Source organism: Pinus tabuliformis, chromosome 8, assembly GCF_031772625.1.
Source record: "Pinus tabuliformis cultivar Carrire ecotype Pingquan chromosome 8, CPIR1, whole genome shotgun sequence".
Taxonomy (NCBI): domain Eukaryota; kingdom Viridiplantae; phylum Streptophyta; class Pinopsida; order Pinales; family Pinaceae; genus Pinus; species Pinus tabuliformis.
Genome location: NC_142294.1, coordinates 478529274 through 478673452, shown reverse-complemented (window position 1 = coordinate 478673452; position 144179 = coordinate 478529274).

Sequence of the window (144179 nt, the reverse complement as noted above, 5' to 3'; positions counted from 1 at the left end):
TCATTTGTTTCCCTCATGAGGGGAAGATCATCACAGTGGACCAGCTTTCCTTCTTCGCCTCTTCCTCCGATGGAAACGTGCCTTTCGTGGAGCATACCTCAGTTCCTTTTGAGATTATGGCTATTGGACTCGTTAAAGATCCTACCCTTATGGGTGTTTTTTCACTCCCACCTCCCAACTTCGCTCCCATTAATATGATTTATGTTCGCTCTAATCCATGGGTTCTTCCTCCTCCTGATTAGATAGAATCTTGGGGCGATGAGATGCCGTTGAGTCCTACCGAGCTCAACTACGTCAAAATTGTTTCTGCATCGGCTCCATCCTCTGAATCTGCTCCTTCGAGTAGAGCTCCTGACTTGTACATGTATCCCCCTTGGCTTGGAGATGGCACTTCTTCAGACATGTTACAGGAACTTTTTCCTTCTGATGAAGCGATCATTGAGACTATGTCTTTCGAGGAACCCCCTTCGCCTGATCATCACCATCTTTCCTTGTTTCTCCCTACCCATCGAGAAATGCTTACTTGTCTCGAGCGATTTGCTTCTTGTTTCCCTTTTCAACCTCTTCAGACACCTATTTAGATCTATCAAGTGTCTTCTGAAGGGAATATGGGGAACATCACTCAAACTCAACCAATCGACATCTCTGTTAAACCAGGGATTGTCGAGCACATCCATGTTGGAGTAACTTGTACTCCGGAGGAGATTCAGCGTTATACAGGTCTTTTTCACGAATTTTGTGATGTGTTTGCTTGGTCTTACGAAGAGATGCTCGGCATCGATCCTAGCATTGTGGTGCATGAGATACCTACCTATCCAGGTGCTAAACCTGTTCGATAGCGTCCACACCCTGTGCACCCATGAAAGGTTGTAGCTATTAAGGCAGAAGTTGAAAAGCTTCTTAAGGCTGGTTTTATTTACCCCATCCCACTCATATATTGGGTCTCTAATGTTGTCCCTATCACTAAAAAATAGGGCACTATCAGGGTATGTGTTGATTACCATGATATTAATTGAGCCTGTCCTAAAGATAACTTCCCTACACCCTTCATTGACCAGCTCATTGATGAGTGTGCAGGGAGTGAAATATACTCATTCATGGATGGCTTTTCTAGTTATAACCAGATTAATATTTCCCCTGCCGGTCAACACAAGACCGCCTTTATCTGTCCATGGGGCACTTTCACTTATAAGAAGCTCTCTTTCAGCTTAAAGGAGCCACCTTCCAACGTGCAATGTCTTACGCGTTTCATGATATTTGCACATTGTGCAGCCTTATCTGGATGACCTTCCGGCTCATTCAATAAAACACCAATACCATCCGACCCACCTTCGCGAAATTTTTCTTCGTTGTAGACACTATTGTATCCAACTCAATTCGCATAAGTGTGTCTTCTATGTCCAGTCTGACAGAATTCTCAGGTTCATCGTCTCCCGAGAGGGTATCCATTTGGATCCTCTTAAAGTCAAAGCCATCCTGAATCTTCCTCCCCTTGCGTCTTTGTAGAAATTGTAGAGTTTGCAGGGAAAATAAAATTTTCTACGACGATTCATTCCTAATTATGCCGAAGTGGCTAAAGGCTATATGTAGTTATTAAAACACGACAACCATTTTCATTGGGATACTGCTGGACAAGAGTCATTCCAGCACCTCAAGGCTCTCCTTGTTTCTGCTCGTTTGTTACGTCCCCTTGATTACCAGCGGGACTACACTCTTTACTTAGCTGCTGTTGATACCACTATCGGCATGGTTCTAGTTCAAGACGATGATGATGGTACTGAGCATGTCATTTATTATCTCAGCCGCAATTTACTTGATATGAAAACTCATTATGCCCATGTCGAGAAGTTGGCATTGGCTGTTGTTTGTGTTGTCTAACGTTTCTGCCATTATATATTATTGCGCACCACGACGGTGATTTCTGGTTGCAACCCGATGACATATATTTTGTCACATCAGTTACTGGGGGGAAATACTCAAAGTGGATTGTCATCCTCCAAGAGTTCGACTTGGAATTCACCACCACCAAGTCCAAGAAGTCTCTCGTCTTCGCTGAGTTTCTTTGCTCTCTGCCATATGTTACCACGCCCTCTTGGCTAGAGGACCATATTCCGGATGAAAATTTATTCTTGATTAGCACCCTTGATCCTTGGTATGGGGATATTATTGTCTATCTTCAAATGTCCTCCTTTTGTCCCGATTTGTCGAAAGATGCTCGGCGACGGATTCGCCATCAGTCTCAACCTTATCGCATTATTTGGGACACCCTGTACTGACTCGGTGCCGACTTTGTCCTCCGCCGATGTTTAACACTCGAGGAAGCCGAACGAGTTCTAAATGACTCCCATTCTGGCGCTTGTGGTGGTCACATGTCCAAGTATGCCACTGCTCAGAATATTCTCCATGTTGGATATTTTTGGCCCTCCATCTTCAAGGATTGCATTCTTGCCATCCGCTCTTATCATGAGTGCCAAATCTACCAATGGAAAATGCGTGCGCCTCCCGCTCCATTGCACCTTGTTGTTACCGTCAGCCCTTTTACCAAATGGGGCATTGATTATATGACCTGTAACCCTCGCTTGGCTGGGGGGCATGGGTATATTATCGTTGTCATTGATTATTTCACAAAATGGGCCGAGGCGATGCCTACATTATCCGAAGACGGTCACACAACGGCGCAATTTTTGTTCAATCATGTTATTTCACAATTCGGAGCCCCTCAGGCTATCGTCATTGATCACGTCAAACACTTCCGTAATCATATGATGACTGAGTTAACAACCCAGTTGGGCCTGCGGCATGATAGTTCGACACCATACTATCCTCAGGCCAATGGCCAAGTGGAGGCTGTCAACAAAGTTATAGTTACAACGCTTCAACGCACCGTTGGCATGCATAAGTCCAACTGGCATTTGATGTTGTTCTCCACCTTATGGGCCTACCGGACTTCAGTGAAGGATGCCATCAGGTTCACCCCATTCTAATTGGTTTATGGTCTAGATGCTACCCTTCCAATTGAGTGTGAGATCCCTTCTCTAAAATTAGCCATCGAATTACTCCCCAAAACTACTCTGGTAGAAGAATGTCTTCTCTACCTGGAGCGACTAGACAAAACCCGTTGACTAGCCTCTCTAGCTATTGAAGCATAGAAGAAGAGAGTGAAAACTAACTTCAATCATACTGTCCATCCTCGTTCTTTTGTTGAAGGAGATTTACTCCTGCTTTATGATCAAGCAAATGATAGGTTGGGCGCAGGCAAATTCGAGCCTATGTGAAATGGTCCTTACATTGTAAAGCGAGTTTTGCAAAAAAGGGCTTATGAGCTGATTGATTATGAAGGGAACCCTCTAGATAAGCCTCGAAATGGGCTTTATCTGAAAAAAAAAATTACGCATGAACCCCATGCACTCTGATTTGTACATACGTGTGTTCTCAACAGGTGTGTTGTGTGCGTATGTTTTTTCATGTTTTGGCTTGGCGTGTAGGCGTAATTGCCGCTTATTGTGTATTTTTGCTTTGTATGCAGATGTTTGGTACACCTTACATTGGTTTCGCTGATGGTGCCTACCGCAGTACACGCAACCTGTCTTCTACAGCATGGGTGATATACGATCCTCACAGTGAGTTAGTAGACCTTCAAGGTGTTTGTCTGGGTTGTACCACAAACAATGTCGCTGAATATAGTACTGTTATTGAATTATTGACCGAGGCTATTAACCTCGGCATTCGTGCACTGGTTGTGAATCTGGACTCTCAACTTGTTGTCCACCAACTTAATGGGCATTATTCCATCAGAGATCATCAGATTTTAAGGTTGTATTTACGTGTTAAATTGTTAGAAAAGAATTTTGATTTTATCACATATCAACACATTCTAAGATGATTAAACATGTTAACTGAGGCATTATCCAACCATGTATTAGACATACATTTGCGTAACATGTAATCAAAATAGCATATAGAAGCATTCAAAAACACAATAATGAACCATAGGAATATGTATATATATATAGCTCGTCTGGTGCACCAAGGCGCTCAAAAAATAAATGTATACGTCCAAATAGAGTTTGTGTTCTCCATACATCCGAGACACATGTCTCTCAAAAAATCAGCAGGAAATAAAGCCTAGGTGTCTACTGTGGTGGGTTATGCTCCCTATAGCACACCACTGCTCATGCAACCCGTCTCAATAGTCGGTGCACCCTAGGTATCACCCCTACTGTATGAATCTGGAACTCTATGGGGACCTCCTCGATCCCCATATAATCAGGGATCCCCGCCGTCAGACCCTCGAGATTTTGGGCCACTGTCTCTATCGAATCGCCCAGCTAGAGGAGCCAAGGCTAGCTCTCTGATACCCTGTGGGTCCCTCCGCACCTCTAGAGCCAGTCCTACAGGCCTCACTGGTCCCACATCTGCAAATACCATAGAGTACCTCATTAGGACATATGCATGAAAATATCCAAAAAACGTCATAAAAGATAAAATACAAAAATAGCGTGATCAAGTGCTTTACCACCATCAACCCACTGCTCGCCCGGGAGCAGCAGCATATCGGGATCCCCACAAAAGTCCATCCCAGCATGTGGCCAGTCCTCAATAAAGATCGTCTGGCGCTCCAACCACTTACGGAACAGTGTCCCCCATGACACTGAGCGTTCGCCACCTCCTCGTGGCATAACGTGGGCCCACCGCGTGATCTTAGTCTCTCGCGGTTTGGGCGTGTCCAAGTCCATATCTTGCAACTGCAGTGCTGGCACCTGCTCTAGCATGAGCGGGATCAAGATGGACCCTTAGTTGAATTGTTTCGTCTCTCGTCGACGACAGTTGGTAAGTTGTCTCTTCATATTAGCCGTCACTGTTTCTTCCCAGTTGAACATGGTTGGATTAAGGTATTCGAGAGCCAATCGTAGTTGGGTCTTCGATGCGTCGTGTTGGGCTTGGGAGCCCATTGCCCTCGGTACCATAAATAGAACTGCACGAAGAACCAAGTCTTCCATCGTTGGGATTGCCACCTTCCTGTTCTTTATTTTGTGTGCCTGGGGGCACACTCGTGCCACCAACATCTCTAGTGATTCGCCCCTGGGATTTTGGCCCTCTAAGATCGGCCTTTCACCACGATGGGACAATTCGGTCAAAAAATATATGTCCATTGCATCGAAATTGATGTCTCGGCCTGAGATTATGAATTTTCCATCAATTGGGTTCCATGCACAGATTATCAACTCTAGCAAATCGGGTTGGGCCCGAAGGTGCGGAGTAAGGAAGAATTTTAGCAACCAGCATGCACATAAATCATTTCAATACCCAGCATCAGCAAAAGCTTCCTCATTGTTAACATTGTGAGTTCGTTCCTGCCAAACAAATGACATGATGCCCTGCATGACGAGAACAAATGAATTAGAACTTCATTTGTAAATTTCAATCCATAATTTGCACAAAAAATTAGTTTTGCGTCACCATCGTGACTGTTTTTAAAACAGTTGCGATGGCGCGAAGTTGACAGTTCATTTTTCTCATTGTCATTGCGAGAATACATCATATTCTCACAATGATCAGAAAATGTTACGTGTAAATTTCACTCGGTCATTGCGGACTTGAGTGGCATACCCGCGATGACCGAGCGGCAGACTCCGACTCAAAAACCAGCCTAAACTTACATGCCTAACGCTAAATTGCATGAAAAGGCTATTGAAATGAAGCACAAGAAGAAGTCTACTTACTTGGTAGAAGTTTCACCGCGAACCGTCGACGAATGAGGCCGGAATTGGCTTGAGAAATTCGCTCTGGTTGGTGCTCCAAATGCTCCAATGGTAAAATGAACAGTGCAAATGGTAAAAACAAATGAATTACCCCCCTTTTTATAGTAATTTTTTCAAATATTAAAAAATTTCACTTTAGAATGTAGGTATTTACCATTTTTATTGCATGGTTAATTGGAGTTTTGGTTTCTAACTATGTTTCCGCATATATTAATCATTTATGTCGAATAGGTTTTACGTTTGACGTGTTTTGTGCAAAACTACAGGTCATGGAGTTACGACATACTTCATGTGCACTTGGTCCGTAAAGTTGTCTTTAACGCTCTTTTCAGTCTTAAAAGATGAAAAGATAGCTGAGTTGTCCCTTTCGAATTGTTAAATGAAATGAGAGGTGGTTTGCTTTAAGCTCTTTTCCAACCATGTAAATGTGAAAATATTGCTGAGCTTTTGTCATTTCAGGCTCGTTATTGGTTACGAAACGGCGTGGTTTCGATCGCTTTTCTACTTTTTTGGGTCAATTTCACTAATCACGAAAAGTACTCCTTGATTGTAATGGTCAAGCGATTATTTCGAGTATTGTTTTATAGTTTTTCGGGCTCGAGAGACACAAGTTTATGAAAAAGGCCCCCCTGGAGTTTTCTTTTCCATGCCTTTTTCAAACTCTCTAAACATGAAAAAGACTCTGAGTTTTACCTATGTCAGACTCGTTAAACCCTGACAACATTGGACTCATCCCCATGACGAGACTCGAGCTTCTCCTCCCTAGGGCTAATTAAACTATTACTAGGTTGGATTCGACTAAAGTTCGAACTTATATTACAAGAATATGCTATCCCCTTCAAGCTTGTTTTCAAAAATAATTGGCGTACTCACCAACAATGGTGGGGGAAAATTTGGAAATCATCATTGATTGTCTATGGCAGCTAATCACTCTTGAACATCGACACTTTTGCTTCTTGTCGGGTTGGGATATCCATACATTGTCATTTGACCTTCTGCGGGTTTGGGTTGTCATTCAACCTCATTCCATCTGATCCATGTTGTCTCCATTAAGCCTCTGATCCCTTGGTACTTGAATGTTTCCACCCTCCGGAGTCGTGTTGCCAACATGTTCAAGAGTATAATCCTTCTGCAGTTTACATCGTCGCCTTTTCATCGGATATTCTGTTTCACCATCTACTGCTTGTTCCTTGTCTCATGTAGTTGATGGGGGAAACATTATGGGCCTCCTGCGACGGATCTTCTCCTGTCGACATCAGCTCATTATCCAGGAGATTGAACTAGAGATCCCTTTTGGTACCTTGGAGCTTGCATGCCTCAATGGCAAGTTCTTCGCACCTGATGGTTGACTTACATCATTAGTCACCGATTGGGCGATTCTGTGAGTGTTTGACTTCAGCTTCTTCTTCACACTTCGTGGATTGTATTGGATAGTACCTTGAGAACCATTGGCATTATTGGTGGTTTCTCTCGCACTTGTTAACAGTTTACGTCATCGACCGGTAATCTAGCGACTTTCTCTCATGCTCGACTTCAACACCTCTATTTGCATGTTAGAATTTGTACTATGATCGGTTGGGTTCAAGACCCCAAACTCATATTACACATGTTTGGGCTGCGTGGATTTTTTCATGATTACATGACCCATTAATGGATGGCTGCGACTATACCTGAGTCTTCATGGATGGCTGTGACCATACCTTTATCACTATCATGGTCTTATTAGCTGGATGGTTGTGTCCATACCACAAACCTAGTTCATATTTCTTTTGGATGGCTGCATCCATGCCTAGACTACATGTATTTCACTATCAGAGATATTAGTTGTACTTGTGCCTGCAGGTTCTTCCAGAAGGTGTTCCAGCTCAGTCAATTTCATAAATAATTTCACGCCTCCCACTCTCTCGGGCTTCATACTTTAGGGGGCATCTGTTACATAGTAATTTGTCACTTCCTTCACTCCCAGTCCTTCTACTCTGTCATGTTTCTAGGTCAAACATGCTCATACTGAACAAATTCTCTCTTATGCTGCCAATTGACCCACTTTTCCTAAATTATCTGCCTCATCACGACTATGGACTTAATATATGTGTTGAACGGCGCTCATAAACAGTCCAGCCACGCTTCCAGCGCGGAAGTACATATGTTTACCACGACGGTTCGATTTCATGCCCCGTTGTAAGGCTATTTGATATCTTTAGCGAAAATCTGACTGGCTACATTAACTACTATTGATGTCAATGCCAAAGCTCAGTTATACACCCGCGATGATCCAGATTGGGCGAATTTGTTCCAACAGTTGGCCTTCTGGATGACTCCAGACCTGGTTGTTGGCCTAGTTTGTATCACCCTTCCTTCCCTGGTATGGAAATTCCATCAATTGTGTTACCTTCCTTGGGGATAAGCTCTCTCTTCCACCTTTCATGGAGACTCCTTCTCCTATTTAAACACTCGCCTTTGCTATGATCAGCTAGTTGGTAAATTCTTGGATTGAGCAGTGTTGTTAGTGCTTTTGAGTTTGATGGATAGCTGGTGTGAGTGTGACAAGGGTGAGTGGGTTGATAGCTTGTGGAAGGTTGTGGAGTGCCCTTGACTTGATGTAAAACTTGTGAGTGAGAGAGAGAGACTTTGTATGTTGGGAGATCTATCTTCAAAGAGTGAATGCTTGAAGAACATGATGGCTAGATTCCTCTGAGAAGGCTTGTGACGTCAAGACTTTGGTTGTAAGCTTGCTCTTATTTCATTATTAATACAATCAATGATGTTTTCCTATGTCTTGTATGTAATTTACTTGATAGCTCATGACTTCTTGACTTTGTGAGTAAATAGATCATTTTTGTTTTTCGGTTACGTGCTTTGTTGTATTTCCTTTGCATTGTTTCAAGTTAATTACTCATTGAGGAGAAGGAAGCGAAAGCTGGAGTAGCGCAATGGAACTCCATCGACCACTGGTTGAGGTAGGCCTCCAACTATGTCTGTTTAAGGAAAACTATTGTTGATCTATCCTTGTTTGTGACTAGACCCACTCTAGGGCTAGAGGGGTTGCCTCTATCCATAGAGGGAACACTTTCCTGCATCGCAAGAGGAAATATGAATCTGATTGTATCCACTAAATCCATCTAGGAAAGAAAAGAATTTCTTTCCTGCTAATGTGTCCAATACCTGATCAATGAATGGAAGGGGAAAGTGGTCTTTTTGGGTTTCTTTATTCAGTTCTCTATAGTCAACACATATCTACCAATTTCCATTCTTTTTTGGCACCACTACTAATGGAGATACCCACTTGCTGTCATATATTGGGTAGATAAAGTTTACTTCTAAAAGTTTTTGCAATTCAGCTTTCACAATATCCTTAACATGAGGATTTAATCTCCGTTAGGGTTGTCGAATGGGTCTAACATCCTTTTCTGTATAGATGTGGTGTGTACACAACTGAGGATCAATTCCTTTCATGTCTGGGTAATCCCATGCAAAAGCTTCTTTATATTTTCTCAGGAGTTGAACCAAATTTTCTTCTTGTTCAGCAGTCAGGTTTTTGTTAACGTTCAAAGTCTTTCCTGGCTCAATTTCTATGGTTTTGCTATTGTAAGCAGAGGTGGTAGGTATTGACTGATCATGAGTATCTTTCAAGGGATCTTCTTCTACTTCATTATCGAATAATGATTTGATCATGTGACATGTTAGATGGGATCTAGTTTATGGTTGGTCAATGAAGCTGTTAATGGTGTCGTCTTCTATTTGGTCTTTAAATTTGAGGGCATCTTCTATGGTTAGTGGTGATCTAATGTTTTCAGTTAGGTATGATACAGGTTGTTTTTTTGTTTTGATTATTGTTAAATTAGGCTGGGCTAGAGGATACAAGGCTAAATTCTTTACATTGCTTCCTCTTTCTATAGTCATGCTGCCTTGTCGGCAGCCAATGTAAGCGTCAGCGGTTGCTAACCAAGGTCTACCTAGAATTAAGGTGTGTCCATCCAGTCGGTTTTTAGGATTAATGATTAGAAAATCTGCAGGGTACTCCCAGGAGTCTACAGATACCATTACATCATGTAATGTTCCTTCTGGTCTGACTAATGATTGGTCAGCCAACTCCAATAAGATTGTGGTTGGGTCTAATGATGTAATGCCAAGTTTTTGAAAAGTGGTGGTTGTAAGAATATTGATTGCAGCTCCTAAATCAACTAACCACAGCCATGCCAGGCCAAATAACCCTACAGTGAGGTGACCTCAGAAGGAGGGGAATCTGATGGCTCTCTTTCGTGCTTACTTGATCGTTGGCTTAATTGTTTCTTGCTTGCTTGATCGTTGGCTTGATTGTTTCTTGCTTGCTTGATCGTTGGCTTGATTGTTTCTTGCTTGCTTGATCGTTGGCTTGATTTTTGGCCCGATTGTTTTTGTTTTTTGTTTTTTGTCTTATTCTAAAGGGTGGGCCTAGACGTGTTGTAATTTTTAAAGGCATTGGGGAAGGAGCATCCATTGATTTTCACCGTGACTATAGGATTTCCTGGGTCCTCATATTTTACACATGCTTCCCTTCTTGATAGTAAGTCAAATAGGGTACCGACTGCTTGGATAGTTGGATTAGTTGTTATTTTCCTCTTTGGCTTTTTTATACATAATTCTTTGATAGTTTTTGCGTAATTGGGATGTCTTGTATAGCCTGGGGGAGTGGAATTGTATACACAAATTTTTTAGTTCTCCCAAAAGATCAAAATCATGATGTTCTATTGGGCGAGGTATGATCAGTCGTTTTGGGAATGGAGGAGAAGAGGTGGTTGCTTGTTCATGAGTTTTCTGTCTAAGCATATTCTCTTCTTGTAATATTTGTTCTATAGATAACGGATTTTTAGTTTGAGTGTTTTTATCTCCCTCTGATTCTGTTATACGCCCAAATCTTAATTGAAGGTCGTTGCACTCCCTTAACTCAGTTTCTGGTTCTGGTCCTTCGATTATTTGCATAGATTGAATCGGTCTATTATTTGGGTTCGGGTTGAGTTGGGTTGGGAGCTTGGTCTTAAGTTGGTCTGGGGATTTTGTTGCAATGTATAAGGTGCCGACGGTGTAGGTTGAGGGAGAGGAATTGTTCCAGCTGGCTGATTCATAGGTCTTTGCCAGTTTGACTGCCAGGTTTGACTTTGCAAGGTGGAGGGTGACCATTCTGTTGAATATGTGTTATTTTTCCAAAATGGTGGACAGTAAGGAAAGTTCAGCCAATTGGTTTGATTTGTTTGATTTGGCCATGGTGATATGGGGAATGGCTATTGTGATCAGCTAGGGAAAGGTGGCTGATTCTTCCAAATTCCATTATACTGCTGAGCATTATATTGAGGAGGCTGAAAAGAAGAGGATGGATCAATGGGCATACCTGTTTGTCGTGGCTGCCACTGGAAATGCTTATCTAGTAGGTAAACTATTTTTGTTTCTTCTTCTGCTTCTTTGTAGACTACTTTCAGTCTTGGGAGTGATGGGCATCTTTCTATGGCATGATCTTTTGTACAAATAGCGCAGATTTTGACCGTATCTAGCGGGCACTCTTTGTGTCTATGTTTCTTTTTTCATCTAGGGCAGAATATCGCAAAATTTTGTTCTGCTTCTGCTTGCTTTTGTTTAGCTTTCATAATGTCGAACTACGTTATCTGAGTCCCTAGAATATCAGTTTTGAAATCTTCTAGTAGATTGTTGATTTCTGTACAGGTTATACCTGCACCGAGATCTTGTTATCCCTTGTGATCATTTCACGTTCTACTGGCTTCATTCTTGTGATGCCTCTTGAACTCCTGATACACAAATCAATGATGTCAGCAAAATTTTCCTGATATATGTCACATTTGCCCATAATGTTTAATGTTTCAATCCATTGTTCTTTCATCCCCTTAATTAGTGTATTTTTTAACACATTGTCAGGAAAGGGTAAAGATGCATAAGGAGATCTCTGGAGATTGTATTGAAAGCGTTCTATATATTCCTCCGGTGTTTCACTAGGTCTTGTTGTCATTTGAAATATTTCATCCTTTAATTCTTTGGATCTGCAATAGTCCTGATATTTTTTTAGAAAAGCAGTTTTCATATGATCCAAGTCCTTTATAACACCTCCACCTAACCCCATAAACCATCGTAAAGTTGCTCCATTTAATGTGGAGGGAAATAATTTTAGTTTTTGGGGATCGGTGGTATAGTCATGCCCCCAGCATAATACCTCAAACTCAAACAGAAATGCATCTGGATCCTCTGATGTTAAGCCATGGAATCTTGGAATATTCTGGAGAGGAATGGCCTTCATAGGTGCATTAATTGCAGTGTCCACGATGGGATACTGCAGTGTGGAGGTTTGAGGTGTTTGTTGGTTCTAGGCCATTTGATCAAATATGTGCCAATACCCTTCTGGGATTTCCAGAGGGTTATTCCTAGGATGACTAGAAGGAGTAGGAATGAGCTTAATAACACTTCCCTGGTCTAGGATAATAAGTGTTACTTACTGAACTACTATCTGGGGGGATCTTGGCTCCTCAGGTTATTCTGCTTTGGATAATCTTGATAGCACTCCCCTTATCTGGGCTGCTCAGTGTTTGAACTATTTTGAGAGGGGATCTTGGCTCTTCTGTTTCTCTTGTTTCTCCTCCTCCTTCACGGATATTACTAGAATTCTCTTCTTCTAAAGAAATTGGGCGAGAATTCTCAATTTCTTGAAAATCTTGCTCAGTCTCTTTTGTTTTGCTGTGCACCTCATCAAAGGCTACAGATGGTGAGCCTGTGCCCCGAAGGGAGCCAGTAGGTTGTCTAGAAGCAACTTTTCTAGGGCCCACTGATGGCTGAGATTTTGGCTTTCTTAATGATATCATCTATGAAGGTTGATCAACCAAGGGTCACTGGTCCCTTAGCTTTGTCAGGTTTGGGTAGTGGTTTTGGATTATTTTCAAGTTTTTCTTCTTAGTCATATACACAACTCAAATATTTATTTCTACCCTAAGTCTTTAACACTTCTGCTGGAAAGCGAGCGGGGGAGCAGGGCTTTTGCACACTCTGTACGCAGGTTCTCACCTTTTGTCTTTAGTACCCAATTCCCTCCTAGTGGGCACTCATCATATGCACACTACTCTTTTTTAAAAATATGGCTACACTCTCCCCGGAAACAGTGCCAAAATTTTGAGTGATAAAAGGTGTCTTTTTAACTCCTATTTATCCTACATTTATTATCAATATGGGTAAGATTTTCTATTTCAAGAGTGTACACAGTTTGTGGCAGCTATTTACTCAAGAGTAATGTTTCTAAATTGCAGTACAGTGCTTTCAAATACAAGAGTAAACGAATGCTTGAAATAAAACTTACTTGCAATTAAAAGAAACTCAATGCTTTGAAACTAAATCATTCATTTAGGAAATTAACAACAATTATTAGTCAAGGATACATTATCAATAACTCATTCCTTGTTTAACTGATGTCGACCAAATCAAGCATAAATAAGATCCTCAATCTGAGAACTTTGACATTAATAGCCAGTGTTCTTTACAGTTGTTGATCTCACACACACCACACTAAATAATCAATTGGAAATGGAAACAATGCTACTGCAATTGATGGAAATAAAATGATTATGCTAACTGTAGAAATGCTAAAAGTCAAATCTAAATGATTGTAGAAAGTAAACGAACATCACTGTTATAGAATAGAAATGAACAACAAATCTATATAACTGCAATGAAAAATAAAGTTAGGTTACTGGAATGAACAGCGGAGCTTAGTAATTGAAACGAATAGCACAACAATATATTCGTAGAAAATAGTAATCTTGTTATGATGAGAAGGAACAACAACGCAATTTAGTTACAACATATAAAACAGAGAAATTCATTAAATTTGAAAATAATAAATAGTAAAGCGATGTGACTGGAAACCAAACCAAACCATCACATGGTAGAAATCGTAAGGGAATAGTACAAGAAAAACAAGTGAACCCACCAGGGTTGGGCCCTTAGCCGCTAGTGTATCATTGCCAGTTTACTTTAGTATGAAAGAAGGAACGACAACTGTATTATGTATTAATCATATGCAAAATGGTTACAGCCAGTTCGTACTCTGTTTCAACAATGAGAGTTGTTGATCAAAGTAAAAAATACAATATTAATTTTGGAATATTGATCCCCATTTCTTTACAATCGTTGTCCCTTTTATAATGACAAAATAGTAACAGTGGATAAAGTAGTACAATGATCTCTCAGGATCAAGAGATCCTGAGAGATCTGCTAAATCTCCATCTTCAGTTAGCTCTTTACCTTTTGCATTGATTCTGTGATCTTCTCTGTCCATATCCATAACTGTGCGTTCCACTCTTGGCCTGCTGTCTGGATACTGCTTCCTGGTGAAGGAATAACAGTTACTTCACTTTGTCTTTTTCCCCGAAACAGTTATTTCCATTTTATCTTTTTCGTACATGAGAAAAGACAATAATTAGCTAAATTACAATAATCAATAACTCCTTATTTTTTGCTAGAATTCTTTGATATATCGATATCTTAGAATACAAAGGGAATATGATTAAAGAAAAAGATAATGAAATAAATGTCAAATTCATACCTTTTCCATATCTCAACACTACCCTCAAGGTAACGGCTTGGCTGAGTCCTCAAACAAAATCTGTGTGAGAGCATTGAAGAAGAACATCACCAAGAATCAAAGGAACTAAGAATCCCAATTAAATTTTTCCCTTTGGGCTAACCGAGTAACTCCAAAACTATCCACTCGAAAAATGTCATTCGAGAAAGTATATGGTAAGGTTGCAGTCTTCCCAATCCAATTAGCAATGCCAGTGGCAAAATTACTACAAGAAGCTGAGGAAGAGCCAAGTGCCTTGACACGAAGCATAAACCAACTGGTCTAACTTCATGGTAGAGAATAGGTGGAGGATAAATTGGAAAATTACCAACAGAAGATGAAATCCATGTTTGATAAGAAGGCCAAGGATCGACCACTTCAACCAGGATATTTAGTTCTCTGATGGGATGTTCGACGAGAAGAAAAAGGAAGACATGGAAAGTTCGACCCACTCTGTTTCGGCCCTTTTAAAATTTTAGAAGATAAAGGAAATAACACATACCTACTCAAAAATCTGGGTAGGGAATCATTTGAACTGCTAGTAAATGGCCAGTTCCTCAAACTATATTTCCAGAATTAGAGGTACCTGTCTTGTACTCATTGTAAATATCGGTGTGTGTATTGTAATTATTATATGAAATTTCCTGTTTTTGTTGAAAATTCTGCTTTCACAAAATTATCGTTTGCTTCAAAAAGACTCCATGCCCAAAGGATAAGTTCACAATTTGCAAGTTCTTATCACATTGCTAGGAAGGCAATGTCCCCAAGTGGAGCTAATGTTGTCACCTTCTTAAAACAAAGTTCCAGTTATATAAAGAGTACGAAATAATAGATAAGTTTGCATCCATCCTCAAATTCATAAAATCTCTCAAATCTAAACCAAACCCTCTTCATTGGATAGTGCTCGGAATAAGATTTCCAACGGTAGGTGAAAGTCCAAAAATAGACTCCTAGATCAGAAGTTAGAGCAAATTGAAGGGACCCTCTGAAAACTAAAAAAACAAAGAGAAAATGACTAAGGGTCAGGCTCATCGCAAATCGCAATAGGAGATTTTCTAAAGCAACAATAGGGGAATACAACGAAATCTACAATCGGTCGATCGCCTATATCGTAAATCAACAATCGGCAGAACAAGGCATCATTCAATAGCGAAACCTCCAATTGCGATCATGCAATAAAGAGGCTCCGATAAGGGGGCTGGAACATGATCACATGGATGGATGAAGAACCAAGGGCTAAGCACTAAAGGGGTCAATCTCGTAGATAGACAATTGTATAAATTAAATCCCTCCTCTATTGAAGTCCCTTTCAACTTCCAATATGCGATATGCGATGTCTCGGTTCAGCATGCGATATTTTATGTATCCTACTTTCTTGAAGTTTCACGTTTGGAAAATCGACAGGCTCTATAAAATATGGTATGAAGGCCCTCTCCTATACTCTGATTGTGATATCCTAGGTGGGCCCAATCCTACATATCGTTGATCGCAAGTGTGAAGGGGATTCCAAAATCCCTAGTGCTTGACGATTAAGCACTTGGTCATAGCCCCTGGTCACATGAAGCAAAAGGGGCTAAATTGGATCAGATAGCCCCGTCCTGTAAAGAATATATAATGGAAAAACCTGATGTGATAACTCTATAACCAGGTCATGCAGAAATTTAAAGGTGAGCTGGGTCGACAGCTAAGGCATTTAAGAAATGAGGTGCAACATTCAAAATTGGCATGGTTTGACCCAGAAAGTCCCCTTGTGACATGAAACCATGGTCAATGAATATAGAGTAAATGAAGACACAGAAGGTCAAGAAAACTTGATGATCCAGTATGGTGATCCACATAGAGGGAAACAAAGTATCGCCCAGGTGACCTCTGCTTCTTTTTTGTGTCATTAAACTAATAGCTGACCGCTCCCAGTTTTGAAGAATTAACGACCCGAGTAATAAAGGCAGAAGTGATGGGAACTGGTTGAGTGACACAGGTGGGAAGAATATGGGAAAGCAACCTAAGCAGAGTAAATCACAGGTATGGGCACATAGATATTTTTTTGGCATGTTCATCTGATCGATTGTCTTGTTTTGTTTTTCTGTGATGTGTTGTCATTTATTGAAACAATTAATTTTTGTAGTCATTTTGGGCCACAGAGCCATCCCAAGCTAAGATAGCTAGTCAATCTGACAAATGAGGCTCAGCTAAAGATATTTTTGTTGTAATTACTATTCAATGCTCCCCTGTCTAGATAAATAGGGGGAAGCAACACTTTACAACGGTTCACAATTCTAAAGAAAGAAGTACATGTTATTTTCGGACTATATGACTTTATGATATGGATCTTTTAGAATATTAAAGAAATGGTGGTGATTCCTCCTTCGAGTTTTACAGTATGTTATGCCTTTGTTAAATTCCATTATGTTCCTATTTCTTCTCTGAACTCATGCAAACGTAGCTGCTAGAAATGTTTCATACTTTCTTACAGATTCATTTGTATTGGTTTGTTAATACATGTGCCTATATGGATTATTGAGATTATATATTTAAAATTTCGCTCCATGAATCATCGCACCCAATTTCTCTTTCATCCCTTATGTCTGTCTGTAACTCAGATAAGTGTAGAAATCCTTGATGCTTCAAGCTCTATGTGATAAGTGTAGAATTATTGATGCTCCAAGCTCTATGTAATAAGTGTAGAATTATTGACGCTTCAAGCTCTATGCGATGAGTTACCCCTTCTCCTTATTTTCTCTCATTGCTCTATCAAAGCTTATTAAATTGTAGGTCCTTGAACTGATCAACCTCCATTATTTTATGCATAAATTTTCTGTGTGTTGTATATGTGAAGAAGTACCAAAAATACATGGCTTCCGCCTTTAGATGAATGAACCAACCCAAGTTGTTTAATATATATATATATATATATATATATATATATATATATATATATATATATATACATATACATATACATATACATATACATATACAGATACATATACATATATATATGTGTGTGTGTGTGTGTGTGTGTGTGCGTGTGATGTCTCCAATTTCCTGAGAACCATATGAGACACACAAAATCTAGATGTGCCTAGGTGTTGGACCTCAAAATTACTCTCTCTTTGACAACTTTTCTCACTTCTTTCTCTTGTTTTTCCATGAAAGACAGATCCCCATCACTGATAAATGATAGATTTTGTCTCAAGGAAGACATTAAATGATTGACATGTTATAATTTTATGTTTTTCTATTTCAAAGAAGTTTTTGCAAACTAGCTACGGAACATAGCTCATTTTGCAGCTAAACGTGTGTTCCATAGCTACTTCCATGGTTGAATAGGTTACAGGTGTCAAGCGAGAAAACCGACCACATGGGCATCTCTGGAATGGTCATGACATGGATCCTATCCTAGTCACCCAGCCCAAATCGACAAAAAAGCCAGCTCAAGACCACAGTCAAAGGTGGAGTCAAATGAAGAAACCTGGAAGCAATAGGACTCTGTGTCCACTCTTCGTGGCTAATTAATAAATCTGACAGTTTTGTTGTAGCATTAACTTGAAACAGCCATTAGTGATAACAGTTTCATGCAACCATCTTGCTGACTTAAAGTCACCTATAGCTGATCAACCCTTTACGCAGATCTGTTGTAATACGTGGAAACCACCTGTAGCTAAATTCTCTCAAAAGATAGTTAGGAATGTTTCTTTAAATATTAGTTGTAAAGAACTGAGAAGGAGTTCGAATTTCTATATGTATTAAGCTTAGACTTACATCTCTGTAATTTTGGAACTTATTTTCCTGTTAATAATATGAAGTTGTGTTTGACCAAGTGATCATTTGCAAGAGTATCTTCAGCTAGTTAGTAGCTCAACTCAATTAGTTGCAGAGGGCCCCTGCACTGAAGGAGGTTTTTCTTTTGTTATTTTGTTTACTGTTCAGTTTAGCTTCATTATTTACTTTTAGCAGTATTTGTAGTTTAGGTTGATTTCCTGTAGTTTGTTTTATTTTAATTATGTTCAGTAGCATAATGTTAGAATTCAATGATGTAGTCTTGTTTCTCCTATCTATTTCATAAATGAAACTTGTTTTGTTTTAACAGGGTAAGGCGGAAAAGTAACAAGGATGCATTGTTGATTAGTTTACTTGTTGTTTGTTTCCTCTGTTATTTATTCCCTAGTTCAAATTTCCAATGCACTGTGTGGATAAATGTTTTAGGTCACCATTTCAAGCTGATATCCATCCTAACTAAATGGTTAAACATTCACTTCACACAAGGATTGAAATCAATTAGTTACTGTTTGCATATTTGATTTAGTTCTCTAAACTATAAATTACAGTAAGTTGCTTGTTTTCCATCTCAAGAAAGTTATCTTTCAAAATTTGAGGCTTGGACAACTAAAAGTGCTTTAGTCAGTTTTCATTCTCTATAATTATTTCGATTTACCTTACAACTTCACCTTTTAATTTTGACTTAGGATTAAATGACAGGATAGGATAAATGCTTTGTTTTCCTTCCTTTAACTTAGATTTTGATCAGTTCACCTTTAGGAAATTAGACTATACATCATTATAAATCAAGGAAACCCAAAACAAAACAATATAAAAATACAAAACAACAAAATAAGAAAGGTTAACTAGCACATACAATGCACTGCACTTCATCAGCTTACGAGCCTCGGTTGATAATTTATGTAAAGCAATTTAGGAAACTAAATTGAATAAACATTTTGGCGTTGTTTCCAGGGAAGTGTAACTAAGTAACTTTGTCTCTTACATTAAAAAAAATGATATGCATAGAAAAAGAGACTCTAGGGGTAGATTTATAGCTAGAGGCAAGTGTTCAATTCCTACAACACCACCTACTCCACCAAGAACAAGAAAAGATACACCTCCATCCCAAACTCATACTCTCAGCCATAGAACTCCTGAAGTTCCAGGGGTAGAAATCCAATCAAAAGAATCTCCTACTTCATCTACCAAGTCAGTCCTAGGGGAGAAAAATCTTGAATCTCCAACAACAGGAGTAGCATTTTCACCTCCATAGGGGAGCACATTTTAGTTGAAGAATTAGGAATACTTGGTGAGGAAGAAGAAGTAGAACCTCTCTCCCATATCCCATTGATAGAAGAACCAGAGGAGGAGAAAGTAACCTTGCGGGTTGAACCCTATACTGACCCTCAAAAAACTATAATGGCAGAAGAAGGAGAAGATGGATAATTCACACTGTTTGGAGGATGGGGTAGAGGAAAAGGTAGAGGAAGAGGTAGAGGAAATAATGGAGGAGGTAGAGAAAATAATGGAGGAGGCAAAGGAAATAGGGAAATAGATAATTCATTTGGATTCCCTATAGTGGATGAGGAAACAAATGCCACAATGAAAAATATCTCACCTTTTGTCCTCCCAAACTTCCATGGGTTAAAAAGTGAGGATCCTAAAACATTTTTATTTGAGTTTGAAGTCTTGTGTAGAACCTATGACTATCTAGAAGACTCTCAAAAACTTAAGTTGTTCCCTTCAACACTAAAAGGAGTTGCTTTGAAGTGGTTCATGGGGTTAGTCACTCAGTCCATTAGAACATGGAATGACATGAAAAAAATGTTTTTGGATAGGTATTTGGATTATTGCATGCCTACCAATCACAAAGATGAAGTGTTCAAAATGATGCAAAGAGAGGATGAAAACTTAGAGGATTTGATTGAGAGATTCAACTATAATTTGAAAAGAGAAAAGATGGACAATTTAGATGAAGACACCTTAAAAGCTCTTTTACTAAAATCCATTAGAGATGAATGGATAGATATCCTTAACATGATGGGGAAGGGAGATATCTCTCAACTCCCATTAAGTGATATAGGAGAGTTATGTGTTCATCTCTCAAGAGGGAAATCCAAAACTGGGAAAGGTCCAAGAGATCCTTCTCTTGTTAGAGTAAATAAGTCTACAACTAGATCAGTGAGTAGGGAAGAAATTGGTAATATGCTTGATGAATTCAAAACATATATCCTAGGGAGTCTTAGTGAGAAAATAGACACCCTTAAGTTGCAAAACAAGCAGAAAACCGAGGTTGATGCTTTAGCTATTTTTTGTCCAAAATGCAGAAAAAAATGCTCTAAGAGAATGCCCTTTAGATGCAAAAATTATAGAGACTTGTATGATTTGCTCAAAGAATCATGAAACCAAGGGTTGTCCTTCGATTCCAGGTCTTAAGGTTGTTTTTCAAGAAGAAACAGTTCCAAATTCAGCAGAACCTCTTTGTTTTGTCTCTAGAAAACCTTGGCAAGGGCCACAAAATCAGGGATTTAACAATCAAATGCATCTTCAGCCCCAACCAAATTGGAATTCTTGGCAGCAACCTTGGCCTCAACCTCAATATCAATCTCAATCGTGGGCACAAGGAGTACAAAATCCTTATGGGAGATTTTCCCAATATTATCAATATCCTCCATCATATCAGAATTATCCTCCACCACACATTTCACAAAAAAATTAGCAGTCACAACTTCAAAATCAGAACCCTCAACTTTCATTACTATTTCCACAACAAAATCCACAACAAAACCAATGTCCTCAACTATTACTGCCATTTTAGCAGAGACCAAATTAGCTACATGCCCAACCATTACCAAACCCCAACAATAAAAATCCTCAGAATACTTACATGGTGGAAGGACAACAATTTCCAACTTATATGATCACTCCTCTAGATTTTAATGATGTTCAACTAATATCTAGTAGGATATTAGAAAAGGAAAGGCCTTCTGTAGTTATTCAGGAACAAGACAATTCTGAGGAATATTCTCTACATCCCAATAAAATTTTTGAGGGAACATCTCTCCAAAACCAAAATACTAAAAATGAAAAATAGAAAGAACCAGTGAACTCAACTCCTATCATTGAGAAGCCAGTATCTACTTCTGCACCTCCTTTTCCTGAAAGACTACAAGTTGATAGAGGAGTAGAAAAGCAGATCATGTTTCCCAATTATGATTTTCTAGATGAATTGAAAAATGTTTGTATCAAAATTCCTTTGTTACAAGCCATTAAGGAGATTCCAATTCTAGCTAAAACAATAAAGGAGTTGAGCATAAAGAAACCAGGAAGAAAAGAAAAAGAAACAAAAAGAATTCACCTGGTAGGAAAAATAGCAGATATAATGATGGGAAAAATTGCCATACAAAAATATGTAGATCCAGGAAGTCCAATTGTGAAAACACATATCAATGGAGTTGAAATTCCAAATACATTGATTGATTTAGGGGCAGCAATAAACATCATGAGCAAACAAACCATGGAACAACTCAAGCTTCCTAATCTTCTTTACACACCTACATTACTGCAATTAGCGGACAAATCTATAATTAAACCAGATGGAGTGTTAGAAAATATTTCAGTATCCTTATATTCTTGGGAATATCCTATTGATTTTATGATCTTAACCCCCAAGAACAATCTAGGGGGACATCCACTCATACTAGGAAGACCTTGGTTGGCCACAACTGATGCTTTCATTAGCTGTAGATCTAGTGATATGTATATTTCTGATGGGAATTCAACAAAGAAATTCACTCTATATCCTCCAGCAAGAACAATCACAGAAATAGATGACAAAGAATGGATTGATGATGAAAATGACATTTAGCCTCTCTTTACTATTTCACATATTAGTGAAGATAGTAAAATGTTAAATACAATGGAAAATTTTGAATCATCTCCAGAATATGAACATGATCAATTTCAAGAAAAATCCGTAGCTCTACAATTGAAATATTTCCAGGGAGAACATTGATCATAAACAATAACTTGGAGAAATTACAAAAGGAAAAGCTAATCAATAAATTACAACAACATTATGCTGCATATGCATGGGAATATACTGACATGAAAGGAATTAGTCCTAAGACTTGTATTCATCACATCTACATTGAGGAAAATTGCAGACCTATCAGACAACCTCAGAGAAGAATGAATCCAAATCTTAGGGAAATTGTGAAAGAAGAGCTGCAAAAACTGCTGAATGTAAACTTCATTTACCCAATTTCAGACAGCCAATGGGTTTCCCCTTTAGTGATTGTGCCTAAAAAGAATGGTAAATGGAGGGTGTGCATTGATTACTGAGAATTGAATAAAGCTACCCTTAAAGATCATTTTCTTTTTCCCTTTATAGATCAAGTGTTAGATACATTAGCAGGTAAGAAGTATTTCTCATTCTTGGATGCTTTTAGTGGTTATAATCACTAATTCAGGTGGCACCTGAAGATAAAGATAAAACCACATTTACTTGTCCATGGGAACTTATGCCTACTGAGTACTTCCTTTTGGGTTATGTAATGCACCTGCAACATTCCAAAGAGTAGTACTAGGAATTTTTTTCTGATATAATACATGATTATGTAGAGGTATATATGGATGATTTTACAGTCTATGGGAATACATTTGAAGAAGCTTTGGAAAATTTGGAAAGAGTACTTAAAATATGTAAGGAAGCAAACCTTTCACTAAGTCATGAAAAATGTTTATGATGTTTACAGAAGTTATTGTTTTAGGGCATCACATTTCAGGAGATGGGATTAAAGTTGATAAATCTAAAGTTGAATTCATCTCTAAATTATCAATTCCAAATTTCCAAAAGGATGTTCAAATTTTTCTAGGATTCACAGGATACTATAGACGATTTATAGAAAATTTCACTAAAATAGCATCCCCACCCTTCAAATTACTCACCAAGGATTGTGAATTCAATTGGAATCCTGACTGCCAATTAGCATTTGAGACTTTAAAAAAAAAATTTCTGAAGCATCCATCTTGAGAGGCCCAAATTGGAAACTACCTTTTCACATTTCAACAGATGCTTTAGATATAGCTCTAGGAGCTGTATTAGGACAAAAAAACTTGATTCCCTATGCCATCTACTATACAAGTAAGAATTTGACTCCCACTGAGTTGAAATATACTGAAATTGAAAAGGAATTTTTAGTTGTTGTTCATGCAATCAACAAGTTCAGACATTTTATAACAGGCTATGAAGCCTTTGTTCATACATATCACTTTGCAATTAGATATTTAATGAATAAACCTATTACTAATGGCAGAGTTACAAGATGGCTTTTACTTTTGCAAGAATTAAATATTATTGTGCTAGATAGACTTGGAAAACAAAACACAGTTGTTGATTTCTTGTCCAGAATTCAGAATATCAAATATGACACTCCGGTTGAAGATAAGTTTCCTGATGAATATCTCTTTGCAGTGACTACTCAAACTCCTTGGTTTGCAGATATTGCTAATTACTTAGTCACAAGGAAATTGCCTTCACATTTGTTTCCTAGAGAAAAAAGAAAAATCATTCAGATAAGTGCAAGATACTCATGGATCACTAATGAATTGTATAAAACAGGCCCAGATCTTATGATCAGAAGATGTGTTAGGGAAGATGAAATGCCTGAGATTCTTAAGGCATGTCATGATGAGCCGTGTGGTGGACACTTTGCTGACAAGAGGACAATCTATAAAATCCTTTCTTTAGGATATAATTGGCCATCCATCTTCAAAGATGACAAAGAATATGTCAGCAGGTGTGACAGTTTCCAGAGGGTAGGGAAACCTGCTCCTTTAAATGAAATGCCACTACATGTTCAGGTACTCATTGAACCTTTTGAAAAATGGACCTTAGATTTTGTTGGGCCAATTAATCCTTCATCTAAGCAAAAGAAGTATATATTGGTATGCACTAATTATGTCACTAAATGGGTAAAGGTAAAAGCATTACCTTTTGCTAATGAAAAATTTGTAATTAATTTTATTTTTTAGGACATCTTCACTCATTTTGGTGTTCCAAGAGAAATTGTGACAGATCGGGGATCTCAATTTACATCTAAAATGGTGAAATATCTTGTGGAAAATTACAAGATCAAACATAGGAAATCTACTCCCTATCATCCACAAGAAAATGGTCAAGTTGAATCTACAAATAAGGTTATTGAAGGAATTCTCACTAAGACTATGCATCTACATAGAAGAGATTGGGCATAAAGGTTTCTTGAAGCCTTATGGTCCTATAGAACTACGTGGAGGAACACAACAGGACATACCCCCTATGAACTTGTTTATGGGAAACAAGCCCTGTTCCCTATAGAGTTTCAAATCAAAACCTTCAAGATGGCAGTCCAATTGGGATTGGATTTATCAGAAGCACAGAAACATAGATTGGAGCAACTCAATGAACTTGATGAAATCAGGCAAGATGCAGTCCAAAGAATCAGTATAGTCCAACAACAGAGGGCTAAATGGCATGATAAATATATTAAGGAGAAGAAATTTTAGGTAGGAGATTGGGCACTGTTGTTTGATTCAAAGTTCAAAGATTTTCAAGGGAAGTTTCAAACTCATTGGCTTGGGCCATATGAGATTGAAAAATTCTTTGACAATGGAGCGGTGAGAATAAGAACAATAAATGAGGGAAAGGTACCTCTTCTTGTGAATGGTCATCGGTTGAAGATATATCAAAAACTAGTTTCAAGAGAGGAGTTCATTAGAATTTTCCAGGATAACTCTGAAATGAAGCTAGTGAAGAAGAATCCTTCTTCTCCACTAACTTAGTCTTTATTTTTCCCAAGAAATGACTGATAATATATATATATATCTATATATATATATATATATATATATATATATATATATATATATATATATATATATAAATAAAATAAAAATAAAATTTGATAATAAAATGTATAAGGTTGAAAACCAATCATTGATTGGCATACTTATACAAAAAATACAGGGTGAAAATTAGAGATTTTTGACATCCTATATTTTCCATTTCCTTTCTGTAATAAGTAGTGACAAAAGGCTACATTTATTTGTAGTATAGAGTTTGCAATTTCATAGTATCATTCCATCTCATTCATTTTTCATTCTATTTTACACTTCCACTTCATCTCACTGTCATCTTTCATTTACATTTTATTTTTATAGTTTTACTCCATTTCACCCTATTTTTCATTTTATCTTACATCTCATTCCAACTCAAATTCATAACTCATTTCCATTTCATTTCTACATCCATATTTCATCTTCTTTTCACATTCTGTAGTTGGTTCCATTCTACAGCCAATTTGATTTTGCAGCCACAGCTTACTTATCAGCTCTAGCACAATTTTATAGCTCACAAATAAATCATGAATGCAGGGAAATTGAAGAATCAATTTTTGTAGATCAACCATGCTCAAAGTACCTATGGATCAACACCAAAAGAATTATCAAGCAAAAGGTTAAGTTCTAAGGTAAAATGCAAATTAATTTCAAAAAGCAAGTCATAAACGTAAGTTATGTATAATATGAATGATCATATGTCTCCTTAACAAGTCATCATTTGATTTGACTACCACATCTCTGCTACGGTCTCCATACTCTGTACTTAAAACGGTCTCTAATAACTCCATCTGCTAATGGTCACAACCACGATATGACCAAAGTATTCACATCTCTCCAAACCCTCACTATCTACTTATTCCATACAAACCCATTGTTCTTTTTCACCATATCCGCGGCCAGTCCATTTCATAGACCAGGAGAGTAATTTAGAAGGTTAGAAAATTCTACAAAACAGAGACCATGGGACTCATTGTCAGGGCAGAGCTCATAGGGGCAAATTTTATGGAAGGGTACCCACAACTCAAGGAGATGTTGCAGAAGACTAGATGGCTCAAATTCATTGAAAATTTTGATGGATATCACAAGGAGATCACAAAATCTTTTGCTAGATCATTTGATGGTACAAAAGTAGAGATTGGAGACATTAAGTTTGTAGTAACAGAATCTTACATAGCAGAGGCTACATAATTGCCAAGACTTGGTGAGAGATGGTTCAAAAACAAATAATTTCACAGTGAATCTTGGAAGGTAATCCTCAAGAACCCAGGTATGGATGTCACTGTGTTTAGAAAAGGTATTCCTATTTCAGCACTCAAAAATAAATGGAGAAGAATGCTTTTGATATTACAAAAATTTATTACCTTTGAGGGAAGATTCGGATGTATGTATGTTTATCATATGTGTTTATTGATGAACTTTCTAGGAAATGGAAACATCAACCTCCCTTTCTTCCTTCTAAATAGTCTAAGGAGGATGGCTTCAAATGTACAGAAGAAAATAGAATCCCTGGAGACAACCATGTACCATCATGGGTTGGTCAAAATACTGGTTGAATATCATCTGAAAAGAATGGGAGACACCTGGGAAAACTTTCTGATAAGAAACCATTTCCAAGAGGCACTAGAATCTCCTGAAAAAGATAGTATCAGAAAGAGTAGGAGAAAGAAGACTAATCTAACCATTCAAAGCAACCCTGAGCCTTTAGTACAGAAAAATGATGAAGAACCAATCTCTGAAAAATTAACAGAGATCAGAGAGAAAATCAAGTAGAAGAAGAAGATGAAAAAGAAAGATGGTGGAATTACTGAGAACAAACCTAAATCTCCATTACAACAAGATGATGAACAACCAATCTTTGAAAAATTGACAGAGATTAGGAAACAAATAAAGAGGAAGGAAAAGATAGGAAGGAGAAAAAGGGTACAAAAGAGGAGAACATAAACACCCTACAACTTAGAAGAAGTTCTAGACTTCGAGGTATGGTGAAGAAGGTATCATCAAAGGAAACGGAGTTCATAAATCTAGAAGAAGAAACTCCAGTATCATCTCCTGAAAATGTTCCATTTACATATAGTCCTCAAAACTCTCCTAGACAGTATTTTGAAGGAAGTGCCAGCGGAGGATCCCCAAGTATAGACCCAGTACAACAAAAAATTTATGATTACATAGAATCATTGGAAAAGAAAAGTGCCTCAATGGATCCAAGATCCTCAGCCAATCCAAAACAACCTGTAAATCCACAAGAACCTCTGAATGACTCTCTCAAACATGAAATCTATGAGTTGGAGATATTGAACAGGCATATCAAGAAAGAAAATGAAACCCTGAAGGAACAAAGCAAATTGGATAAAGCCATTCATGAAAATACAATATTGCACCTAGGGCTATGGTACAAGAAGAATAGGAAGTTGAAGAGGAAGAATAGAAATTTGAACAAAACAGTGATCAACCTTAAATATAGACTTCTCATGAAGAAACCCATGATGGCAGTCACTTCAAAGAGGAGCAATAGAAGAAAGTTAGATGTACTGGCAGAGGTATGTGAGAAGATGCAATAGGAAAGAAGTGTTCACAGTTTTGGAAAAATTGCATGGGGACATGCAATGATTTTGCAGTGGGGGTATGTTGGACCTCAGAATTACTCTCTCTTTGACAACTTTTCTCACTTATTTCTCTTGTTTTTCCAAGAAATACAGATCCCCATCACTTATAAATGATAGATTTTGTCTCAAGGAATACATTAAATGATTGACATGTTATACTTTTATGTTTTTTCCTATTTGAAATAAGTTTTTACAAACTAGCTAAGGAACGTAGCTTATTTTGCAGTTAACCGTGTGTTCCGTAGCTACTTCCATGGTTGAATAGGTTACACGTGTCAAGCAAGAAAACCGACCACATGGGCATCTCTGGAATGTTCACAAAATGGATCCTATCCTAGTCACCCTGCCTAGATTGACAAAAAATCCAACTCAAGACCACATTCAAAGGTGGAGTCAAACGAAGAAGCCTGGAAGAAATAGGACTTTGTGTCCACTCTTCATGGCTAACTAATAAATCCGACAGTTTTGTTTTAGCATTAACTTGAACCAGCCACCGGTGATAACAGTTTCATGCAACCATCTTGTTCACCTAAAGTCACCTGTAGCTGATCAACCCTTTATGCATATCTGTTGTAATACGTGGAAACCACCTGTAGCTAATTCTCTCAAAAGACAGTTAGGAATGTTTCTTTCAATATCAGTTATAAAGAACTAAGAAGGAGTTCAAATTTCTATACATATTAAGCTCAGACTTACATATATGTAATTTTGGAACTTATTTTCCTGTTAATAATATGAAGTCGTGTTTGACCAAGTGATCATTTCCAAGAGTATCTTCAGCTAGTTAGTAGCTCAACTCAGTTTGTTCCAAAGGGCCCCTGCACTGAAGGAGGTTTTTCTTTTGCTATTTTGTTTACTGTTCAGTTTAGCTTCATTATTTACTTTTAGCAGTATTTGTATTTTAGGTTGATTTCCTCTAGTTTGTTTTATTTAATTTTATTCAGTAGCATAATGTTAGAATTCGATGACGCAGTCTTGTTTCTCCTATCTATTTCATAAATGAAACTTGTTTTGTTTTAATAGGGTAAGGTGGAAAAATAACAAGGATGCATTGTTGATTAGTTTACTTACTGTTTGTTTCCTCTATTATTTATTCCCTAGTTCAGATTGCCAATGCACTGTGTGGATAAATTTTTTAGGTCACCATTTCAAGCTGATATCCATCCTAACTAAATGGTTAAAAATTCACTTCACACAAGGATTGAAATAAATTATTTACTCTCTGCATATTTTATTTAGTTATCTAAACCATAAAGTACAGTAAGTTTCTTGTTTGCCATCTCAAGAAATTTATCTTTCAAAATTGGAGGCTTGGACAACTAAAAGTTCTTTAGTCAGTTTTCATTCTCTGTAATTATTTCAATTTACCTTACAACTTCACCATCTAATTTTGACTTAGGATTAAATGATAGGATATGACAAATGCTCTGTTTTCCTTCCTTTAACTTAGATTTTGATCAATTCACCTTTAGTAAATTTAGACTCAGTTTCTCATAATTTAGACTGCAAATCATTAGAAATCAAGGAAACCCCCAAAACAAAACAATATAAAAATACAAAAAAACAAAGTAAGAAGGGTTAACTAGCACATAAAATGCACTACACTTCATCAACTTATGAGCCTCGGTTGATAATTTATGCAAAGCAATTTAGGAAACTAAATTGAATAAACACCAAGCACTGGTCTTGTAAGTAATCTGAGGTTGTCTCTGGGAGCGACAACACATGGTAACGATGATATTTCATGGTCATTTAATTTATCTTATAAATTAAAGATACAAAGTAAAACAAAACAGGGGTAACTAAGCAAAAGGGTTTACCAAACAAATATGAACTACAATATACCACCTTCGAAAACCAAGGAATTACGTACGGGCAGGCAATCTCCCCGAATGATGTGTTCGGTGTATCACAATGTTAAAGGGGGTCGACTCGGTCACCTAAGGTGAGGGTAGAAACCTATAGGGGACTTCCAAAATAGACTCGATGGTACATTGAACTGTATTCCATAGTAGTGTTTTCTAATGTGTAACCTTTCGATGAGAGTGTTCCCATATACTTTTCATGCATGGAACGTCATCTGATATACCCGCAGGTACGTGGAGTATGATCTGATACACTTACATACATGGAATATGATTTCACCCCCGAGATACAATGTTGGAAAACAATGACGTCCTTAGCCTAGACATCTATGTGTGTTGTTAAATTTCAAATGCTCCTTATGTTAATTGATGTGAATTTTAGAGTTGATCTTGAATTATGTTTCGATTTCAAGGCTCAAAACTTGATGTCACCTGAGCACACCTATGATGTAACTAATATGACAAGAATAGTTTTTTTGTTTTCCTTTTAACAACGAAAGGCCTAAATAAGTAGGGGAAGAAGAAATTAATAAACAATGAAACAAACAAGTGATGCAACCATCGATCTCCTCACTATTCCAATCAAAATCAAAGCCTTATATTCGATATAAAGAGATTTTTATTTTCAATTTCCTCTTAATTTTTAAAATTACATAAAACTAAGATGCATGTCTAATCACTGATAAAAACAAACTTTTCATAATGATGACTGGAATACCAATTCTTCAAGCACCCAATGACTAAACAAATCAGTTCGTTAATGACCTAATGAAAAGAACAAAGGAAAATCTAAACAAATTATCATCAAAGGAAATAAAAATCATAAGAAACTATATGGAGTCTTCTTAGAAACACTAAGACACTAAGGGACACAAGGAAGAGTAGTTGGAAGAAGGTTAGACATAAAGAAAACTAAAACAAGGAAAAATTTGGCATGAAACAACGATCAACACAGGTGCTTAAGGGACACATGTGCTCTGCAACACACCCACATAGATGGTTGGGATGCACTACAACACAGGTTTAAGGAAGGCTCAGGTGTACTACAACACACTGTCTCTAGGCCAAAGGTTGTGTTGATTAAGGAATCTCAAGTTTCAAGACAAAACATGCAATGGAATCTCAATGGCAGGTCTTCCTATTTCCAATCTCGAATGACTTGGATCTTAGCTAGACCTCGAAAGGCATAACCAACCACTTGAAAAGGCCCTCCTTGGATTTGAAGGTGGTCTTCCATATATTTGTGGGTTCCATGTCCACTTGGTGATAGCCAAACTTTAAATCGATCTTGCTGAAATACTTGGCTCCCTTGATCTAGTCAAGAAGGTCATCAAACTGTGGCATTGGATACATGTTCTTGACAATGATTTTGTTTAGTGCCTAATAATCAATGTAGAGCCTCCAAGTTCCATCTTTCTTCTGTCAAAGTACAATCGGGCTCCCACAAGGTGAGGAACTTGGCTAAATGTACCCTTTTTGTAGAAACTCTTCGATCCACTGCTTGATTTCTTCATTTTCCATAATGGAGCGATGGTACATCGGCCCATTAGGTAGAGGTGCTATGAGATTTAGATCGATTGAATGCTTGACCTGACTGTGCAAGGGTACCCCCGTGAGTGAGGAGAAGATGTCCCTATATTCTTCCATGACCTTATCCACCTGCTTATGTTGCATGGGGAAACCCTTCCTAGGGGCCAAGGATGTGGCCATTATCTTCCCCTTGCTTTGAGAGTGAATAAGAAACAAACAAAAAAAAATCGAGTCTAAGAGATGATCTTACTGTATTACTTAGCATAAGTCAAAGAGATGGCAGTAGGTGGGGCTACCTCTGATATCATGTATAACGTATTTCCCAAAGTAATAATAATAGTGCGAGGCCATGACTCATACACAACATGATGCTTACACAAGTATGGTTGGCATAATAACACATCACAAACTTCAAGAGGAGAAATATCTCATGGTACCTCATTCGTGAAGGGCTTGATGCTTTAGGGAAGGCGACATTGTTGGCTAATGCAGAGATCCTATCCTTGATGGAGCCACCCGATGGTGTACGGTTGTGGGTATGGTGTAGTCGTTGAGCACAATCACTTCACGCCTCTACTGAAATGAGGTTCTTTTGTCTCCCAGTGTCGAGAATAAACTGTAGCAGAGAACCCTTCACCCACATATATGAGTGTAAGAGATGCTCCCCCTCCTATGGATCTTCAAGCTCAGTCTTCTGGACCTTAGTGGTGGCAACGATGGCATTAGGTTTTGTGTTTATAATCTGCTTTCCCTTGTCATTCCCCTTGTTAGGTTTTGCCTTAGAATTAGATAATGCATCAAACTTTGAAGCTTTGAACTCAACCACCAATGACTACTTGGCACGACACTCATTTGTATTGTGAGTGGAGCTCTTATGGAAATCACACCACTTTCCAATGTCCTTCTTCATCTTAGTGGTGTCATTATTTTCTTGTGGCTTCCATGGGTTGTCCTGGGCCACTCCACCTTGGTTCTATCTTTTTTTTCTGCAGTTTGGGGGCACCCTTTCCCCGCTTCTGATTAGTAAATCCCAAGTCTCACTTCTTTTGTTTAAATTTTTGTTCAATCTTGGCATCATATTGGTATGTTTCACCAAGCGATGAGATGTCTAGTAACTCCATTTCCTCGTCAATGTATTTGTTCATACATTCATGGTACTTGAGCACTGAATTTCACTCAGAGTATTTGATACCTAACTTTATACGAAAAAAAATTGTGAACTCATGCACATCTTGGTCCCTTTACGTCCATAGTGTGGTCCACTATATGTACTTGTCCTCGTAGCTCGCCATGGGGTAGTATTGTTCCTTGACAATGTCTCAGAAAGATTTCCAAGAGGGGTGACTACAAACATAGAGGGTTCCTCAACCCTTTTCTCACAGCAAGTTTCCCAACATTCCTTGACATGGGGGGTGACCTTAAGAAGTGCAAAAGTAACATTTTCCCTATAGGAGAAACTATGGACCAAAAGATAACCTTCTAACATATTCAATCATTTATCTACAACATCTGCATCTATTTGACCTTCGAATACAGGGATATCGAATTTCACTTGTACCTTGAAGGGGGCGATGCCTCTAAAGCGACTATTAGATGAAGATGTGTTATCAGTTGGCACCGTCGAAGGATCTAGGCAAAGTTATCCATCATTTCATTCCTTTTCCACTCGAGAGTGTCTTAGAGAAATAAAGTATAGGATCTTCTACTCTCTCATTTTTCTTTCATTCCGCCATGGAAGGTCGTCGGTGTTGGCGGGGACGGTCTTGCAAAGGCTCAACTAGTTCAAGTCCCAACTCCTTATACCTCGACCTCATTAGGGACATGCACTAAAAAACAAAGAAAGAGCAGACTACTTTGACACCACTGCTTCTGATTTATGAAGGAACGAAATGAAATATAGATATAAATAGAAACAAATAGATACAACAAAAACATAACTTCAATTCATTAAAAACAAAGTACTGAAAACCGTTTACATGCAAAATGGAAATAAACTAGTTCATGCGATAGTAGCTTATCTCTAAGAAGAGATGTGGTGGCAACATGCCTTCTGAACTACGTTACAATGAGGCTTGGAAACCTATTTATTATTAAGAAACAGTAGAAAACCCTAAACATCCAAAAAATTAACCCTAGGAGATGAAGTGCTAAAATTCTATAGGTCCTATTGGGGAAAATTGGTACATCAACTTCTAGGAATTGTAAATTGGCATACAACCTCTCTTTGACATGTACAATACCTTATTAGAAAAATCTATCTGAGGACTACAATTTTTAACCGCAAACCTGTATTGAAAGTATTTAGCTAGAAAGTTTTCTAAAAAAAACGTCGATTGGGGCCTCAAAACGGCTTCGGAAGTTCAAGACCTGAAAATTGCCAAAAATAGTAAATTTTGCTATAATTAAGAAAATGGAAAGAAATAATGTGGTGGTCCAAATGGAACAGGAGGGTGGCCACCAATAACCACCTATATCAATTAGGCATATGTACGGAAGTGCAGAGAAAGTCCATTATATTGAGGAAGCTTTCAATATTTTATTGTGCAGATGTGTGCACTTCGCACTAAAGACTTTTGTATATTTTTTCTCAAGGAGGCTTGGAAGCTTTCATTGTGTGTATCTCTAGACTCTGCATTAAAGGCCTTTACTATTAATATTTCAATATTAAATAATCCATATTTTTTTCTTGGAATAACGTCGAGCAAGCTGTGGACCCATATGATATTATTGCTAATATTTTAATTGTAAATAATGTGCATATCCATATTCCTAATTATCAGCAATCAATTGAGTAAAGGTTGTGCATAGTCTAAAGAAAATTAGATCATTGAGCACAAGCTTTGTTTATGGTTATGCTGCTGAAATTAGGTAGATGTGCAGAAGTACATAGGAAGTACATTGTGCATAGGAAGCTTTCAACCTTTGATTCTACAATGAAACTGTTGTCGTTGCGACAATGACCCTCCAAAATTCTCGCCTAATTTAATCTTGTAGCCTACATGAACTGTCGTTTCAAGCTATCTTATGTCCTCTTGTTATTTTCTTATGTTTTCTAAGTGTTGACTACCCTTGCACTATTGCTAAGTTTTATTTTTCCTCCTAGGTAAAATTTTTCTAAGTGTTGTCGCCTTATCTTTAGGAGCATTGGTGTCATCCTTCTAGAAGATAGGAACAGGCCTAGCTTTTATTGACTTAGTGACTAGCTTTCACTCTATATGTATCACACACAAAATCAAGAAAAAACAAATTTTCTCTAAGAAAAGTGCACTTTCCTAACATAGCAGTCATGAAGGCCCATTGTTGGTTGGAATTTCACCCTCTCAAGAAAAAATGTACTCCCAACTCATAGTGAGCGCACTCTTAACTCTCAGTGTTGAGTGCACTCCTTGTTGTCTAGAACTGTGCCCTAATGGTCCTAGGTTGAGCGCAATCTTTCAGCTTAGTGAATACACCCTCTAACCGTGTGCACTCCTTGTTGTCAAAATATGTGCTCTCTTTCCTCATTGCATGCACTTTCCTTTGTTGCATGGTGAGTGCACTCCTAGAAAATGCGAGGCCACTCCACTTTAACTAACTGACTCAATCATCAATTGACAAGTGGCGGGAATCCATGAACTTGCCTTTCATGTAAAATATATTTATAACCAGCCCAACTAAGCATTCATTCTCATAATCATTCTCACTCTGGGTTGAGCACACTTCTTTGCACCAAGGAGCTTCTTTTCGATCTTGATCACAAGTAAGTTTTGCATGTTGCTTTTCTTGGTTGCTTTTGTTATTTTTGCTGTCGCTTTTGGTTTCCTTTTTGGCGTTTTGATCTATTTTAGTTTCTTTAGTGGTGTTTACATCTATTCTTCAGGTTACAAGTGTCATCTTGTTGTCGCAAATGGCATTTCTTGTGACTCTTCACATTCGATGACCTTTCATCTTTTGGTCATGGTTGTGAAAAAACCTATAAGCACTTGCAGACCCTTCATCTCAGCATTATTGTGATTCTATCTTGTTGTTGGTCTTTACTTAGAAAATTTTGAGCAAGAGCACACTTTTGGAAGTTAAGATCCCACTATCTTTAAAATTTGCAACCAAAAGACCAATTCCCCTTTCAGAGTGCACTTTAGAGAAACAAGATCCCTTTCCTCTTGAAAATTGTGCCCAAAAATAATCCCTCTCTCTCTTGAGTGCATAGCACACCAATAAGTAATAGTAAACCTTACTTGTTCACTGTTTGTGTGCCTTATGTCCTCACTAGCCTCTCTAAGTGCATAGTGCACCAAAAAGTATGAAGATTAACCTCATGTTCACTGAGCTTGCGTCGTACACCCTCATTGGCCTCTCTTGAGCACATAGTGCACCAAAAAGAATCAATCTTCACCTTCTAATCACTAAGCCTACATCTTCTGCCATCATTGGCTTCCCTTGAGTGCAGAGTGCACTCACAAGCATTAGTAAGCCTTCCTTGTGCTTTAAGATTGCACCTAGTGCCCTCTAACCCGATCCTCTCTTTCTTCTTGAGTGCATAGTGCGCCATCAAGCCTCAAGCAAGCCTTGATTTACTATCATTGCTCTGACATGCACCCTTCTCTTATCTTGAATAAATTTTAACTACTAGTGGCCTGTTAATACCCTGTCTTACTTATGATAGGCTTAGCTCTCAATTAGATCTAACTTCCCTTCATCACTATCTTTGAATGGTTTTGCATGTGTTAGAGGAGGAATTTCTTGAAAGTAATTCTTGTTCACCATGAGTGCATCTCCACATGCAGGTGTTTCAGGTACAAGCTATATTACTCTCTCATCATTTGTTGGAAGAATGCCTCCCACAACCTATCAAGTTCTCTCAAAGGAAATCTCAGAAGCAAGTACAGAAGAGGTAGTGAAGATTGTCAAGTCTACAATACTTATTCTTTTATATACACAATACTTCGTAAACAAATCATTCAAGGTCTCATGGAAAGACATTAAGGATACCTTCATGGAAGAGAAATTTCCTGAGAAACTAAAGGACAGGGAAGTATACATCAACATCAAGAAGTCCAGAATACATAGAGTTGCATGCATATTCTTGGTGATACCTTTTGCATAAGTCATTGAATGGATACTATCAAACATGAATAAGACAAATTTGGTCCTACACATTGAAAGCAATAGTGATATTTCTACTTATCATGCTCACAACATCCACTCTTATTATAAGATGATAATACCAAATGAGTATACAAATACATATTTATATGCAACATGGGAAACTCTCAACACTAAGGAGATCATAAATTCTTGATACCAAGAGCCTGCTAGATTCTGTCATAGGTCAAGTGTAGTGTATCTGACAAGAACCTTAAGAAAGTTCTACCGATATATCATAGTTATGTATTGCAGGTTACATGGTCAGAAAAATGCAGAAGTCTTTAGGAGAATTGGATCTTTCTGCTCATCTTGGTTGTTAAAAGATGTAAGGTCTTCCACTAGGAAGATATCCTTTCTTATGAACTACAACATAATGTTGGGTAGGGCAAATCAACCTTACAGTCCAAGTAAGCACTGATATTCTACATGTCATCTTATCTTCTAGATGGGGTTTGTTCTCAGTATGCATTTATTGGGATGGGATGGTACTGGAACCCACTAGAAAAGCTACCTATCTATTGGCATTGTATCATACTATTAGAGAAAAATTTATGAGGAGTCTATGATCAGTTCATGGAGCATTTCTTTGTTTTCCTTTATCATATAATATTTGATTTTGATCCTCCTTGCATGATTGATCAGGTGAAGGAGGAATTGTATAACATTTCATATTGGTTTTCCACATAAGACGTCACATATATCAGATGCTCCGGGTGTCAGAAAACTCCTCATGTTATGCTAATATATGTAACCAACAAGGTGGTCTTGCAAGAACTAGCCTATCAAAAAAATAATGGATTGTCTGCACAAGTCAATAGGAGTTAAAAGGCTCCTCAGCCCCATTTTCCTTTGTGTATTGGAATGTATGAGTGAAAGAGCCTTAAGACAACAAAAGTAGAAATTGAAGAACTAAAGTGCCTTCATTTTGGAATTAGGAGCTTTCATAGATATGATCCTAGAAATTTGTGCAGGCAAAATTGTGATAGGATACAATACACTTGGGCATATGTAACATTGGTTATCTCATAGGATGAAAAGATTAAGTATTCATACAATGCATTAAGAAAGGATTGCCCAAAAAGTGAGGCAAGTCCCTTCCAGGTTCGACAAATTCCAAAAGTACACATGGAGGAGGTACAATAGATATATTTTTCTCAAGTGGGTATTGCAACACCTAGAAATAGGATCAAGCACTATCTCGTGGCAAAAACCAGCATAAATTTTATTGTCAATCCAATGAGCAAGGGTGACATTGAAGCAAAGTACTAGTGTTGGCTTATTGGGCCCTGAACCAGGTTCATAAGAGTTATTAGCCAAACAAATCCCGCAGCTATCGGCCCTTTCGGCAACAGCCTGCGGAGCGCGGACTGAAGTATCACTCAAGGTAGCAGGGGAGGGTGTTGGAACCAGGTTTCTGCACCCTAGGGATTTCTTGATGTGGTCTGGAGGGTTCACGATCCATTTTGTGGCTCGTGCCACTCTGTAGTGTTATCAGACTCTCGCGTAGATCTGCGTGGGTATACTTGCTTATTAATGAAATTATTATAGATCTGAGCTTTTTATAATAGTCTTTAAGCAAACATTTAATAATAAAACCTGATGTGTACAAACATAAACAGATAATACACAAATTCAGAACATAAGCAGTAAACAGATCCACAGAAAACACACAATGATTTAGAAGTTCTTATCTTTATTAATCTTCTCTTCAGTACACCCAGATCCGCCCTGCGCACTCAGCTGCAGGGGTCCGCGCACATAGCTGTGGACTCTACTAGGCCTCTACACACACAGCTGTAGAGCCTCTATCTACCAACACCCTTGACTCAGACTTACAGACGCTCCAAGACTTCTTGCCTCATAAACCCATTACATTCCAGATCAAAAATTACATACCAAAAACTAACTCCTAACTCTAAAGCCTTGCTCTATTTATACATTTCCATGGTCCGTGGACCATGGGCGATTCGACTCAATTTACATTATTTTTGGGCAGACAACCCTCTGACTTGACTCATTACACTTCGCACTCTGCGCATCTCGCAGAGCCTTTACCGTACCTTTACCCAAAATTGCAGGCTTTGAGCCCCAAAACTGTTACGTAGGGCCTCTGCTACCCAACAATCCCCCAACACAATCATCGTGACTCGTCTCGAGTCACTCGGCTGGTGCGGTAAGCTTCGTGTGGAGGTCGGTCAACAATTTTTGTGCGTCACTTGTGCTTGTTGATACATCCATATTACTTATAGTTGTCTGTCTGGGATCATATACTACCTACATGTGCGCTAACTTCCCTTCAATGGTTGTGGAGACTGCAAATGCTTCATCAAGCTAGGGCTGGATGTGTTCTTTAAGCACTGCCTCCTTTTATCGTGTGGCGTCAACTTGTGCCTTGAGAGCCTGAGCCTCCTTCATTTTAGCCAACTTCTGTGTGATAGCAATTGTCTACGCAGTCCCGTGGACTATGTCTTAAGCCTGCTGTAGCTCTCGTGGTTCGGTTTCGACCTGTTGTATGGTTGGGTCTTCCTAGAGGGAGGTGAGAGTAAGAGGGATTGATCTAATAGTGCCAAACAATCTTGGACAGCGCGCTTTATCATTTCTTGTCCTGCTTGAATTTTGTTGTGGCGCTGCTCTCAAATTTCTGGCAGTGTGCGTGGCTGTTCCTTCAGTCTTAGCTCTACAATTTGTAAATTTAACTCCCATTGAGCCCTCGCAGCCTCCTATTGGGCTGTACGGAAGCCTGCGATCATGCGATGAATTTTGTCAGTTGTTGGAAGTTCAGCTGGGATAGCTAACTCTGGTACCTTGTTGCAAGCTTCCATCATGACCTGTTCCACTTCCTGGGTGTGTGAAACCAAATCATCTCGCTGGAGACTGACCTGCTCCAGATTTTCCTTGTGCTCCATCAATGTGTGGAGGGCATGGCCTTCCCTGGCACGAAGCTCAATGGTTACCCCATCTTGTAGTTGGTATAGGATTTCTCTAGGAAGAGTGGCCAGATTCAACCCCCAATTATGTACGTCCCCCTTTACTTTGTCTAAGACAGTGCCTACTGGCAACACTAAGGTGTTCATTGTGTTGGTGCGCACCATCTGCTCAACTGCGGTTGTGTCTTCACTTAAATTTGGGAGTACCCTGCCCGGGGGTCACACCTGGAATGCTTGCAACTGTGCTCGGATCTCCCCCAACACAGTTGTCTGCTCTATAATTAGTTTTGTCAATGCATCGATAGGGATGTTACTCGCTGCTTTGTTGCTATCAATAAACTCTTTCTCCAAAGCTTTTGTTGTTTTTTACTTTTTGCATGCGTGCGGTGATTCCTTGCTGCGCGGGCACTTGACTTGGGTTGATTCTGTAATATGGTCTGTGTGCTCCTGTGTCTCTTTTTCCTTTTGCATATCCTGGTCCAAGGCCATTTCCTAATCTGTCGTGATATCTTTGGCTATCACTTCCTTGGTTGCCTCTAGCTGCGAAGCTACCTGTTGTCCCTGACGGGTTTTTGCTGCCAACTGGGTGAGTTGCTGTTGTATTTCCTTTTTCCGTTGATGTCCTGCTAGTTTTTCTAGTACCACCTGGTCTGGGGCACGCCACTTCGGAGGCCATGTTTCCAACACCTTGTAAATAGCATCGTCTGTTGCAATGAATGGAATCATTAACCATGCTCTCTTTAGATCTTTTCACGCCCAGATATATAAGTTATGAATGTCCGCTTTGAACTCAGCTGTGTTTTGCAAATGGTTGTATATCGTTGGAGACATCCGTTTCCTGCAAGAAATCTGTGTTCAGATACTCCCCTCCATGAAGGACCAAAAAACATTGATTTCAGATGCCCTCACCACGTCCCTTGTAGCCCAGAGCGAAGTATACTACATTGCTTCAGGTAGGCTATCCTCAATGCTGGGAAACTGGCTACCTTGTGGAAATTCTCCTACAACCAAAAGGATGGATGGTAGCAACCATGCGTAATGAAATGTCTTACCTTTGTCCTGTGCTTCCTGACAATTTGTTAAAAATTTGTCGCATATGAACTGCACCCAGTTGAACTGGACTCCTTCAGCACATTGCTCCGCAAGAACAATGACAGGGGTTGGTACCTCATCAGCGCGACACTTCCTCATGAGTTTACTAGCTAGTAGCTGAGTGGCGACTCTCACTACACGGTCATTGATGCTTGTTATTACATACCCACGTTTTCCTTTTTCCAGCTTATATTTAGCCTTCATTGTTTCTGTGAGGCCCACCTCGCTACTTGTTCCGGCTATGTCTGTGTGGTCGTTCCCTTTAACTGGCAGGTGTGTAATTCAGTGGAATAAATTGGTTGTGATTGGCATCAGCTCTTCCAACCAGAGATACCCATCATGTATCAGACAGAGCAACTGTCAGATCACAAATATGGTGATGGTCGCGCAATGATAGTGGGGTATCCACCTCAGATTGAGTAAGCCTGCCTTTTCCACACCTAGTAACCATTCCCAGGGTAGTAACTTGTATGTGGCTAATTGGGGGGACTTTTCACTGTCTGCTAGATCCCAATATTCAAACTTGATACTTGGTATGCGACCTAGCGGCAAACCATCAAACCTTATCTCGCCTAGGAGAAGCGGGGTCTGTAGCGTACTCTTTGCAGCATCCAGGTCTTTCGGTATTTTGGTCGTCACATTCCACAAAGGGACATATGGGGGTAATGAAAGGATTTGGAAAGCATCTTCTTCTTCCTCATCTTGTGCCTTAGTCTGGGAAATCAGGGCTTGTAAATCTTCGTCGTCCTCGGTGGGTTCGGTGATGACTACTTTACCCTTTTCGACTACTGACCTTTTGTTGAATCTCGGTGATACCCTGACTAGCCCTATCGTCTGCTTGTTTTTCCGGGTTCACGGTGTGATTTCTCCTAGATCTTGCACTGTGATCTGGTAGATATAGTCCAATTCACCATCACTGTCCTCGTCGCACACTGGCTCAGTATAGCGTGCCCCTTCGACTGGGTCCAGTGGAACCACTACACGGAGAGATTTATTTTCAAATATCATTTTTCATTTCTTTAGGTTGATGACTCCATTCATATTCGTTGCCCAGTCTATCCCTAACAATACAGGATATGGGTTACTGTCATCCATAATTCCTATGACCTTAAAATTGGTTTGTGTGCTTGCACCGTTGATATCTACTGTAACTCCTTGCAGTCTTCCCATGGGCAGGATCTTATGTTGGTTTGCCATCTGTAATTGGATAGGAGACCATTGTAGTGCAGGCCTACCCATTCGCTCCCAGGTATTTTTAGGTAGGACATTCGTGTTTTACCCCAAATCCAGAATGACCCGATCCATCTCATAATCCCTGATCTAGGCAATCAATCGCATTTCCCACCCGGTACGCAACACATGCTTTCCTAGTTTCTGGACCATTCGAGGTTCATCCACTCCTGCGCACCTCATTATCAACTCTTGTAGTCCCTTCATTGCTTTAGCATCCCATAGTAACTTCATGCATGTCTCTAAGAGGGTAGTTAGCATAGACGTATCCCTATCCGGCTCCGTTTGATCCTTGCTACCCGAAGTAGAAGCTTCCGTGAAGCTCTTCTTAGCTTCCATAAATGTTTCCTTCGCATGCTCCAAATAAAATTCTGGTTATTTTGTGGGGGCCTTACGAACCCATGCATCCTCCTCTGGCTTCTTCCCCTTGTCTTCTCCTGTAGTTGCACCACTTTTGAGCATCATATTTACGTTAGGGTCTTCCTTGTGCGATGTTGCCTTCATCATTTGGATATTCTGAGTGGGGGTAGCCAGAAGCACCCCTTTTTCCCACATCTGGGCAATTAGCGTGGGGCAATCGACTACTTCGTGGTCAAATTAGTAATAGTATGGGCAACAGGCTTTGGTTAGGTTCGTGCAATCATGTGTGTAGTGCCGCCTCGCGCTATTGCTGCGGCGAGATCCTGCCCGCGTGCCTCCATTTGCATCTTGTAAGCAGGTGTTTGATCCATTGACATCTCATAACTTCGGAAATTTCTTTCATCGTGGCCCATTGTCCTACATTAGTTCCAAAATAATTATTTGGGGGGGGGGTTGTCTTAGGTTCAACAATAGATGATAATTGTCCATGGCATGCTTTCCTCCCGCCTGAAAAATCGCACACCAGAGCATGGGCGCCATGCTTGGCCCTGCTTCCTCTGGTCGCAATGGTATTGGTCCCCTCGCTGCCACATAGTTCGCAAAGATCGGGCATTGATCCTTATCATGGCCCTAGCCCTTACATTTAATACACCACACCTCTTTGTGCACTTCTGACAAGGCGCCTGTCCTTGTTTCAAACTCTGCATCTCTAAACATAGGTTTTGTACTTGCATGTGGATTTGCTGAACTCCCATCCCCGGATCCTATATTGGAGTTTTGTGCAACCTCATTGCGGTATCTAATGCTTCAGCTTGGGTTGAGATCTTTTGTTGTGATAGCGTCATCCTCAGATGTGGTGTCAAAGACGCCACAAACCACGCTCAATGTTACACATTCGTCAATGTCATGTTAGCCTCGTGGATGGTGCTTTTCAATCTCTGATCTAGATCCCACGGGGTTTCACCAGGTAACATCGCGATTTCCTTGAACCCAATGACTGACTGTGCCTCCAATTTTGGCTGACCAAATTATCTCTTCAATGCATCCTTGATCGCCACTATTCCCACATTCGGATGACCGCCTGAGTACTTTATATACCGCGTCAATGCGTGGGCCTGCAGCGCGCTAACCAGAGTAGCCTTTTTGATGTTATCATCTATTATGCCTTGGGCTTCCCATACCGCCTTTACCACAAACCAGAACTGACCTGGTTCCTCATTTCCTATGCCCCTAAATACTGGTAACTTGACTACACTTGCCATCCCAACCTTCGGTGGTGGCGGAGGTGGGGTCGGTGAAGATGGATTAGATGTAGGCGAAGTAGGTGATGGCATGGGTGGTGGTGGTATTAGTGGAATGCACTGCTTAATCAACTAGACTGCACTTCTCGGAGAGAACCCTGCAAGCTCCTCCTCACTTTCTCGTGAAATAGAAATCAGAGGACTGTTCTCTAATCCTTCGGTTCCTCGATAACATCTTCTGCTCCGCATTTCGCCAGACATCAATAAATGCACATAATTTGTTTTTCACATAACAACATTTTAATCCAAGTATTCAATGATTTGATATACTTACCCCGCGATCCTTGGAGAAAGCGCCTTTCTGCTTCACTATAACTCACAGTTTTGTTTATTGCGAACTCAGTAATAAACCCTCCTATTACCTGATCCAACTAGTGATCTACTGCACGTGCGATTTTATCTTCAGATGCTTCTAGCCTGCGTGCCAATTCTGGAGTCCACACAATGGGTTGATCTAGTCTGCACCTTCCCACATTGTCAGTTAGCCTCGCGATCCACTCGTACAATTTATCGAGAATGACGTGAAGAATATCTCGTGGATATCTGTATATATGTAATGATCCACCCACTGTTCTTCTGATATCCGCAGATTTCTGTTTTCTTGAACCACAAACTCGCGAAGCCTCTGATCCAGCCAATTTTTAGGCTCTTTCTTTTTTGGGTTCAGTGTTCCGACATTAGACATCCCTTAGGTAGATCTTGGTCCTGGCAATGGAACCATTTGTTGGCTTATTGGGCCCTGACCCAGATTCGGAAGAGTTATTAGCCAAACAAATCCCGCAGCTACCGGCCCTTTCGGCAACTTCCCGTGGAGCGCAGACTGAAGTCTCACTCGAGGTAGCAGGGGAGGGTGCTGGAACCAGGTTTCCGCACCCTAGGGATGTCTTGATGTGGTTTGGAGGGTTCGCAGTCTGTTCTGTGGCTTCGCGCCACTCTGTAGTGTTATCAGACTCTCGCATAGATCCGCGCAGGTATACTTCCTTATTAATGAAATTATTACATATCTGAGCTTTTTATAACAGTCTTTAAGAAAACATTTAATAATAAAACCTGATGCACGCAAACATAAATAGATAATACATAAATTCAGAGCATAAGTAGTAAACGGATCCACAGAAAACACACAATGATTCAGAAGTTCTTATCTTTATTAATCTTCTCTTCAGTACACCCAGATACACCCTACGCACTCAGCTGCAGGGGTCCGTGCACATAGCTGTCAAATCTACCAGGCCTCTGCGCACACAGCTGCAGAGCCTCTATCTACCAACATCCTTGACTCAGACTTACAGATGCTCCAAGACTTCTTGCCTTATAAACCCATTACATTCTAGATCCAAAATTACATACCAAAAACTAACTCCTAACTCTAGAGCCTTGCTCTATTTATACATTTCCATGGTCCGCGGACCATGGGTGGGCCGACTCAATTTACATTATTTTTGGGTAGACAACCCTTTGACTTGACTCATTACACTTCGCGCTCCGCACATCTCATGGAGCCTTTACTATACCTTTACCCAAAATTGCGGGCTTTGAGCCCCAAAACCGTTACATGGGGCCTCTGCTACCCAACAAGTAGAAAAGGTAAAGGGGGGATGAGAAAATAAGATTACATGTAATGCAATAGCAAGAAGAAGAGCAGAGGAGAGAGAATGAGTGCTTACAAAGGGAAGAAGAAGAATAAAAGAAGAAGTAAGATGAGCTACTTAGACAACAATAGGAAACAGCGAAATAAATAAGGAAGGTAGAAGAGAAAAGGAAAAGCATGGAAGAAGAATAACAGAAGAAGCTATAGGAGGAAGAAGTCACACAGATGTTGGAAGAAGATCAGATGACCCAAGAAATAGAATCATAGCTGGAGGAAGAGGATGATATTAAGCCCATTTCAAAAGAACTAGGTACTCCATCAGAGCCTCCTCTTACTAGTGGTCACCTCCCATTCACTGAAATGGGAATTTTCTCTCCACCAGATGACAGGGTGATGGATGTATGCAATGTTACCTTCGACCAATTGAAGAAGATAATTGTGCAAGAAAGGATAAGGTACTTCCCAAATGATACTAAGCATCCAGTCTCCATATCCATGGAAAAGGTCATAACAGTTAATTCCAGGAGAAACCTCTGAGCAATCAAGGTAGCCAATGTTGCTTTTTCCACAACAACACAAGATAACTTAGAAATCTTATGAGTGAGAATGCATAGTTAATAAAAGAGTTAGTTGCAACAAAGCAACAAGTAGATAAGCTCACTATAGAGAATCAACAATTGTCTTCTCATAGTCTCAGCACGGTGGAGTTCTAGTCAACTATACTTGAAGAACTGGGGCCAATAGAGGACACTATGAAACAATTATATTATGAGATGATTCTCTTGCATGAGATGGTGGCACCCCTGATTGGAATACAAAAAAAATATCAAGAGATATTGAAGCTCCTAAAGGTTATAAATAGAGCAATAGACTTGATACATGAGTGGGGTGTCAAGTATCCAGATGTTCCAAAGTAGTTGTTCAAGAAGGAAAAAATTGTTGTCGAAATGGACAGAGTATATTTAAGGCTCCACATTCATAACTACACCCATCTTGGTGAACAAGCGGCCAACACCATAGATTCTTACAGTCGACTACATAGTTGCTTAGATACCTTATACGAAAACATAAAATGCCCTCTGTGGCTGCACTTAGAGAGATCAGAGGCAAAGATATCATCATTGGGGAGATCAATCAGTTCACTGAGAAAATTGAGCAAGCACCATGTCAGGAAGGCTTGGAGATCACCAAGAACATTATTCTATAGTATGAAATTGCACCAACCAAAGTCCATATGAATTTGTCTTGGCTGTCGAATACTGTGAAATCCAAATCCAAATCCATACTTTCAGAGGCATTGGAGGTAAATATGTGATGCCTAGTAGATTTTCCAGTCCGAGTCAAAGTAATTGTAACATAGTTCAGACATGGAAATCCTATATCACCAATGAATTCTATATAGAAGCTACTGATTTGTCTTATGTGAGAGCATTTTTGTCTTATTAGAGTTTTGTCTTATATGGCCATTGTCCTATATGTAATTTGTCTTTTGTAAATATAACTAAGTCCAAGAGACACATGTGGAATGTAAAGAGTTATATGTACAATGTGAAAATTTGTATGGAGGCTCATAGGTCAAAGAAGTTGAAGAATAACAAGGAAACTCAAGAGTCATTGTCATTTGTTATAAATAGGTCCTCATAACTCAAGGAAACGGCTTGGATTTTGAGATTTTTGGCCTTGGCTTCTCTAGTGATGCATAGGAGAGAATATCATTCTTTGGAGAAGAAATTTGTAGCTTCATGTTCCACTATTGGAGCTAATTTTCCACCAATGTAACAATGTACTTGAAGTCTTTCATTAATTATCAAAAGCTCTTTGAGCCAACACTATTTCATGCATGTATCATGAATGTAGTAATACTATTATTTATATTTTTCACGTATATGTCGATGTAACACATAATAAAGATAATGAACTATTTCGTTTCTTTAGATATGGATCTTGTTGAATGGGTGTTGTTTATGCTTTCATGATTTTTGTTTATCTTGTGAACTAATTTGCAGGTTAATAAAAAAGTTTCTCTCCTTTGCTTATGTGTCTCTCTTAGGATAGTACTATTACTTCCCTATTAGAGGTTCGTCTCTCTTACATTCATGGAATCTCCCTTTACACTCTACACTCTCTGTAACACAAATCTTACATACTTGCTACCCCAAAGTTGTGTTTATGATCCCTTGTGTATGTGTTGTGGCCAAGTCGTACCTCTAAATCATTCGTAATGGTGGTCGGGCCATATAATTGGATGAGACTCCTATACCAAATAGTGTGAGGCCTAATTGGTACTCCATGTCAGGGAGATCCGTTGTATGTTGGCAACATCCAACACCGTCAACATCTTGGTGCTAAAAGGAGGGCCAGATGAAAAGTTGAGCCTGTAAAGTTTGTTTGAATATCTTATCTAAAATGGCTTCATCCCATATCATTATTCCAAGGTGTTTTTAAAAATAATTAGGTCTTTCAATCCTTGTATAATTCTTACATAACTTGTCACATTTAAAATTCGATGGAAAGGATCCAACAACCGTTCTTGATTATGTGATTGAAATTGTTCAATTAGGTTTTTTAAGTGGATTTTATTCTAAATATATTCTTTCGAGGTTGTTCACCCTTATATTGGATGGTCATGATAGGCAATGGTGTTATTCTCTGCCTATTGCTTCTATCAGTTCTTTTAAACAATTTATTAATGAGCTTTAATGTGTCTTCCACAAGTATGACTACCAAGATATTCTTAATAAAATTAATCAGCGTATAATGGAATTGAATGAATCTCCTGAATAGTTTGCTGACAAATTTCTTCACGTTTGTTATGAATTTCCAGGTGAGGATGTGGATTGGCATTAGATAAATTTGAAGTCTAAAATGGGCCTCCTAAGGAATATTATAAAATAATAGTGGAAATAATAATATAAGATTAGATTACATCATCAAAATTTTAGAGGGAAAAAAGAAAAAACTAAATTTTCAACTCATATTTTCAACTTATCTCCCTAATATTTTACTCAAATTTTGAGCATAAGCACTCATTGCATGTTTAATTTAATTATCAATTCAAAGATTACTCATGTTACATATTTTTGATGGATCTTGCTACACGAAAAATGAGAAATACATGAAAAAAATGATTGCAATCACGTTTTTCGTGTATTTATGATTTTTGTATAGTAGGATCAATAAAAACTATGCAAAATGGGTACTCCTTGGACGAGGAATTAAATTATGCATCTAATAAGTGCTCCTGCTCAAAATTTGAGTAAAAATGTAGGGAGATAGGTTGAAAATGCAAATTGAAAAGGTAGTTTTTATTTTTTTCCTTTTTTAATATTTTTTCTTTTTTACTCCAAAAATGTTGAATCATCCCCCATGGTTCACATCATAATCTTGAATCCTATTGGTTCCTATAAAGTTTATTTTGGTTGTACATTTTAGTTTTGAGGCCCAGTTTTTACCTCAAAATTTCTCTAATGAAATTTTTGGATGAGAAATTTCAATTCTTGGTCAAGATTTCAAGAAAATAATTTGAATCATATTTATAAATTAAACTTGTTCAAGAAGAGTTTCAATGTCCCAAGGAGGAATCTAACCACCCTTTTTTTCCTTTTCCTCCTCCTTTTGATGTTCCATGTGTTGAGCCTGTTTAGATTAGAAAATTGGAAAACCCATTCCATGAATCTCATTCGAAAATCATTCCTATTGTTGAAGAATCTTCTTATGATAAATTAATTTTCTTTTCTTCTCTTTCTCCAAATGATGGTTCACCTTTTTTTATTAATCAATCATCTCATGATCTTGATAATCAACTTCTTCATCTTGAACCCATTAATCAAGTTGAACTCTTGATTGAACATTGTCCTGATTATACTATTTCTCTAAAATTACATGATGGTGTTTGTCCAAGTTTTATGCATGAGTTTTTGTTTCTGCAGGAAGATTTGGATTTGCAAAATTTTCAAATGGAGTCTTAATTTGATCATTGAGGAATTTTTTTTAGGTATATCCTTCCCCCTCAAAAAGATGATATGTTGATCATTTAATATTTTTGTTGTAGTCTTGTAAATCCATCAGATGAATATCAAACAATCCATGAATCTTGAGATTCAAATAACTCTCATTTGTCTTATAATGAGTGCATCAATGTGTTCTTCATACTAGCAACTGACCATGCTCTCTCAGTCCAAGTTTATGTCTTTCGAAAGTTTAAAGTCTTGTCGGGGAGATAGGGCACTTCAGCCTATGTTGATGGTTATGTCAGGTTCCCTCTATCTCGATGCCACTTTTGAAATTGGTCAATTTAAAGTTTTCTTACAAATTTATATTGCCAATATTATCTCATGGGATGTGGATTCATTCTTATGTGGTTTTTGTCTTCTTCAAGTTTAATTCTCTAACCCTCAAGATACAGAGTTTTATATAACATCTAATCTCCCATTAATGTATCCTTCCTCATGTAAATCCTTAATCTGGAATCCAAAAAAAAGAGTGAATTTAATGATTCTTGAATCTTTTAATCTGACATTTCTCCTTCATCATCCATTGAAGAAATTAACTCACATTCCAGCATGGATTGTTGTCAATCTCTGTGTTCTCAGGTAGATATTGATCTTGCTTATGATGTGGACTTTTTTATGGTTAACTTGCCTTTGAAATTTTTTTCAAAAGGTTGTTTTTATGACCCTCTTTCAGATTAGCTAGAAGAATCCTAATTGTTAGTATTCATGGCTCATAGTCAGTCCCTTAATGCATTCAATCAAATCTTGTATGGATGTGGGCCTAAGAAACGTTGTTGTGGGATCTTTTGTCAGACAAAGAAGTCAGTTGTTTCTCACTGTTGTGCTTGCACCTTATGTTTTCATGTTTCAGTGAGGATATTTTTCTTGTTTATCTTTTTCACTGCACTTCATGTTGTGTCGGCTACTCACAATCACATCTTTCTACTCGAAGGATGGAATCAATTTTTATGGTTGCATTTGAAATTCCATTTCACTTAATCCCGATCTTCTAAACGATTAGTTTAGGTTAGGTTAGGTTGCATTTAGTTAGTTGCATTGCACCTTTTTATTTGCCTTGTCTTGTTTCTTATGCTTTGTCTCATCGTCATTTTAGTTTTTTTTCTTTCAACAAGACATTACATGGAAGTTGGTTCTGAGCTTCGAGATGATCTAGCTAATTTTGGGAAACGAAAATTTAATAATGTGCTAAAGTGTTTCTCTTTTTATTTGATTTCATCTCTAACACTTTAAATTCGATGATATTTGGACAGAAAATACAATCCATTCAACTGGGGAAATCATAAGCAAAACAATGACACTAACATCTATTTAGGATTCTCATTCCTAGATTTGGTTTGTTAATTCAATGGTGTTCTTTTTCTGATGCAATCAAGTAGTGAAAGGAAAGCGGAAAACCAATAGAAAGCAAACTAATATCAAAGTTATATACTACTTTGACTATATTTAACTCGTCATTACTATATTACTCTCTCTTGAATCGAAACAATTGCTACTTAGAAAGCTTTTAAATGTGTTTGAATGAGTCATAGAATAGAAGAGACTATATCTATAATCGGGTGGAATGGGAAATCCGAGACAATCCACTGAGTGAGTCAATACTTCCAGAAGAATTGAGACTTCATGCATAAAACAGGACCAAATTAGAGAATATGGATTCCTCCCAGTGTGTCGCCAAGTGTTGTCATTGTGATAACGACCATCTAAAATTCGTACCTAATTTAGTTTTGGAGCCTACATGAAATGTTGTTTCAAGCTATCTTATGTTGTCTTGTTATTTTATCATGTTTTCTAAGTGTTGACTACCCTTGCATTATTCCTAAGTGTAATTTTTCCTCCTAAGTCAATGTTTTCTAAGTGTCATCACCTTATCTCTAGGAGCGTTAGTGTCATCCTTCTAGAAGATAGGAAAATGCCTAAATTTTCTTGACTTAGTGACTAGCTTTCACTCGACATGCATCACACACAAAAGAAAGAAAACACAAATTTTCTCTAAGAAAAGTGCACTTTCCTAAAATAGAAGTCACTAAGGCCCACTTGGTTGGAATGCACCCTCTTAAGGAAAAGCGCACTCCCAACTCATACTAAGCTCACTCTTAACTCTCAGTGTTAATTGCACTCCTTATTATCCAGAATTTCACCCTAGTGGTCCTAGGTTGAGCGCACTCTTTCAGCTTAGCGACTACGCCCGCTAGCCCAGTGCACTCCTGGTTGTCAAGAGATGCACTCTCTTTCCTTCTTGCATGCACTTTCCCTTGTTTCATGGTTAGTGCACTCCTAGAAAATACGAGACCACTCCACTTTAACTAACTAACTCAATCATCGATTGGAAATTGGAAGGCATGCATGGACTTAACTTGCATGTAAAAGATCTTTATAACTCACCCAACTAATAATTAATTTTCATAATCATTCTCACTCTAGGTTAAGCACACTTCTTTGCATCAAGGAGTTTCTTTTCGATCTTGATCACAAGTAAGTTTTGCATGTTTCTTTTCTTGGTTTCTTTTTTTATTTTTGTTGTCACTTTTGTTTTCCTTGTCAACATTTCGATATGTTTTAGTTTCTTTAGTGGATTTTACATCCATTCTTCATGTTACAAGTGTCATCTTGTTATCGCAAGTAGTGTTTCTTGTGACTCTTTGCATTCCATGACCTTTCACCCTCTGATCATGATTATGACAGAGCCTATAATTACTTTCACAACCTTCCTATCAATATTATTGTTATTCTACCTTGTTGTTGGTATTTACATAGAAAATTTTGAGCAAGAGCATACTTTTGGAAGCTAAGATCCCATTGTCTTGAAAAACTGTGCTTAGAAGACCAAGTTCCCTTTCAGAGTGCACTCGAGAGAAACAAGAGCCCTTTCCTCTTGAAAACTATGCCCAACAAGTAGCCCTCTCTCTTGAGCATACAATGCACCAACAAGCAATATTCAACCTTCCTTATTCATCGTTTGTACCCCATGTTCCCTCACTAGCCTCTCTTAAGTGCATAGCACACCGACAAGCATCAAGCTTGACCTTGTGTTCATTGAGCCTGCGCCCCATGCCCTCATTAGCCTCTCTTTAGTGCATATCGCACTGAAAAGCATCAAGCTTGACCTCATGTTCACTGAGCCTGCACCCTCACTGGTTTCCCTTGAGTGCATAAGATACTCATAAGCATCAGTAATCCTTCCTTGTGTTTCAAGACTACACCCTACACCCTCTAACCTGGTTCTCTCTTTCTCCTTGAGCGCATAGCACACCCTTAAGCCTCAAGTAGGCCTTGAATGACCATTGTTGCTCTGACACATGCCCTGCTCTTGTCTTGAAGAATTTTTCACTCCTAGTGGATTGTTAAGACTCTATCTCACTTGTGATGGGCTTAGCTCTCAACTAGATCTAACTTTCCCTCTGTCACTATCTTTGAATGGTTTTTCATGTGTTAGATAAGGAATTTCTTGAAACTAATTATTGTTCACCATGAGTGCATCTCCACATGCAGGTGTTCCATGTAGAAGTTATATTACTCTCTCATCATCTATTGGAACAATGCCTCCCACTACCTGTCAAGTTGTCTCAAAGGAAATATCATAAGCAAGTACAAAAGAAGCAGTGGAGATTGTCAAGCTTACAATGCCTATTCTTTTAGATACGCAGTGCTTCATAGATAAATCATTCAAGGTCTCAGGGAAATACATTAAGGATACCCTCATGGAAGATAAAGTACCTAAGAATATGAAGGACATGGAAGAATACATCAACATCACGCAGTCTAAAATACACAGAGTTGCATGTAGATTCTTGATAATGCCTTGTGCGGAAGCCATTAAATGGATCTTGTCACATGGATAACACAAAATTTTTCATATTCAGTGAAAGAAGTAGTGAGATTTCCACTTATCATGCTCACGACATGCATTCTTATTATAAGATGATAATACTAGATGAGTATGAAAATACTCAATTCTATGCAACATGGGAAACTCACAACACTAAGGATATCATAAAGTGTTAGTGCCAAGTTCCTGCTAGATTCTATCACAGACTAAGTGCCATATATCCAGAAAGAAACCTAAGAACGGTCTACCAAAATCTCATAGTTATGTGTTGCAAGTTGCATGGTCAGAAAATGCATAAGTCTTTGAGGAGAGTTAGATCTTTCTAATCAACTTGGTTGTTACAAGAGGTAAGTTCTTCAACTAGGAAAATATCCTTTCTTATGAACTACAATATCATGTTGGGCAGGCCAAAGCAGCCTTAAAATCCAAGCAAGCACTGAAATTATACATGTTAGTGTATCTATTATATGGTATTTGTGCTCGGTATTCATTTACTAGGATGATATGGAGTTGGACCCCCCAAGAAAAGCTACCTGTCAATTAGCATTGTAGAGTATTATCAGAGAATAGTTTCTGAGGAGTCTATGATTAGTTGGCAGAGCATTTATTTATTGTCCTTTATCAAATGATCTCTGAGGTTGATCCTACTTTTATGACCGATCAGGTGAAGGAGCCACTATATGACATTGCAAATTGGTTTTCTGCATCATAAGACACACATATCAGATGCTTCAAGTGTCAAACAAGTCCTCATGTTTTGCCAAGATATGTAACCAAAAATTGGTCTTGCAAGAAGTAGCCTATCAACTCAACAATGGATTGTCTGCATAACTCCATAGGAGGAAAAATGCTCCATGGCCCACTTTTCCTCTGTGGATTGGACTCTATGAGTTGAAGAGTCGTAAGGCAGCAAAAGCAGAAATTGAAGAACTAAAGCACCTTCATTTTGGAACTAGGAGCTTTCACAGATATGATCCTAGAAAGTTGTGCATGCAACATTGTGACAGGATACAATACACTTGGACATATGTACCAATAATTATGTCTGAGGATGAAAATATTAAGAATTGGTACAGCTCACTAAGAAAGGATCGCCTAGAACATGAGGCATGTCACTCCCAGGTTTGACATATTCTGGAAGTACATATGGAGGAGGTGCAACAAATAATAACTTCTCAAGTAGCTACTACAACACCTAGAAAGAGGATAAATCATGATCCGGTTGCAAAAACTAGCAGAAAGTTTATGGCCGATCCCATGAGTAAGGGTGCCATTGAAGCACAACAACAAAAAAGGAAAAGGGAGGATGAGAAAATCATATTAGAGGCAATGAAGTAGTAAGAAGAAAAGCATGAGAGAGAGAAGGAGTGCATACTAAAGTAAGAAGAAGAAAAGAAGAAGTAAGATGATCTGCTTAGACAACAATAGGAAGTGGAGGAAGAAATAAGGAAGGCAGAAGAAGAACAACAAAAGAAGTTACAGAGGAAGAAGTCACACAAATGTTGAAGGAAGAACAAATGACCCAGGAAATAGAAGCAAAAATGGAGGAAGAGGTTGTTATTGAGCCCATTGCACAATAACTAGGTACTCCATCAGAGCCTCCTCTTACTGATGGTCACCTCCCATTCACCGAAATGGGAATTTTTCCTCCACCAGATGATAGGGTCATGGATGTATGCAATGTTACCTTTGACCAATTGAATAAGATAATTATGCAATAAATGGGAGGTACTTCCCAAATGATCATGAGCATCAAGTCTCCATATCCATGGAGAAGGTCATAGTAGCTAATACCAAGAGAAACCTTGAGCAGTCATGTCAACTAATGTTGCTTTCACCACAACACCGCAAGATAACTTAGAATATCTTATGAGTGAGAATGCATAGTTAAGAAAGTAGTTAGTTGCGGAAAAGAGAAAGGTATTTTAACTCACTGCAAAGAATCAACATTTTATCTTCTAACAATATCAGTACAGTGGAGTTCCAATCAGCTATACTTGAAGAATTGGGGCCAATGGAGGACACTATGAAACATTTATACAATGAGATGATTCTCTTGCATGAGATGGTGGCACCCCTGAACGGAATATAGAAGAAATATCAGGCGATCTTGAAACTCATAAAATTTGTAAACAGAGAAGTTGGTCAAGAAGGAAAAAATTGTTGTCAAGATGGACATAGTACATTTAAAGCTCCACATTCAGAACTTCACTCATCTTGGTGAACAAGTGGCCTGTAGAATTTTCCACTGTAGATCAACAGATTATGCAATATACTAAAGCAAAATACAAGATCTACTTCTACAACAAACTTGCGGAAGCTTAATCGAATTTGGTCAAGATCAAATAGAACACATATAACTGATAATGAGAAAGCAATCACACATGAACACAGAAGAATAAGTTGGGGAAAGCCTTAGCTAAAAACCCTGATCTTTGTAATATCATACAAGTGGAAATATGTTTGGATTACACAAAGCTTTAGCTCACAAGTTATCCAGCTCTCAGTACAATCCCTCTGATGCTCATAGACAGTCAAAGGCTTCTCACAAACCTTCTCCTCTACCCTCCAAGCCTCCTATTTCCTTGCACAGTTTCTCCTGGGGTCCAATGGTTCCACCTATGTGAATTCACCTCTCACACTGCTCACTAAACTGAGAAGTAACTACACAATCTTGAAGGAGATAATTCCTTCTGCATGGATGAGTTTCCTATATAGGAAAAATCCTCCAACTGATAGTACATTGTCCCTTCCTCAGATCTAAATTGGGTCTCTGACTGAACTGAAATGCATGAGTTATTTATGAGAGAATATTCAGTTATTTGAAGTGCAGCAGTTACATGCATGCATGCATTAACTAATTGAACTCACAATTAATTCCACAAATTTTTGGAACTAATCTAACTAGACTTAACTCAAATAACTGAGCTAACTAATTACAACTCAAAGTGCAACTCATCCTGATCTCCTTAATCAAGGGATAACTTCCTCAATTAATGGAGAAATTGTTGCATGTCTTCACATAGACTTCATGTTTGATTTTCTACAACTAATTAACTCAAGATGAATTAATTAATTATTTTACAAACAACTGCTAAGATCAAATTCAAATTTTAATTCTCAATTTTAGTTCAGGGACTAACTAAAATTGGAATCTATCCCGGAATACTATTTATATCAATGTTATTTTTAGCATTTCCATTTTTCATTCCTTGTTACTATGTCCAACACTGGTACTTGAAATACTATTTATAGAAATGTTATTTTTAGCATTTCTTGTTGCTATTTCCAACACTCCATCTCAACAAGAAAGGCATTCAACTTGAACCCGATACTGAACCTTCGGAATGTTCTACATGCAATACTTCTCCGAAGTGTTGTTTCTCCAGCAACTCTAGAAACAAAAAAAAATCTCCCAACTGACCTCCTTGTTGGGCTAGAAACACCCTCTGATGTTGAAGCTCCCTCTGTCATTGACAAGTGCTCCATCTGTGACCTATGAGCTGTTGCAACACTCCATGCATCTCGCACCATTGCACACCTCTTTGTGCCATCCTGCACTAGTGCAACAATCTTGTGCCTCTCGCATTGTTGCAACCTGCTAGCTCTACACTGTCTTGGGATTCTTGCACTGTAGTCTCTCTGCCGCTCCATTCACATCTGCCTCTACCTACTCAGCTAGTCCTGCTACTCCCGTCGGGGCTCCCATAGCAAGGTCTAATAAAAGAGGTTGGGTACCTCAATGATCCCGCCCCTATTCCAGCCTTCTTGGGACTGTCACTCCACATTGCCCCACCTCCGACCTGGAGGTATGGATGCATGTGATCCCTCTGCCCACTTGGCTAGAAATTTCCCCCTACTGGAGGTCTCTGCATGAGTGGATGCCTCCACTTGGTCTCCTCTCGGCTTCTCTAGTTGTGGCTGCTCCACAACCTCCTGAAGCTGCTTCACCAATTGTGGCTCCTTCACAATTGTCTGAGACTTCTTTTGGCGCTGCATGTTGAGAGGTAATGTACTCTCCCTCTCAACCACCAAGTCTCCATAAGTTGCCTTGCTCCTTAAGGCTTTGCATGCATCTTGAACCTCAAGAGCATACAGCTTCTTGACTTGTGAACTGATATGCTTCATCTGTCTCCTGGTGATGTGTCTAAGGAAAACCTTTCCCTTATTGAAGACTACATCATAGCCTTTGTCTTCCAGCATTGTGATCGATACCAAGTTTTTCCTCAGTCCTGGCACATACTTCACATCTGTCAAGCTAATGCGAGCTCCATGCTCCCTCTGAAAAATAATTGTGCCTACTCCTAAGCCATTATACTTTTCATCATTACCCATCTCTATGAGTATCTGGAGATCTTTCTCCTCCAAGGCACTGAACAAACTCTTATCGCCAGTCATGTAGAATGAAGCTACACTGTCAAGAAACCAACCACATCCCACCATGGATGAAACCATGCATGCGATGAGGGTGAAATCCAACTCGAACTGTGAGGCTAGTGCATCACTGTCTGATCCCTTCGAGGATCCCTTCTTGGATTTATTCTGTGGATAATTCGTAGCTTAATGGCCCACCTCATGACAATGAAAGCATCACACTTTAAATTTGTCAAACTTCTTCCCACCATGGGAAGAACTAGATTTGGGATGGGACGCCTTCCCTTTCCCTTTCCTCGCCTTACTCGCTAAGGCTAGATTTTCTTCATCATCTTGTTTAGATGAAGATCCATCTCTGGTGCTTCTTCTTAGCTCCTCCTACATCAAATCCGACCAAAGTCGTTCCCAATCTGGCAGTTTCTCTCTTCCATTAACCGAGTCTTGGTAGCTATGCCAACTCTTAGGAAGACCGAGGAGTGCAAGACTCACCATGTCATCATCGGTTGTCGTGATCCCTACACTTCCAAGCTCATCCCTACAGGTGGTGAGCTTGTTCAGATATGTAGAGATTATGTTGCCCTTTTCACACTTGATTTTCCTAAACTTATCTTTCAATGCCAGCTTCCTCTAATTGTTGTTGTTCTGATATAGATCTTTCAATGTTTTCCACATCGAAAATGGTGTCTCCTTCCCATGGAGGCTTGAGACAATGTGGTCACGAACTCCCTCCAGGAGGATTCTCCTTGCTCTAGCCACACATTTCTTCCATTCTGCCAATTTTGTAGTATAAGTTGCTACCGGCTTGGGGACTTCTTAATCAATGAAGTCCTTTAGACCATTGTCCTCTAAGACTGCTTCCATGTGATCCTTTTGGGCTATATAATTCGAGCTGCCATCAAGGGCATACTCAAGTCTTAAATCGTTGGACGCCAATGGTGAAATTGAGATGTGATAAGAACTTGATTTCTAAAATCAGGAACTTCAAACTTCGAACTTATCCCTTCTTTGTATACTGTTCTTCACTTTGATCACCTTTGCTCCGATACCATGTAGAATTTCCCACTGTAGATCAATAGATTATGCAATATACTAAAGCAAAATACAAGATCTACTTCTACAACAAACTTGCGGAAGCTTAATCGAATTTGAGCAAGATCAAATAGAACACATATAAATGAGAATGAGAAAGCAATCACGGATGAACACAGAAGAATACTCTGGGGAAAGCCTCAGCTAAAAACCCCGATCTTTGTAATATCATAAAAGTGGAAATATGTCTGGATTACACAAAGCTTTAGCTCACAAGCTATCCAGCTCTTAGTACAATCCCTCTACTGCTCATAGATAGTCAAAGGCTTCTCACAAACCTTCTTCTCTGCCCTCCAAGCCTCCTATTTCCTTGCGCAGTTTCTCCTGGGGTCCAATGCTTCCACCTGTGTGAATTCACCTCTCACACTACTCACTAAACTTAGAAGTAACTGCGCAATCCTAAAGGAGATAATTCCTTCTGCATGGAGGAGTTTCCTATATAGGAAAAATCCTCCAACTGATAGTACATTGTCCCTTCCTCTGATCTCAACTGGGCCTCTGACTGAACTGACATGCATGAGTTATTTATGAGAGAATATTCAGTTATCTGAAGTGTAGCAGTTACATGCATCCATGCATTAACTATCTGAACTCGTAATTAATTCCACAAACTGTTGGAACTAATCTAACTGGACTTAACTCAGATAATTGAGCTAACTAATTAAAACTCAAAGTACAACTCATCCTGGTCTCCTTAATAAATGGATAACTTCCTCAATTAATAGAGAAATTGTTGCATGTCTTCACATAGACTTCATGTTTGATTTTCTACAACTAATCAACTAAAGATGAATTAATTAATTATTTTACAAACAACTGCTAAGATCAAATTCGAATTTTAACTCTCAATTTTTGTTCAGGGACTAACTAAAATTGGAATCTATCCCGAAATACTATTTATAGCAATGCTATTTTTAGCATTTCCATTTTGATTCCTTGTTGCTATGTCCAACACTGGTACTTGAAATGCTATTTATAGCAATGCTATTTTTAGCATTTCTTGTTGCTATTTCCAACATGGCCAACACCATATATGCTTACACTCGACTGCATAGAGGCATAAAGTCCCTATTACAAAAACATGGAGTGCCCTCAATGGGTGCACTTAGAGAGATCATAGGCATAGATGTCATCATGAGAGAGATCACACAATTCATTGAGAAAATATAAAGTCAGGAAGGATTGGAGATCATAACGAACATTATTCTACGGTATGCAATTGCACTAGCCAAAGTCCTTATGAAGTTGTCTTGTCTGTGGAATAGTGTGAAATCCAGCTCTAAATCCATACTATCAGAGGCATTGGAGGTAAGGATGTGATATGTAGTAGAGTTTCGAGCTTGAGTCAAATTCATCACAATGGAGTTCAGAGCATGATACTCATATATCACAAATGTCAATGCTACTAATTTGCCTTTTTCTCCTATGTGAGAATTTTTTTCTAATTGTAGTTTTAGCTTATATAGTTGTTGTAGCTGCTACAACAACACCCAAAATTTTGGGCATATTCAAAATTTCAAGTCCCTCTATGCTTGCCTCAGGCCATTAGGGTTATAATCTGGTTTTGGAATTGGTCAATTTCCCCATGACCCATTCCTATTAAAACTGATTGGTATACCCCTCTCCCATGATGCATGTCATCTTCACTCTTCTTGACTTTCCTCAAAGCTTGATCACACAGATGCATTAGGGTTTTGTTGATAATTTGACCTCGCCATGGTCCTCATCCTCCCAATTGCATTAGGGTTTCAAAAATGTTATCTTTCCCCTTGCATCCTTGTAACCCTAGATTTATGTGATTAAGGATCCAACCTTGCCTTGAATTAATCCTCACCCTCCATATGCATGATTCACAAGTACGTCAAGGAACTTGCTTTATAAGTACACCATCACCATGAGAAACACATAATATTAAAGTCACTTGCAATTAGTGGCTCCATTAAATGCTTAAATTTAAAACCCATTTTCAAATGGAGTTTTCTTTACTGCGACTTTTTGGAGTTTCCGGTGCCCATTCCAAGAAAACCTCCAAGATAGTTGGCACATGTTGATTACACATGCTAGGATTCATGCAATGAGCATACCAAAGCAAAATGGTGTTTTTTAAATATCACAACCCAAAGGATTGATGTCTATTTACTGATGTGCTACTACCTCAAAATAGAGAAACCATTAAAACATTGGTTCACCTTTTAAAATAGCCCCAAGCCATGCAAGATGCAATATCGTAAGGAGAAATTATCGTTTATACATCAAAACATTCAAAGAGGGCATTGGTTTTTTCTAAGGAACAATGCATCAAAAGGAAAGTGCCCCAAAGAATGTCCTAACAATGTTATATGCAAACAAATTCATTTCATAGAATAAAAGGGGCAAGAGTGGCGCATTTGGCAAAAGGGGTCTTTGCTCATGTCCATTAAAAATCCAAAGAGCCATCCCCATGTGGCGTTTAAAGGCCATGCATCGTGCCAATGCATCGGTACCATGGATATGTCACCTATTAAACCTGTTAGGGTTATCCAAGGGTACATGCATATTAAGCATTCTCATTACAATGGAAAGAGTTTGTCACGCCAAGGTGGCTGCAATTCGTATGGAGAAGTTGATCACGCCAACTGAAGGGGGACGAGAGTTACAGTGAGAAGTTTCTTGATAGATAGTTTCTTAGGAGATTTTTTTGAGTAATCCTGTAGTGAAATGCATATTGTTGTGTCACTGACATATTGTCCGTTTATGGGAGTTGTCACTTAGCCTCCAAATTTCTCTGTTTTGAATGAGTTTTTTTTACAAGAAGAAGCTCATGTAAGCTAACCCACCGCCAATACTCTCATGTTACATCAAATCACAGTCTACATTAGTTGGAGATTGCAAGTCACCAAGGGAATTGTCATACTGAAATGTGACCTTCCTTATTGAACTAAAGTGCGACCATCCCTATGGGATTAAGACCGAGTGAGCTTAAATTGATCTCTGATTCCCCGAATATTCGAGAATCAGAAGGACATGGGCGCAGTCAAAAAATTGACCGCACCCATGTCCGTCTAATTCCTGAATATTCAGGGAATCAACAATCGACTTAAGGATGCCCGATTAAGACCACCTATAGGTCACAAAATCACAGTGGAGAACCTCATTGATGCGACATAAAGGTGTGACATTCCTACCATGTGAATTTGTGATTTCTCCAAGTTTAACCTTCTCCAGATCGCATTTCCCAAATGTGACCTCTGCCCTAGTCACTCTCCCCAGGGTGCACAATAGCATTTTTGTGTTCCAGCCATCAACCAAAGGCACGATAATGTCTTTATATCTATGTGGGTGTCCAAAAAATGCATTAATTGCATGCTTCATCGTTGTGAGTGAAATACATGCTTGAAACATTGCAACCAAATGATATAGTGTTTGAAAATCCAAGATATAGCGAAATACATGCTTGAAAATCCAAGATATAGTGTTTGATAGTAGTGTGTCCATCATTGTTACAACAACCATGAAGCTTCCAGAAAGCATGGAACATGGGTGATATGATTAATGCATGTGCAAAGACTAGAATATGGAATACGATGATTTGAAGATGGTATGTGTGTGATACACGGGCATCCTTAAGTCGATTGCAGATTCCCCAAATATTCAGGAATCGGACGAACATGGGTGCAGTCAATTTTTTGACCGCACCCATGTCTGTCTGATTCCTGAATATTCAGGGAATCTACAATCGACTTAAGCTCAGGGGTGATACACACCCAATGTTGTAAAAGCAACAATGTCTGAGAGGATTTCCAAGTGATCTACGCACATTGAATATTGTGGTTTCTTCCATCATGTCTTACCATTACATGGATCTTTAGAGAGCTTGTTCCATTGCTTGTGAAAGACTCCTTCGGCCAATTATTTCGTTGACACTCTTAGAAGAGAATGGTTTTAAGCAAATGCTACTCTTTGTGTCATTCTGAGCAGTTTATTTCCTTATGTAGTATTTGCATTCGTCATGATGCTTGGCACAGTTGAAACCATGGTGGATGGATAGAAAATATCATGATTCAAATGAAAAATGTTTCCATTTCTTTGCATCCCAAGCAATCCCATGGGATAAGCTCACATAGTTGCAGCTCCCAACGGTGATTTAAACTAAGTCGTACATTTTGAATGCGACTTACATAATCCCAATGTCACTCGGTAAAAAAATTGCAAATGGGAATGTTGGACAGAAACAGAAAATGTGATGAGGCTGCAAGTTGCGACTATGTGGCCTCTAAAAAGCCACACCTCCCAAGGTCACAAAATCACATAGCAAAGCCATAGGTAAGTCACCATGGGGTGCGACTTGCACTAAAATGAGACTGTACGACCCCCTCCACGATGATGAAATGCGACCTGGCTTATGCGGCTTTTCACATCCTCTGATTTACATCTGCATAGCTTCGAGATAAATGGGGAGAAACAAAACAAATTATTTGTTTATGATTCTGGTTGGTTTAGCTAAGTTACTTGTGAAGCAGCTTGATGCAGGCCTTAATAATTTAAATATTTTAAAGAACGTTATGAACACCTAATTCTTATTAGTCTTTTCGGCATTGTAGAGACTATAGCGATCGATAGTCCTTGTTTTTGGCATAGTAGGGACTATAGCAATCGATAAGAATTGACTTACTATTAAATAACTTTGACCAATTAATATATTTGCATACATTCCAAGTTTAAACCAATGTTTTAAATAAAATATCTTGCTCAACAAACTTTTATCTAATGTTTTTGTTTGGACCTCTTATTGTCAGCTCGACTGTATACTTTTCCTAAAACATAGGATAAACAATTTGCAGTTGTTTGGACTTCTTATTGCCGGTTCGATTGTATACTTTTCCTAAAACTTAGGATAAACAGTTCGTGGTTGTTTGGACTTCTTATCACCAGCTCGACTATATACTTTTCCTAAAACTTAGAATAACCAGTTCGATGTATGGCTAGGTCTCCAAGCTAGTTTGTCCATCTAAGAAGATTGTCCATTTGTGTTCCCCTCTAAGCATGATGTTAATGTACCCTTGTCGGAGGACTAATAAGTCCCCTCTGGTCGCTCCTTCTGGCCTACCTAATCAAAAGAAAACTCTGTTAATACATTGATGATTCACCATCGGTAGACCCACTTCCATAGCGAGAGGAAGTAAAATAAGAATTGTTGGTAAATAAATTATATAATGCTAGTTTCAATACATTCTCAGATCTCGATTTGTCCATGTTTCTCTATGTTTGTTTTCCAGCATGGATTCAGTGCCTCGGCAGGGATAAGATGCTTGACTAGGCCACTGTTGTTTTCTTTGGATTGGGCATGAATTTGTGGGTTGAGCTTGTCCCAGAACTAGACAGAGGATGAAATAAACACTTGGGTTGTATGCAGCTCATGTGTGGCACATAGGTTGTGTTTTTTTTAATTAGTTATTTTAAATTAGGTGTGTTATTTGTTTTATTTATTCATTTCATTAAAGGTGGCAAACACTTCCCTACCCACACATATGATAAGAGACACGCAAAGATTGCATACAGTCCAGGTGTCTAGGTGTCTGTGCTCTAAGTCCAGGTGTCTGTGCTCTCATCTTTGAGGAGAAATGACATTGTAAGGCTCGTACCCTGTAATTTGTACCCATTATGTAACTATGAAATTCTAGTCATTTTCACTTTAAATAGGGTTTACAACATCTCTATTCCCCCTATTGATTTGTTTAAATGCTTCGTCAAAATAACCCATGATTGGAAACCGTTCGTATCAATCCAGTTGAATTGTTTGTATGCAACACAGGGAAAAAAATGAAATTTAGGATCTCAACGAGGATTCAAAAGTTGATGACAAGTTCTAGGACACTTAGGGCTTTTCTTAATTGCTAGGCTTTCTAGCAGAAATCATGTTCATACTTGAGTCTAAGGATTTGCACACAACGTTATTACAGGATTTGATGAACATTTGGCTACAAAGACTAACTATTCAACATTTGGCTTCAAGGATTAGAATTTGAGTAGAAATTGGGAAAAAAAAGGATTGTTCACTTTTTTTTACAATGTTCGCATATATTCATGGACGAGAATCAATGGATCTTATGTGGCTGAAGATTATGGGAGTTGATGTTGGATGTCTTGGACTAGGTTACATTATGGGCAGACGTTTCAGACTTCCAATGTTGTTGTTAATGCCTTACCTCCTTAGGTTGCAAAAAGCAAAATTCACGAAATCAAGAGGTTTATAGAAGTTATAGATGATTTTAAAATGGTAGAATGCCCATTCCTTTATTCCCTACAGTTACAGTAAATGCTTTAGATTTAGTCCAAAACATGGAATTCACGTGGTTTTTGGTCTTCGAATATCATGAAGGAAGACCAATTTTATATAAAAGTAATTGTCCTAATTTGTACAATATTTTGTTTAAAGTACCAGGTTTTAACTTAACTTTGTTTGCTCGTGTTTTATGGTTGTAATTAAATTGGGCAGATTTAAGTTTGGTGAAATCAAGCTAATTGGTGATAAATAGCGCATCAGATTTATCTCGTTCCAAATGACAATTAAGAAAAGGGAAGAAGGGGGTTTGTCATCACTAATATTTTCGAAGATGATATATGTTTTGTCCAGCATGATGATTGGAAACAATGCTTAAAATTTGGTTTCCTGACTTAAAGCAGTTCCTTCTTTTACTGCTGCCCGGGAAAGATGGGTTCTGACAAGGTGAATAAGGTCATTATTTTTAAAATTGAGGTTCAACTGATATTCGAGATTTGTTTATGCATGGAAGATTCAACTAGGAACTTCGTGAGTCTAACAATTCAATTTATAATTATAATGTAAATATTAATGCCAACTAATTGCCGAAATTGATAGTTTATAAAATTACAAAGAAAAGGAATACCAAGAGTGCTAAAGCACCCCTACGAGACTAGCAAAAGGAAAAAAATAAAATAATGCTTAGGGAGTACTAGAGTCAACTTTAGGAAAAAGTGGCAAGAGGTTACCAAAAGAGCAAACATAATACATAGGGAATGCTAGAAACATCTCTATGAAAAAGTGAAATGTAAAAGAAGGCTTTAAAGCTATATAATCATCATAGATTGATTTTAATCACATATATAAGAGGTTACCAAAAAAGAAAACATAATACATAGGGAATGCTAGAAACATCTCTATGAAAAAGTGAAAAGTAAAAGAAGGCTTTAAAGATATATAATCAAGGTAGATTGATTTTAATCACAGATATAAGGAGCATTGAGAAGGATCCAAAGAAAAATAGATATAATTATCTCGAGCATCCTACTAGGGGCAAGATATAGATCATTAATAGTACATTCCTTGGCTCGAGATTAGTGCAAGCTTGGGGGACTATTACCACTTGAGGGACATGGCTGCTCTAAACCTTGCACAAGTAGTGAGGAGAGGTCTCCCAGGGGTGACCTTGTGCAGAAAGCAACAGAGTACATAGTCCAGATTATGTTCTAGTTTCTCTTTCATATAATTCTCTATCGAAAGCTTCTTGCATTTGGCCTTTGAATATTAGGAGAGCAGTTACTAAAGGAGCTTGAATGACTCTTAGTCTTTGTATTTCAGATTTTGGGTCCATCTCACCGAACTTTGTAGTTCCCTTTGAGAGATCTACTTAGATTTTAGATCAGGGTAGTACCTCATGTTCTTCCTCTTACTTTTTGTCTCTTGCTTTATTTAGGAGCTAGATTTGTACTCTCATTTTGTATCAATATATGTAAGACAAACATTGTAGCCTGTAAGACAGAATAGATAGAGCAGAGTTTAAATATATGTAAGACAGAATAGATAGAGCAGAGTTTAAATATATGTAAGACAGACGTTGCAACATGTAAGACAGAATAGACAGAGCATAATAGATATAGCACAGTTTAAAAACTGTGGTAAACTTATTTTTAACAGAGTACAAAAACACTGGTAAACTTATTTTTATTTTTAACAAAGCACAAAAACGTTGGTAAACTTATTTCTGGTAGATTATTTTTAACATATCACAAAAACTAACAAAAAAACTTTGGCAAACTTATTTATTGGTAAACTTATTTTTAACATATCACAAAAACTAACACAAAAACTCTGGCAAACTTATTTATGGTAAACTTATTTTTAACAGAACACAAAAACTCTAGTAAACTTATCTTTAATGTTTAGTAGTGCCAATCCACTATGGTTATATTCTTGCAATACAGTTGTTATCTTCTTGTAGTACAGTTGTAGAAAATTTGTTGACAAAGGTTGTTTGCTTGACTCTGAGTTGCTAGGTTCTTGTCTTTCCATTGTCAATTGTTGTTCAAGAAAAAATAGAACTCATGCAAAAAGATGAAATATAGAGTTAACAGTTCACAGATTGACAAAATACATTGGTAGGTTATTTTCCCAAAAGTCTCGTGTCAAAATCGGCAAGGACTGCCACTGCTTGTAGTCCTTGTTTGATACATTTTGATGGGATAGTTTGAGATGCTTTTGCAAGCATATCCATGTTTCCCATATTGCGGGCATGAACTAAGGTAGCCCATATGTGAAGAATTAACCACCCACAGTCATACTTGTGGGTTAAGTGCTTGTGCATATTTTTGTATAAATGCTATAGAAGTTGTAGAGGAAAAGAATCCTAAAAGGGAGTGGTGTATCTCCACATTAAAGAAGTCTAACTTACTTTCTTATTTTTCCTCTGAGAGTGTTGTGACTATGGAACATCTAGGTGTTTTAAGTGGTGACAAATGCAATAGAAGGTGTAAATATGTGGGTATATATTGGAATGATGTTAGTGGCTCTCCAAATATTGCAAGGAATCTCATGGCAAGTTGTTGTGCAATTATTTTTAGAAACGAGTTTTGGAGAACAAAAGACATTTAAAGACAGGGCCAATGATGAAACCCAGTACTTCGAGTGGACAATATTTTACAGCAAGGTCCTATAGTAGCCTTGATACATATATTGATGTTTCCACATACATCAATAATATTGTAGGATACTTCTCTTTAGAAGAGGACTACACAGGGGTCCAACATTGATACTCTCTTTTCATGAATTCATCACATATCTAATTTGATTCTTTAAATGCAATATGACCAATGTGATTTCTTTGTAGGTAAATAAAGGGAGAATGAATGTTGATCCATGTAGATGAATTAGTGTTTATCGTAGAAGCTGAGCAACCAGGGTTTCTACGAGCCAGAAACTAGATCCACTCAAGCTCCTAGAACCTGTTGAAAATATCGAGAACACAACAATAGAGGATGATTGCATGTAAGCAAGGCACAATAGTAGGTAGTTCAATAGTTCATGCAAGTCTCCATGGTCTCACAACAACATTGGCGACAAGAAACGTAGGCTTTCTCAGAACCTCCTTCATTCTCCTCATGACCTCCCTTCTATCAATATGTAAATATTTCTCATCATAATGCCAAAAACATTTTCAAGATTCATGAGGGTAGGTAAAAAGTCATGGTAGTTGAACAACCACCTCACCTCTATAAATTTATCCTCCTACCTCATGAAAATGACTTCAACACTTGAAGTTGGACTAGTAGTAGATATTTGATCTATGCTTGAGAGCTAGAGGCTGTTGGCATTATGGCACAGGTTTGGAGCTATGGCACAGGTGTTGTCCTTGATGGCAACTCTCTTTGGTAACAGATCCTAGTGCAGGCTTTCAGAATGAAGGAAAAGACATATACGTAGGTTCATCTAGACGAAGACGCGTATACACATGGGTTAGACATTTCAAAGGCACGTATGCGTATACACACACTTTCATGCAAGGAAAAGCGCGTATATGTTGGAGAACTTACTTTTGGTCCGTGGTAGTTAGTCCTTGGTATTTGAACCTATGGTTTTGGACCATGGTACCTTGTCAGAAGTGTTGATCCCATGTATTGGGTCTGTGGTATTGGTTTATTATGGTTTTGGACCGTGGTATTGTGGAAGGCCTAAAGCTATAAAAGAGGAAGGAGATCATGTGGCAAAAGATCATCTGAATTATTATTGAATATCTGATAAAGTGCTAGATCTGGAATACTGGTAATTGGGTTATGGTGTAGATCTGGATCTGAATGAAGGAGAAACCTTAGCGCAAAGAGAAGGATAAATTCTATTGATGGGTCATAATCTTTAAGCTTGAATGACAGTATCTTTGTATGATTTTGATCTGCTATATGTGGCGCTTGCTTGATCTATAAGTCTGATAATCTGGGTTAATTAGTGTTTGAATATCTGAAATAGTGAATTATCCTTTATAGATCTGTACGCAGGTTCAGTGAAGCGAAGGTGCGTATACACGCTGGTTCAGTGAAGAGAAGAAGCGTATACGCAGGTTGTTCCGGCAACAGAAGCGTATGTACACAGGTTTCAGGTTATTAAAGCAGCGTATATCTTTTGAGTTGTGATCTAGCTGCTTCTGTTTATTGTTGTAGTGTTCTGGGTTCAAATTTGGTGTTTGGTTACTGTTACTGTGATCTGCTGGGTACAGTCGTCAGAGAAATGTTTATTTTGATTCAGTTTTGATTAGTGAAAAGGTGATTGGTTGATGCAGAAATTCTTGATGTTTGATTGATGTTATTTGGGGATCCAACCTGAAAATTTATGAAACGTGGTCCCTGAAAGAAAGAGAAGGTTGTAGCCTTCTGTAGGCCAACACCTACGTACTAGTATCTTGGCTAGTGCAAGAGCTAAGGGGGTTGTAGCTCCCTTCCAGGAGAAGCTGGAGAACGAGAGAGGGTTGTAGCTCTCTGCAGGTTGCAACCTGCGTACTGGTAAAGGACTGCAGTAGTACATTGTAAAAGAAGTTTCTAATTTAAAGGAAGATAGAGACGAATTGCAGCAGGTGGTTTTCACCCACATTGGGTTTCCACCTTATATCTTGTGTTCTTGTGTGTGATTGTCTTTTTGCTCCGTTTTACTGTTTCTGGTTACTGGTTAATTGATTCTGAAAGCACAGATTAACAATCAACATCAGAAAGATAAAGTAAATTAAAAGTTTGCCTTGTATACACTGGTTTCCTTCTGCAAAGTTGCGTATATACGCGGGTTTAATTAACTGAAGTAGCGTATATCATTTGATTTTGAAAAAGGAATATTTGACTTGATAATACTGATTCACCCCCCCTCTCAGTATTATTTCCAACAATTGGTATCAGAGCAGGTCCTTCAGAAGAAGCTTGATCGCTTGAAGGAAGATCTTTCATCATGAGCAACTACGAGAGGGAAGCATCAATCAAGCCACCAATTTTTGATGGGACAAACTTTGTATATTGGAAGGTAAGAGTTACTGCCTATCTTCAATCTCTTGGTACAAAAGTCTGGGATATCATAGAAACAGGGTATACTTTTCCATCAGCAACTCCTACAGATCCGGCTAAGAAGAAGAAATATGAAACAAATGCAAAGGTGGTCAATACTCTATTAGGATGCCTATCTCAATCAGAATTTGTCAAGGTTATGCAGTTTAAATCCGCAAAAGAAATATGGGACAAGATTGTACTGAGCTATGAAGGAGATGATCAGGTAAAACGAGCAAAAATTCAAACCCTCAGAATTCAGTATGAAAATCTCAGAATGTACAATGATGAAAGTGTGGCTAACTATTTTCTTCGTGTAGATGAGATTGTTAATTGTATGAAAAACTTGGGTGAAGAAATAAAAGAGGCTGTTGTGGTTGAAAAAGTTCTAAGATCTTTGTCCCCTAGGTTTGAATCTAAAGTTTCTGCAATAGAAGAAAAAGAGAATCTACAAAACCTTAAAATGTCACAGCTGCATGGAATTCTAACTGCTTATGAAATGAGAAAAGGAGGTCCATCAGACAGGAGAGAAGCTTCCTTCAAGGCTTCAGGCAAAGGAGAGTACTATGAGTCAGGACACGTGTCAGAAGAAGAAGAAGAATCAAATTTTGTCAGAAATCTTCAACGGGGTGCTGGACGATTCCGAGGTAAGTTACCTTTCAAATGCTTTGCTTGTGGGAGAGTCGGTCACTATGCTGCCAAATGTCCTCATAAGGATAAAACTGACAAAGGGAAGGAACCTATTAGATGGAACAAGAAACAGAATGTAACTAAGAAAAGCTACTACACTCATGAAGATAGTGATGGTCTTTCAAATAGTGATGAAGATGAACGAGGTATTAACTATAAACTTTTAATGGCCTTTGAAGATGATGATTACATGGATGCTATAGATGTGGATGGCTTTTATGAAGAGATTTCTAGACTCAAAACATGTTTAGAAGAAAAGAATGTGATCATTGATACTCTGCAATTACAACTTGATGAAAAAGAAAAATTTCTTGAGAAGTTAGAATGTGAAATTGTTGGCCTTAGAAAAGAAATTGAGAAAACAAAGGCTCTTAATCTTAAATTTGTTAAAGGATCTGAAGCTCTGGATGAGATTATCAATGTACAGCGTTCTCCACTAATCAAGACTGGTCTGGGGTATAATGGATAAGCATCTCAAGCATCCACCTCAAAGAGTTATCTCGATGCAGCAAGGAGGAATGAGCAAAAGCCCAATGGAGATCACCAGGTAAATCAGGGACGAATTACATCAAGAATAAACAAGGACTACTAGGTAAATCAGGGGAAATCCACCTTAAGGATGAACAGAAGCTACAACCAGCCACAGATAAAACCTTCTCAATTTACCTCAATAATGGATGGCAATAGAAACTACAATCATTTGGCAGGTAGATTTGATAATCGGAGGAGTTTCTTCAATGGCCAATGTTTCTCTTGCTATAACTTTGGCCACAAAGTAGCTCAATGTGTTGCCTATAAGACAATCATGACTAGAGAAGCTCAAAAACAAAGAAGTATGACTGGAATCACGAAAAGAACCTATAACAACTTTTCGGCCCTTGAAAATGAAATTGAATGTTCTATTTGTAATAACTTCGGTCATGAAGATTCTGAATGCAGGAGCAGGTTTTGGAAGACAACTCAGAAGGAACAAACCTCAAGTGCCAGAACATGGAAAATGAAGGAACCACAACGAGAAAGATGTGGGATAGCTTTATATGCAGAAGGACAAGAAAATCAATGGTACATCGACAGCGGATGTTCAAAGCATATGACAGGTGATAAAGAAAAACTTGAATCATATAGTGTTTTAGAAAAGGGAAAGAAATTTTCTTTTGGAAATGATACCCCTGCAGTCATAAAAGTAAAAGGCACTGCCCAGTTGAAAGAAAAGGTCAAATCAGGAAATGTTTTTTATGTTGATGGCTTGAAGCATAATCTTCTGAGTGTCAGTCAGATGTGCGATCAAGGAACCGAGGTAATATTTCGATCAAATGGATGTAGTGTTCGTGATCTTGATACAGGGAAAACAGTGATCAAAGGCAGAAGAACTCCAAATAACTTATACATATTTGAAGAAGGACAACAACAATGCTATTTGAGCAAGGATGATGAACATTGGTTATGGCACCGGAGGTTGGGGCATCTAAGCTTTTCACAAATAAGGAAAGCATGCAAATACCAGGCAGTTCGTGGTCTTCCAGATATCAAAATTCCAGACAACACCATATGCAATCATGTCAGTTTGGTAAGCAAAACAGAACCAACTTCCCTGAGAAGGATCAGCCAGCAGGCCTCTTGAGCTAGTCCATACAGATGTATGTGGTCCATTTAGGACAAGGTCACCTCGAGGAGAATAATACTTTATATTATTCATTGACGACTTCTCCAGGATGGTTTGGTTAGGACTTATGAAGCACAAAGACGAAGCATTCGAAAAATTCAAATCCTTCAAAGCCTTGGTTGAAAACGAATCAGATCACAAAATTAAGTGCCTCAGATCCGACAGAGGTGGGGAGTTTACCTCAAATGAATTTTTCGATTTCTGTGAAGAACATGGAATAAGAAGGGAATTCTCTATAGCTAGGACTCCTCAGCAAAATGGAGTGGTGGAAAGGATGAACAGAATGGTCCAACGAATGGCTTGTGCTATGCTTGATGAGTTTGGAACTCCCGCAACCTTCAGGGGTGAAGCTGCATTTGCTGCAGTTGTTATTCTCAACAAAACAAATGTCCGAGTGAACAGCACTCAAACTCCTCATGAGCTCTGGTATGGTGAGACTCCTTCGGTAAAGCATTTCAAAAATTTTGGAAGCAAATGCTATATTAAGAATAATGATGAACAGCTTGGAAAACTTGAACCTAGAGCAGATGAAGGCATTCTCCTTGGTTATTCTCCCCACAGCAAAGCATATAAGTGTTACAATAAAAGACTTGGAAGAATTGTTGACAGCATTGATGTAGTGGTTGATGAAAAATGATACATTCCTAAGCAATTAAATTATGAAAATATCGAAGAGGATGAACACTACTCTCCAAATCAGACTGATGATGAAGAAGAACCTCAAGAGGCACCAGAGGAACAGATAAGGATAGAAGAGAAGACTCCATCCAGGTACGTTCAGAAGAATCATCCAGAATCTCAGATTTTGGGGCAGAAAGAGGCAGGTGTACAAACAAGAAGAACAATTGCAGAAGCCTCAAGCTATTTGGCATTGCTCTCCTCCACTGAACCACAAAATGTAAGAGAGGCATGCAAAGATGAATGCTGGGTCAAGGCAATGGATGAAGAACTTGAGCAGATCGAAAAGAACAACACTTGGGAGTTGGTTCCTAGACCAAAAGATAAGAATGTCATAGGGACAAAATGGATCTTCAAAAATAAGTTGAATGAAAATGGGGAAGTAATTAGAAACAAGGCCAGACTTGTTTGTAAAGGTATGCTCAACAAGAAGGAATAGACTTTGAAGAAACTTTTGCTCCCGTTGCTAGACTTGAGGCCATCTGAATGTTCCTTGCTCTCTCAAGCTTTCAGAAGTTCAAAGTATTTCAAATGGACGTGAAATCAGCCTTTCTGAATGGAGACTTAGAAGAAGAAGTGTACATTGAGCAACCAGATGGTTTCATCCTTGGGAATGATCCAAATCTTGTATGCAGACTAAAAAAGGCTCTCTATGGTCTTAAACAGGCTCCAAGGGCTTGGTACTACCGTTTGGACAAATATCTTCATCAACAAGGTTTTTCAAAAGGATCAGCAGATAGCAATCTCTATATAAAAATTGAAAATGACAAATTGCTAATACTTGTTGTGTATGTAGATGATATTATCTTTGGTAGCAATGAAGAAGCTATGAGTCAAAGCTTTGCCTTAGTGATGCAGAAAGAATTTGAAATGTCCTTGCTTGGAGAACTAACATACTTTCTTGGATTGCAAATCCAACAAAATGAAGGCGGTATCTTCTTGTCTCAAACCAAGTACCTCAAGTAGATTCTGAAGAAGTATGGCATGGAAGATTCGAAACCAGTATGTACCCTATGGTTACAGGATGCAGTCTCAGTGAAAATGATGAATCAGCAGTAGTACATCAACCAACCTATAGATCTATGATTGGAAGTCTACTTTATTTGACAGGTACCCGACCAGACATCATGCATGCAGTGGGAATAGTTGGAAGATTTCAGGAAAATCCAAAGGAAACTCATCTTCAGGTAGTGAAGAGAATTTTCAAGTATCTTCAAGGAACTCAAAACTATGGCTTATGGTATCCTAGAGATACAGATCTCACTCTTCATGCTTATACAGATGCAGATTGGGCTGGAAGCGTGGATGACAGGAAGAGCACAAGTGGTGGTGCATTCTTTATGGGTTCTAGATTAGTATCTTGGTTCAGCAAGAAACAGAGTTCGATTGCTTTATCTACAGCTGAAGCGGAATATGTGGCTGCTGCATCTTGTTGCACTCAACTTCTTTGGATGATGCAAACCTTGCAGGACTTTCAAATCACTTGTACACCACCTATCTCCATCTTATGTGATAATACAAGTGCAATCAGCATTTCAAATAACCCAGTCATGCATTCAAAGACCAAACACATACCGATCAAGTATCACTTTCTCTAGGAACAAGTGTTGGAACAAAAGGTCAAATTGGAGTATGTTCCCTCTAAGGAACAAGTTGTTGATATTCTCACCAAACCACTGCCCAGGGAGACATTTGAATACCTCAGACAGAAGCTGGGAGTAGTTGATGCATCATCTTGCTGTTAAAACTTGCCTGTTTCAGAGAAAAATGGGTGTACGTGAGTTTCATGAGGAGGATCCGCGTACATACGCCGGTTTGTGCAGAGATAGTCGTGTATATGGAGGTTTGATGGATATCAGTAGGGACAGGCTCTGGTTGAAGATATTCTGATATGGGTCTGACTGAGACCATCCGGCACAGGTTCAAGGGGAGCAGATAATCTTCTAATAATGCATTGTTGGCATTATCTTAGAAGCTTTTGGTTCTAGATCACAGCTGTTGTTGGTTTCAGGTGGAAGAGAGGTAGAGGGAGAACAAAAGGAAATCTTGGTTGCTGATCTGAATAGTGATTGACAGACTCTGCTGCTATCAGTTATTGGTGACTTTCATAAATCTTGTTCTAGATATTTCGTCTCTATGTCATGTATCTCTTTTGTGGTATCTCTTTTATGGTTTCAAGGTCATGTAACGGCCTATTCTGGTTTCCCCACTATGCCTGGGATGAACATGTAATGATCTTGGTTGTCATATGTAAATTTTTGATGTATCCCCACTTGGTTGGGTGATGGATGTATGTATTGAGTCTTTTGGTGATAGGAAGGTCTTTTATGATGCTTAAGTCGTGGTTCTTCTTGAAGAACATCTTTTGTAGATCTTGCCTACAGTCAGGGGGAGCATGGTCAGCACAACAGGGCAGAAATTTCAGCATGTACTCAGGGGGAGCACAACCCTTTGCCCTTGATGACAAAGGGAGAGAATGACTTTGAGGATTTTGAGTTGCCATCAAGTTCAAAGGGGGAGATTGTTGGCATTATGACACAGGTTTGGAGCTATGGCATAGGTGTTGTCCTTGATGGCAACTCTCTTTGGTAACAGATCTCAGTGCAGGCTTTCAGAATGAAGGAAAATACATATGCGCAGGTTCATCTAGAAGAAGACGCGTATACACACGGGTTAGACGTTTCAAAGGCGTGTATGCGTATACACGCACTTTCATGCAAGGAAAAGCGCGTATATGTTGGAGAACTTACTTTTGGTCTGTGGTAGTTAGTCCTTGGTATTTGAACCTATGGTTTTGGACCATGGTACCTCGTCAGAAGTGTTGATCCCATGTATTGGGTCCGTGGTATTGGTTTATTATGGTTTTGGACCGTGGTATTGTGGAAGGCCTAAAACTATAAAAGAGGAAGGAGATCATGTGGCAAAAGATCATCTGAATTATTATTGAATATCTGATAAAGTGCTAGATCTGGAATACTGGTAATTGGGTTATGGTGCAGATTTGGGTCTGAATGAAGGAGAAACCTTAGCGCAAAGAGAAGGATAAGTTCTATTGATGGGTCATAACCTTTAAGCTTGAATGATAGTATCTTTGTATGATTTTGATCTGCTATATGTGGCGCTTGCTTGATCTATAAGTCTGATAATCTGGGTTAATTAGTGTTTGAATATCTGAAAGAGCGAATTATCCTTTATAGATCTGTACACAGGTTCAATGAAGCGAAGGTGCGTATACACACTGGTTCAGTGAAGAGAAGAAGCATATATGAAGGTTGTTCCGGCAACAGAAGTGTATGTACGCAGGTTTCAGGTTATTAAAGCAGTGTATATCTTTTGAGTTGTGATCTAGCTGCTTCTGTTTATTGTTGTAGTGTCTTGGGTTCAGATTTGGTGTGTGGTTACTGTTACTGTGATCTGTTGGGTACAGTCGTCAGAGAAATGTTTATTTTGATTCAGTTTTGATTGGTGAAAAGGTGATTGGTTGATGCAGAAATTCTTGATGTTTGATTGATGTTATTTGTGGATCCAGTCTGAAAATTTATGAAATGTGGTCCCTGACAGGAAGAGAAGGTTGTAGCCTTCTGTAGGCCAGCACCTACGTACTAGTATCTTGGCTAGTTCAAGAGCTAAGGGGGTTGTAGCTCCCTTCCAGGAGAAGCTGGAGAACGAGAGAGGGTTGTAGCTCTCTGCAAGTTGCAGCCTGCGTACTGGTAAAGGACTGCGCCAGTACATTGTAAAAGAAGTTTCTAATTTAAAGGAAGATAGAGACAAATTGCAGCAGGTGGTTTTCACCCACATTGGGTTTCCACCTTATATCTTGTGTTCTTGTGTGCGATTGTCTTTCTGCTCTGTTTTATTGTTTCTGGTTACTAGTTAATTGATTCTGAAAGCACAGATTAACAATCAACATCAGAAAGATAAAGTAAATTAAAAGTTTTCCTTGTATACGCTGGTTTCCTTCTGCAAAGTTGCGTATATATGCGGGTTTAATTAACTGAAGTAGCATATATCATTTGATTTTGAAAAAGGAATATTTGACTTGATAATACTGATTCACCCCCCCTCTCAGTATTATTTCCAACAGAGGCACTCATCTCTTGATATCTAGTAGAGTGAGTTGTAGTGAGGCTAGGGTTTTGCATTGGGAAATGGTATGAGCAACCCATGTTCCATTGTTGGGCTTTGACAAATTGCAAGATTTGTACTTGAATTTGCGGCAACATTAATCAGAGGTTTTCGTGTTTGGAATTGATTCCCCTGCTTACTCATGGTGGTTGTATTGGTTGTCTAATATTTTTACTATATTTATATGTGTTCTTTCATACATGCAACATGTTATGGACTGGTATGTTGGTCTGTAGTTATTGCATGTATGTTTGCTTTCGAATATGTGCTTACTTATTATGCATCATGTCAGTGATCTATTGTGAACTAATTTGCAATTAACCTCTGGCATGCTCTTGTTCATGTATGTCTAATTGGGTTTTTTCTCACTGATCCTTCTCATGACACACCTCTTATTGAATTGAGGCTTCTACGATCCAAATCAAATTTATGAGAGATTTTTCGACGTAAATCACATGATATTTCATTTTTCGACACATTTCGAACCAACCAGTGTGGTTCATCATCAGGACAAGTTGAAGAATCAGATCTAGCATTGCATGTTAAATAGTCCCAGTAGAACCTCCAACGGCTATAATCCTAGACAGGCAACGACTATATTGACTAACGACTATATATGACTGGGGGACAGTTAGATGGACCAGGGGTATAAGAATAAGTTAATTTCATAGCTAGTTAGTTATATTATTATTAAACTAAAAGTCAAAGGGACAAATAATATCCTAGGGGTTTTAAATATATATATCTATATATCTATATATATATATTATATATATATATATATTATATATATATATATATATATATATATATATATATATATATATTTATATATATTAGATATAGATATAAAATTAATTTTAAAAATATTATTAAGTAGATAGTTAGTTATAAAAAGTATTAACTAATTAATATAAATATTAGAATAAGTCAAGTGTTAGAAAAAATAAGATTTTAAATATTCATATTTAATTAATTGTCACATTAACCTAGAGGTATTTAACTAATTTAATTGTTTATATGAATTTACCTAAAGGTATTTACTATTTTATGAAATTTTTGTTTATATATATATATATATAAATTTTTTTTTTATATATATCATACATATATACATATAATTTTTTTTTTTAATATATATATATATATATATATATATATATTAAGATAATAGTTAGTGTAAACAAAAATATAATGATAGACTAAGTCAAGTGTTGGAAAGAAAATAGTACAATTAATCGTTTATCTTAATTGTTAAAATTAACATATGATTAAATTGAAAAAAAAAAGGACACGAACAAGCCAAAAAACGAGGGAGGGGAGGAAGGGAAGAAAATGACTAGGAAGAGAGTGCTGGGACCCAACAACTACTAATCTTCCAACCATCTTCTCTATTGAGATTGCTCGGCCTTTTTTCAATCTCAAGGGCTTCCCTAAATTTCCGATGATGGAATTGGGAAACTCTAGCAATCACACTAGCCTCCTCAATACACACATGATTCTTGGTTCTTTCCGCATGTTCAGCTAAAGCGGAAGACTTGGTTCTCCTGTGTTTAAGTTCAGTTGCATGCTCACTAATCCTTTGATTAATGGAGTGACCAGTCTCACCAATATAGGGGGTCCCACAGGAACAAGGGATAATATATACCCCTTTCATATCCTTAGGGTCAACAGGATCCTTCACAGATCTAAGGGACTTACGAATGGTGTTAAGGGACCTAAAGGTCGTGGGGACATTATGCTTTTCAAGAATACTTGCAATCTTATCAGTGGTCCCATGAACATACGGAAGATGGACACCTGGAATCCGCTCCTTCGGTTCTCTTTTAGTTAGTGAATTCTTGGCAGCTTTGAGGAAATCTTTCTGACCCAAGAATCTACTATAACCATTCTCGACAAAGACATCGAGGAGATGGGATTTCTCCCTTTCGAAGCTCTTTTCATCAGAGATCCTTAGGGCACGAGTAGTATATATATATATATATATATATATATATATATATATATATATATATATTTCATAAAAGAGTAAAGACCTTTAGGTAAATTCATATAAACAATTAAATTAGTTAAATACCTCTAGGTTAATGTGACAATTAATTAGATATGAATATTTAAAATCTTATTTTTTCTAACACTTGACTTATTCTAATATTTATATTATATATTTTTATTAATTAGTTAATACTTTTTATAACTAACTATCTACTTAATAGTCTTTTAAAATTAATTTATTATTTACATATATATTTAAAATCCCTAGGATAATTATTTGTCCCTTTGACTTTTAGTTTAATAATAATATAAAAAACTAGCTATGAAATTAACTTATTTTTATACCCATGGTCCGTCTAATTGTCCCCCAGTCATATATAGTCGTTAGTCAATATAGTCGTTATCTGTCTAGGATTATAGCCGTTGGAGGTTCTGCTGGGACTATTTAACATGCAATGCTGGATTTGATTCTTCAACTTGTCCTAACAATGAACCACACTGGTTGGTTCGAAACGCGTCGACAAATGAAATATCATGTGATTTATGCTGAAAAATCTCTCATAAATTAGACATACCTCTTCTTAGTGTTGTTGTGACTTTCATGTACCTCTTTCTTCAATTTGTCAATATTGGGCTTACTTTTTTTTTGTCTGGAAAATCATTCTTGTACTCACTTTGGCATCTTTTCATTTGGTAACCAAGAGTGAAAAATTCATGGTGGTTTCTGAGCCCACATATTGGATGGAACTCCTATCCCAGATGGTGTGAGGTCTAATTGGGACTTCACACCAGGGAGACCCCCTAGCTGTTGGCGACATCTAACACCATCAAAAGATTTTGGTGCTAGAAGGAATGTCAGATAACAAATTGATCCCTTGGAGCCTGTAGTTAGTTTCATATCAGTAAATGGCTCCATCCTAAATCTCTATACCAGGATGTTTTTCTAAAAGTGTAAATATTTCATTGCCTATGAAAATTATCTATCGCTTGTCACAATGGAAGTTTGATCGTGAGGGTCAAACAATTGTATTTGGACACATGTTTCAAGTTCCACAGTTTTGTCACTCTAATAGGATATATTGCAAAAATGTTATTGGCAGATTGTTTACCCTCACGCTCAAATGTCGTGTTAAGCATTGGTGCCACACATTACCTGCAGCTTCCATCCATTCATTTGGGCAACTCATCAGTAAGATTTGACAAGTATTTGACAGGTACAATTTTCAAGATGTTTTTAACAGGATAAATCATCTTAGGATGAAGCCTGAAGAGTCATTAGAGGATTTTTCTGTTAGGTTTATTCATCTTTGTTCTAAATTTCTTGAAAGGAATATCGATTGGGTGTATTTGAATGAAAATTTTCAGCATTTGGTTCACATTTCTCTGCAACACCTTCAATATGAAACAAATCCCAATTCTCATGAGCATAATGATAATCTGAAAGTTACAAATTGTCCATATCTTATCCCTAATATTGTCTTGCCTATCTTTGTGAGTTGGGAAAAGCCTCAAGCCTCTAAGGAGGAAATTATTGCTTGTGAAATTTCCCATCCTCCTTTTGATTCATTACCTAATGAAGTATTGGTGATAAATAGTTTAGATGATGAACAATGCTTGTAGTGAAATGAACCAACCTGTATTGTCTTTGAAGCTCTCATACATACTGTTGACTTTGAGCCTGAAGATTAAGTTGATGTAAAATATCTCCCTTTCGATGGAACCCGACTTGAACCCGTTAAATATATGCCTTAGTCCATTCCTGAATTTCATTCACCCATTGGAAATGACTTGGGTCATGTCTCAAACAAATTTGAATGTCCTATCAAATTTGAGGAGCATAACATGCATGCAGGTTCATTACTTCCTCTGGCTAACACTAATGTGCAGGATGTGAGTCTTGGTGCAATCGATGTCCCTTCATCTAAACCTTTTCATCAATTACACCTTGATTTATTTTCCACCACACTAGTGGTTTCTACAAATCATTCAGATCTTTATCCTACTACTGCTGACTGTGATCATGTAAATGAGGGTGACTTTTCACAATCACAGTATGAGAATGTTGAATCTCTTATTCCTGATCTCTTCCATCTACAGTCTTTAATAGGTGAAGAAGAAGACCTTACATCTCAGAAAATTCAGGATGGTTCTCTCATTGATTCATCTTCACCTTTAATCCAAGAAGAGACATGTGTCAAATACCCAACCTAATCAAATTGGTGGATTGAATGATTGTCATTTTATCAAAAACATATTCGCTCATACCTCTGGTGATTTTCATTTGTATCCATCTGTTGATCCTATGAAGCCACCAGAATTTGATGATTCACGTTTCGAAGGCTTGGGGACGCATCAGGAAGTTGAGTCACTTTATCTTCCATTGATGGTTATGTCAAGATCTTATGTTCCTAATGAGACCCTGAAACAAGTGAAATTAGGGTTTCTATGCTCCACTCTCCTCTTAGCATCATCTTTCCATATGCAAGCTCATTTTGTAAATCCTCTGATTCAATTGATGTTTCTTTGAGCACATATTTCCATCCTTTGTTAGCTAATATGTATCAACCTCTATACCTTGATTTGTCTACTGAAGAGAGTAGACTGGCCATTATCTCAAATAGTTTTTACTCTTTACCGATTGGTACAGGTTGTGATCAGGTACAAGTAGCTGATGTTTTACAATCCATTATGTGTGGGGGTACCAATCACCTAACCTCTCTCTTCCCTAAGACTCTTCCAGTTGATTCACCTCATTCTTGGGAATCTAAAGAATCTGATCTTTTGAACTTCCAATCTATTAATGTTCAAACATATGATCAAATGAACAATATATTCACTAGTGGTTGTCTTGTCACAACTAATAATGACCATATGAATTTGCTTGTTGATATTACAAAACCTCTGATATTTTATGACCTACCATTTGAGGGTTCAGAGATTTTTTAGGATGGTTAGGCACTTCAGCTTTTGCTGATGGCTATGTGAAGTCCTCACATTCTTAACGAAATCCATGAACAACTTCAAACTAAGGTTTCTGAAATTAGGGTTTCTGCACTTAGATCCTCTGATATCTCAATTTCATCTGAAAAAGGCCCATATTTTCAAATTCATTAAGTTGGTCATCCTCAAAATCATGATAGGATTGTTGATTGGCTTGAAGGATCTTATCTGGAAAATGTCTCTACAAGTTGGTGACATCTTGCATCACTTGTGTTGGATTTAGGGTTAAACACAAATCAATGTGTATCATGGCAAGATGATTATGGTTTTCAAGTTTATCATTTTTTTTACCAAGATATGATTGCAACTTGGCTCGAACAATTATTTCTGGAACATTTTCTTGTAAGTAGACACAACTCTCTTGCTCTTGTGCATGTTTCACAGGTAATCTTTGTTCTTTTTGCACAATTATTCATACTGGTTTTAATCGCAGACATCTTAGTTCTTTCAGGTTGGGAATTGTTTCAGTGGTTGCATTGGAAGTTTCATCTCACCTGAACCGATCTCCTCTTTAGTTAAATTAGGGTTTTAGGTTCAGATTAGTGTAGAATTTTTTAATTAGGGTTTGATTTGATGGTTAGGAGTTTATATACACTTTGTCTTGATTCTTCTATTGTAGGTAGTTAGTTCGCTTCATGAAACTGTGCATTTAGCTTGCATTCATGTTCTTGCAGTGCTCATTGTTGCATCGTTGTCACAAACTCTTTGCATATACATTTCATGACTCTTTTATTACATTTCTCTTTCATTTTATCAGTTGATTCCTTCCTTGCATTAGCATAGCGTTGCATTGTATCATAAGTCTTTCCTGTTGCATTGTGTCATGCATTCATCTTCCTGCATAACATATGTTGGTTTTTGCCCTAGCCTTGTAATTTTTCTTTGTTGCATGCAACCACATGACCCTTCACAAGCCTGGAGTTCTTCAAACCTTTGTTGTTGTGACTATCTTTCTTATGCCTATGTTGAAACCCTAGCATAGCTTCACCTTTCTCTAATGCTGAAACTCTAAATCTAATGATTGCCTATGGTTGTGGTGCCTTCTCCAAGAGGTAGCCTCTCATAGAATCAATAATAAAATTGCGTCCAAAAGTTGTGTCCTATCATTCTATCTCTTTAACAAGGAAAATACGAGCAAGTACTTCTGGAGAACCCTAATTAGTTCAAATGACCTATATTTGTAGCCTTAACCTTGTTTCTAGCTTGGTCCTAGATATTTCCTGGTATGTGTTCATTGTTCAATTGTAGATGTGATGTAGAAGCAAGGAATGAGAGAAAACCTAAATTAGAATATATTTCAATTTCTATCAAACAAGAAACAACCTCTCTTTCCCGTAAAATAAGTCGGGAACCCTCATCTGCCCTGGCATAATAAATTCCCAAGAAATAATGTCGATGTGCACATCAAAGGAAATAAAATTGAGTAAAGGTTAAAGGATTTAAAAAGGCTTCAAGCACATAGAGGTGATGTGATGACTCCGTTGAGGTACTGACTAGGCTCACTGACAATGGAACAATGCTTGTGATTTCTTGAAGTGACTTCGCTAGGGTACTATATAGGTGTACTGGCAATGGAGAAACACCAAAAACCTATTTTAAAATTATGAATACAATAATCTCTCTACCTTGTTCTATGCATTTTCATTAACCACTGGAATATGTGAACTTCTAATTTGGTGTTCAATGACTAACAAGACCTAGCTAAGACACAAGGGAAGGACACATTTGTAAAGGTCAAAGTGATGCAAGAGGTAACTGTAGTGTCAGTTCAATACTTCCTTGCATTATTATTTAGACTCAATCTATTGCAGTGATGTAATCAAAGATGTTTGATTCTACCCTATGCTTGCCTCAGGCCATTAGGGTTATAATCAGGTTTTGGAATTGGTCGATTTCCCCATGAACCATTCTATTAAAACCTATCGGTATGCCCCCCTCCCATGATGCATGTCATCTTCACTCTTCTTGACTTTCCTCAAAGCTTGATCATGCCTATGCATTAGGGTTTTGTTGATAACTTCACCTCACCATGGTCCTCATCCTCCCAATTTCATCAGGGTTTGTAAAATGTTATCTTTCCTCTTGCATCTTTGTAACCCTAGATTTACATGATTAAGGATCCAAGCTTGCCTTGCATTAATCCTCACCCTCCATATGCATGATTCACAAGTACTTCAAGGCACTTTCTCTATAAGTACACCATCACCATGGGAAACACATAATATTAAAGTCACTTACAATTAGTGGCTCCATTAAATGCTTAAATTTAAAATCCATTTCCAAATTGAAGCATGATTTTATCAACCCATGCAATTTATAACATATTTGTTTGTATTATTTATGGTTTTGTTGTAGCAGCTACAACCACCCTCCAAAATTTTGTATGTGCTTCAATTTTGGTGTCTTCCTTCCTATCCACAGGAGCTTATCTTGCACTATTTTCAGGTATTCATTTTATGACTGAGACTTATCATTTTCATTTATGCTTGTGTTTGCTTGTTCCACACCTAGATGATCCCCTGACTCTGGTCTCACAGTAGTTCTGGGCTTGCCTCCAGAAACTGCAAAATCCTTGAGGGCAAGCAACCTTGATGATGGGAATTGCGCAATTCTGACTAGTAGTCAGCCTTGAGCTTAGAAATTGTGCGGTCGTTGAAGGAATCCTAGCACTAAGCCCAAAACATACGCAATTCCTCATTGAGTTCAGAAACTACATAGTGCACTAAGCCAAAAAGTTTCCCAGTTCCCCATAATTGCGCAGACATTCTCGATAATGTTTATGGTGAGTTCCCCAAAAAAGAAAAAGATAAAAATAAAAAAGCATCCATAAAAAATAGGGATCTATTTTTAGTATCCTGAAGGAGACACTTTCTCTATTTTTAGAAACTTTTGCCAAGTGTCGCTTTTTCCTTTATTTTAGGCATGCACATCATAAACCCTAATTCACTCAAATCTATTTAATAGATGCCTACAAAGACCATTTATACATTCAATCTTGGAGATTTATCATTCCCGAGGAGATCAAGGGACCTTCAGTGGGGTCAGCGTCGCTTTTCTAGGTGAGTTTTGCTTTTGTCATCTTTTGCCACTTTTTTGTCGCTTTTTGTTGTTTCTCTTGTGCGAATGTTGTTTTACTTATTTATCTTCATAGTTATGAGAAAAGTTATTTGGCGTAAATCACATGATAATACATTTGTTGACGTGTTTCGAACCAATGAGTGCGGTTCATCATCAGGACAAGTTTAAGAACCAAATCATGGCTTCATATTATTCGTAAGTCCCTCCGATCTGTGAAGGATCCTATTGACCCTAAGGACATGAAGGGGGTCTATAGTATTCCTTGTTCCTGTGGGACCCCCTATATTGGTGAGACTGGATGCTCCATTAATCAAATAATTAGTGAGCACGCAACTGATCTTAAGCACAGGAGAACTAAGTCTTCTGCACTAGCAAAGCATGCAGAGAAGACCAAACATCATGTTTGTATTGAGGAAGCCAATGTTATTACTAGAGTTTCACAGTTCCACCACCGTAAATTTAGGGAAGCCATTGAGATTGAAAGAAGGCCAAGCAATCTCAATAGAGATGACGGTTGGAAGATTAGTAGTTGTTGGGTCCCAGCCCTCACCTCCTAGTCGTTTCCTTCCCTTCCTCCCCTCCCTCTTTTAATAGCTTGTTCTAGAGATTTCCCCTTGATATCCTTTTACTGTCTTTCTTTAGTCATCATGCTTTGATCCTCTTTGGATTTCTTCCTTGGTTTATTGTAATCCTTTTCATACCTTTCTTAAAGGGTTAAATTATATAGTATAAGATATTTAAATAGCAAATTTAAGTTCTAATAAATTTATTTTAACTAGTTACCCATCCCTCAATTTAATACTATTATAATAATAAATCCTTACAATTACTAATTTCGCTAAAACTAGTAATACAGGTTCCTATTAGATTACTAATAAATTGATACCCTATCTATTGATAGTAAGTATAATACCATTATCACAACAAATATTACTTTTAATACCAATATTAATAATAATAATGATAATAATACTAATCTGAATGATCTAGTATAAGATTATTTTAGTTAATGTTAATAATATCCATAGATTTATTAATACTTAAATAACCTTACTATTAAATTTATATTAATTAGTTACACAAGACATTGACAATAAGATTAATACTATAACATTATTAGAATAATAGTAGATTTATTATTAGTTATTATTAAATCCTTTCGATTACTAACAATTATTGTCCCTAGATATATTAATTCTAGCAATTTTTTTGGAATACTATTATTATCTTTTCAGTTAAATTACATATGATAAGTATCATAATAATATTTTAGCATAATAATATTATATAATTAAACAATTTGAATAGTCAAATCTAGCCGTTTATCAAGTCTAACCTAATATATCTGTTTTTTTCAATATAGTCATTTTTTCAATATAGTCGTTTTTTAGTCAAACCTAGCCATTGGAGGATCTGCTCTCCCTATTTAATATGCAACCATGATCTGGTTCTTCAACTTGTCCTAACGATGAACCACACTCATTGGTTCGAAACGCGTCAACAAATGTACTATTATGTGATTTACGCCAAAGAAATTTTCTCATAATTTTGACATGGATCATAGAATCCTCAATTCAAATATCTTCATAGTTACTGGCATTTCAACTTGTTTTAACTTGTAGAAGTGTTGTTCTAAGTTTTTGTTTGCCTTACACAAGTGTCACATCTATTTTCTTGTTTTTGCATTGATGGTCGTTTTTGTGACAACTCTCCTGGCATACTTGATTTTCCTTCTATTTGATTACTTGTTGCACTTGATCTACATGGATTTATTCATACTTATTCATTTTTTCACTCAAGCTCACATCATCACTAACTTTTGCTCATTTTTCACACTTCCACCAGGAAAATTTGCACTTTCTTTGACAAGATCTTTCCTTACCCAATTGGGCGCTGCACAATCCTAAGTCTCAAACCATAAGCTTGGCCTCTGGAATTGCACAGTGTGAATTACAGGCTAGGCCAACTAGGCACTTCGCAGCTCCAGGCTTCAGCATGTCACCTTAGCCACTGAGACTGCGTAATGCACAGTCTCTTCCTAGGATGGGGTTGTGCATTACGTAGTCCCACACCTCAAGCTTCATCCTTGGATGCTGGGACTACATAGTGCACAGTCCCCACATTCAGCCAGTATCCCTTGTTGAAAAAAAAATACACAATCCTTCTATCTAGTTCCCTATTTTTCTACTTGATCATGCTTTGAAGGTAGATTTGATGAAGCTAATGTTTGCTTTCCATGAGTATATTTTTTATCCCATAGGTACCACACTTGTGAGGCACTTCTCTCCAGCATTCATTGTTACCATGGCACCAAATAGCTTCAAAAGAGACCACTGAAAGAAGTATTGGGGAAGCAATTGAGCAAACATCATTTGACTTTCCAGTGTATGCAAACACTCAATTATTAATAGAAAAGGGGTCAACATTCACATGGAAATAAGTTAATGAAGCTCTTTCAGCAAAGTTCCTTGAGGCAGATCTAGAGTACCGACAGGTTTATCTCAGTATCAGGTAGTTAGGACTACACAAGGTTGCGTGCAGGTATCTGACCTTCCCATGTGAAGATATCATTAGTTGGATTATCTCAGGCATTGATGAAAATACCATGACATTGAGTAGTGCTAGCGAACAAAATCTTGCCACCTTTTGGGCAGAAGATTATCAGTGCATGTATCACTTTTCCAAGCCTGTGAAGCTTATGGACTCATTATTCTATGCCACCAATAGTTATGTGAACACAAGAGACATTTTCAAAGGCTGGGTGAAAGAGCCATCAAAGTTTTGACAGACACCCACCCATTTGTGCAAGACAAAGTCCCTTAGGAATTCCTACCATCTCTTGGTTATCTTAGCTTGCAGGATCCATGGTCAGCAAAGCACGGAAACCTTTCCTGAAGGGTGGGCAGTCTTATTGAACTGGGTTGTGAACGAGGGGAATTCGTTCAACTGGTCAGATTCGTTGGCTTGACAGTTGAGAGCCCATGTAGCAGAGGCCTATAGTCCTCTCGAAGGTGAGCAAGCAAGGTTTTATATTTATGCATATTTACTGGATGCAATCTGCGCACAGAATTAGTTTCCTGGGATGAAATGGAAATGGACACCATGAGAATTGCAGTCATCGAGCTGAATCTGCTTTCGAATTGCAGTCATCGAGGAGTAATGGAACAACTAATTGACCACTTTAGCATCCTTCTTTACAAGCTCATCTTTGAAGAAGATCCACCTTGCATGTCACGAGGAGAAATGGAAGCGATAGTAGACATCGCAGATTGGTATGCCTCACCAATTGGAAAATCCCTTAGAGTGTTCAACAGAGAGAAGCCTCTACATTTTTTACCAAGGTATGCCACCAACAAGCTTGTCATGCAAGAAGTGTCATATCATCTCGCCACAGGGTTTTCAACAACTTTGCATAGGAATAAGAAAGCACCATGGCCCACTCTTCCTCTGCAAATTGGATTATACGAGATAAAGAACTTGAAAGTCACAGATACCGAGGGAAAGGAGATAGTCAAGTTTTCATTCGGTACTCGAGAATTTAATCTGTATGATCCCTGCGGTATTTGTAGATATCACTGTGCAAGAATTTTCTTTCATTCAATCAAAGGGGAATTTCATTTGCCAGAGGAGGATCCATGGAGTAATTGCTAAAATGCCTCCAGACTCCATGAGTCAGAAATTTTAGTAGGGACTTCACATGATACTCCATAGATGGTATCGATTCCAGAAGAAATAGCAGCAGATGGCAAAAACCCCATGTAAGACAAGGGAAAGAGGAATATTTTCGACAGTCTGTAGGGAGAACAAAGTTACAAAATGAAAGCAGATCCTATTATCATGAAATCATCTTTAGCCGCAGAAACAAAGAGAAAGAAAATGATACAGAGAGAAGAGGGGAGGAAGAGAGAAAAATAGACATTGCAAGAAGCAAAACTGAGGTTGCAGGAGGCAAAACAGAAGATGAAGGAAGAACAAGACTTGAGGACGAGAGAACAAGAAGAGAAGCAGAAGTAGGAAGAAGAACAAGGCAAGGTGTAATGGTAGAAGAAACAACACCAATACAAGTTGAAGAGCAAGAAAATAATGAGCCAACAACTAAGGAGGAAGGTGAACATATGCGGGATCGAGAGCTTTCTCAACAGATTGAGTACTTGATTGAAGTAACAAACATGGAGATGGAACATGAGCCACAAAATAAATATGTTTATCTAATGTAAAGCACACCAAAGGTCAACATTCAGTCTCCACCACCTCCAGCAGCAGAGCCAACCTCGAGAGAGGAAGGGGATGTTGTTTCCCTTGAAAATGATCCAGTAATGGATGTGTACAATCTGTTATTTTATGAGTTCCAAAAGAGGATTGTACAAGCATGAAGTAATAATTTTCTGGATGATCACTCATCACCTAAATTTATTAGAGAAAGGGTGATAGTGGGGGACACCATGAAGCATCCAAATTCCATTATCAAAGCCAAATTGGCCTTTGCGGGAGCAACAAGATCAAACATTCAATATTTGATGGCCAACAATGAGCAACTGGCATAGAACGTGCAGATTGTCAGGCAAGAGGCAGGACAACTCTGTGTAGCAACATTGAGTGCAATTTCCACGTAGGGTTACTTGTAGGAGATGATAGCAATAATACTTGTTGAAGTATCAACACTTGGATAAACCATGCAAAAGCTTTGTGAGGGGTTTTTGATCGTACATAAATTAGTCTTCCGTTTGTATGGACAGCAACAACAGAGCATAGATTTTGTTAAAAATCTCAAAAATATACAAGCTACCATCACCTATGTGAAAGAATGGACAATGTGATACAAAGGGGGGCCGCTGGACTTAGTGAAGAAAATGAAGCCACTGGAAAAGTGGAGAAAGCGAGAGTTCAGATATTGATGCAAAACAACAAACATCTTGCCTCATTTATTGGTAACATTCAAGCCTCATATGTATGGTTGTCCAGTAGTTTGGATGTCTTGGTGAAAACACATAACATCCCATCAGTCTGTTTGCTCACTAAATCCAAACCCAGGAACCAAGCCCGACAGGAGATCGAAGGGTACTTAGATTAGTTGAGACAAATTTCAACCAAGGAAGATTTGGAGCTGAACAGATAGAACATGCAAAACTACATCGGTGGTCCTGCTCAAATTAGAACAATGTTGCTCATGCTTCAAAATGAACTTGAAACTGGTTCCAAGACTTTGTAACCAGATTCCATGGAGGCTAGATTCCGCTTCCAGCCATACACCAGCATGCAGTTTGGTTATGGCATCACACAGTACCGAGCTTGACACTAATATGTCACCGAGAAGCATCAAGTGGAAGTTGTTGAGCTAGAGTTTTACCAAACTCAAGCATCATAATGTTGTGTCTTGTTAGGCTGTCAAGTTTCCTCTTCCATGTTTTGTCTTATATTGGTACAAGTGTAAAATGTAATATTATTTGTAATTATGTTGTAGGTGAAATTCCAAGTGTCAATGTTGGAATATGAAGAGTCATGATGTAATGCAATGATTCCTTTTGCAAATAATTTGAAGAGTCATGAGGGTAGTCCAAAGGTCACAAAGGAGAGTTGAAGAGTCACCCCCTCTTATTATAAATAGAACCTCATAACTCATTCAACGAGCTTTTGGGATCTACTGTGACCATCAACAACCCCCCTTTTTATTAGTGTTATCAATAACATTAATAAAAGGGGACCCTTCTAAAAAATCAAAACTTAGCACTTAAGATTGCCTTTTTGTTTTTAATAAAACATGATACTGAAGCAAAACTCCCAACAATATGAATTCCTACCTTTTCATGCTTCATGCACATAAAAAACATTATAAATGTTAAGCCTCCTTATGAAAAGCGCTATACAACCACAAAAGCTATGAAAACCCATATAAGCGGAAAGTCTTGAGTACTAAGTTAAATTTTAATAAACCCGTTCTTTTAATGATAAACATCGCATCACGAAAAGGGTAACAACGGGCATCCTTTACAAAGAAACTCTTTGAAATGCGAAAAAGCAAGAATGCAAGAATGCGAGATCGCAAGCCTTACAAACTCATCGCATATCACAGATTCTATTGACCACCACTTAATACAAAACGCCCAGATATTGCGAAATGCAATAAAGCTTCTCGCAAATCGCATCTCGTAGCCGCACGATGAAACAAATGATTGTTAAAGATAATAAGTTTTTTGATATCGCAATCTGCGATATTGTGAAGCAAATCGCAAAATCGCTTTATCGCAGATCTAAGGGCTCAGAGTTCAATGATAGTACTTTCCGTTGTTCAATGCAAGAGTTATGAGCATTAAATGTTAGCTTAACGGTCCATTGATGGTATTTATTAAAAACGAATCAGATCTGGTTTAAAGAATTATTTCACGTAAGGTGATATCTTTGATATGATTTTAAAAATTAAAAGCTTTCCCGTCACCTTATTGTTGTTCATTATTCACCATCATCCTTATTGTATCTTTGTTCTCTGCTTACTATTTTCAGGAGCAGTACGTAGAACAACACTCAGAACGTAATGGGAAAGAAAGGCAAAGCTCCTGCATCTGAAAAATCAGAGATGACTCCGTTATTTACAGACACCACTTGTACCAGGGAAGTAGGGATATCTACTTGGGAAGGCATGTACCAACTGTTAGAAGAAGAAAACTCGAGAGTTATGGAGGTTACAATTACGGAAAATGGATGTGGTTCATCCTAAGCATCACTAACAGAGCTTGCATGCTCGTTTTTGCACCATGTTGCAGCGAGGCTGAAGGTACTCCCTTACACGGATATGGTAAAATGGATTATAGACCACACTGATATATCCAATAGGGAATTCAAGACATGGAACCAAGAGTTCATGGGGTCATTTACCCCAAGTAATTTGAGGCGTATGTATCACCTGCCAGAACCCCAGGCTAGTTATAACAAACAGTTTGTGGAAAAATTCACCAAAGAGAATGAGGATTTGGTAGACTGCACAAAGAGCTGGTCCGCGAAGGAAGAACTATTAAAGAAGGATAAAAATGGTATGTATTCCACTGGCTCCCTTGCTTCTCCCTATTATTTTGCTGATGCAATTTTATGTATACTATTTGGGAAGCCAGATATCAATAAGTTTTCATTAGAATGGTTGCCTTTATTGGATGCAGCCACCAATGCCACCATAATGGATTGGGCCCAAATTTTATCGGATGATTTAGCTTCTGCTATTTTAAATTATCGAACTAAAATAAGTTTTGCTGAGAGGTTTTACCCTCCCTTCTTTTTAGTTGCCTATATCATGGATGCTATTTGTTTTGTCTCTGATTTTCCCATCATGGGGTGGAAATGGATAGTACAGAACCCTCTACCTATTCAAGTCTACCATAAAGAACTATGGGAATCCAATTTCGTCCCACATTTCTATAAGATTTTTCATGGAGTAATGCTTCCTATTCATAAAATGTTATATAACACAGACGCCCCAAGATTCTCCCCAAAAGCTGAAATTGACATTCTCCCTGTGGGAAGGTGGTTTGGGGAGGAGTTATTCACCTACATTAGGGTATTTGGGAGCATTTCCTCACCTCATGTGCTTCCTTTGTATGTTCCCGACAAACTTATGGCCCAAGAGATAGCTTACCAGACCTGTGGTGTTGGGGGAATGAGTAGAGAACTCAAGGATAAGAAGAAGGCCATCTGGCCTCAATTCCCTGTGGTCTGTGGGGCCTTTGCATTATTTGATTTGGGACACACTTTTAAAGAAGTTGATAATATGCTAAGTCTGCAGCTACCAAAGTTCCGAGGGAGGCAGTATGATCCCTTGGATACTATCAAGAATTTTACAATGATGGTCAAAATAAAAGTGTTTACTAAAGAAGATGATATCTTCGACGATGTCTTTCGGCAGAAGAGCTCTCTCAGAGAGATTCTACATATGGCACAAATTCAGTTCGACCAAGCGAAGCTTCAATAGTTTAACCATTACAGAGAAAAAAGGTTGGTAAATCTCCCATTGGACAAATTGTGCATTGAACCAGTAAGGGAACCCACTCCCAGTATTAGTATAAGTGGAAGTTCAGGAGAAGAGAAGTCTAAATCAAATTCTGAGAGGGAATCCGCTAAAATATCAGATAAGCAATCAAAAAGTGATCACAGAAGAAGTGAAGCGTCAATCAAAGATATAGCTCAGTCTATAGAAAATCCTTACCAACAGGTTTTGTCCCCAAAACAGGTCGAGACTCCCGCTCCCCTCGCAAAGCCAACAAGTCCAATTATAGTAGACCTAGAAAAAGAGTGGGAGAATTTTAATGAACTAATCAACATCGAGGAATAGAGTGCAGGTCCACTAATAAACCCAGGGGGGATAACCACAGAAATGATAATAGAAGAGGTTATTAATACTTAAGAGACAGAGCATATTCCTGTTGCTCTGTCATCCGAAATTGTGCTAAAAATAGAGGAGATCCCCCCTCTGGATTTATTTTATAGCCCGCAGCATAAGGATGTTGTTAGGAAACAAAGAAAAAATCAAAAATAGATATTTTACTTTCTGCAGAGGTTGAACCTTTAGATGTTCTTTGGCAAGACCCGACCACCGATCCAACAGAAAACCTCACTAGGCTTTCTCAGATTGCGGGGGCATATGCTTCTGCAACAATTGATAAAGTGTCAAAAGTCCCAACGCTATTAAAAGAAAAGGAGGATAAGATCTTATTTTTGGAACATCAACTACAACAGACCAGCATCAGCCGAGAATCAGAAATACAATTGGCAAAGCTACAACAGGACTTCTAGCAAATGCAGTTGGGTTATCAAAACAATCTGGCCGATAAAGAACAACAGTTACAGGCCACAATAGAACTACATAAGGACGACCCTAAAATTGAAGAATTCGTCACAGAAGCCCTTGCCCTAAATGACCAACTCTTACAACAGTAGGAAATGCTTTGCCAAAGAATCTCGCAATGGAATTTCCATTGCGAAAAAAGCGACTACATTACAAATCAAGTCATAGACTTACGACTTGATTTTGATTTAGTTTTTAAGAAATTTTCTGACTTTGTGAATTGGCAGAAATCGGAGGAAGGAAAAAGAGCAGAATTTCCCAGGACTGATGAATCCCACAAAGAAATGCTATTTATGAAATGGGATGCATAGCGCAAGGAAGCGGAGCACGCGATGGAGGAGGCAACAATAGCAGAAAGTAACGTCATCGAATGCATCAACGAAAATTTGCATAAAGCAAATTTAATATCAGAAACCACTCTATGATTTCTCCCAAAGGCACAGCAGCTGCAAACAAGGTGGAAGCAAATGGCAGAAGAAAAGGCAGAGTCAATTAAGCAGATAAGTAAGTTAAACTGGGACACTTACTGGAAATATCTTGTAAAACCACATAACCAGTGGATGACTTTGAAGTGCCTCATAACCTCCACCGAGAAGATAGCGCCAGCGCTTGCTGATTCCGTATTCGCAGGTCAATTGAAGGCTGAAGTTGGCTAATTGATGCTCCTGAAGCCCATGCTGTACAATTGCAACTTAAAAGAACAAATACATGATTTAGCATAGATACAGCATTAGTTTAAGTTTAGTTCATTTTTGCCTAAAATGAGGATGGTCGTTTTGAACCACCTCATCTATTTTTGTAATAACTATTTTTAGATTTTAGTTAGTAGTATTTTTACCCTTCTCATTGCATTGGAGAAGGGTCCAGAAATTTGTCAAAAACAATTCTTTAGAACGTGCAATTTTGCCCCCACTGAGGAGGTTTTGATAAATGAATGGAACGAGAGTTATTTATATCTGAGTTTAATGTCTACTACTGAAATGCACTTCTATACTTTTAGCAGATATTGAATTATTTGAAGATAAATCTATATCGCCAAAGCTCATGAGTAGAACCTTTTATCAATGGTACTTTTATCTCTTAATACTTTTTGCTTATGTGCCAAATGATATATTATTTCCAATTGTTTATATATGAAAGCCTGAATGTTCAGTTATCATTTTTGCACTTTTGTATGGTGATAACTATTCTTTTTATGCTAAGTGTATGAATGACTTATTATGCGATGTGTTTATCATAATTGTTTTGGCTAATTTATTATACGAAACAATCATCTTTAATGTATTCTTTTCTCGTAGTGATTGAATGATTTTTATTACCAATCACTGTTGGAAATTATTTTAGATCACATAAACAAAGTGTTACTCTCGGGATAGTTTAAGTTAGATGTTTTCCTTCATTAGAATAAAATTATATATGTTAGATTAGATTTATAATAAAGCATTCTCCCCATAAACCTTTCAAAAGAAAAACATCATCCCCTTAGTGTACCATCATAAACAAACTTGGAAACTGGTCCCATCACCCCCAGTCGGAGCCACTATTCCAAACGGAAAAGGAGCTGCTTCCAAGGTCCAGACCGGGTGGTTATCTCCCTTGTTGTAGACCTGATTTTCGGGCCTTCAACGGGATCCAATATTTTGGCTAGGCTTAGGCTTAGAAGGAGCTTGGGAGTATCCGTAGCACAAAGCGAGTATACTTCTTTGGAGGAGTAGGTGTTCTTGACTTTAATGCTCCACTATTGGGTGTAGTGGTCGTCAATGGTGTATGTATCAATGGAACTTTCATTTATAATAAAAATTAGAGCCAACATGCTTTCATGCATATGTTGTATAGTAGGACTATTCTTATTTCATTTTCAATTTATATTATTTTACTTACGCTTATGCTTATGAATTATTTCGTTTACATTTGTATGAATCTTGTTGTATGTGTGTTGTTATATTAATTCATCATGTTAACTTGTGGACTATTTCACATCTTAACTTGTGATGTAATTACACTTGTGTGCTCCTTTCAAGCTACGTACTATTACAAGCTTTGAAGGGGCACACTTCCTTTCCCCTTCTTGTGTTGGAATCTTCATGCATGGTACTTGACTTTCCGCAGGCTCACTCGCTTGCTCTCACCAAAAGTTATTGTGCTTCACTCTGAGCATTTTCGCAGTCAATGCATAACACTACCACCCACTATTGGGACTCCTATTCCAAATGGCGTGAGGTATAATTGGGACTTCATATTAGGACGATCCCCTGAATGTTGGCGGGTCTAGCACCGTCAACAGTTTCATTCTCATTGAGTAAATTATTTTTTTATTATTATTTGTTTTCTTTTATGATCTCACATGAAAATTATCACTTTGGTAAGCTATTTTGTTTTGTTTCACTTTCTTTTCAGTAAATTAAGTAAAGGTGTCTTGGATACACATCAAACGAGGCAACACTTGTATTAAATAAAACTTTGACATGACACCACTCAAACGTTGGAAGAATGGAGGACTTGGAATTATTGTAAACACAACATACAAAGTAGTAAAGGAAATGAATGCATACATTAATTAAAGAAAGAATTGAAAATTTTCAGAGATGTTATGTTGCAATGACAAAAGGGGAAGAGCCTTTTGACAATTGATATCAATTTTAGCTCATTATAAAAGGCGTTTGGGACCACAAATAATTATTTTGAATAAAGCAGGTGTTCTTTAATGTAACAAGGTATCGAACATGATGTCTTACAAAGTTCCAAAATATACAAAACCAATACATACTCTTAAATTATCCATAAGGCACAAGTCACACAAAGGAGGTAAGACCATTTGAATAGGGCAACACATACTTGGAAAAGGAACGCTTAAGCTACACATGGTAAGGAGAAAGACTTTCAAGTCGTTTTATCATAGGAAAATTTTCTAAACCTAGTTAAATGTGCAAGAAATGTCATGGTCACTATTCAACGTTACGCTAGGGTTGAATTTAACAAGAATTATGATGGTGGTGTCAATCACATGAAGCCTGTTCCAAGAAAACTTCCAAGATAGTTGGCACATGTTAATTAGACATTCTAGGATTCATGCAATGGGCATGACAAATCAAATCAATGTTTTTTAAATCCCGCAACCCAAAGGAATGAAGTCTATTTACTGATGTGTTGCTACTTCAAAAGTGAAGAAACCATTCAAACATTATTGCACCTTTTAAAATAACCATGAGCCATTCAAGATGCAATATCGTAACGATCAATTATCATTTATGTATTGAACCATTCAAAGAGGGCATTGGTGTTTTCTAGGGAAAAACACATCAAAAGGAAAGTTCCCTAAGGAATGTCCTAACGATGGTATTGCAAACAAAGTCATTACATAGAATAAAAGGGGAACAATGGTGCACTTGGAAAAACGGTTCTTTTCTCAAGTCCACTAAAAATCCAAAGAGCCATCCCCATGTGGCGTTTAAAAGCCACGCATCATGCCAACGCATGGTACCATGGATATTCCACGTATTAAGCCTGTCAGGGTTATCCAAGAGTACATGCATATTAAGCATTATCGCTACAATGGAAAGAGTTTGTCCTGGAAAACAAGGTGACTGCAGTTCAAATGGAGAAGTTTATCACACCAATTGAAGGGGGATGGGAGTTACAGTGAGAACTTTCTTGATCAATAGTTTCTCAGGAGATATTTTAAATCCCGCAATGAAATGCATATCGTTGTGTCACTGACATATTTTATGTTTATGGGAGTTGTCACATAGCCTCAAATTTTTCTGTTTTGACTTAGTTTTTTACAAGAGGAAGCTCATGTATGGTAACCCACTACCAATACTCTCATGTTACATCAAACCACAATATGTAGTGTAGGCCAAAACTTCAGTTGGTTGGAGGTTGCAAGTCACCAAGGGAACGGTCGTACTAAAATGTGACCTTCCTTATTGACCAAAGTGAAACCATCCCTATGAGATTAAGACCACCTACAAGTTGCATAATTGCAATGGAGAACCTCATTGATGCGACCTACAGGTACGACCTACCTACCATGCGACTTTGCGACTTCTCTGAGTTTGTCCTTCTTCAGATTGCATTTCCAAAATGCGACATTTGTCCCTGCCACATCTCCCTAGGGTGTATGATTGCAGTTTTGTGTTCTAGCCATGCAACCAGAGCCACGATAATGTCTTTATATATATGTGGGTGTCCACATAATGCATTAGTTGCATGTTTCATCGTTGTGAACAAAATACATGCTTGAAACATTAAAACCACATGACAATACATGGGATATCGAAAAGCCAAGCTATAGTTTTTTATAGTAGTGCATACATCATTGTTACAGTAGTCATGAAGCTACCAAAAAGCATGGAACCTAGGTATGCATGTGGTTAACACTAATCATTGTAAAAGAAACAATGATTGAAAGTATTTCCTAACGATCTACACACATTGCATATTGTGGTTTATTCCATCATGTCTAATTGTTGCATGGGTCTTCAGAGAACTTACTCCACTGGCTTTGAAAGACTCCTTCAACTGATTATTTCCCTGACACTCTTAGAAGAGAATGGTTTTAAGAAGATTTTACTCTTTGTGTCATTCTACACAGTTTCTTGCCTTCTGCTATATTTTCATTTCTCATGATTCTCAACACAATTGACACCATGGTGGATGAATAAAAATTATCATGATTTAGATGAGCAATGTTGTCATTTCTTTGCATCCTAAGTGATCTTGGAGGATAAGCTCGCATAGTTTCACCTCCCAATGGTAAATTAAACTAATTCACACTTTTTGATTGCGACTTACATAATCTTAATGCCATTGGGTCAAAAAATTGCAAATGGGAACCCTGGAGAGAAACAGGAAATACAATCAGTTTGCAAGTTGTGACTATGTGGCCTCCAAAAAGTCACGTCTCCCAAGGTCGCAAAGTGGCATACCAAAGCCATAGGTAAGTCACCATGGGGTGCGACTTGCACTAAAACACAACTGTGATACCCCCTCCAAACGATGAAATGTGACCTTGCTTATGTGGCTTTTCACCTCCTGTGATTTACATTTGTAGAGTTTCCAGGAGATAAATGGGGAGAAAGATAAATAAAGGATTTGTTTATGATTCTTGCTTTTTTAACTAAGTTACTTGTGAAGCAACATGAAGCTAGACTTAATACTTTAAAGAATGTTATGAACACCTAATTCTTATTTGATACCTTTTGATGGGATAGTTGGCAATGCTTTTGTAAGCATGCCCATGTTTCCCATATTAACCACCCACGGTCATATTTGTGGTTAAGTTCCTGTGCATCTTTTTGTATGGATGATATAGAAGTTGCAGAGGAAAATAAACTAAAAAGGGGGTGGTGTATATCCACATTAAAGAAGTCTAGCTTACTTGCTTATTTTTCCTTTGAGAGTGTTGCGAATATGGAACATTTGAGTGTTGTTAGTGATGAAAAACACAACAAAAGGCATAAATATGTGGGAAACTATTGGAATGATGGTAGTGGCTCTCCACATCCTGCAGAGAATCTCATGGAAATTTGTTATGCCTTTATGTTTAGCAACGATATTTGGAGAATAAAAGACATTTAAAGACAGGGCCAATGACGAAACCCAATACTTTGAGTGGAAACTGTTTTACAACAACAGAGCATAATTGGATGCAAGTAAGGCACAATAGAATATATTTCAACAGTTCATGTAAGTCTCCATGGTTTCACAGCAGCATTGGCAACAAGAACCCTAGGGTTTCTCGGAACCTCCTTCATTATCCTCACGACCTCTCTTCTATCAATATGTAAATATTTGTCATCATAATAACAACATTTCTGAGATTCGTTTGTGCATGTAACACTCGCCAAACAAGAGAAAGCAGTGAGGAAGCTCAAGAGTCATGAGGGTAGGTCAAAAGTCATCGTAGGTAAACAGACACCTCACCTCTATAAAAAATTTCTCCTACCTCACTGAAAATGACTTCAACACTTGAGATTAGACTAGTAGTAGATAGTTGATCTATGCTTGAGAGCTAGTTGCACACAGCTTTTGGTAGCTAGTAGAGTGAGTTGTAGTGAGGCTAGGGTTTTTCATTGGGCAATGGTATGCGCAGCCCATGTTCCATTATTGGGCTTTGAAAAATTGCAAGATGTGTATTTGAATTTGTAGTAGAATTAATAATAGGTTTTCATGTTTGGCACTGATTCCCATGCTTACTCATGGTGGCTATATTGGTTGTCTGATATTTTCACTATATTTGTATGTGCGATTTCATACACACAATATGTTATGGACTAGTTTGTTGGTATGTAGTTGTTGCATGTATGTTTGCGTTCAAATCTGTGCTTACTTATTTTGTGCCATGCTAGTGATATATTATGAACTAATTTGCAATTCACCTATGGCATGTTCTTGTTCATGTATGTTTGATTGGTTTTTGGCTCATTGATCCTTCGCATGACATACCTCTTATTAGTGTTGTTGTGACTTTCCTGTACCTCTTTCTTTAGTTTTTTAATTTTGGGATGACTTAGTTTCATTGTCTGGGCATTTCATTCTTGTACTCACTCTGACATCTTTTCATTTGGTAGCCAAGAGAAAAACATTCATGGTGGCAGTTGGGCCCACATATCGAATGGGGCTCCTATCCCAAACGGTGTGAGGTTTACTTGGGACTTCACACCGGGGAGACCCCCTAATTTTTGGCGACATCTAGCACCGTCAACAATAGCCATAATACTATATGAAATTTTCCTTTTGTAAATATAATGAAGTCCAAGAGACACATGTAGAATGTGAAGAGACACATGTGGAATGTAAAGAATTATATCTAGAATCTGAAAATTTATATGGAAGCTCATAGGTCATAGAAGTTGAAGAGTCATGAGGAAACTCAAGAGTCATTGTCATTTGTTATAAATAGTTCCTCATAACTCAAGGAAAGGGATTGGATTTTTAGAGTTATGGCCTTGCCTTCTCTAGTGGTGCATAGCAGAGAAAACCATTCTTTGGAGAAGCAAGTTGTAGCTTCATGTTCCACTATTGGAGCTAGTGTTCCACCAATGTAACAATGTACTTGGAGTCTTTCATTAATTATCAGAAGCTCTCTGAGCCAACACTCTTTCACGCATGTATCATGAATGTAGCAAGACTATTATTTGTATGTTTGAATTATATGTTATTGTAACACATACTAAAGATAATGAATTATTTCATATATGGATATTGTTGAATGGGTGTTGTTTATGTTTTCATTGTTGTTGTTTATCTTGTGAACTAATTTACAGGTTAATCAACAAGCCTCTATCCTTGTGTCTCTCTTAGGATAGTACTATTACTTCTTTATTAGAGGCTCACCTCTCTTACATTTGTGGAAGCTCCCGTTACACTCTACACTCGATGTCACACAAAGCTTACATACTTTTTACCCCGAAGTTTTATTTATGATCCCTTGTGTATGTGTTGCGGCCAAGGCGTACCTTTAAATCATTCGTAATGGTGGTCAAACCATGTAACCGGATGATGTGAGGTCTAATTGGGAATCCACATCAGGGAGATCCCATGTATGTTGGCAGAATCCAACATGATCAACATAACCCCTACATTCCGCACTAAAGGATTTTGTAGATTTTTTCATAGAACATATATGTGAGTGCAGAGTTTAACTGTAAAAAAGTTCGAAGTTAACATATAATACCATTTTCATTTATCAGATTTAATATCACATATTATACTCATTCTTTATGTAGTATAAAATTAGTGTTTATAACATATTTTATGATGTAATTATTGTAGATTTTGTCTGGGTAGTTGCAAGGGGCAATGCGAGATGAATGAGGCACAAACATTGAAATCCTAGGCCCACCTAAAAGGGGTTGTTATGAGTTGAGATATGCAAAGCTTTATTTCATTAGTCATAAACGTTGGTGGTAAACCTTCAATTACAAACCTATAAACAATTCTCGTACGCTAGGTTGCAAGTGAAGTGATAGTTATGTGAATCAACTTGATTCTATTTTTTATGCTAGATTCAATCTAGCTCGAATGCTATTTTTTGACTAAATAATTTAAGATTTATTTATATTATGTTGTGCCTCTATGAATATACAAAATGATAGTGGATATTTCTATCCAACCATAGTTTTATGGTGATGTTTCGAGAAAAATGGTTTTTGGCAATGCGATGATCCTATAGGTTTTCTAAATGCTGAAATTTTTGTTAGAATGTTGCAGAGTTTACAATCAAAGCTCTTGTTGTGAAAAAAAACTTATAATAATTTTGGAATGCTATTTTTTAGCTTAACACAAAATGACAGAAACCATACGAAGTTATAAACCGTTACCTTTACATATTTTAGTGAACAAAGTTCATTTAATATTTGGATAATGCGACAATGGCAAAGGGGCATTCAAGTGGTCAATTGACATCTAGCATCTGAAATTACTTTTGCAAAGTAAAAGGTAGTTGATAGTAAGCCAAGTCTACATAGTAAATCTGTTGGATATGTGTCCGTTTAGTGAATAATTACAAAAAAGACTTTTATTTATTGGCAAAAGAGCTTTGTTTAATGAAAATAGAATGTAGTTTACGATATTAATAAAATAGTATCTCGATATCGATTTCTAAAGTGTGTAAGACACACTAATGATGAAACATAATCGTGTAAATTGGACTATATCAAATTGGAATTTAAGTAAAATGTATATGATTTAAAGTAACATATTTTACAATAGTCCTTTCTAATTAAAGATCAGACAAATTAGTACTATCTGTTGTAACTTATTTTTACTCTAGTTGTTTTTTAATTTTTGTTGAAAAAAAATTGAAAATGAGAAAAAGAAATAAAGAAAAATGTCAAAAGAAAGGAATAAAAGGAGAAAATATTTTTTTATATATTATTATTTTAATCCTTGCATATTTTCCGAAAGGTTATGTTTTAATTTACAAATAAAGTGATCTGATGTTTTGTCGTGTCGTAATAAAGTACAATTGGAAATCTACGAAGGATTTTATCCCTACCCACATCAATAGTGGGGGACGAGTTCAAGACCCCCCTACACCATCGAAGTTTAGGGGGAGGGTCTGAAAAGTTTTATTCAACTTACTTCCCGATGATATGTGTCACCCCCTCAACAACTTCAGGACCCCCCTCTATTAAAATGCTAACCCCCCCCCCCCCCCTGAAAACCACTTCCCATTATCGCTTCGCTCTCGCGCATATTCACACCTTGCCACATGTCATCTTCCTATTTTCCCCTGCCAATTAACCGTTTTATAATTAATTACTCCCGCCAAACGTTCATATACCCGCAAGCATTAATTTTCACGTCAACGTCTAATTCTTTAATTTGACGCGCCTAAAAATTGTTATAACCTCTTCAACCGTTTGAATTCCCTCTTTTAAAAAGACACATATCCCTCTGCATGCTCCCTTTCACCATTCTAGCTCCTAGAATTACCAGTGCGACTTTAAATTCTACCAATCGTGCAATTGTTGATCTTCTTACACCAATAATTGACAATATTTTGGTAATTCAGAAACCTCCGCCTGTAATTTCATGTTTACAATGTCTTCGTTTAAAGGGAAACCAATATTAGTGGTACAAAGCCCTACATTACCTTCTATAGTTAACCTAGATGAGTTTCCCCTTGTAGATACACAGTATAAAATCCTAGAAACCCAATGTGAGTTCGACCTTTCTGAAATCCATAATTGGGAAAACCAAAAGTTTCTTGATGTCAGTGATGAATTGGGAATTTGGGAGTCTTTCCTTCCCCAATCTGTTTTCCCCCAGACCCATATCTTCCCTGAATTTGTTACCTGGTGTCATTTGAGATATCTTCCTAGTCAGAGGGTTGTAATTCCCAAAATAATGAATTTTTATTTGCTATTACTCTTGAGTCCATATGTCAAGCACTTCAAACCAATCCTTCAACCCCTATGCACCCTTTTTCCACTAATTCTCTCATGGAGATTTACCAAAAACTCACATTTCCTCAACGAGCCCAAAACTTTGAGTCATTTTTACCTAAGAATTCTGAGTTGCCTAAGACCAATCCACCTTATTCCACTTCAATTTTCCTAGAAATGTCTAGGCAAGTCATTTACACGGTGACATGTATGTTGGTTACCCTACCAATCAGTGGGCCGATGAAGTAATATTAGGATTTCTATCATTGTTCTCTGTGGGTAATAATCTTGCACTGATTTTCAAATACACTTTGTTTTTGGCAGAGATTATTCATGATCAGTTTTTAAAGTTTTCAATTGAAGGTGATTTTAAAAATTAGTCAGTATTGTTGTATTTACTTGTATTTCATCAAGAAGACAGGTTTAGGTTTCCATTATCGATAGATATATTTCTAGGATGAAAAAAGCTAAAAAGACCTAAGGAAGAACTAATACATATGTTTAATTGTGAAAAAGGGTCATTTCTAATTAGTAGTTTTTTACTTGAATGAAAACATCATAAAACAAATTACACACAATTCTAATGGTAATTACCTACCTAAATATGAAACATCGCAAAACAAAACACACCCATCCCAATTAATATAAATCCATTAAGACTACTCAAGTTCATTTTTTTTTTTAAATGACCTATAAAGTGTCGTTGTTAATGTAAGTTATCTCCTCATGTCGACAAGATAAGATAAGATGGATAAGATAATTATATTATGTCCAACTATTGACCACAAAGTAGGTCAAAAGGACTGTTGAGTACAATGATGTCCATATAATGCAGGAGAACCAAACGGTCTCATATAAAACATATAATGCATGAATATAAACGATACAATGCATGAATTATAAAGGATACAATGCGTGAAATTCCCTGGTGGAGAAAATCCAAGAGCTAATGGGTCTAAGGATCAGGCCCATCTCTCTCAACATCTGAGGCTGAATGAAGAACATTGAAGAAACTCAACAAAGTATGTTGGCTTGATGAAGAGTCGGTGGAAAGTGTGGACTGGACTGCCCAACGATTCACGCATTGTTGAGGTCTTGAGGACCTAGTCATTCTCCCAGGAATGGATCATATGCTGAGATATCGTGTGGCGTGGTGAGGTCCCACAAATCCTCATTGATCTCGAGTTTGGATATGTACTAGTATCAATCGGTCTCTTGGTGCCCCTGTTTGAAGCTAGTACCCTGAAAAATGTCGTGATCCTTTGTGTGGAGTCTGGTTTGATGGGAGGCTAAAGAATACATGCTCGAAACCTGAGAGCCTCCTGCATATATAGGGCCAAACATTTCTAATCAAGATACCTGAAAAATCTTGCGAGGGTCTGAGAATCTCTGAACAAGCAATGAAACCTTCCTCTGATCTCGTAGTAGATAGGGCATCCAAAAATGAAGTGCACCTCGATATCTACTTCCTGTAAATGACATAACTGACAGATTTTGTCTGGTCTATCAATCTACTGGTTCGTCTCTGCCCGAAGTCTATGAGAACCTACTCTAAATTGGCCTTGAGGAATGTGAAGAGCATGCATCCAGTGTTGAAACGTACACCGGGGTCGAACAATGAGCCCATCTCTCAACTCAAATAAGTGATCACGTAGAAGGCCATATTTGGGTGCAACCCTCCTGGAGGATTGACCCAGGTGACCTGGACGAATTGCCTGTAGATTCCTCCCTGTTGATCTTGTTCAATTCTTGTCTAATAGTTAAAAGGTGACCAAGAGCATCAAATGAATATTAGAAAGGAAGGAGACGATCCAACTGAACGCCCACTGACTCTAAGAGATTTGAAACTCCATAAACCAACATCTATCCCGACCCGAGGGAGTAGAACGGACAATAGTCTTAGAAGAGCAATATGCCAAGTAAGTATATCGATCCCTACTCTTTATCATAGACCTTCTAAAAGATTTCCAAGACATTTCGATGTTCCACATTTTCCGGGAATTAAATGATCTAGTTGATTCCTTGTCTAAGAAGGGACTTAATTCGCAATTGGGAACTCTGTATTATGAAAAGTACAAGGATGGAGCTAGTAATCTTGGAATTTTTCATTTGGTTTAGTTGCTCCTCATTTATCTTTTACAACAGACCATTGGTGGACTATTATTTTGTGATTTTTGAAATTTTGGGGCATTACGAGATAGTTAATTACCTCCCTATTTTTAGTTGACTTATGTTATATGGGATATGCTGCTAGTAATTTTGTTAGATTTTTGTTTGGCTACTATGTAAGTAGATTGACTCTTCTTGGGTGGGAAAATGGTTAGTAAATGTTGCATATACTTGGTTTATTTATTTGGTGAATACAGAAAGATGTACTACTTATTTAATACAAAAAATCAATGGCTTTTTCTTTGATGAAAAAAATAAGATCAAATTTGGGCTTTATTTCACAACAAAAGAAAAGGGAAAAGAAAACAATTAGGACATTGTCACAACAAAATCTCTAGAAATTTGGTAGACAAAATATTACATTTGACAAGGAATGGAAGAGTAAATTGATGAGACAAACCTTGCAATAAAGGGACCATTAATATTGATCATATGCATCCAATGATAGGGACATCTAGAAGGTTACATTAATGCATACATCTCATATATGTTGTGTCTTAGGAATGAGAAAACATATTTTAAAAATAATTGGTATGGAGATGACAAATATACATTATAAAAAAAGAAGTTTCCAATAAGAGGTAAACTATAAGTGGTTGTCCTAAACCTTCTAACTTAATAATGAAGCGCCTTCCATAAAATAACTACTATACATAGAAGATAACATCATCATAGTCACACACAGAGTGAGAAAAACTAATAAAATCATTTTTATAGGATTATAAAATTAGAAAAATAAATATTGAATTTACTAATTATGTCAAAAGGGTTTTTCTCTATGAAGTTGGTTGTGCAAACGTTGTTTAGCTCAGCCAATCCCCTCACTCCATTTTTGTTGTTCTTTCCCATCATAATTCAATACATGTAAAATTTTATCAAGCCCAATTTATCCTGTTGCACGAAGTACGACCACCTTTTAAGGTGGGGAGTTAACAATTGTTGTTGAGTATTTGTCTAGCATTTTCCCTGCACAGAGTCGGTTGCATTTGACGCATAACCAACACCTTCCTCTTTCTTGGATTCATCAAGGGAAGGAGATTAAGGTGAATAAAATGAGGCGGGAAGAACACGATGGTGGTTACATTAAGTCTTGTTCCAAGGATGTGTTGTTCAAGGTGTTGAGGCATTTGGATTCTAAGTCTCTGGCAATCGCCACCTGTGTGAGTCATTGCTGGAAGTGCGTAGCCAAAGAGGAGGCATTATGGGAAGGCATTTGTGCCAAGTATTGGCCTGAAGAGGTTCTTTATGCTTCCCAGTAGGGGCAACTGAGGAGCATTGTTTTGGCCTTGAGAGGCTTTCGTCGTCTTTATGTCTATTGCTTATGACCACCACTGGATCCTTTGCATCATGTTCTAGATCAATTGTGGCTAGGACTTTGACAAGTTATTAGGAATTACTGGAAACAACTTATATGATCATAACTTTGTGTGAAAAGTGGCACTTAATCCCATACTAGAGAACTAAGAGATAAATTATGCCATCCTACAAAATGGATTTCACTTTGTCTTGGAATAAGTAATGAAGAGCTGAAAAAATGGAACTCCCTTTTTACAATTATAACTCTCATAAACATTGTATAATTGGATACTTTTGATATATACTCTTTGTGCTTCACCTAAATGATTAGTTGCAAAATGAAGCTTTATGACATCCTCTGAAAGCTGGAAGGGCATCCCATTATCCTTGCATTATTACTTTGCAAACAACAAAGCCATCCATTAGCACTATCTCAATGCAACAACAACCCAAAAAATGCAATCATTCATCTTAGAGCAAGGGAATGCGCATATCAACAACTACTCCAAGCAGGCCTAGAAATTGATAAGCATGTTTTTATAGTTTTTTTTTGGGTTAAAAAAACACGTTTATATTCGAAAGCGTTTCCTTTGATGTGCACTTCCAAGAATTGTGGGTTAAAAATATATATACACCAAGAAATAGATTCACATGAATATTGTATATCTCAAGAAAAATATGTGCAGGTATAAATCTAAGTACTCGTAGACTCTAAAATCGAATTTATTGTAAGAGAGTGTAATAGATATATTGATGTTTTGTACTATATTGTGTTACGCAACCAAAGAATCCATTACATGCAAATACGCTAAAGAAAAATCCATTAACGAGTATTTATAGTGTTAACAAGCTACCAAGGAAAAAATGAGTTGGTTGAATATGTGCCTTCTAAGTGCCTTTCAATATTTTAAAAATGAAGTTAACTTGATGGAAAAGGAAATTAATATTTTCTTAGGCTGAGAGGTATCCTTATTTTTATTTTGAATACATAATCTATATATTTTAATGAACATGGAGCAAGATCAAATACATAGCAAAGTCAACTGTTAATTTTACTCTACGACATTGGATGTCTAAGATGTCCAAATCACAATTAATATATGCACGGTGCATGCAGAGTAATTGAAGAGGAATGTCAAATTATTTGATTAAGGGATGGCATAGGAAATGTCAAGACAAACTAATAATCATAGACAGGGAGAAGAAAGATTTTTCATATCTTTCCACAAGATAATATTTTCTTCCCTCAAACAAGTTTGTTATGCTTGCTTCTAATCTTGACTTTTTAGAACCTTATTCGGTTTGATAGAAAGAATGGAGTAAAGACCAAGTCCATATTTCTATTTTTTCCATCGACTATTACGAGAGATTGGGGCATCGTTTCAACTACCCCACATCTTTGGGGTTTCTCTGCAAGTCCTCTCATCATCTCATCTCCTCCACTTCCTCCACAAGAGCCCACCATTATTTTTTTAATGTAGCTTTAATTTCTTTAGAATTTTAAATTATAGCTAAGGAATCCAAAACTTGTATTTTATCTGGATCATAAAAGTTCTCACATGCTCGACTACCCACTAAACTTTGAAGCTCAAAATAGCCCAGCCATGAAATTATGGCCATCCTTATCTACCCTAGTATGTACTATTAGTTGATTATAGGTTGTTGGATTTGAATTGGTTTTATGGCAATTTTCATGTATCTTATAGGGTGATTAAAGACAATTGAATTTGAATTGGTTTCAAATAAACAAATTTATATCAAAATGGATATGGACAACATAAAATTACTACTTTTTAATTATCATAACCACCTATAGAAATAGTGTCATTTAGAATACTTCACTTTTGAAATAATATGATATAACTCTCTTGAGTTCCCTAGTATTCCAAAGCATGAAAATTATGAAAGTATGCAAAATTATGAATCTTACCAGTACATGCCAAGTTACTGTATAAAGCTGAAGAATTAAAAGTTGTGTTATGTATATGAATGTACTTGCAATTACCCTATCTGGTCACATAGACTATATCTAGTCTTGTGGACATTAAAATTTCAATTCATTTCATTTCAATATCAGAAATGACATACCACAATTCGAATCATGTAAACTCACAAACACTCTGTTATTTGGACGTAGGAGCGCCATCAACATGGGAGATTCATGATCTGATTTATGTTTTGTCAAAACACTCGGGAGAAACAATCTCATCAAAGTAGCAAAACTATAGATTATCAAATTAGCAACAGTGATCCAAATTTAGTAGTGCTCAATTCTGATTGTAGTGACTCTTTAGAATTAGAAATTGATCACAGTTGTGTATCGATTAATACCATGGATGAGCTTGAATTATAGTCTTTATAAACGAATCTGCAAATATTTATCGGTAATGGTCGAAATCATTTCAAAAACCCCTCAGGGGTGCCTCCAATTAGCCATGACGACAACGCATAAATGGTTAGTTGTTACTCCTGAGCCATGAGGCCAGAGCGTGAAGGAGAAATAATAATAAGCAACAAGACCTAAAACAACTCAATGGGTTGATTCTCCCATGCAACAATTTTATGGTGCAGAAGTTGATTGGCTTCTTGACCACCCAGATAACATGAGTGTTGCCATGGATTCAAATGATTTAGCCATAAATATCAATCAATTGTGGAGTATTGATCTCCAGGTTGGTGAGGGCATGGACTACTGGCTTATCATAATAAGACAAGTGGATACATTGTCCTTATTTTAGATTGCTCCACCTTCTCAGGCTTCAACTCCAACTTTCACAAATGTTGAACATTAAATCTGACATTGTATGTTGATCGTTTTCTAGCTTTACAAATGTTCATGTGTTCGATCGAGGAGACTTTACTTCAACCTTTTTCTTTTTAATTTTTCTTTAAGTAGATTGCATGGAATAAAGGTATGCTTACTAGCAGAATGTTATTATCAAAATTGTGTGGAAAGATATGTTGAGCTGGATTTGCAGAACTAGTACAATGTTTCAGTTTGATGTTGCACGGGGATACAAAGATTGTTCCAAGGATCTAAGGAAAAATAAAGGATATGAAAAATAATTTGAGTAGGGTATCTTTTTATGTGGAGCCAAAAAATGAAAATCTAGCAAAAAAATATATCCGAGGGCCTTATGAATGGTCAGGCAGATAAGGATTTCACAACAGATAAAGACTGAATATAAGTGGAAGGAGGTCTATATTGAAGTTTTTTTATTCCTCAAGCTACTTAATAGTGGAAGATAGGAAAAATAAAATTGATAATATATATATATATATATATAGAGAGAGAGAGAGAGAGAGAGAGAGAGAGAGAGAGAGAGAGAGAGAGAGAGAGAGAGAGAGATACACGAGATCATTTATGCATGGAGAGATTTGTACTCAATTATTTAATTTCGTTGGTAATTTAATAAATAAAAGGCATATATAGGTTTGTACTCAATTATTTATTTTGATCGGCTTAGACACACTTAATTTATCCAGGGTTGCTATGAATCTATGTTAATAATTTCATTAGTTAGCATAGGTGATTTTTAAGGTTATGGAGATATCCAACGAGTTCATTTCTTTAATTTGTTTAACTTTATGTGTAATCATATATCTGATTTTTTTTTTCGTTGTTTACTTTCCATTGAAGCAAATTGTTTTCCATGTATTGTTTATATTTGTTTGATATGATAATTTCAAAACAAAAAAACTACCTATCTGCAGAGCATTTCTTGTGATCTCTTTGCTTTTTCCAACCAAGCCTTCAAAGCAAACAATTAAATATTAATTGATATACTCCGTTTGTATGTTTTTCCGGTCATAGATCGTGTACTTATCCTGTAAGGCATGAAGTTTTATGAGATTAAAGTTGATTGAAAGTTTTGGTATTGATACTTTTTGGGTCTTTTTGTAATTGACATTTGTTCAGTATGGGAGACCTTTACTGCTTTCATAGTTGTTGAGCTTCATTTCTGTGGTTTCTAAAATAAGTTCTTCTCGAGCTTCCACATTAGCAAAATTTGGGAGAAAATATGGGTTCTTTGGCTCCATCTGATGCCAAACCCTTTGCTGATGCGATGATATTTTTAGCTCTGACATTTGCAGCTACCTTGGTGGACAAAGACGACTCATAATTTTCTACTATTTTTCCTTCTCGTTTTTCCATATTTCAAGAACGACCATACTTGAGCACTGCAACAACATGAATTTCAAATGTGCCTACCATGTCTATGTATTGGAGTATTATTGTATCCATGTCCCCAAGTTGGGTTCAAGAATTTTATATTTTTTGTAGCTTTTATGTTCATATTTGGGTTTCTCAGATAATGGGAAACTAAGTTTCCTGAACTTTGCAATCCAAAAGACCCACATATTATAAGTTATCTTGGAAAATACCAATTGTCTGGAGATAGGATTGATCAAACAAGCAGTGATTTTGTAAATAAAATATACACGACCTTTGTTCAAATATGGGACCTATTTCGAATTTTCAATACCTTGGACAACGATGGTGATGACATGGTTACTGCAGACAATGTACACAGATTACTGGAAAATCTTGGAATTCAATATATCTTTGATGATAATATGAACTTCATAGTTTCCTTTCATTTTATGTCATGACTCTTTTAATAACTATTTTAGTTTTTGGTCTACGGTAGTCATTTTAGTTTTTATTAATTTATTTTATCTAAATTACTTTATTTTAGTTATATCACTCATTTTCTTTAGTTTTAGTTAAAAACTAATTTAGTTTAGCTTAAATTTATTTTAATTTTGGTTTAAGTTTAAATATTTAGCTTTAATTTAGTAGCGTTGATTTTATTATTTAATAGTTTTAATTTTTGTTTGAATGATAATATTAGCATATAAATTTGAATTTTATCAATTTACATCATAGTTTGAGTTATTTTAAATTACTTTTAGTTAATTATTTTAATTTAATTTTTAGACTTAAATTTAATTTTTGAGTTTAGGCTTATGTGATCCATATCAAGATTATTAAGATGGTTTTCGGCAATAATCACATTGAAATTCATTTGTCGACGTGTTTCAAACCAACAAGTGTGGTTCATCGTCATGACGAGATGAAGAATCAGATCATGGCCCCAAGTTAAATAGAGAGATCCACCATACAACAGCTACATTTGACCAAGGAAATGGCTACAAAGGATAGGGCAAAAACTACATTTGACTATACCAAGAGACAGGGAAAGAAGAAATTAAATAAATTAAATAAAATTTGCACTTCTTTCCCTGTCTCTTGGTCCAGTCAAAAGCAGTTGTTGCTTTATCCTTTGTAGCCATTTCTTTGGTCAAATGTATTCGTTGTATGATGGATCTCTCTATTTAACTTGGGGCCATAATCTGATTCTTCATGTTGTCCTGACAATGAACCACACTTATTGGTTCGAAACACGTCGACAAATGAATTTCGATGTGATTATTGTCGAAAACCATCTTAATAATTTTAAATTTAATTTATTTTAAAAATGGTTGAATTACTTTTAGACTTAAAATTTTATCAGTGTAAAAAAATTATTCAGAGTCCCACCTGTGTTCAAATATCTGGAGGCGTCACCTATATGCTCGTAGTGTAGGAAGATACAAGCAATAAAAAATCAAGTCCCATCACCAACTTCAGCCTCTGGATTTTTGGTGTTTGGAATCGATTTGCAATGATTCCCACCCATGTTCAAATCTCTGGAGGCGTCATCCATATGCCCGTAGCGTAGAAAGATACAAGAAAGAAAAAATCAAGTCCCATCACCAACTCCAGCCTCTGGAGTTTTGGTGTTTGGAATTGATTTGCAAAGAGTCTACCACACCCTCTGGCCTCTGGTTTTTTGGTGTTTGGAATCAATTTGCAAAGAGTCCCACCCGTGTTCTAATCTCTGGAAGTGTCACCCATACACCCGTAGTGTAGGAAGATACAAGCAATAAAAAAACAAGTCCCATCACCAACTCCGACCTTTGGAGTTTTGGTGTTTGGAATCGATTTGCAAAGAGTCCCACTCGTGTTCAAATCTCTAGAGGCGTCACCCATACACCCATAGTGTAGGAAGATACAAGCAATAAAAAAGCAAGTCCCATCACCAACTCCGGCCTATGGAGTTTTGGTGTTTGGAATCGATTTGCAAAGAGTCCCACCCATGTTCAAATATTTGAAGATGTCACCCATACCCCTATAGTGTAGGAAGATACAAGCAATAAAAAAGCAAGTCCCATCACCAACTTCGGCCTCTGTAATTTTGGTGTTTGGAATCGATTTGCAAAAAGTCCCAACCATGTTGTACGCCTCTCAGTGCAATTAATTATTAAATTATCTTATAATTTCAAAAAATCTATAGAAATATCCCCGTTGTCATTATCATAAATCAAATCCATATAACACTTTCAAAACAACACAGTGAGTGTGTTTCAGTCAAAGGATTCAACGAAAGTTGTGAGCAGCTTCAATCAATATGAAGTTCAATCGTTGTGAGAAGCTTCAATCAATATGAGATTTCATTCACTACCTTTATTTGTAGTATTTTGTGGATTCCTTGGCATAAAAGAAGGGTGCTTGTTGCAGGGGCCAGCTAACAGTTATGAGAAACAGATGTTAGAACAAGGGAGATTCACAACATTTCTTATAACTGAAGGTGCAAGTCACCCTCCTTCGTTACTTCATTGCTTTTTAATTCATAATTAAACTCATCTTATCAGCATGAGAAAGGCAAATGGCCAATATTGATTTGTGATCAACACACCACAGACATGATTGTGTTGCCAACTTGTACTTTACAGAGCTTAGGGTGCCTCTGAGCACATATGTGTCTCACAGCAAATACCACGTCTTTGTAAACCATAAAAAAATTTAGCCTCTTATTTGAATGGATGTTATTAATGGCTTTAAATGAGTAGTTTAACTCTTATATAATGGCAAATTGCCTTTACCGATATATGCATTTTCGATGCAGAACAATATTTTTGAATTTAGGCTTCTGTGATCCATATCAAGTTCTTTTAGAAGAATTTTCGGCGGAAATCACATTATAATACATTTGTCGACACGTTTTGAACCAACAAGTGTGGTTCATCGTCAGGGCAAGTTGAAGAACCAGATCATATACTGCAGCCATGATCTGGTTCTTCAACTTTTCTTGATGATGAACCACACTTGTTGGTTTGAAACACGTCGACAAATGTATTATAATGTGATTTTTGCCGAAAAATATTCTCAAAAAACAGTATTTTTGTTTGAACTTCTTAGCAATTTCTGTCATTTTTCTACACATTTTCTCTCAAAATTATATGTTTTTATAGAAAAATTATGAAGTCGTTATCAATTGGACTGGAACCCTAGTCAAGTATTCAAATGACAACCATTTTAGGATTATGCCTCCTTGGGCGATCTTTTTCCCTTGCAAGCCTGCATGTTCTTTGGAATGAACCATTGTATTTAGACATGGATGACCTCACAGTACTATTTTAATATATAGATATTTTATTTTTTTATAGAATTTTAAATAATAGTTCTACAAATTTAACATTGCCTATAGGCTTGACCTATTAAGTAGTCTACATAATATCCAAAATAATACCTCTATCGATTGGACTAGAACCCTAGTCAAGTATTCAAATGACAATCATTTTAGGATTATGCCTCTTGGGCAATCTTTTTCCCTTGCAAGCCTACATGTTCTTTTGAATGAACCATTGTATTTAGACATGGATGACCTCATAGTACTATTTTAATATATAGATATTTTTTTTTTTAGAATTTTAAATAATAGTTCTTCAAATTTAACATTGCATATAGGTTTGTCCTTGTTCTCAAACATGGTTTGGATGGGCTTTCGATTGTAACTTGGAGTATAATGCATTTTCATTTGAGTTTTAGTCACAACATTTTTTCTTCATTGTGAATTCTTTTTCATAATGTTTTTATTAAAATATTGTTAGAAAATCAGTTTATCTGAAATGTGTCTAGAAAAATATTGATTTGTAGAAATGTCATGATTCTTCAGTGTCTTGTTCTTTAGAATGGAGAGCATTGGGTGAGTAGTTGTTGGATAGCAGGTCCATGTTTTTAAGATATAATTGGATTATTAAGTCTGAATGTCCCTTAGGTAATTATGTTTGACTATATATCAACCACGCATGGATGAGTCAAACTTGAAAATGTCAAGTAAACTCATAAGTTACTAAGTAATGAGTCCAACTCATGGGCCCATTGGTGCTAGATATAAATGACAAAAAGAAAAGGAAAAAAACCTCATTTTTAGTGAACTTGTTAATTGTATTGAACTTTTAATTCAAACTTTGACTTTATAAATAAAACAAATAAAGATTAAAGTGAACGTTGTTAATTTTATTGAACTTTTAATTCGAACTTTGACTTTATAAAAAAACAAATAAAGATTGCAGTGAACCTTGTTAATTGTATTGAACTTTTAATTCAAACTTTGACTTTATAAAAAACAATTAAAGATTGCCCAAACTTTTGACTTTAAAATAAATAAATAGGGATTATTCAAACTTGAAACGTGTGGGCATTTAAATGTAAATCTTTGCTAGATATTAAACTTTTGAAAAAAATTATTGAATAGCATCATCCAATATGATATGGATGTTGCATGGATATCGTCACATAACATGGTTAATATTTATTGTATATTAAAAAAATTAAAAAATGTAATTAATATTAAACATTAAAAAGATAAATTAATACCATATTATAGGTCAAAAGTGTGTGTGTGTGTGTATATATATATATATATATATATATATATATATATATATATATATATATATATATATATATATATATATATATATATATATATATATATAACTAGATTTTAGATACTCATTCACCTAATAAATTCTTGACTAGCTTATTAAGAGAGCATGGAGATAAATTTAATGGCATGCATCTTTGAAAAATGTAACTACCATTATGTAGACAACTGGGGAATAAGGAGGGAGCCAAAAAATGTGAGCGCTAATGCACTCGAGATCCTATTGTAATCTAAACTAGTTTTATTTAGTAATATGTGTGGAACAACCATAAAATAATCATATCAACAACATTCTATAAATTTTAATTAGTTTCACAAACAAGAACACAAATATCATCTCATCATCAAAGAACAACATGCATGTCACATGCATATGCACTCACCCACATATATTAGACACAAGTAGTCTACATAATATCCAAAATAATGCATAAAATTTACTACTTTCCAAGCCACATATAAGACAAGTCATCAAGTCGATGAAGGAAAAAAATCCAAATTATATAGAAAATAAATCCATACAAAATGGGGCATACAATACTCCCTCTCTTTGAGAAACTTAAACTTTATTTTGAAATTATTATGCAAATACATGAAGCTTTTACTATGTCAAATGTTATTCTAAATAATTACATTTTGGTGTCATTTATATCATGTAAATTATCATAAATAATTGACCATTTCACTACTTTAGTTTCTTTCAAAATTCATGCATTTCTATAAAATTATAAGCATCATCTCGTATTAACACCCATTATACAAGTCCTAGGTGATAACAAAGTAATGCATTATTTCATATAATCCATTTTAAATGATTGTTTCAAGTATTTATTGCTTGTTTCAAATATCATTATTAAGCGTGTCTTAAATGGTTGCCATGTTGTAAGAGGGAAGTCTTGGTTAACATTTGAATTACTTAAAGCTAGTATTTGGTTTCACCTCAAATTTATGTATTATTTGTTATTCAATGTTCATTTCTAGTAATTTCGTGGGTATCTTCTCTTAATCGATTTTATTCAATGATGTCACACATAACCATCATAATTGTAAACAAAACTTTGCATATATTTATGCTCTCATTTATTTTGCAATCACAAAGCTTACAAAGCTTCAAAAGCTCATAGGTCAATTCCATATGTAATATTAATTGTTATACATGTGATCATATGAATAATATTACTTAACAAAAAGGAATGGGTTCAATGTGACAAATTGTCTAATTAAATTAGTGACAACTATTATTCAAACAACTTGTAGAGCATTTAAAGAATAAGATAATTTTCAACAACATTTCAGTAAAACAAGATTTCTCATTACTTATTTTTTAGCAACTATCTTCACTAAGGGATTCTTTCGATTTCATAAAAAGATTCAATGCCAATAAGTTCATCATGATTGCCAAGCTTACAACTCTCACAAATACGATGTTTGGTAAATAACTTGTGCATATAAGAATAAAGATCTACCCAAACAAGGTTAAACAAAGGTACCAATCCATATAACTATGATCTTGTCAAACATGGTTGATTTAAAATCCAACCTCTTAATGAAAATGGAGATATTAAAACACTATGAAAGTTTCCTTACTTCACAAGTTAGATAATCCTATTGCACATTCCAAGAACAATTTTGAATCCTTAATCTGATACTTATCAATAATGTCAACAAGATCTTGAACAACATTGCACATGTGAACAAAATATTGAAGTTATTGAGTTAAAATTCTACTCTGAATACCATCACTACATATCACAACCATCAATTATATAGGTACTGTTATGAAACCATCTCACAAAAAGATAGAAAATATAGATCAACGCCTTAGAAATAAGCCTCTTTGAGGGGGAAACCTCCTTTACATTACATAAATGAACAATGCTTAGATGATACAAATGACAAGACCTCCTTTCTATATATAGGAGTCTAAGGGGTCATAATATAATCAGAGCCGACATAACAATAATAATGTAAGGACACAATAATAACAATAGTGGGCTTCTATGGGGCATAATAATAGCAATATGGGGACTACATGGGCACAACAATATAATAATGGGGTTGTACTAATAATAATAAGGGGTTACACTAGTAGTATAGGGACCTAATATGCCCCTCTCCTTCAAAAAGTGTTGTCCTCAACGCTTGAGTAGTTCTTGATTCTTCTATATAAAATTCTTGTCGTCCCATGTGGAATATTGAGAGGGTAATTTCTTCTACTTGATGAGATACTCTGAAATTGATCGATTGCGTAGTTGTTGGGTTCTTGTTTCGGTGACTGCTCCAAGTTCCAATATGATTTTTCCTTCCTCGTTAAGTTCTGGCAACATTGTTTGAATTGGGATCTTCTACAACTTTTGAATGAGTGACCACACTTCTTCATCCTTCTTCCTTTCATCCCTTGCTTCATTTATCCAATTTGGTTGGATAATAGAAACAACACAAAACAATGCTTCCACATCCTCATCCTTTTTTGAGAGTGTATCTGCAACAACATTTTGCTTCCCTTTTTTGTAGATGATTTCAAAGTCATAACCCAACATATTTGTGACTCATTTTTTTTGTTCTTCTAAAGATAAGCTTTGTTCTAAAAAGTATTTAAGATTATCATGATCCATTTTTACCTTGAAGTGTCTTTCCATTAGGTAAGGTCACCATTTCTTAAGTGCATGTAGTATTGCCAACATTTCCTTCTCATAAATAGATTTCTTGAGATGTAGCCGTAAAAATACCTAATCGCTGATCTGAATTGGATCCTTGAAAATTATCAGAGTTTCTATGACTGTTCCAATCTATGTCAGACTTCAAAAACCTTGTAAACAATGAGCTATTAGGAAGGACCTCTGGACAGTGGTAGTTGTAGCCAGCATGAAACAACGAGGACCTCAGTCAAATCACGCTGACCGTTGGCCCATGGAGATCGCGGAGTGGCACAAATTAGCAATTGGAGAGTCCATATCATAAAAAGCGGCCATTTCTGATGCGCAATTAGCGCTAATCACGCATCACAGGATAAAACCCTCAGAGAAGGAAAAGCCTCGGCACTTGGTCATGTGGAAAACAGGGAAAACCATGGGAAAAGCGCTAAAACTGACAGGCAGATCCCACGCTCCAAAACCGGTGGAATATCGAAGGCATTTCGAGCAGTAAGCGGGTTTGGTAGAGGACCCAGTGATGCCATTCAACGAATGATGTGTGTCTGACAGATGAGAGATAAAATCACTCTTATCACAAGCTAACGTTCGAGCAAGTCACCTGTGCGATAAAAGTGATGACCATGGGATCTAGAGGGCCCAGATCTAGCAGCGGAGATTGCACCCGATGGGAGACCAGATTTGACGGAAGAATAGGCTGAGGCATATGAAGTTTGTGGTCCGACATGACCACTGAGCTGGCGGATGAATCATTTCACAGAATAACCGAAATAACGACCGTTCGAGGAGGAGCTGGCGCTCAGTTCGTACGGAGACAAGTGGCCACCTCTCTATGAAGCGTTATACAGTGGAGATGACACAGAAGCACGGAATTCCAGCAGATAGAGGCAGGCAATCCGAAGAGCCGGAAGAGGAAAGAGAACAGTCAAGGGACAGATTGGCTTTAAGCCCCGAACAGACAGAAGAGACAAAGGAGATAGAATAGAGAGTGAAGCAAGAAGCAGAGAACAGAGAAGTCGAGCTGACCTGTAGAGCTAAGGTAGCATTGAGCAGATAGAACCGAGAAGGCTTGAGAGGTTCAAGCAATCCCTGTGAGGATATCTGTCAGGAACTGAGTACCAAATTGGACTCATCCCATTAAGACCAGTTGAGGTCGAGACTTGGTAAGGGGGAGTCTGTGTACTCTAGTGGCTTGGGGAATCCAAGTACCACCCTACTAAGCATCATCTATTACTGGAGACTCAAATTGATCTCCTCACTGTAAAAACTATGCTTAAAGACACAATAAAAAAAGGCCACCACTGAAAGCTAGACCAGGAGACGTAGCCCAGGAGGATTGTGTGAACTCCTTATTAAATTGTTGTGTTTTTGCATCTGCTTGTTGTGTTTCTCTTACTGTTTTCTAATGCCTGTGTATTTTGTAATCTTATCGATCCGTTGCTTAAAATAACATAGGCACACACTAGCACATGAGTCTTTAATACCTTCATTAATTTCCTGAGGTCACCTAGGGGTGATTTTCAGATCAAGTGGTATCAAAGCTTTAGGCTGTTAAGGTTAGACAAGCTTGTGTTGGATTTAGCTATTGAATGCTAACTAGATCAAAGCTCAAATTGGGAGAAGGAGAGTTGGTCGAAACTAATCCTGAAATTGGGAGAGTCTATCCTCAGAAGATAATGTCAGAGGAAGGTTTTGTGGGGCCAGACCCTCAATTCATAGATAGGTTCCTGGCCATAAGGTCCATGGTAGAGGAAATGTATAAGGAATTTAGAAAACATAAAGATGAAGATTCATCAGGCTCCAAACAAGATAAAGGAGAAGAAGAGTCTCTCCTCCATGACCACTCAAAAGGCAAAGGGAAAGAAGAAAGCTTTCTTGCACCTCCTAATAGCCCCGAACGTAAAAAGAAGACATCTTTGATTAAACTAGATGTTAAATTTGATTTACCAATATATTGTTGAAAATGCAACAAGATGATGGAGCTTAGGGAAAGGAGTCGCCTTCACTAAGTGAGCCCGCAGGCTATTTTTGGCGCAAAGTCTATTTTTAGACAGTCTATTTTTAGACATATGGATCATGGTCTATGAGTTGCAGGATGTTTTTTATGGATGATTGGTCATGTTGGTAAAAATAGATGGACTTCTAATTTTAGACATATGGGCAGAGTCTATTTTTAGACTGCCAGGCTAAAAATAGAATAGTCGAATATTATTAGCTCTTAATAATATTTGGACTATAAACATTATCTTATCCTCTTGGAGCACTTCAATTCGAGATATGGATATGGCACATGCAAATGCCAAAAGGAAATACGCTTTTCTTATGGGTCAGTTGAGCTATTTCATGATGAACTTCAGTTAGAACTCAAGTGATTGAGTTTGGTGGAGTTGATTGAGGAGTTGATGGAGTTGTGTTCAGTTTGACTTAGTTGAACTAGTTGTATTTAGTCTAACTGTAGAATACACTAGTGATGAGTGATGTGAATTAATTATTAAATTAATTCACTAATTATTAACTCATAAAGCAACTAGAGAATACATCAGTTAACTCAGTGCATGGACAGTTCAGTGGAGACAAGTGTTAGAGGTGAGTGAAAGGGCAAGACAGTTGTTAGTTGTGACTATAGTTGTGCATGAGATTTTCACAATCAATGGATTGAGTATTTCCAATGAGGATTGTGTGGTTCAGCCAAGGGAAATACAAGTTTGGATCAGCCATTATCATCTATTCTCATGCACGATTGTGCAGTGGAGGAGATTTGAACCTGTGATTGATTCAGATCTGAGCTAGTTTGTGTGTAGCAGGTGGAGATAGTACTGAGTACTTGTGAGGAGTATTGTACTATGTATTGTTACATGTTCTCAATCAATATAATATATAGATAGTTGGGGGTTTTCAGTTGTATGTTTTCCCCGGTTACATATTGTGTTAATGTGCACATGCGATTGATGTTTCATTGTTTTTAATTCCGCAAAATTGATGATAAACGTAAAGGAGGTTATGTATTATGCATGCATTCCGCAAATAGTGTATAATCAGGATAATCTCTGTGAATAAGTGTCATATTATTCAAAATTTCTACATGGTATCAAAGCAAAGTTGATCATCAGATCTATTATTGAGAAAGTGATTACATTTTATTTCTTCAGGCAGAGTCTGTAATCGGGCCAAGTAGCCTCTGGATTCATCCTTCTTTTGGAAGGTGAGATATCCGGTGAATGCCCATACAGTCAATCTATGTACGAGAAATACTTTTTTCTCACAAATTTTAGATCAGAAGCGGTTGAGTTTTGAGCTGATGGAATTCGAATTTGCAGCAGTGTTTACTTGGTGTCAAAGTTGAAATGTCTTTCAACGGATTGCGATTGGAGTATGCCCTTGAAGGCAACTCGAATTATATTGCATGGAAAGATAGGATGGAGGCGGTGTTAGATGAAAATGGGTTGAAGGAGTTCATAGATAATGACGTCCCAAAGCCTACTGATGTTGCTCACGTTGAGGCTTGGCAAAAGACGACAGCAAAGTGTTGAAGGATTCTGTTGGAGGGCATGAAGGATCACATTGTATCCAGCCTACATGGAAAGGCTTCTCCATACTTGATGTGGAAAGCATTGACAGATCTATTCCAAAGCAAGAGCAACCAGAGGAAGTTGGCACTCAAGTATAAACTCAGAAACATTAAGTGTGAGAATGGAGACAGTATACCCAAGTATCTCACGAAGTTCACCCAATGTCGGGATGAGCTGGGAAGTGTGGGGGTGACTGTCGATGATGAGGACTTGGTGAGCTTGGCTCTCCTTGGTCTTCCGAAGAGTTAGCATTCCTATCAGGGCTCTGTCAATGGCCGGGAGAAATTGCCAGGATGGGAGAGACTTTGGTTTGATCTTGTGCAAGAGGAGATCAGGTGGAATACCAGGGACGGATCTTCATCAAAGGCATCTGATGAAGAAAATTGCACTTTGGCTGCCAAAGCAAAGAAGGGGAAGGAGAAGGTTTCTCTTTCTGAATCTAGTTATTCCAATGATGGGAAGAAGGTTGACAAATTGAAAGTGCAATGCTTTTGTTGTCATGAGGTGGGCCATTATGCTGCAAATTTTCCACGGAGGAAATCCAAGAAGGGATGCAGGGAAGGATCTGAAGGTGAGGCACTTGCTTCACAGTTTGGTTGGATTTCACACTCTTTGCATGCATGGTTTCATCCATGGTGGCAAGTGGTTGGTTTCTTGAAAGTGGAGCTTCTTTTCACATGACCGGTGACAAGAGTTTGTTCAGTACTTTGGAGGAGAAAGATCTCCAGATACTTATAGCGATGGGTAATGATGAGAAGTATAGTGTCTCAGGTGTAGGCACGGTTATTTTTCAGAGGGAGCATGGAGCTCGTCTTACCTTGACCAATGTCAAGTATGTACCAGGACTGAAGAGAAACTTCGTGTCGATCGTGATGCTGGAAGACAGAGGCTATGATGTAGTCTTCAGTAAGGGAAAGGTTTTCCTTGGACATAACATCAATAGACAGGTGAAGCAGATTGCTTCACAGGTCAAGAACCTGTATGCTCTTGAGGTTCAAGATGCATGCAAAGCCTTGAGCAGCAAGGCAACTGATGGAGACTTGGTGATTGAGAGGGAGCGTATATTACCTCTCAACATGCAGAGCCAGAATAAGTCTCTGACGATTGTGGAGGAGCCACGATTGGTGTAGCAGCTTCAGGAGGTTGTGGAGTAGCCATAATAAGGGAAGATGAGAGGAGATCGAGTAGAGACATCTACTCATATAGAGACCTCCTGTAGGGGGGAACTTTGAGCTAGGTGGGCTGAGGGATCACATGCAACCATACCTCCAGGTAGGAGGTGGGGCGATATAGAGTGATCATCCCAAGGAGGAGGGGCAGGATCCTTGAGGTACCCAACCTCTTCGATGAGACCTTGCTATAGGAGCCCCGATGTGGAGTAGTAGGAATTGACTGATTGGGTAGAGACAGATGCGGATGGATAAACAGAGAGAGAGACAGTATAGGGAATCCCAGGACGGCGCATAGCTAGCAGGCTGCAGCAATGCGAAAGGCACAAGTATTTTTCACAGTGCTAGGTGGCACAGAGAGGTGTGAAATGGTGCGAGATGCATGGAGATGTTGCAATAGCAAAGATTTCAGAGAGGGAGCACTTGTCAGTAGTAAGTAGACCTTCAGCATCAACGTATGTTCCTAGCCCAACAGAGTGGTCAGTTGGGAGTGTTTTTGTTCCAAGTGTTGTTGGAGCAAGTGGACCGGGAAAATGTGCTGCATGCGGAACATTCCAGAGTTGCAGGATAAGGGTTGCATATAATCCATATCTTGTTGAGAGGGAGTGTTGAAAATTCAACAAGATGATGGAGCTTAGTGGAATGGAGTCACCTTCATTAAGTGAGCCCACAGGCTATTTTTGGAGCAAAGTCTATTTTTAGACTATGTCTATTTTTAGACATATGTGTTATCACTCAGGTTGTTCCCTGGCTCCTAAGGGAATACGGCTGAGGTAACCACTAACCAATCTTTTAGCTACAGGTCCTAGCCTACCGACAACTAGAGAGGGCTCTCTCTTTATGATTTAACTTTGTTTTGGTGTAATTTTAGGCTAGTTATGATGCACAGGGTTTTGTTTTGAATTTGGTTGGATGATGATTTCAAATAGAACTGATATGCAGTTTTCAGAATAGCCTAGACCATTGGGCAATGGAGTCAATGCTTGTTTACAATTGAAAGTGCTTGTTGTGGAAGAGGTAATACTACAGAGCCAGACAGGTATCCATGAAACAAATCTTCAAATCTAGGAATCGATGGCATGGAATCAGGGAATGAAAGGTAGTCAAGGATCTTTCACTATGCTGATAGAGGGAAAGTGTGAGAATATTATCTAGGAGCATTTAAGAATTCCTAAACAACATTCATAATGAAAGAATCAGTGCAAACATGAGCAATTAAGAATTCATATTCATGACCAATTCTGAAGAAAACATAGTTAGAAACAGAGATTGAGCAGAGGGTGCATTCCAACAAGTCCTGAGCTATTATTTTTCTCTATTGCAAGATCATGAAACATATATGTGAATTTGACAAACATAGAAAAGACAAAACATGGTTGAGAAAAACTTATTGTTCCATTAGACAACACAGGAATTCTGTAGCAGAATGCAGTTCATTACTTTCACATCCAGATAGTGCAGAAATCATAAACTCCACCAGCTCTTTGTATTAGAAAAATATGAAATTTACAGCGCAGCTCTTAGAGCGAGAATCATTCACCAACCCCAAATACATTCTATGGGGGGGGTATATATACAAAACTAAGATAGAAAATATCTAGATGGTGAGTCCTCATGTAATAAATTACATCACCAACTCTTCCAAGGAAGTAAATGAAGAAACTAAACGCTGCAATAAATATTAGTGTATTAGTTGTCCATTCTGTCAGAAAATTTTGACTTTTCGGACCAACTGAGTCGGCTGGGGCTGCGCTTTCAAATTTTCATTTTTTGTGCTTGTTGTCCCAACACTTTGATGAGTCATGGGTTTGACCTGTTCCACCTGTTGTCTAACTGCTCTGTGTGGTGCCTGCATACTCAATTCTGCTGACCTGTAGATGACCAAAATTTGAATCTAAACGAAGAGGGAAAAGACCGAGATTACTTGGGAAAAATTTTCAGCATTGCTTGCCACCAATCTTCTCTAGGCAGCTGATGTCTCTGTATCTTTATTAATGTCTCATCTGCCTCAGTATATCTGTAAAAATTGGGCGGGACCTCAAAAAGATGATTGATTTCATGCTCCATGTAAAATAAGTTCTCCGACTTGTCATAAAGGCTCTGTCCTGATGGAGGTCTTGTTTCCTCTGAGGAACTTGAAGATGATGTAATCTGATTTGTAATAAAATTATTCATCCTAGTGGCATATTGTTCCTGGGTCAGCAGTTTTCCAGCACTGGTCAATAGGCTGGGCAATCCTTTGCTCTGCAATGCTTCAAGCTATAGCTTGAATTCATCTACCTCTGCCTGCATTTCTTGACATTTTCTTTCTAGGCTTTGCACAAAATTTCTCAGAGTCAGCACCTTTTTTGCTGTCAGAACAGTATCTGTCATGTTGCTGATGTCTAATGCTGCCAACTCTTCTTTGGTGTGAATGTTCAGGAAATGAATCATTCTAGTAGCCTGCTCAGGCATATTTCCCAATGCTTCCCTAACCCTCTGATTCTGAAATTGAGCTAGGCCTATTAATTCTATCTGCTCGTGCATGGTTTGGATTGATTTCCATTTCCTAGTGATTGATTGGCCAATTTTGGCCCACAAAATCTTTTTTATTTCAGCCAGGATCTTTTCCAAATTCAGCTCCTTCTCCAAGGCCTTTATTTTGTCATTGAGGGCCTTAATTTCCCTTGTTTTTTCAGCTACTATCACCTTGGACTTATCGTAGCTCACTTCTAGTTTGGCCAGCTTTTCCTTGGCCTCTTTTATCTTTGTTGCCTGAAGTTCTAGCTCCTTGACAGCTTTCATCATTTCATCCATGCTCATGCTAGATTCAGGGGTTGTTTTTGTTGTTGTTGCTGTAGCATCTGTGATGGATGAAGCTATTGTAGATGTTGGGATGACAGGAGGGATCACTGTTGCTTGTGTAGGAGGAACAGGGACATCAGTAGGAACTGTTTGAGGTGGATAGGAGGTCGACTCTCCCTGCTTGCCTTGCACTGCTCTTTCCAATTCTTTCTCCATCTGAATTATTCTTTCGTTCATTCTCATCAGTAGATCCATTGTATCCTCGGCATCTTTTTCTTGCGCCAGCTCTGCAATTTGCGGGTGCATAGTAGGAGTCAACCCCAATTATTTTCTAAGGGCAGCAATATCATCTTCTTTTTTCTTCATAAGGGCCCTGACGCCCTTAGGGTCCTTGGGATCATGTCCTAGATCCACAATAATGTCCTCCAATGTTTTAATTTTGTTGTCTTTGGCCGAGGAGGACAGTCTTTCCAAATCTAGTTGAGTATTTGTGTTCTTTAAAGACTCCTTCAATTCATGGGCCAGCATGGCCTTATCTGCTAGAGTAGCATAGACCATCTCACCCGTTTGTTTATGAAGTTCTATTTGATCCATGGGGTGAATTTCCTTGGCAAGGACCTCTAGATTAGTCTTCACATAATCTGCAGCTGACTATGGCTGCGGTATCTTGGGCTTAAAATGACTTAGAATCATCTTTTCCTCCTTGAGGTCATATGCTGCCATCAACCTCTGTTGTTTGGCAAGTGTTGCCTTAAGAAACTGATCATACAACTGTACTCTTAACAGTTCATTTTGAGCCTTGATTTCCATGAAAGCAGTTTTGATACTAGGTGGCTGCTTGCTCTGTTGTGTTGAGGAGGATACCTCCATGCCATGCTGCCTCTCTTGCTCTTGCTGGAAAGAGCTAGTAGGTGTGTGTTGGCTTGCTTCCCTTTCTCTTCTTGGACTTTCTAGGATGTCCTCACTAATTTCCTCCTCAACTGGAGAACCAACTCTTTGCCTCTTGGCTTCAGGTTGCTGTGCAGACCCACTAGCAGGTGTGGAGTCCTCTCGGTCTAGCTTCTTACCTCATTCTTCATTAGCAGGAGTTTGCAATATTGGCACTTGTAGTGCCTCCGTTTGTTGTGGAGGAGCTTGTTCTTGAGTTTGCTCCTTTGAGGTAGTAGGTTGTTCTACAACCATTTCTTGCTCTGCATCCATTGGCTCTTTTCCTTTTGATGTACCTGTTGCTGGTGTAGACTGTTGTTGGGTAGCTTGTGAAGATGCAGCTGTGGATGGACCTTCTCCGACTTGTTGTGGTAGTTTGAAAGTTACCTGGTCAAAAGAATCCAAGTCAAGAGTTTTTTCTAGATCTTTGACATTTTGCTCCATAATTTCTTCTTGAGTAAACTCCTCAGCTAGTGTCCCTGCCAGCCACTCATCTTGGTTGGCATATTGTTCAATTTGTGGGAATCTACAGTGGTCATATGATGTCAGCCTATATTTAACTCTTCTGGCACTGATAAAGCCATCCGGGTCATAAGGAACCCACCAGAAACTTCTCTTCAGGTTGAGTTTTTTCCCCAATATTTGGTGAGCTTCTTGCCAACCCTCTTTCTTGTTCATAATGAAGGGGCCTAGATGGTCTCTAAATTTTAGGCAAGCTTTCTTCTTGGCACTATGTAAATGAGTGAGGTCTGAGTTGATGAGTTGCCTGTAATATTCTAAGGCAAAAATTCTCACTGGTACATATCTTGGGAGCCTGTAAGGATAGAGCTCACAGCCATATATTCTTATGACAATGTGATTTTGGTAGAGATACCAATCACCTATTTTGTAACTCTTGGACAGCTGCAAGATCTTTTGCATGTCATATGATAATCTAGGAGGAGGAGTTCTCATTAGGAGACAAGAGACTGGGTATACAAATTGGTCAATGAACTCACAATAGGAAAATGGAGAGTTTTGAACCTCATGGAAAACTGATGACCAAAAGATGACAGACCTTCTTTCACCCTTAGGATCCAACTTCTTGATGGGGCATTGGAAGCATTCAGACTGGTAAAACATGAACAAATGATAGATATATGATGAATATTTAAAGTTTCCCTCCCTATCCAGCTTCACTAGTTGGTCATGCATTTTATTGGCTATGAACTTAGCATAGTTATACTTGACAGCAGGGGGTTGTCCTGGGCTGCATGCAGACAGCAGAACTAGCATTGTTTCATCAATGTGCTCACTTGTTTTAAAACCCAGCACATAAGAGATCATATCTACAAGCAGCTTTCCCACCTCATTGAAGTTGACATATAGGAATGGAGGTGGCTCAGTAGGTTGGTGGTCTGCCCTCATGAATGTCTTGGCAATCCTTGCAATCTCAAAGCTGGAGAGTTTGGAGCCTTCATCCAGCAAGTAGTTCATAGAGAAAGGAAACAATAGCTGAGTCTGTTTGAAGTTTAACATCTGGTTGATAGAGTCAGGGGTAATATGAAAGAGTATGCTCCCAGATGGAGACTTGACAGCTCTCTGAGTTGGCTCATAGTTCTCAGCACACAGACGGATAATCTCAGGAAAGATATTAATAGAGGGGAGGAAGTAAAGAGGCAGATTAGACTCCCATATGCCATACATGTCATAGTTGCTCAAAAAACTGTTTCTCAACTGGCAAAAGGTTTGCAAGTGATTCCTGTCCCCAACCAAATCTTGAATGAGGTAATCTTTATCAGCTAGGGGCATGGCTTCAAGCTCTCTGTTTGGTGGATTTATAGGAGTGATATTTAGAGCTATTGGGGTGGCCATTCTGAAATTTTCTGAGCTTATGCTTAAAATAAAGATTTGAGGCAACAACTGGTTGAGCAAACTTGCTTGTGAGGATTAGCAAAGGAACTGGGGACTGAGCTTAAATGTGACAATAGTGTTGATTGTCTGAAACTATGATGAAAGCGACAAATTTTGCAGAGTTTTCAGACCAGTTTTCCTTCTCGTTGATGAATTATGTGGATTAAAATACTATGGGAAAAATGCAGAGGAGAAGGGGGGTTATTTTCAGCCCAATTACTCTAGTTTTTGAATGGAATGTGGCAGAAAAGGATAATGCCGGGCCACTGTGGAATTTTTTCGGGAGCCCGAGCTTGAAAATGGTTTTCCACGGTGAAATTGTGAATGGACGGGGGTTTATAAGGTTTTCTTCTAAGCAAGAGGTGTATCAGTGAATTTAGGCAGAATTTATGTGCAAGAGGTGTCTTTAGTTTGGGTACTTGTAGGTATTCAAGCAGCTAAAATGGAGAAAATGGTGAAAAACAGGGCTAATGGGTGAAATTTCGCAAATACCTTGTTAAAATAGTGTCGAGGGCAACTGGACTGGTCCAAACGCGAATGGTGGAGATGAATTCGAAGGTGGCAGCAGGTCAATTGGTCGAATTTTGAACTTTGGACGCAAACGGGTGAAAACAGCACCAGCAGCTCTCCACTATGACCAATGAAAATGACTAACAAAACGGTCGAAAACACATATTTTTATAAAAATTTGGCATATTTGTGCTTTTGGCACTTTTTCGCGATGACGTGAGCATGACATCATCGGTGGGTCCCAGGTACGGTGGGGTGTCGTGGCATCTGACGAGGATGGTGATGTGGCATAGGACACGGTGGCAGGGTGGGGACGCAGGTGGGTGAAGTGGCAATGATGTGGAGTAGCAGTGGGGACGCAGAGGTGACGTCACGAGGACGTGGCGCTGACATCAGAGGTGGGGGAGCGGTATCCGGTTTCCTCCCGCACCGCTTTTCAGCATAGGTGGTATTGGGGGAGGGGCCTTTGATCATTCCAGGAGGACGACACATGGTGGGGTATGGTAGGGAAACCGCCCATCCCCCGGATGTTATCCTCCGGCATATCGGCATATGATAATGACCGCCCACCGTTGATCTGTGGTGTGGGGAATCAGACGGCGGACGGGGTAGGCGAGGTGGTAAGGGGTTAGGGACGGGACCCTCCCACTATATTAAAATAATTATGCACCAAGGGGGTCAAAAACTTTGGAAATGTGGGTTTTATGGGTTGGGTTTATGCGGGGGGAAATGATAATTTAATGTTTAATTAAAACATTTAAACACCAAACCTTGACAATGAGGGAAAATGGGAGAGGAGTTAGGTTTATAGAAAAGGGAGGGGGGACTATGGTTATTACTTTAACGAGAGGCTAAAGTAACTCTGGGTTTAGGACACAGAAGGGTTCATAGTAGCCCCAGATGGACTATTATTTCCCAAAACCATATTTACATAGTTATAATGCTATAGGGTAGGATATGTAATATTTTTTTGGAATTTTATATAGTTTTTGTAGTAATAGGGATGGGAACATAGGTTAGGGAGCTATATAGTAAAATTAGAAGTTAATATGATTTTGTGGAGTTAGAGTGCAGGGAAAAAGGCTAAGTCTAAGAAATGAAACTTAGACATAGGAAGTGAATGGCATGTGGAAGAAAATGTTTTTACACAAGAAATGTGGCTTCTTTTCATTGAAGGAAGTCAAAACTTGACTTGATATTTTACAAAAATGAACTGAAAGCAGGGCTTGTTGGGAAGATCCCAAAGTCCTCAAGGGGGTGTTAGTAAGAAACTTTGAGGGGGAGGTGAAAGGGAGTTAGACATGCTTGCATAGTTCTGCCATGAGACAACTGCTTTAACATTTCTTTGATTGATGAGATGAGCTCTTATTGATAATAGATGAGGTGATCAAAAACCTTGCTTCTGCAACCTCAAACTACCTACCCAGCCTAATACACCTAACATTTTTTCTTCCTTTTGAATGGCACTTAGACTTGCAAACCCTAATTATCCTCTTTTCTTTTGACTGCCCGCATATCTAAATCTACCCTTATCTCTTCCAAGGGCCCAGATTAAGCAGTTGGGCTCCTTCATTTCTCTGCCTATCTACTCTTCTGCCAAGCTTGAACTGTTTGGAAAGGTATTCATTCTCTAGTCTAGAAAAAGCAATTTAAAACATGGGATGGTCCAGATTGCACTGTTGGGCCATCCATCAAGCTAGCAGTGGCATTTTGGCTAGCCACTTTCCTGGTCATTCTTTGGGTTCATTTTTTTTATTTTTCCTTTATGACCAATCTACTCTTTTTTCCCTTTGATAATTCTTTTAGGGCATACCCTCTTCACATTTTTTAATTCTGTCTATCTGGATAGAAAATATGGAACCTTTGCAGCATCAAATATGAACATATTTGGCACTTCCACTGTCAATCATGAAAATGAAACCTATTGGTATAGGAACCTAACAGTGGCTCCACTTGGGAATGGCTTTTCTATAGGAAAAGCCAAGAACAGCAGGTCTGATTGCCTTATTTTCCATTCTTGCTGCAGTCTGAAACTTCTTTGTCTTGGAGATCATTGATCAAAATCCTTGTAACTTGTATGAAGTATCCTTTGAGCTAATCTGCTGTGAAATTACAGCCCTGCTTCTTGTTGGTTCCTCTGACTGTTTGTCATCATCTTCATACTCCCCAATTTTTCTTCTTGATTTCTTATGATAGACTCAAAATATATATAAAAAATGATGCAGTTCCCTGATTTTCTTCAAAACTTGCTGCATTTGGTTCCTTATCTAATTGCTGTGAATAAAAAATATTGGAAATACAAATATTTATGTACAATACACAGTGGTGTTATGCTGATCAAAGGGAATCAAAATAGTGTTTGAGCATTCGCCCATTGACTGGGCCTTCTTCAGTATTTGTGCCATCCAAACTCCTCAGAAAATATGTGTTATTACCTTGTACAGCATGAATGACATAAGGTCCCTTCCATAGGAAATCAAACTTACCATGTTTCCCTTTGTCCTCTCTTCTAGAATCCCATCTCAGCACTTTGTTTCCTATGAAGAAATATTCAGCCTTTGTTCTCTTGTCAAAGATCTTCTTGAGTTTATCTTGTAGAATATGGGTTCTCTGATATACTTCTTCTCTTGTTTGTTGCAAGTGTATAGTTTGATTGATCCTTCTTTGAATATCATTAGGCTCTGCTTGTATTTCTTGCAGCAACTTGATTACAAGGATTCCCAAAGATGAAGGAAACCTTGCTTCCATTCCATAAACTAGTTCATATGGAATTGTACCAATGGATCTTTTAGTGGTCAATCTGTCTGCCCATAGTGCATTTACCAGCTTCTTATGCCAATTCTTTTTGTTCTCCTCCAAGACCTTTTTGATGATGTTGATGAGGCTTTTGTTGGAGGACTCAGCTAGGCCATTGCCTTGTGGGTAATAGGTTGTGGAATGGCCCAAGGTCATGTGGTATTTGTGGCAAAAGTTGATTATTTTTTTGGATTTGAAAGCAGCAGCATTGTCTGTAATAGTTTTATCCGGACAACCAAATCTAGACAAGATGTTGGTTTCTAAAAATTTCATAATAATGGAGTCATTGGCTTGTCTACAAGGGATGGCTTCTACCCATTTGGTAAAGTAGTCTATGGCAGTCAAAATCCACCTATGTTGGCCAGATGATGAAGGGTGGATTTTACCAATGAATTCTAAACCCCATTGCTGAAATGGTCTTTCAGTTGAGATAGGTTTGAGGGGTAAAGGTAACAGCTTCCTTTTGCCTTCAAAGATTTGGCACTTGTGGCAACACATTACAAATTCTTTTACATCAGCAAACAAGGAGGGCCAATAAAATCCAACCCTTAGGATTTTATCAGCTGTTGATTTCCAGTATAAGTGTCCTCCACAGTCACCTGCATGAAATTCCTTAAGGACATTGTCAGTTTCATCCAATGTTAGGCAATTAAGTAAAATTCCTTCATGATTTTTCCAAAACAAGGCACTATCTATAATACAAAACTTTGATGCTTTCATTTTCAAGAATCTCTTCTTGGTTCTGGACAACCCTGGAGGAGCTTGCAGGTTTAACAATACAAAACATATATCAGCATACCAAGGGGATTGTAAAAAGGCTTGATTGATCTGTGGAGTCGCCATCTCCTGTTCGTTGTCCAGTTCATTGATATCAAGGGCTTGGAAATTGGTTTCGGTCATTAGTTTGGCTAATCCCTGCCCTTTTATCAGTTTTGTAGGCTTGATTTCAATATCATATTCTAAAATATTGGCTATCCATTTGCCCCTTTTGCCTTCAATTCCTTCTTGAGTTAAAATGTCTTTAACCACGGCATTTGGGACATAGGCAATCACATGTGAGTATAAAATGTAAATTCTGAAATCCTTGATGGCCTTTACTAGGGCATAAGCTTGTTTTTCCATGATATGATATTTTAAGGGAGCATCCCTAAGAGCTTTACTGAAAAAGGCAATGGGTTTCTCACATCCTTGGTCATCCTTTTGTAATAGGACAACAACGATTGTGTGTTCAGAAGCAAAGGAAAAAATGATGAAATCTCTATCAAACCTGGGACTTGTGAGCACTGGTGTATTTTTCAAAGCTCTTTTGATGTCCTCAAAGGCTTGTTTGGCTTCCATGGTCCACTTGACTTTAGAATCTTTCTTCAACATATTGTTTAACAGTCTTATGAGCTCGGCCAAATTAGGAATGAATCTTCTCAAAAAGTTAATTTTCCCTAGAAAAGCTTGTAGTTCTTTAATATTTCTTGGATGAGGCACTTGAAGGATAGCTTGAATTCTGTCCAGGTCGATCCTAATGCCATCTTTTGAAATGATGTGACCTAGGAGCTTGCCTTCCTCTAGGCCAAATAATGATTTCTTTGGATTCAATGATATGCCATATTTTCTGCAAATTAGGAACACTTGCCTCAAGTGTTCTAAGTGTTCTTGGTCTAATTTTGAAAAGGCAGTAAGATCATCAAGGTAGACTACTAGGAAATCATGGATCTCTTTGGCAAAGGCTATATCCATTGCTCTTTAAAAAGTGGCCCCTGTATTTTTGAGTCCAAAAGGCATTTTGACATATTTAAAGGTTCCCCAAGGTGTTGTGAAGGCAGTTTTGTCTTGATCATCCGGGTGTACTAAAATCTGATTGAATCCTGAGAATCCATCTAACAATGAGATCCTAGAGGCTCCTACTACCCTTTGTAGGATATGGTCCATTTTTGGTAAAGGGTAAGGGTCTTTGAGAGAGACTTTGTTCAAATTTCTTAAGTCAACACACAGTCTTATCTCTCTCGTTTTCTTTCTAGTAGGCACTAGATTTGAAATCCACTCTAAGAACCTAATTGGAGCAATGATTCCTGCCTCATACATTCGTTTAACTTCTTTTTCAATCAGAGGGAGAAGGACAGGATTCACTCTTCTAAGCTTCTGTTTAAAAGGCTTTTGATTCTCTTTCAAAGGTATAGTATGTTGGATGACTGAGGTATCATAGGATTTGAGGTCCTCATAACTCTAGGCAAATACATCTTGGAATTCCTTAAACAAGTCAATGTATTTCAATTTCTGATCAGCAGGCAAGGCTTTGGAGAGTTTTACCATTCTGGGATTTTGTTTGGTTCCAATGTTGCAGTCCTCAATTTCAGTATTCGGTGGTTGTATTTTTGGCCTCCTTGAAATGTCATTTGAATCGAATAAATTCTCCAAAGGAGTCAAGCCTGTGGGCAGAAAATTGTCTTTTAATTCAATTACTTCAGCTTCTCCTTCAGCTATTTCATCAAAATCTGTTTGCTTCAGTTGTTGTACATTCTTGTCATTAAAAGTAGTTGGATGCAAAATCAGACTTGCTGTTTCAGCTGATATATGTTGTTCAATTGTGGCTATCTGTCGTTGATTATCCATAGTGCTTGTATCAATGTTCATGTTGGAGAATTCCTCCTTCAAAGTTAGGAAGTTATTTATCTGTGTGTCACTTTCAAAGACTTGCCAATTTCTGACATTATCTGGGACTGCAGGTCTATGTTTGATTTCAGCTGTGAAATGGTGGTTAGGCTCAAAAGATAGGTTGCTTGTGCTGGCAAAAGTTGCCAAGATATTTGCATGTAAATTGTGCTTTCTTGAGATTTTGGTGAGCTGAAATTCTGAGAAAGTGTTAAGTATTTCAATGGTTGCACCCCTATAAACCCTCAACCTAAGATCCTTTGTGACAAAATTTCCCTTCATCTGTTGTATGATTAGATCTGAATCCCCTAAAATTTAGACTTTGGTTGCACCCAGGTTTTTGATGAGTTTGAGACCTAACAAAAGGGCTTCATACTCGGCCATATTGTTTGTACACCTGAAATGTAATCTATATGCATGTCCTTCTGCATGGTTATTCTGCATATTGTGTATCCAGACCCCTACCCCTGATCCTAATTTGTTTACCAAGTCATCAAAATCCAAGTACCATAATATTTCTTGGTTATGACTTGCATTGAGAGTTTTAGAAAGTTGCACCATGGGTAGATTGGGTTCTTGTAAGTCATCTGTTATGTCCTTTCCATTTGTTGCATTAACCAAATTGACAATTTTTTGATCTGGATGAGCAGATTGTTCATTCATGCTTTCTGGCTGTGTTGTTATCAGGAGTTTGGCATCAGTTTTGGGGCACATGTTAGCATTATATAAAATGAATGAGTCCATATCGGAATGTATTGAATAGATGGGGAAGTTTTGGGGCTTTTCTTGACTACTCACCACATATTTCATTAATGTTTCACGGTACAATCTCTTTGGTTGTCCAAAGACTAAAATAGTGGCATAGGACATGTCCAATTACAAGGATCCTTGGAGTTTGGCCCCCCATGATCTGGATAAAAGCATGCCATACTTGGGTGGAATATCAGCTACCACCACATCCATCAGAATTGTTTTGGTTGGGTATTGGACCAGGGAAACACAAAAATCTTTAATTAGGCCTAGACACCTGACTTGGCTCGAATCAAACAAAAACAAATCCTTGTATGGTCTTGTGATATCGAGGTCTAGTTTTTCCATCACAGATTTAGGCATTAGGTTATGTGAGGCTCCTGAATCAAACATTGCATTGTGTAACACCTTGTCATGAATGTTTAAACTGACATAAAAAGGTGGAACTCCTCCATTTTTTGTCTTTCCATTAACTTCAGGACCAAACAGTAATTCAGGTTGATCATCTAGAACATTTACAGCATCCCTATTGTCTGGTATTTGGAGTGACCTATTGATTTGCTGTCTATATACTTCATGTTTGGCCAATTCAGAAAGAGGAATAGCTATTTTCAGCTTACCTATTTCTGTTTCCAAGTTAAAGGGTTTTTCTGTCTGCAGCTTTGTGTTAGGGACAACAAGCTTTCCTTTTTCAGCTGGATCTTCAATGACCCTCTCTTGATTTTGACTATTGTTTTGAAGTACCTCTTTTTTAGAAATATTTTCAGGAACACTGTTTGAATTTTCTTTTGAGGGGACAGATGAGAATGGCTAATTTTTAGAGGGTTGTACATCTAATATGTCTTCCACAGTGACTTCTCTTGGGTTTGGGTCAGTTTTATCAGAGAATTCTGTGAGAGTAGATTTATCTTTTAATTTCTTTGGCTGTTTAGCATCCTTTGGTTTGATAGTTTCAGGCACATCTATAGTTCTGCTCCTCAACTTGTATTATTTATGGACTTCATAGACTGCTACATCATAGCCTTCTCTAAAATCAAATGACTCTCCTGATTTGGTTTGAAATTGATTGCAATTATGGGCCTCTTGATCCTCTTGTGTTAAAAAGACTTGATGTTCATTGTCCAAACCCATTAAGTTGATGTGAGGGTCCTCAGTTGGTTCACTAGATGTTGAGGCTTCGACATAGTTTTCTTGAAAAGAAGGTCTGATGTTCTGGTCGGGACCAGCCCTTCCAACATTTCGATTTTGATTCTTTCTAAAGTTTGGGTTTCTAGCAGTGCTTAGTTGACCTTCCCATGATGACTTTCTTTCGATGGTTTCCACCCTATCCCCAAGTTTGTCCATGCCTTTGATGATTACATCCAATTTTTGTTCAAATGTTGAAGGTTCCTCCTTAAAAGTTGTTCTTCTTTCAACTCTTGCTCGATTTCTTTTAGCAATTAGGTTTGCCTCTACACTAACAGCTATATTTTGCATGTCTGCTAAGGTCGGAGGGGCTCTTTCCCTAAGTTGATATGCCATGTCAGAGTCAAATCCATCAGGGAATTTGATTAAGGCTAAGTCAGGTGGAGGTCTAAGGTTTTGAGGAATAGCATTGTAAACATTGTTGAATCTTGCACAATAATCTAGGACAGTTTCTTGTGGGCCTCTTTTTATAGTGTCATACTCAGATAGAATGTGCAGTGGATATTTTTTCTTTTCCCATCTATTGAGAAATGTTTGGTAAAGAGCATCTAGATTGGCTATTGAATTTGCAGCAAGTGTTCTGAACCAAGTTCTTACTTCACATGTTAAACTTTGGACAAAAATTTTCATTCTCACATCATCATCATCTATCTCATAATTCTCAAAGTAGTCTTGCATTTTCTTTGTATGTTGTAGGGAAATATATGTACCTGTGCCATCAAAATAAGTGATCTTACTTTGATAATCCTAAGGCATAACCCCTGGATTTGCAGGTAACTGTAAAGGGGCATATCTGTTTCCCATATTGACAGGGGTAACTGGAACAACAGGAAGGAATGGAACAGCTGGGACAACAAGGATAGTAGCATAAATATGTGTAGTGGATGGAGGTGCAGAGAAAGTATTTTGAGAGGTGGATGAGGAAGAAGGAGAAGAAGGAGCAATGTGAGGATGGACTGAAGGTTTAGCAGGGGTTGGGATATAACTTTGATGAACTACTTTCGGGCTAGAATCAGCTAGATCCTCTTGTTCTTCTTGTTTTCTAAGGATCTTAGGGATTAAATTAGGATTTTCAAAAATAGCTGGAGGATTTGGGTCAGGATTTGACCTGGTATAACGAGTTTTCTTCTTTAGAGCCAGCTTCCAAATTTGTTTTTGGTATTTTTCTGGGAATATTTCTAGTTTTGAGGAAGGAAATGATCAAATTTTTGGAACAGTTGTTTAAAGCTTAAAACTAGAATGAAGATTGACTGAAGTGGCTTTTATTTAATCATGTAAATACAAAGCAAGAACAGTTTCGAAGGCTTTCTGGCTGACATTCAGACTTCATATGTAGCTTTAAGGAATAGAAAGCAATTGGAAAAATTCGTTCGTTCCGCAGCTGAGTCGCCAATGATGTTATCACTCAGGTTGTTCCCTGGCTCCTAAGGGAATACGGCCGAGGTAACCACTAACCAATCTTTTAGCTACAGGTCCTAGCCTACCTGCAACCAGAGAGGGTTCTCTCTTTATGATTTAACTTTGTTTTGGTGTAATTTTAGGCTAGTTATGATGCACAGGGTTTTGTTTTGAATTTGGTTGGATGATGATTTCAAATAGAACTGATATGCAGTTTTCAGAATAGCCTAGACCATTGGGCAATGGAGTCAATGCTTGTGTACAACTGAAAGTGCTTATTGGGGAAGAGGTAATACTACAAAGCCAGACAGGTATCCATGAAACAAATCTTTAAATCTAGGAATTGATGGCATGGAATCAGGGAATGAAAGGCAGTCAAGGATCTTTCACTATGCTGATAGAGGGAAAGTGTGAGAATATTATCTAGGAGCATTTAAGAATTCCTAAACAGCATTCATAATGAAAGAATCAGTGCAAACATGAGCAATTAAGAATTCATATTTATGACCAATTATGAAGAAAACACAGTTAGAAACAGAGATTGAGCAGAGGGTGCATTCAAACAAATCCTGAGCTATTCTTTTTCTCTATTGCTAAGATCATGAAACATATATGTGAATTTTACAAACATAGAAAAGACAAAACATGGTTGAGAAAAACTTATTGTTCCATTAGACAACACAGGAATTCTGTAGCAGAACGCAGTTCATTACTTTCACATCCAAACAGTGCAAAAATCATAAACTCCACCAGCTCTTTGTATTAGAAAAATCTGAAATTTACAGCGCAGCTCTTAGAGCGAGAATCATTCACCAACCCTAAATACATTCTATGGGGGGGTATATATACAAAAATAAGATAGAAAATATCTAGATGGTGAGTCATCATGTAATAAATTACATCACCAACTCTTCCAAGGAAGTAAATGAAGAAACTAAATGCTGCAATAAATATTAGTGTATTAGTTGTCCATTCTGTCAGACAATTTTGACTTTTCGGACCAACTGAGTCGGTTGGGGCTGCGCTTTCAAATTTGCATTTTTCGTGCTTGCTGTCCCAACACTTTGATGAGTCATGGGTTTTACCTATTCCACCTGTTGTCTCACTGCTCTGTGTGGTGCCTGCGTACTTAATTCTGCTGACCTGTAGATGACCAAAATTTGAAGCTGAACGAAGAGGGAAAAGACCGAGATTACTTGGGCAAAATTTCTAGCATTGCTTGCCACCAATCTTCTCTAGGTAGCTGATGTCTTTGTATCTTTATTAATGTCTCATCTGCCTCAGTATATCTGTAAAAATTAGGCGGGACCTTAAAAAGATGATTGATTTCATGCTCCATGTAAAATAAGTTCTCCATCTTGTCATAAAGGCTCTGTCCTGATGGAGGTCCTGTTTCCTTTGAGGAACTTGAAGATGTTGTAATCTGATTTGTAATAAAATTATTCATCCTGGTGGCATATTGTTCATGGGTCAGCAGTCTTCCAGCACTGGTCAATAGGCTGGGCAATCCTCTGCTCTGCAATGCTTCAAGCTTTAGCTTGAATTCATCTACCTCTGCCTGCATTTCCTGACATTTCTTTCTAGGCTTTGCACAAAATTTCTCAAAGTCAGCCCCCTTTTTGTTATCAGAGCAGTATCTGTCCTGTTGCTGATGTTTAATGCTGCCAACTCTTCTTTGGTGTGAATTTTCAGGAAATGAATCATTCTAGTAGCCTGCTCAGGCATATTTCCCAATGCTTCCCTAGCCCTCTGATTCTCAAATTGAGCTAGGCCTATTAATTCTATCTGCTCGTGCATGGTTTGGATTGATTTCCATTTCGTAGTGATTGATTGGCCAATTTTGGCCCACAAAATCTTTTTTATTTCAGCCAGGGTCTTTTCCAAATTCAGCTCCTTCTCCAAGGCCTTTATTTTGTCATTGAGGACCTTAATCTCCCTCGTTTTTTCAGCTACTGTCACCTTGGACTTATCGTAGCTCACTTCTAGTTTGGCCAGCTTTTCCTTGGCCTCTTTTATCTCTGTTGTCTGAAGTTCTAGCTCCTTGACAGCTTTCATCATTTCATCCATTCTCATGCTAGATTCAGGGGTTGTTGTTGTTGTTGCTACTGTAGCATCTGTGGTGGATGAAGCTGTTGTAGATGTTGGGATGACAAGAGGGATCACTGCTGCTTGTGTAGGAGGAATGGGGACATCAGTAGGAACTGTTTGAGGTGGCTAGGAGGTCGACTCTCCCTACTTGGCTTGCACTGCTCTTTCCAATTCTTTCTCCATCTGAATTATTCTTTCGTTCATTCTCATCAGTAGATCCATTGTATCCTCGGCATCTTTTTCTTGCGCCAGCTCTGCAGTTTGCGGGTGCATAGTAGGAGTCAACCCCAATTATTTTCTAAGGGCGGCAATATCATCTTCTTTTTTCTTCATAAGGGCCCTGACGCCCTTAAGGTCCTTGGGATCATGTCCTAGATCCACAGTAATGTCCTCCAATGTTTTTATTCTGTCATCTTTGGCCGAGGAGGACAGTCTTTCCAAATCTAGCTGAGTATTTGTGTTCTTTAAAGACTCCTTCAATTCATGGACCAGCATGGCCTTTTCTGCTAAAGTAGCATAGACCATCTCACCCATTTGTTTATGAAGTTATATTGTATCCATGGGGTGAATGTCCTTGGCAAGGACCTCTAGATTAGTCTTCACATAATCTGCAGCTGACTATGGCTGCGGTATCTTGGGCTTAAAATGACTTAGAATCATCTTTTCCTCCTTGAGGTCATATGTTGCCATCAACCTCTGCTGTTTGGCAGGTGTTTCCTTAAGAAACTGATCATACAACTGTACTCTTAACAGTGCATTTTGAGCCTTGATTTCCATGAAAGCAGTTTTGATACTAGGTGGCCGCTTGCTCTGTTGTGTTGAGGAGGATACCTCCATGCCATGCTGCCTCTCTTGCTCTTGCTGGAAAGAGCTAGTAGGTGTGTGTTGGCTTGCTTCCCTTTCTCTTCTTGGACTTTCTAGGATGTCCTCACTAATTTCCTCCTCAACTGGAGAACCAACTCTTTGCCTCTTGGCTTCAGGTTGCTGTGCAGACCCACTAGCAGGTGTGGAGTCCTCTCGGTCTCGCTTCTTACCTCGTTCTTCATTAGCAGGAGTTTGCAATATTGGCACTTGTGGTGCCTCTATTTGCTGTGGAGGAGATTTTTCTTGAGTTTGCTCCTTTGAGGTAGTAGGTTGTTCTACAACCATTTCTTGCTCTGCATCCATTGGCTCTTTTCCTTTTGATGTACCTGTTGCTGGTGTAGACCGTTGTTGGGCAGCTTGTGAAGCTGCAGCTGTGGATGGACCTTCTCCGACTTGCTTTGGTAGTTTGAAAGTTACCTGGTCAAAAGAATCCAAGTCAAGAGTTTTTTCTAGATCTTTGACATTTTGCCCCATAATTTCTTCTTGAGTAAACTCCTCAGTTAGTGTCCCTGCCAGCGACTCATCTTGGTTGGCATATTTTCAATTTGTGGGAATCTACAGTGCTCATATGTTGTCAGCCTATATTTAACTCTTCTGGCACTGATAAAGCCATCCGGGTCATAAGGAACCCACCAAAAACTTCTCTTCAGCTTGAGTTTCTGCCCCAATATTTGGTCAACTTCTTGCCAACCCTCCTTCTTGTTCATAATGAAGGGGCCTAGATGGTCTCTAAATTTCAGGCGAGCTTTCTTCTTGGCACTATGGAAATGAGTGAGGTCTGAGTTGATGAGTTGCCTATAATATTCTAAGGCAAAATGTCTCATTGGTACATATCTTGGGAGCTTGTAAGGACAGAGCTCACAGCCATAGATTCTGATGACAATGTGATTTTGGTAGAGATACCAATCACCTATTTTGTAACTCTTGGACAGCTGCAAGATCTTCTGCATGTCATATGATAATCTAGGAGGAGGAGTTCTCATTAGGGGACAAAAGACTGGGTATACAAATTGGTCAATGAACTCACAGTAGGAAAATGGAGAGTTTTGAACCTCATGGAAAACTGATGACCAAAAGATGACAGACCTTCTTTCACCCTTAGAATCCAACTTCTTGATGGGGCATTGGAAGCATTCAGACTGGTAAAACATGAACAAATGATAGATATATGATGAATATTTAAATATTCCCTCCCTATCCAGCTTCACTAGTTGGTCATGCATTTTATTGGCTATGAACTTGGCATAGTTATACTTGACAGCAGGGGGTTGTCCTGGGCTGTATGCAAACAGCAGAACCAGCATTGTTTCATCAATGTGCTCACTTGTTTTAAAACCCAGCACATAAGAGATCATATCTACAAGCAGCTTTCCCACCTCATTGAAGTTGACATATAGGAATGGAGGTGGCTCAGTAGGTTGGCGGTCTGCCCTCATGAATGTCTTGGCAATCCTTGCAATCTCAGAGCTGGAGAGTTTGGAGCCTTCATCCAGCAAGTAGTTCATAGAGAAAGGAAACAATAGCTGAGTTTGTTTGAAGTTTAACATCTGGTTGATAGAGTCAGGAGTAATATGAAAGAGTATGCTCCCAGATGGAGACTTGACAGCTCTGAGAGTTGGCTCATAGCTCTCAGCACACAGACGGATAATCTCAGGGAAGATATTAATAGAGGGGAGGAAGTAAAGAGGCAGATTAGACTCCCATATGCCATACATGTCACAGTTGCTCAAAAAACTGTTTCTCAACTGGCAGAAGGTTTGCAAGTGATTCCTGTCCCCAACCAAATCTTGAATGAGGTAATCTTTATCAGCTAGGGGCATGGCTTCAAGCTCTCTATTTGGTGGATTTATAGGAGTGATATTTAGAGCTGTTGGGGTGGCCATTCTGAAATCTTCTGAGCTTATGCTTGAAATAAAGATTTGAGGCAACAACTGGTTGAGCAAACTTGCTTGTGAGGATTAGCAAAGGAACTGGGGACTAAGCTTAAATGTGACAACAGTGTTGACTGTCTGAAACTATGATGAAAGAGACAAATTTTGCAGAGTTTTCAGACCAGTTTTCCTTCTCATTGATGAATTTTGTGGATTAAAAGACTGTGGGAAAATTGCAGAGGGGAAGGGGGGTTATTTTCAGCCCAATTACTCTAGTTTTTTAATGGAATGTGGCAGAAAAGGATAATGCCGGGCCGCTGTGGAATTTTGTCGGGAGCCCGAGCTTGAAAACGGTTTTCCACGGTGAAATTGTGAATGGACGGGGGTTTATAAGGTTTTCTTCTAAGCAGGGGGTGTATCAGTGAATTTAGGCAGAATTTATGTGCAAGAGGTGTCTTTAGTTTGGGTACTTGCAGGTATTCAAGTAGCTAAAATGGAGAAAATGGTGAAAAACAGGGCTAATGGGTGAAATTTGGGAAATACCTGGTTAAAAGATGAACATATTTAGCACTTCCACTGTCAATCATGAAAAATGAAACCTATTGGTATAGGAACCTAACAATATGGATCATGGTCTACGAGTTGTAGGATGTTGTTTATGGATGATTGGTCATGTTGGTAAAAATAGATGGACTTCTATTTTTAGACATATGGGCGGAGTATATTTTTAGACTGCCAGGCTAAAAATAGAACAGTTGAATATTATTAGCTCTTATTAGTATTTGGACTATAAACATTATCTTATCCTCTTGGAGCACTTCAGTTCGAGCTACGGATATGGAACATGCAACTGCCAGAAGGAAATACGCTTTTCTTATGGTTCAGTTGAGCTATTGCATTATGGACTTCAGTTAGAACTCAAGTGATTGAGTTTGGTGGAGTTGATTGAGGAGTTGATGGAGTTGTGTTCAGTTTGACTTAGTTGAACTAGTTGTATTTAGTCTAACTACAGAATACACTAGTGATGAGTGATGCGAATTAATTATTAAATTAATTCACTAATTATTAACTCATAAAGCAACTAGAGAATACATCAGCTAACTCAGTGCATGGACAATTCAGTGGAGACAAGTGTTAGAGGTGAGTGAAAGGGCAAGACAGCTGTCAGTTGTGACTATAGTTGTGCATGAGATTTGCATAATCAATGGATTGAGTATTGCCAATGAGGATTGCATGGTTTAGCCAAGGGAAATACAAGTTTGGATAAGCCATTCTCATCTATTCTCATGCAGGATTGCGCAGTGGAGGCAGGCAAGTAGCGGAGGAGATTTGAACCTGTGATTGATTCAGATTTGAGCTAGTTTGTGTGTAGCAGGTGGAGATAGTACTGAGTACTTGTGAGGAGTATTGTACTATGTATTGTTACATGTTATCAATCAATATAATATACAAATAGTTGGGGGTTTTCAGCTGTATGCTTTCCCCGATTACATACTGTGTTAATGTGTGCATGCGATTGATGTTTCATTGTTTTTAATTCGCAAAATTGATGATCAACGTAGAGGAGGTTATGTATTATGCATACATTCCGAAAATAGTGTATAATCAGGATAATATTTGTGAATAAGTGTCATATTATTCAAAATTTCTACATATATGACGGAGAGTTGAATGCAG